This window comes from Phalacrocorax carbo, chromosome 7 (assembly GCF_963921805.1).
Source record: "Phalacrocorax carbo chromosome 7, bPhaCar2.1, whole genome shotgun sequence".
In the NCBI taxonomy this organism is placed as follows: domain Eukaryota; kingdom Metazoa; phylum Chordata; class Aves; order Suliformes; family Phalacrocoracidae; genus Phalacrocorax; species Phalacrocorax carbo.
In genome coordinates, this window is record NC_087519.1 from 7,347,820 (window position 1) to 7,491,998 (window position 144,179).

The 144,179-nt window shown below is 44.8% G+C and overlaps 2 protein-coding genes and 1 long non-coding RNA gene across 13 annotated transcripts in view; 2 read left to right on the forward strand and 1 right to left on the reverse strand.

The window, feature by feature from the left end:
- Window positions 1-4,271: 4,271 nt before the first annotated feature.
- CHD2 (chromodomain helicase DNA binding protein 2) lies at window positions 4,272-89,749 on the reverse strand. 11 transcript variants are annotated; one of them, XM_064456172.1, is made up of 44 exons: window positions 89,642-89,749; window positions 80,956-81,035; window positions 72,253-72,324; window positions 71,455-71,544; window positions 67,188-67,248; window positions 58,564-61,750; window positions 58,095-58,228; window positions 43,622-43,829; window positions 40,730-40,816; window positions 34,270-34,331; window positions 32,819-32,941; window positions 32,338-32,487; window positions 31,318-31,451; window positions 30,441-30,666; window positions 29,606-29,706; window positions 28,883-28,927; window positions 28,548-28,723; window positions 27,742-27,866; window positions 26,921-27,137; window positions 26,203-26,292; window positions 25,190-25,380; window positions 23,975-24,163; window positions 23,335-23,497; window positions 22,798-22,950; window positions 22,209-22,280; window positions 20,852-21,001; window positions 20,076-20,224; window positions 19,458-19,554; window positions 18,611-18,703; window positions 17,975-18,148; window positions 16,889-17,064; window positions 15,358-15,399; window positions 14,174-14,313; window positions 13,308-13,446; window positions 13,019-13,169; window positions 11,556-11,678; window positions 11,117-11,245; window positions 10,221-10,361; window positions 8,885-9,019; window positions 7,325-7,503; window positions 6,821-6,920; window positions 6,078-6,294; window positions 5,469-5,718; window positions 4,272-5,354 (listed from the first exon to the last, which is right to left on the reverse strand). In XM_064456172.1, exons 7-44 carry the CDS (start codon window positions 58,154-58,156, stop codon window positions 5,021-5,023), a joined length of 5,493 nt encoding a protein of 1,830 aa, XP_064312242.1. In that variant the 5' UTR covers window positions 58,157-58,228; window positions 58,564-61,750; window positions 67,188-67,248; window positions 71,455-71,544; window positions 72,253-72,324; window positions 80,956-81,035; window positions 89,642-89,749; the 3' UTR covers window positions 4,272-5,020. The 11 variants fall into 11 exon arrangements, with proteins under 11 accessions (XP_064312242.1, XP_064312243.1, XP_064312241.1 ...); XM_064456173.1 differs by lacking the exons at window positions 80,956-81,035; window positions 89,642-89,749 and adding an exon at window positions 79,088-79,164; XM_064456171.1 differs by lacking the exons at window positions 80,956-81,035; window positions 89,642-89,749 and adding an exon at window positions 74,969-75,409 and having other exon boundaries at window positions 72,253-72,320.
- Window positions 89,750-90,965: 1,216 nt separating this feature from the next.
- On the forward strand, window positions 90,966-108,130 carry LOC135314271 (uncharacterized). The gene is made up of 4 exons (XR_010373726.1): window positions 90,966-91,873; window positions 95,997-96,101; window positions 104,578-104,749; window positions 105,940-108,130. It is a non-coding gene; the product is annotated as an uncharacterized LOC135314271 (long non-coding RNA).
- A 19,091-nt stretch (window positions 108,131-127,221) lies between these two features.
- FAM174B (family with sequence similarity 174 member B) overlaps window positions 127,222-144,179 on the forward strand; it is a 19,964-nt gene continuing 3,006 nt past the window's right edge. Inside the window, exons 1-3 of the mRNA XM_064456181.1 lie at window positions 127,222-127,593; window positions 135,959-136,090; window positions 143,329-144,179. The exon at window positions 143,329-144,179 is cut by the window's right edge and continues 3,006 nt beyond it. Of these exons, the coding sequence (XP_064312251.1) occupies window positions 127,319-127,593; window positions 135,959-136,090; window positions 143,329-143,332 (411 nt within the window). The 5' untranslated portion in view covers window positions 127,222-127,318 and the 3' untranslated portion in view covers window positions 143,333-144,179. The remainder of the gene's footprint in view (window positions 127,594-135,958; window positions 136,091-143,328) is intronic.

Below are 144,179 nucleotides of genomic sequence, written 5' to 3' on the forward strand. Positions count from 1 at the left end.
CCTGGGGACTCCAAGGTCCTCTCCTATCCTAGCCCTCTGTCTGAAGCACATTGTCCTGTGGTAGATGGCGGCTTAAGTGCCGCAGCCTCATGCCTCAGGGATGGTTTTGAGCCCTGTTTTGGCTGTGCCCATCCCCTGGCCTTAGGCCAGAGCCTTGGCTACTCTGAGCTTTGCATCCCACCGCTCGGGGAGCGGGGACAACACAGCCACCCAGCTGCTCCTCACACCCGGCTGTCTGGGAACAACCACAACTGCAGAATATTGTTCACCAAAAAATGTCTTTTTGCTGGAAACCGGCTGCCCTCTAGAGGGTCCACTCTGGCACGGCGTAAAGCAAAAAGCAGGGGCTTCTCGGCCTCTCCGTCCCCTCACTGGGGTGAGCGTGGGGCAGGCCTGGGGGTCCTGCTCCCTGTGGCTGCACAACAGCTTTGCTGACCACCTTAGGCAATGGGTCCCCTCACCAAGATAAGCCAGCAGCAGTGACCGCGGCCCCAGCCTGCGCACTGTGGACACAGCCCAGGCCTGCCCCAGCCCCCTGGGATGGCCACAGCGCTGCAAGGACCATGTCCTTGGGGAGGAGACACTCCCGTGGGACCAACTGGACCTGCAGAGATGCGGGAGGTTGCATCACGCCAAGGGGTCACTTCCTCATGAGCTGTTCGCAGCGTGGTGCTGTGGATAGGGGTTGGCAGGGGGATGCTGGGCTGAGCTGTGCCAAGGAGGCAAGGCCCTTGTGCCCCAGCTTCAGGGCACCCACATACTTGCCTCCCCACTGCTCTGGTTCTTCAGGCCCCCACTTCTCCTGCTTTCCTGGGGGTACCCCTGGATAAAAGATGAGTCACTGCTGAGTTAAAAAGATCACCTTGGATAGATACATACTTCTGTGCTCTGGGCAGGGACACCCAGACTAGCTCCCCATAGTCCCTGCACCTCCCTGCAGCCGAGTCCTCTCTCCCTGCCACAGCTCTGCAGCTAACAGTCAGTCACACTTTCCATTAGGAAATCCATTTTTCAGGGGCACATAACTCAGCTGTGATATTTCACTCTTGGCTGAAACTTGGCTCAGCAGCAGAGAGGCTGGGAAGGGCTGGACCCAGTGGCTACAGGTGTGAAAAGCCCTTTTTACAACGAGCTCTTATAACCTGGGAGAAATTACTTCAATCCCTGCACCGTGTCTCGCTGTGTGGGCCTCAGTGTGAACGGGTGGAGGGTAAAGACCAAACCAACGCAGCCCGCAGGATGCCATCGCATCCCACCTGGGGAGAGGCGCACACCCTGCCCATGAGGGGCCAGGGACGGGGCAGAGGACTCCACCAATGCAGAGTTCCTCTCCTAGAGAAAGGGAAATTGTCCCAAGAAAGGGTCAGAAAGAAGTTTACACATCCACAGAGATCCAGAGAAGACAGAGGCTGGATAAACACATAAATATCACTACCATCCCAGAGAAATCCTGGTGGAAATGGGTGAGGAAATGCATGGCTTCTCCTGATCGTGTGGAAATTCCCATCCAAAGAGGTTTCCAAGTCTCTATCACCGCAGACTGCATAACTATGTAAAACAGCCGAGAAGAACATGCTTATTCCTGCACAATGAAAACACCCATGCCGGCGTGCCCGCGGCTGGCAGGAGAGGGCCCCGCGATCCCCTAACAGCCCCGGGTTTAGGCGCTCGCCTGTGCTTCCACCAGACCTGCCGCCGTACCGAGGGGCTGCGGGACCCTCCCAGACACACCACGCTGGCGCGGTTCTGAAAAATCTCAGTAACACTTTTTAATATACAAGAATCAAAAGTACAGCAGTTTTACAATGTAGGAAAATTTAATACATACTATATAAACAACATATTTACATCAGAAATCACTAGGACAGTGGCATTTTTTCACAAATATAAATTAATATTAATTACTGTTTTTAGTCAACAGGTTTGAAAGTCCACATTTTTACAGTAAGAGTCCTTCTCTCCCTAGAGGGGAGGCGGAGGTTGAGAGGAAACGGGTGAAAGGAGAATAGTATTTTTGTGTGGATCACTTAAACCGTTCACATAAGGACTTCAGAGAGCTGTTAAGTATCCACTTTGGTTGGGCACCGCATCACCTGTCCACAGCAGGTTTTGGTCTGCAGGACTTCCATCATGTGAATTCACAACTTTACACCATTTCCAAAGGGGTCAGACTGAAAAGACTTTTTTTTTTTTTTAAATAAAATCCCAGCAAGTTACTACTTCTTCCTGCAAAGAGACTAGAGGGAATCCCACAGCTGGTTTGGAAAGAAAAGCTGTACCAGATGTTGACACAAACACCACAGTGAAGTTTATGGCCATGGACCTGTCCCCTCTGATCCCACTCACATCGAAGTGACTGTGTCTGGTTATGGTCCCTGTTGAGGGGACATAAAATACACGTGTGTTTGCTCAGGGAGGACTTTCTCCCAAATCTAGTTCTCCAGCTTCACTAAAGCCAAACCCAGTAAGACCCACCCACCACAAGTGAACTATGTGACTTCAGGATCAGGCCTGCGTGACAGCGGGGACAGCTCTTCGGTGGGTATGGGTAAAGCTGTTGCTGTTGCACGAGAAGGAAACCCCAACCAACCTCATACCTGGAACCCAGGACTAGCAGAAACCCCCATGTCTGGACACAGAAGAAGCCTCTTGCTGGGGTTCAAAGTTTTCCTGCACCAACCATAACACTGGTCTGGCCAGTATTGCCTTTTGCTACACGTGCATGGCACAAACTTCTCATCACGATAGCACCGCTTGGTGAACAAAAAGAGCAATTCTCTTTGCCCCTCTGAGGTTTCTTCCATTTTCACATTAAAAGCTAATACCTCTGAAAAGAAAGGACCTCTTTGTTGAATATCACAGCAAGCGCACCTGCAATCACAGCTTAGTGAGAAATGCAGTGGAAACATGCTATCTCAACACCTCCCGGCAGCTCCAAGGGGGACTTTGGAAGACTCACCTTCACCTCCTCCTACGGAGGTAAACACAAGTGTAACACTTTCTTGGGGCAGTACAGCGCTGCCCATACCGGTTCCCCCCTAAGGAAGCAAAATTACCCTGCATTTGGTGGAAATCCTATACAATAAAAACAAAAGGGGAGGAAAACACTTCCCATGTGTCCCATTAAAGCAGCGGGCTCAGAAAGGAGTGACAGCAGCGGATTTCAAGGGATGCACTGGGGGGGGAAGGGGGGGATATGGGGGTATTAGTGTCGGTTTGTGTGCGCCTTCCAAGGCGCTGGATGGAGTTGGGAAGCCGGTCCTGAACACCCATCTCTCTTCAGTCTTTCGAGGAAAGGACATCACAGCTTATTAGGGTCACATACTGGCATCTTAAAAGGAGGCCCAGCTTCTGCCCCCCACCAAAATGTGGAGTCTCGAACTGCCTGGTCTTTAATACTGAGCTCCAGGAGATGACACATCCCCAGACACTGCGCTCTGGGCAGCCTGGCTGCTGGGAGAGCTTTGTAGTATCCAGGGATGGGACTCTACAAACAAAGACCTAGGACCTGAAAAATAATCACCCAAGCTACTTCTGGCCAGCAATCTGTGCGCAACCCCTCTCACCGCACCACATTCTCCAGGCTGGACACTGTTCTGCATTGCACACTGTGGCTCGAATCCTTGGAGGAGCGTTTGCTCTGATGTCCACTGAGGTGGGCTGCACACTCCTCTTTTCCGTCTGCCAGGCTGGGCTCCTAAGACATTTGCTCCAAGGATTTTTAAGGACCCAGTCCTGAATTCCTCATTCTCTCCCTGCTTACTTAGGTGCTAAGTCCCCAGGCACATTTCCAAATTGGACAGACAGAAGGTTGCTCAGTGCAGGTACTTTTAGCAATTCAGGGTTACTGCTGACCGCCAGACCGGTGGCAGGAAGGTGACCCTTCGCTGAACAGTGATCAGTCCACTGGATTCCTATTTAACTCTGCTCAACCATCCCTTATCTTTTGGTTGCAGAAAAGGTTTGTGATCACTGTTTCGCGAAGCACAGAGAGAAATGACTTGCCCAAAAACTGAGCACTACAGTGGCAGGGAGGTTAGGAGCTTCAGAATCCCCGGACACCCAGAGCTGTCTTTTGACCTTGCAGCTCCCAGTCAGGATCCATATTAGCTCCTGGACCATCCAAGCCGTCCATGTCAGAAGAAAAGAGGAGTTTTGTTATGAATTCCTGAGCCCTGTCCACTGGGAAATACTGTTCTCACCCCAATTTCTTTCCTACTGGTTAGAAATGAACTAAGCCTTTGCTACAGAAATCTGTCTTCCCCCCCCCCCCCCCCCCCATCCCAAAACCCCACAGAGTGAAGTTTTGCCAGTTCCAGCCCTGAGGTGGGAAGAGGATGCCCCGCACCTCTTCTGTTGCAGGGGACACAACAGCACTCAAAGCAGAGCCAGTTTCTTGAAATGGATAAAGACATGAGAAATGATAACGTGGCCAGAAAAGCGACGGATTGTCACCAGCATGGCTCCAACTCCTTTGGAGTCACTCTGCAGGGACACAGAGTCTCTCTTTCAACCAAGCTTGGCTGCTGAAGGACTCTCCTGTCCCTCCTTGAGTATCCTCCCATTGCCCTATGCTGGTTACACACAAAGCCCAGCCCAACCAGTTTATCCCCAAACCCAAAGCAGCATCTGTCACGTAATATCAAGTCAGAGCAGGCACGTAGCCTTCTGCACAATCCTAAGCAGCATCGATCCGCCTTCTTGGTTTGGGGAAATACTGGCTGAGGAAAATCCCCTTGGGTTCATCGGACTGGCGAAGACGAAAACAAAACAAAACAAAGAATGAGGCAGCAAGGCTTGTTCCAGCATTCAATGGTAGAATAGGGGAAAAGAAACAGGAATCCAAAATAGAACTGAGAGCTAGGGAAAAATCTTCCTCCGCCTGCTCCTTCAAAATCCTCCTTGACCCAGCAAGATGATAGCAGCATGTTCAGAGTTTCTGGTTGCTGGCTTGGAGAAGCCAGCCGCTGTTGCATCAAACCAAGTATTTCAGATGTGAATTTTTCTCCTCTTAGTCACTTTATGTTTTCCGAATGTTCCAGTTATAATCTGGATTGTTTTTCTGTTCTAACGACCTATCCAGAGGTGACCTGTGATCGAGAGGTGACTTGGAATCGTGGGGGGATTTCTGAGAGGGGGGTGAGCGAGGGTCCGACACTGCAGGGTGAGGTGGAGGGAGAGGCTGTTTGTAATCTCCCGATTTGTCTGTGTGGAAGGACCGGTAGTGGTCTGAAGGTCCTTGGCCATGGTATCCCATGGGTGGCCTGTGATCAGACATCCGTCGGAAATCCTGCTGGTGGTAGTTTTGAGGCCTGAACTCATCAGATCGTCGACGCTTGGAATCATGGTGGTGCCTGCAGAGAGAAAACAAATGGATGGAGATCAGTTCCCCAAGGAAAGCCCGGCCACTGTGGCCAGGTGCATCATTGCAAACTCCTCCCGGCCTTTCTGAGATGGAAGGCAATTACCTGTCGTAATAATCTCGGTGGCCTCTGTGGTCTCGGTCACTGTTGTACTGTTCATAGGGCCTCTTGCGGGAGAGGTTATTTGGTCTGTAGTTCCCAGAGCTCCGGTGGGGCTCTCCACGAGATCGCCTATCCCCATAGTGGTGGTCCTTGTACCAGTGCTGCTCGTACTGGTGATGACGCTCCCCACCCCACATCTGGTTGCTGTTGCCACCATAGTTGAACTTTCGATCCCTCTGCCATTCTCCTCGGTCTGCAATGAGGAAAGCACCAGTAAGTGTCTTTCATACTTTAGTTTAAGCCCATTACTTTGCTGAATTCTCGAAAAAAATGATAATTATTGCTGTGCCCCTTTAACCTTCTCCTCCCTAAACTATGTGGGCCCAATTTTTTCTTTGAATTTCTTCATCATTACTCTAGCAAATCTTATTCTTATACTCATTTTATCATTATATCATGTTTTCTAGTCCAGCAATAAGTACAGCGATAATATATGTTCCACCCCATCACCTTTAAACCTGACCGGCCACAAGTCCCAGAAGAATCTGTGTCCAAGAGCAAACAGCCATTAAGATTAGAAGGGACGGTTTCTCCTGGCTTGCCAGTGCTCACCTGTGTTGCTGAAATGTCTCTTGTTTGGATGGCCATAGTTGTCACGCGGGTGCCCGTGCATCTGCTGCTGGGTGTGGGAAGGGGGCAGGTGGATCTTCTGGGAATGAGGATTGTGAGGCACATGAGACTGGGACATCACAGAATCACGGCTAGAGCCTGAAGGCTCTGGGCGGAACAGCTTCTTCATGCTGGACATGTCCTCCTTCTTCTTTTGTTCCTGCAAGGTGCAAGAGAGGGTTACAGCTCAACTGCTTTCCCACCAAAGGATTCAGACTGTGCAACCAATGGCCTCATCTGTCAGGCTCTGGATTTGTCTGGAGAGTCCCCCCACACTGTGGGCCAGCCACCTCTTCATGAGGGCTCTGTGAATCAACCATGCCTAAGCGTGGTATGAATGGCAACAGTACAGGTGTGGTGGAGGACGGGGCAGTTCTGCCCCGCATGACTCTGCTTCTACATCCTGTCTCTATAGGGCAACACTCCCAGGCTTTTCACTCAAAAACTCAACACTATGTGCCACACCAAGGAATAGTCAGAAGAGCCAGGACAAAGAGACCACTGTTGTTAGGTAAGAGAAGAGATTCCACATAAAAGAGGAGGCGAACACAACCAGGACTGTCTACATGCTAAGAAAATGTCTCTAACACTGAAGAAAATTCACAACGAGAGACAGAAAGCATTGACACTTCAAGTGCAACATGTTTTAAAGAGAGTAACTGGAGAGAAGGCACTTCAGATCTCACCTCCTCTTCTTGTGATCTTTTCTTATGAGCCATCTTGTAGAGTTTGTGCAGTTTTCTGGCATCAAATTCTGTGAATTTTGACACAAATATCCATAGGTTCCTAGAAGGACACGAACGTTTTCTGTTAATTGCTACATCAGCAGTTTAACTGCCATCTGCTTTCAAACCAACGTCAAAATCAGTTCTACCCTCTCTGGAAAACACACTCAACCCAGCTTAAGACAGGTTGATCAGAAGAGTTGGAACGAAGTTCTTCAAAGTAAAATAAAGAGGTTTGCACCAGTTTATCTAAACTAGCTCTGAAATCAATTTAAATGAAACCAGCACAAGTGGCAGGCAAAACCCTCACCTGAGACTGGTCATGGACTGAGTGGGCTAGAGAACACAAGACTTCACAGGTTAATAAGAGGCAAATGGCACACTCACCCACAAAAAACCCAGCAGCCTCTGACTAGCATTTTTAAATATCATAGACCAGCCAAAGAAAACATAATGATCCCTCACCTTCTCCATAGCTTGATATGATCCTGGTCAGTGTAGGCTTTAAGGCACTCAGAGATGCGGTCCCCAATTTTTAGGAGGCAGTTGCGTGTGTGCTCCAGCTGTTCTTGAACCGTCAGTCCCTTATCAGGCTTATCAAGTTGCTTTAGTGCTTTTTTCACTGGTCTCATCCTTTCCTTGCACTTGAAAAAGCAATAAAGAACAGAAAGTGATTCATTTGGCACAGGGCTCTACACTGTTCCTTTGTTAATCAGACAGAGCTGGAAGAAGTTCATTAGCATGAGATATTAGCTTTGTCTGACCATTAGGCAAGGAGAAATCAGCTATGAAAACAGCAATTCGTTAGACATGCTGCAGAAAATAATCAGGAAAAGATGAGTGTCCCCATCTCTACTGCCCCCCTTTTAAAGGGGAACAATTTGCTTTGCACACTATAACCACACACGGTCTGCTCTTGCACTGATCCCACGGCAGGCAGGGAAGCGTAACCGAGCATCGACAGGCTGAACCAACAGCCCCAGCTGAATTAGTGCTCACTCAATAGCCTCCCTGTCCATCCCCGTCTGTGGTCGCTTTAATCAATCACTTTTACCAAAAGTGGAAGACATGAGATGAAAGCACCATCTTTTTCAGCTGTGCACATCAACACTATGCACAGACAGCAAATCAGACAGGTTTCTGCTGCCCGACTGGACCTTTCATGCACCACAGAGGGAAAGTTAAAGAAAAAAAAACAGACAAAAATAACACAGGACCTGCAGGGACTACACAGATTTTAATTTAGAGAACTGTTTTTAAAAACTGATATTTCAGTACTTCCCTGTGCAAGTCGGGCCAAGGAGGGTCTGTCGTGACAACTTTTACTAAAAGACTAATTTTACAACAAGCTCTTGCAGCAAACATGATCTTGCAGGCATGTTTGCTGCAAGAGCATTTACACAGCTAGGGAAGTGCTTTCAGCTCAGACAACTCCGTACCTCCTACAGCCATAAAAGGTCACCCTCAGAAATCTCCTGTATTTCCCCACGTGGAAGAGCCCCAATGGCTCCTTTGATTCTACAGGACAGAGACTGCCACAAAAGGCTGCAGGGTCTTCTGTAATCCAGGGCTGTCAAATGAGTGGTGGGAACTTAGCTGCTGAAGAAGAGAGCCCTTCTGCATGCTCTGTTGACATGCTGCCCTCCTCTACCCTGGCTGGCATCCCTGGCAGAGGGAGGGCATAATGTGCACTCATGCAAAGCTGAATTTTGAAGAGGGTTATCTGAACCCTTTAACAGTGCAATTGCTTGGTGAGAATCAGGAGCTGGAAAAGCTTTGATGTTCCTTCCAGCTGAAGTGCCATTTACAGCAGCCAACTGGTAGGCACAGAGGATGGTGGACAACTCTCATACAGCATTGTTCTGCCATGCTCTCAGACCAGCCAGAGGAAATCACTGTGGGGTGCTATGAGGGGGCTCACACCCTGACACCTAAAACATGTCCTTGAATAAAGTGCAAGCAAACCCCAGCTGCTTTTCTGGGCTCTCTGCCACTGCCCTCCCATCTCCCAAGGAAAATACTCACTATGCTGAATGTTTCTTGGTCCAGATCATCCTCCTCGTCTTCTCCAATGGGGATCGGTTCGCTCCCTGCTGTAATGTGAACGGGACCTTGCGATCTCTTCCCTTTACTTCCAGATTTGGCTTCACCGCTTTTAGGCTTTACAAGGACAAAGTACACGCATCACACGATGAGCCAGACTGCAGGATCCCAAGCGATCCAACTAACCACCTCCACACTATTGTTACTGGCAGTTGTTAAACCCCGGGCACTGCTCCTACAACTTTCCTCCCAAGATCTCAAACTGTTTAGCTGCAAAGCCTCTATTTAGCTTTACGTCATCCCTGAGGGAGTAGAGATAAATCAGAGCCAACATTTTGGACATGAATATGATGTTCATACTCATGGAGAGAAAAACCAACATTGAAGACTTGTAAGAGAGGTTAAGCTAAAGGTCCCTTGCAAAGGACAGAGCTCAGAGTAGTCTCACATCTATGAGGATCTGCAACTTCATGTGATGTCAATTAGCCCTCAGACCGTCTGGGAAGCAATCTCAAATCATAGCCTGTGAGTGTAAATTTTGACTTATATGACTTATCTGCAGTCAAAGCCCTTTAGAGCCAAAGTCAGACCAAAAATCACTGGAAAGCAAACCTTCCCCTACAAATGCAACGACGCTTCTTGGTTTTCACTTATGTCCTCAGTGTCAAAACACACTGGGCATGCAGTACATACCTGTTCCTTGGGCAGGTACTTCAGGTCATTATTACAGAAGCTTTTACCCCCCTTCCAATTTGAATCCAGCCTCAGGGCAGTTGTACCCAAAATTCAAGGGACATTTTAGTCCACAACATACCATTGATGTTGAAACACTTGTTCTGCTAAGTCCTGAACAGTGACAAGGTCAACTTACAGTCTCAATGGTGTTGACAGTTGGGTTATTTGGGGTGAGTTTAAATTAGAGGGGAATACAGACAAGGAGCTGCCAACCCCTGTGATAAATCACAGCTGAACAGAACTTTGATCTGAGTGCTCCAGGCTCTTCCCCACTTTCTTCCTGAACATCAGCTATTTGGCCATATTGCTGTCAGAGGGACAGCTGTACTTTAAAGGCGGTCTGACAAAACCTCTTCCTTTTTGTTCACATTTCATCCAGCTTTAGGATATATTGCCTTTTCTACTTTTTATTGCAATTCTTCACAATAAGAATTCAGGAGGGCTGAAAAAGTGATACTGCCTCAACCCACAGTGCTCACTGATGTCTCTTCACAGAGGGCCTTTAATTAATGATAAGCCCCACAGCCTGCCCTTCCGCTCAGAGACTCTCCTACCTCAAACTGCTCCTGAGAGTACCACATACCTTCTCTTTTTTGTCTTTTGTCTTCTTTTTCTCTTTATCACTTTCCTTTTCTTTCTTAGTAGTTGTCTGTTTTTCCTTGTTCTCTTTGTTCTCTTTCTTCTTCTGTTTCTTTTTCACTGGGCTCTTGTCCAAGCCATCCTCCTAGAAAATCAGTCACAGCAGTCAAAGCTGGAGCTCCTCACCTCACATACACTTTCTTCCATAAAACTTACATCCTTGAAACGCAGGCAGTTCTTGAGGTCCATCCAAATTTGCCCTCACACCTCTTTAACCAGACAGCAAGCCCTGCTTAACCAGCTGCAATCCACCCAAACTTTGACAAAAGGGTATTAAAAAAAAAAATAGACGAGCCCCAATCTGTAACTAGCTGGTGAACTGTAGATAAGCACTGCTTTCCTGTGCCAGCTGTGCTCAAGAACGCTCAGCCCCTGAGGTAGATACTGATCAGCACATGAACAAAAAGCCTCAGACTACAAGCCAAACCGCTCAAAGACAGAAGGTTTTCTAGCCAACAGCATGACCTTGGTACACTCCATCTTCACCACTGGCTGACGTACTGAAAAGGAGAATGAAACAGTTCTTCTTTCTCTCCTTTATAAGGGCAACAGACTTTGCCCTGAGACAACCTTTCCTCCAAGTCAATATGTGGGGCCATTCTAGGATCCCCCAAAACACTTAAAGCACTAACTTAAAAGAGTGGGTGGGAAAGGCCCTTCTTTCACCCCAACAGCTGAGTATATGTTTTTGTGAGCTTGCCAATCTCTTGTGGGAATGCACTCTGTAGTGCCCCTGACTCCACAGGGCATTTGCTAGGGGTGCTTCCCAAGGTGAGTTTCTGCAGTAACAACATAGCTCAAGGAAACCTGGAAAAGCTGCTGTCCACCATGTTAACTCACCTTGACTTCACCTTCTTCTGACGGGTTGTCTGAGTGCCGAGGAGAGGCAAGTTCATTCCCATGCTCATCTTTGACTTTGGGAGCCTTGTTCTCTTTCTTTACTCGTGGTTTCCTCTTTTTTAGCTTGCCCTGGTGAAAACACAGAACAAGTCAGGGCAAGTAAATAGCTACAGCTACTTCCTGGAGACATACCCCATCTCCTGAACATCTTGCAAACAGCCGCACGTTCTGCAGCCTGATAAGCCTGAGCCCTTCTGTAAGCATAATAATTACTTGTCCCTTACTAGTTACCATTTCAGTATCACAGTGCAATCAGATAAAAGACAAGTCCATATTCTTTCACATAGATGACATTCAGTGACCTGGGAACACAGGCTGTCTCCCATCACCAGCCAGCCACTCATACTGAAACCCCCAGCACCAAGCAGTCACATCTCACCTCTTCCCCATCTTTCATGTTTTCTTTCTTGTCCAGATCTTTCTTCAACAGTTTCAGTAGGTAATCAACTCGGGTCTGGAGCTGTTTTCCCTGAGGTTTCTTATCTGTCTCAACAGGTAGGATCTTTGATAAAGAAGAAAAAAAAAAACAAAACAAAAAAAAAACCACCCACATGCATCTATCAAACCTTGACAAGAGAGATACACACACTAGCAGCAGTCTTTCCAGGCTCAGCAAAAGGTTGGAGATGCTGCACCTTCTGGGGGAACAAGAAAGTTCAAGCATTTCTTCCAACTCCCACACAGACTCTCCCTGCCTAGTCAAAAGCAAAGCTCCTAGCAAGCATCCCTCCCCTTGGCCTTTTGCAGAAGTGAAAGGACCCCATGGCAACTCTCTAGATTCTCTACAATCCTGTAAGTGTGCAAAAATGAAAAAATTAAAAAAAGCTTTGCAAAACATATTTGGGACCTTGCATTGCAAACCTGAGTCCTCTCTCCTTGCCACATCAGTTTTGTGACAGCCTTGACACACCAGGCTGGTTGTCTTTGGTAACCCCAGATATTGCTACAGCAATGATATAGATGCAGATTTTTTAGCGGAAAACGAGGCTGTAAGGTGCCACTCTGTGAAGGAAGTATCTCAGCTTGCCAACCTCAGTCACCTTCGTACTTCATTGGAAATTGGGTGGTGTGTCTCAGGCAATTACTCCCATTTTAATAATCCCTTTCTGAATTTCATGTAGGAGGGCTCTCAGCCACAGTCTGATCTTTGCTAAAAACACTAGCAAGGACGTCATGGGAATGCAGCATATTGGCAGCAAAGCTGGTGTAGAGTCTCGATGGTCCTCAGCCCTGTGTTGCAGTTCGCTCTCCTTCCATTGTGCTGACAAAACGGATGGCGGCTTATTTTTAACCTGGATCATTTCAACATGGACTCCGTAAAGAGTTCTTATGGGAATGACTGAGGAAGAGAAGAACTAGATGGAGGCTCTCCAGCTGGCTTTGCTGCCATAGCCAGTCATGTAACTACACCCTCAAAGCTAACATAGACCGGTCTTGACATAAGCAGTGTCTAATCTGTGAAAAATTATTTCCACACAGAAATTCAGACTCAGCTTCTTGTGAGATGCTCAAGGAAATATCAGGTCATGATTATGCAATGCACCCTCTATACTGTGCATATAACCACATATGTCAGCATTACCATTTTCTTCCTGCATCATTTCAGTGTGGTTCATATGGTACTATTCAGACAAAATTTACTGCCAATCAAATAACACAACTCTGCTTTCCATCAAGTGTTCAACATTCCACGGAGGTCACTATTTTCCTCATTATTATTTATTATTATTTTTGGAGTGGTTACAAACACACGCATCTGCTTCTGGAGTAAATCAAACATGTTCTCTGTGAACACTGCCACGGACCCAATGCAAGCAGCAAGCAAAAAGCAAAGCAACCTACCTTATCAGATAACTTCAATTCTGGATCCGTTTTAATTAACTCCCAGTTTCCATAGCCATGCTCGTAAATTCCCACTAACAAGCGAGAATCCTCCTCCACTCCCCAGTCTACATCAAAATGGGCAGCTTTGACACGGCACGTCAGGCGGTACCTAAAGGCATTTCAAACACGAGCTACTTTTAATGCTGCAGAGGATAAAGCAAATCCACATATCTAGTTTATTCTCCTTCCACTACAAAATCCAAATTCTCTGAGCCTCTTTCTGCATTGCCTACTTAGCCAAACTCACTTCTTCCTTTCCTCTGGGTCTGTAGGAATGGATTTATGCAGCATTTCAAACTCCTCTTCATGCTGGATGATGGATTTCACGTTGACTTGGACACCAGAAATCTTGATAGTAGGACCTCTTCTTTTTCCAGGTCCTTTGCCTGTTCAACAATAAAACATAGGAACTAAGACAACCCTTACAGAAAGAAGTGTCTCTGTAAAAATGTCTAGGCACAGAAATCAAGACCTTGCCCACAATCTCTTATTTAAACATGAAGCTGTCTGCTAAGGCAGGCCGAAAATATAAGTTTTCTTTCACTAACTCACAGAGATCTGCAATTCGAACACTTCCCAGTGTCATTTTCTTAAAAATACATCTAAGTACGCGGGAGCTGTTGCTTCAGTAGTTTTGTTCAGCTGCAATAGGCAGAGACCCAGAGGGAAATCCAGCCCAGACCCCTGTATCTCCAAACCAACAGCACAGAACAGCCATACAGAGTGGTTGATGATGCCAGCTCCAGGAAGTGCTAACTGTGGATTCAGCTTTACCATGGAGTACACAGCACCAGTTTAATTCCCAGTCCCAAGAGTTACAATATGATCTGCTTTGCTTTGTGGCCCAGCATTAAATAAGCTGTTGATTTCAGCCTCTCCCCACAAAAACTTATGTTCATCAGAAGCCAACAGACCCAAATGGCACTTTCCAGTTTGAGCAGAAGACTCTGGGGCTTCTCTCTGTTGGTGAGATGGTTTAAGCGTGTGCTTGTTCTTTGCTTTTAAGTTGTAATGTGGCACGCCTCCTTGTCCAGCAAGGGAATGGTTTTCTCACCAGTTCCATGGAACTTGCCCAAAAACATCGTAACAGCAGCACACAACCCTCTTGCTTACCTTCACTTGGATTTTCCTTCAGCTGCTCCTCATATTCTTGCATTGCTGACACACAGCTATTGTGGATGAGTTCCCCTAACCGTTTCAGGTCAGCCACAGACTTGTCTACCAGCTCAGCATCCCGGGCAATACACTCCAGCCTGGGAAAGCAAGGGGAAAAAAGAATTGCAAGTTTTGTATCTGATACAGCATATCTGCTCCCAGTCACTTCCACAGCAACTGTTCCTTAGCTTTTCAATGTCAATGCTGTATAAGTATGAATGTGTGAAACCTTCGTGAGTGGAGTTTGCGCAGGAAACAACACAGCTTTAGTCTTTTTTTTTTTTTTTAGGTCTAACAGCTGCAGTACAGTCCTACTGTAGTATAACTGATCCAGTACTTTGGATTTTTTAGTATTAAAGCAAAGGTGAGAACTGTCTATCTTGGGCACATCAGGCACCCTCACTGACTGTCCAGTGTTCCAGTTTCATATTAACTCCATTTGATGGTCAAAAGCTGCCATCTGCTGTCCCTTTTGCCTCGCTGTAGTAACGTCACAGCCCATACGCAAGCCTTGTGTTTCACAACAGAAGAGTACAACCAGCTGAAAAAACAGTCATTTCTCACACAATGTACGCAGGGATCCCTGCCTCAGCTCTGAGACCTCAATAAGGGCGACAGCTTTCCAGACCCAGCGCATGTGCCCATCTCCCTTCCTCCCCCACTTATGCTGGGGCACAGCACTCGCGCAGGGCTCTGCAGACCCATGCTTGAGGATGGCATGTGCCTCTCCCCACTTCCCTTCAAGAAGGATGTGGCAGAGAGAGAAAGATGGTCTGAATTCAGTCTTGAAACTAATACGCATAGAGAAGCTTGGCAAGCATTTTGGGTAGCATTTGCTGTTCTCTCTTCTTTCTAGGCAGAGTGGAAATGCCCCAAGGGCCAGACTCTGCCAGCAGGATGATGCTGTGTACAGCCCAACACCACTACTGCTCTAGCTGCTTTTTGGCCAGCTTTCATCAGTGCCCATCAACTGAGACGTGAGGGACAGTATGGCAGTACTTGGGTTACTGACCACATGACAGCAAGGCTTTGTGCTGCCCATGGAGGTTGTATCAAACACCCACAGCGATGTGTGGCTGTGCTTAGAAACACAACGTCTCCCCCGTGACAGCCCTCTGGAGCAGGGCCAGGCTGCGACTTACCGTTCAAGAGGGAGTCCAAACTTTTTGTAAGCCTTGATAAACCTAAGCAAAAAAAAAACCAAACAAACAGAAACTAAAGCAACTGCCGTAAAAAATGGGTCCAATATCACAAATACGTCTGAATATATTGATTACAGCCTGCCACATTATCAGCCTTGCATTCCACACTGATTAGGTAAGCATCACTAAGGACTGGGAAGCCTAATCCATTAGCCCCCCCCAAAGAGTTTTGTGACCTTGGCTGGAGAAGAACACAACATTATTATGAATGTTGGATGCTCCACAGATGAAGGGGGGGTGGGGGTGGGGGAGAAAAAGAGTCATAAGTCTAGTCTAAAACAAATTGAAAGAAAGCATTGGCTCACACTATGTTGGTAATTATTAACTTCATTTTTCCAAGGAGAAAAGAGGCATTAAATCAATGTCATTAGTAATTTTAACGCTCAGGCTTTAAGTGTAAGAACGCATTACAGAAGAGCCAAATGTGGTACAATCCATCACAGGTTTCCAGACAAGGATTGCTATTTATTTTTATGTCTTATTTTTTATTGTGAAAATCACTGCCATGGCTAACACAACTTTAGGGGAAGAGTCAGACACCATTGCTGCAGTTGAACAATGCCTTGTGCTGGGAGTAGACCCAATGGCCTCAACGACAGGTTATTTTTAAAATGAGTTAATTTTTTCCCTTCCTTTTTTAATCTTGTGCTCTTTCGGCTTCCTTATCCTACATCACAATAACCTAAAATGGCTGCTATACTTCACATCACACCACCTCCTTCCTTCTCTATGATTTCAAGCTGGATACAGGGCAGCTACCAAAATGTGAAAAGTTTGATCATCTCCTGTTTAAAAATACATCAACTCAGACACAGAGTGTCAAGGAAAATTCACAACCCCCTCTTTTCCATCTTTGGCTGAACATCTGGGCAGAGCCATACGACAAAGGCCTTTGGGAAAGGCTCAAGAGTTTGAAGATATGAGAAGAAAACAATGCTCTGGAATTCAGCCCCCAGCTGACTTCAGGGACAGAGTACAGAAGAGGACACACAACCACTAGAATCAACAGGACCAATGCTTCTCATGGGGTTATTTTGCCAGAGTTTGCCTTTCACTTAAAGCTTAAATCAGCAGGATTACTACCAGAAAAGTGTCAGGAAAGCCATAGTCCTTGGCTTCTCCAGCTTTGTATCTCATGGCACCTGAGACCTCACATATAATAAGGAATTAGCTCAATCCACTTGGTTCAGGAAGGGCAGTTACAATATGGATTAATTTTAGGAAGGTACCAGCTTCACCGCAGCCTGACTGAAGATAATCCAATCCATTTTGCACAGATCTGAACGTTAAGCTCATCAGCTGGGAGCAAACTGAATTGTACAAAGGGCAGAAGTTGGCCCAGTGAACCAGCTTCACCTAAACCACTGACGTGCTTACAGTTGAACACCTCCTGGATTATTCTGGGGTTTTCTCCACCTGCATGGGATTTCTGTATTTGTTTTCTGAACTGTCTCTTGTGCTCAGCACTGACCTCCTGATTTCAGCATCAGTAAATCCTTCCACAGTATCTTTTCTAACACTTCGAGGACGCCCCCTGCGCTTTGGTCTCTTCTCATCATCGGTATCATCAGTCTCGCTTTCTGATCCAGATGATCTCTGAAGCCTTCTCTTAGTTTCTGCATCTGATTCACTGTCATTTGTTTGAGCCTGTATGTACCAGAAAAACAGCAGTACAGTTAACAACTGCTAATCTCTCAACCTTTTCTGTTGCTCCCATACACTGGCACTATTCCATGTTCAGACTGTAAAATGCCTTGTCATCTCTTCCTGAAGATGCAGAAGCCCATGTGATCAACCCAGAGATGCTGCACACCCTTGCAATTTCCAGCTAGCTATGGCTCTGGTGGTCATCCTCCCTTTAGAGCCTTCTAGCCAGCCACTTTGCAATTGCATTTCGATTTATTAAGGTATAAGGTACATTAAAACACACTGATGATGTTTTTGTGCCACAGTCCCTTAGGCTGTTTTGAAAAACAGGACTCCTCAGAAATTAATCTGGAATCATCCAATATGAATTATCCTTCTCTCTAGTTTTCACTTTGTTTTCCCCAGCTTATCCCAGAAAACCCCTTAAAACCCCATATCCCAGAAGAGTTTCCTTGCACAGTCTGCTTTCAGTTGGATTGGGGTAGATATCATCACCTAAAAAACAACTTGGTAAGACGTCATCTCTTTTTGCCTGCAAGAGTCACATTTAGGCAACAGCAGCCCAGGGGGCTGGAGAGCCCAAGAAAAAGAAACAGCCAGAAAATGGCATAAACTGCAGTAAAATCTGCATTATACAGACGGATATTTTGCCCTGTGCTCACTACAGGTCGTTCTTATTTTGTCTGCTAAGACGAGTCACACCAAATCCAATACGGCCCCTCACACTCCATTGCAAAACGCGAACCCAATGCACGATGCCGACAAGAGGTCAACGTGCTAACTCTGTGCTTTACTCCTAACCAGCTTTGGCAGAGGAAAAGAAGCACTCAGATGGTAAGAAGGCTTTCCTTGAGTGTTGCTTTTGCCAGCGCTTGCCTCCTGCCTCTCAGCTCCTCGAGATGGGCCGTACCTTTTTAGTTGAGCTCCGGATTCGAGGCAGCATGTAGATTTCCTCCAATTCTTTCTGCCTTTCTTCCTCCTCCACCTTTTTCCTTTGCTCCTCTGGAATGATATCATCCCAGTCCTTCTGGGACCGCTCATCCAATTCTGTCTCTTCCTCCTCCATGGTTGCAAAGTTAGCCACCTTTTATAAGCAACGAAACACTTTTAGAAATTCCCTCCCTAGCAGAAATACCCCAGAGCTGCCTGCTAAGCCTCAACTCCTTCCCCATAGGAATTTTGCCAACATTTCCATAACTACTTTATAATTGATCCCTATGTCACTGCATTCCCTGCTACGACTTTGGGCTAACAGCTTTTGAGGAAGTATGTGCAGCTTAAGATGTACTTCTGAGCCTCTAAGTTGTTGGGTTTGTTTCCGAATTTGGTAAATTCTGCATTTTATTCACAACCTTCAAAACCACTTACTTGAAATTAAATACCTACATATCTCCCCAGCTACCAAACCCAGACAACCCCTTAGCAAACCACTTTGTACCGGTCACCTCTCACCGGGCTTGATTTGTCTTGTTACTGACTCACCACCATGGCAAGTTGTGGGGAGCCACATCCCCCACACCCCACTAAAGAGCCCGGGGGTCTGTACCTTGAACTGGGAGAGGAGCTCGTCAGTGGCACTGGTGGACACTTCATTTTCTCGTGTTTCAGCCAGACGTAAAATCTCATCAATGTCCATCTCCTACCAGTCAGGAAGAGAGCGATAAAGCGGAGGGCGCCAAGCACAGCAGGAAGTAAGAGGCTTTGAAAACAGTCTCGTGAGCTGCAATAGCTAAACACGCACTGTGCTGATATGAGCTAAATAAAGGGCAATTATCTGCAGGGTGTCATCACTGAGGGCAGGGATGAACTATCTAAAGCGGTACAAACCAGTATAAATAAAGGTGGTAGGACAGAAGAAAAGGACCATCAAGGCTGAGCAGCAGGGAAAATTTCCCATGAGATTTATTAACTGTGGACTGTTTCCTTCTGGGAAAGCTCTGCTACTCAGGCCATTAAGACAATTGGTCAAAGCACTCAATACTAAACTGTCAAGCGATGCTGCACTGAGGCAGGAAAGAGCGACCTATTCAACTCCACTGCGCTGACTCCTGCCTCTCTATGCAAACAACCAAAAAAGGATGCTGAAGAGGTACTCGGAGGGGGCAGGGAGAGGAGCTTTCAGCAGGCTGTGTTGTAACTAGCTAATGAATCCTCAGGAGCCAAGGGACCCTTTTGGTGACCACTGCTATTTAACCCCCTGACAAGGCTCTTCTCAACCCCTGATCCTCCAGCCCCAGAGCTCTCATCCTTCAGCTTCTCTGGACTCACACATGCCATACTCACCCGCCTGCTCTAGCAAAGGGAATGTACAACAGAGGGAGCAAACACACGCGATCCCTCATGCAGACCTGCAGAAGACTACAAACAGCCATGTGATTTCAATTTCAAACTACCTGAGGCTCTGACTCTTCCCCTTCAAGCTCCTTGAAGAGATCTTCAGCTCCAAACTTCAGAATAGCTGTCAGCTCCTCTTTGTTGAAAGGATTTGAGCTGCAAGAACAAACAAAAAGTGTGGTTTGAGCTGTTAAGTCAGCACTACTACAGCATAAAACCATACAAAAGTTTTTCCTAATTAAAGCAAGAAGTAAGTTTTCTATTCAGCACTATAAAAAACCCTTTTCATTCAGTCCCTCATCTTTTTCCTGCTCTAGCATGGACAGCTACTGTAAAGGGAACTGCCTCCATCTACTGGGGAGGAAATAGGGAGGAGCCTGAGGTCACTGCCAAACCACATTTCTACCACCACCAGGTTTCCTCAGACCAGGATGATCTCTGGGAGGAATACAGAAGGAAAAACACACAATGCATTAAAACTAGTTTCCGATTTCTGATCATTTTTACCCTGTATGTCCACATTAATGGTTGCATGAGCCAAATCAGTGGATGCTCCCATTATTTATTAGCCTTCTGCCCTGTACCCTATCAAACAAATGTTGTGAGATACCAGCAGGTGAAGCTGGTTATGCCACATGCTGTGCCAGACATCTCTGCCTCCTGACACAATCACTTACTTGGATCTCCCAGAGTTGTTGTCCAGAACAGTCCGGCCAGTGGTGTCCATACGCTGGATCACCAAATGATCCAGCACCATTTTCTTCTTGGCCCTCTCAATGATCTCCTCCTCTACCGTACCCTTTGTGACCAGGCGGTAAATATTCACCTGAAGGGCAAGAAAAGAACAGAGCTACTTCCTGGACCTGAACACGCTCTGCTGACACAGCAATGCATCCCTCAGTGGTTTTGCAGGAGACTAGTCTGCTGACATGGTCCCTTCATGCACAGATGTGTCTTTTGAGAATTAAAAACATCACATACTTTTTATAACTTGGAGATCAGCTAAAATCAGGCTGGTTAACACAGATCCTGCAGTGTGACTAAGCACAGAGTAAAAAGTATCTGAAACAATCACTCTAAATTCCAAATTAGCATCAAAATTTTCACATATCTAATAAAACCCTAGTAAAGGTGGATGTTCTACTTTGTTCCTTCTTGCCCTGAAAAATTTGGAAAGTCCACTAGGCTGAGAAGTGCAATGCCACGGGTTTGATTCTTGTTTTTGAACCATGCCAGGATCCAAAGCCAAGAGAAAGACCTGGCATCTTGCAAATTTGGGCTGATTTTTTGCTTCTTGGCTCTTATGCAAGCTTCACTTGAATTGGCAGTACTCTCTGGAGTCAGGACTGGGGGCAAAAAGACCATGTTTTCAGAAGCTCTGGTGAGGCGGGGGAGACCATTTAGATGCACACACTGAAGCCACAGAGAAAATGACCCAGGTAACTCTTCCGACCTGCTTCTTTTGTCCAATCCGGTGAGCCCGAGCCTGAGCCTGAAGATCATTTTGGGGGTTCCAGTCCGAGTCAAAGATAACAACAGTATCAGCAGAAGCCAAATTAATTCCCAGCCCTCCAGCTCGCGTTGACAACAAGAAACAGAAGTCCTGGGCAGGGTGGGGGAAAAAAGGCATTTATGAGTTAGCCAGCCTATAACTATGGACATAAAATAGCAATGGTGACTTCAAAGCTATGCGAGGAAACAGAGGGAGGGCTCTGTCACACTCATGCTTCTTAAGAAAGCAGAAAAAGGATTTCCTTCCCACACTGCCTGCTCAGACAAAGTACCACTGGTCTTTAGGCCGAGGCACAAGGTGAGGCGGTGCTGGCAGGGGTAAAAGGTGTGCTATTCCAGGAAGGGCCCAGCATGCGTTCTTCTTGGAGAGCAACGCGAACAGATCAGGGCAAGGGCACCTTGGAGTTGCTTTCGAAGGTTGGATGGTTGGACCACTCTGCCCACCAGACTCCTACAAAGGCAGCAGGCAAACACGTGCTTTTTGTTGCCTGAAGGCCGCTGGGAGTGAGATCAGCAACTAACACAGACTGTCTGAGTCACTGCCCAAGGGCACAGGATGCCTGAGCCCCATGGATGCCCCAGCCCCATGGATGCCCCCAGAAGAGGGGAAAGGGCAGCTTCTATGGGCATTCCTGCTCCTTTCCCACCCACACTGTTGTCTCCTCCTCACTTCTATTTGTTATCTTTCCTACCACCACGAAGCACCTAGTTGAATCTCCTGTGTGAGCCAAGAATCCCCCTTCAGTCCAGGCTTCTGGAGTGAGGAAAGGTATTTCTCATGGCTGGGCTGACCGTGGCACAAAACAAGTGCCCTGCACCAGTCACTGTGAGTCAGCAAGCCCAGATGAGAGGCTGGAGATGCCCTCTCCTATTACGCTGGAGACTTTCACCTCCAACGCCAGACTCCGCTGCCTGCCAACACTTAAAATCCCCCTTTTGCCTCTGCCATTTCATATCCAAAAACAGTTTCAGACTAGAGGAATCATTTAGCAACCATGTCATCCCCCAGACCACGGGGAGAGAATTGCTAAATTCTGGCTCTTCCCAACCTCTTCAGGACTTTCTGAGACGCAACGTGCAGCCCAGTTCTTTGGATGTGGGAGATTTAAAACAAGCAAAATGACTAGTTGCAAAACCTGCTGTATTTGTGTCTTTAAAAGTATCTGGGGTCCTGTAAAAAGAAATTAACTGAACTAATCCCCTCTCAGCAGTCACAACCTGCAGCTCAGCCATAAACACCCACCTCTCAGACAGCCCACCCGGACCCTCCTAAGGCAGGACAGCCCCAGCTTCAGTACCTCAGAGCCGTCAGCGTTGAAGTGGTCCAGCGCCTGCTTTCGGATCTCCCCTTTGATTGAGCCGTCCAAGCGCTGGAAAAATCAACAATAATGATAAAAGAAAGAAGGTAAAGGAACCCTGAGGAACTGCTGCACCCAAGTCCTGGGAGCCCTACAGCCCCCTTCCCTGCCTGCAGCATTTAATCATTAAAAATAACCGCCAATTAAAAACAACCGCACTACTTGAGCCTGCTGTGTCGCGGGGGCAGGAGGGGGGGCTATGCTCAGGCACTAGTCACACAGCGGGTGACACTCCAGCTCTCATTACAGGCTCCCAGCCAGGGTCTTTGCATTTGCTATCCTCTCCTCAGGGTTTATCACAGGACAAAAGCCAAAGCAGGGGCCTGTCAGAGGAGGTGTTTTGCAGAGATGGGGCTGCACTGAAATGAAGGAACTTCCAAGTTCCCTCCAGTGCATTTCAGTAAGTGCAAACCTGTAATCCCAGCCACCAAGCTCTGGGAAACTCAGTGCCTCCCACTGCCCAAGCTCCATCTGTATTTTCTTGAATTTTGAAGTGAACCCCACTGTTTCCTATGCTGCTGTTTCTCACCTGAAAAGGGTAGTGTTTGATAGTCAGGTACTCTGCCAAGATGTCCAGCATCCTCACCATCTGGGAGAAGATCAGCACTCTGTTGCCTCTCTCCCGCAGCCTGGTCAGCAGCTTGTCCAAGAGAATTAGCTTTCCGCTGCTCCTGATCAGAGACTGAAGAAGTAACCGTCATTCCAGCTGATGCTTTCCAACCTTACCCTTATGTACACTACACAGACATGCAGAGATCTGTTTATTTTGGGGTCCTGCTTCTCCCATACATCTCTAATCAAATTAGGTGGATTTACACAGCAGAGGCCACACACAAAATGAATCATCCAAGATGATCTTATATTGCATGCACCTCCCACTCTAGATGGCTACAAAACTTTGCCTGCAGTGGAAGGGGAGGGCAGAGGATTCAGTGGCTCAGCTGCGAGGACAATTTCTAATGGAGAAGCAGCAGAAGCTAATGCTCAACCAGATCTTATCTTGGTGGGAAGATAAAAGAAAGGTAAAAGTTAAGGAAAAACAATGGTAACCACAGACACTGCCCACCTGCAGTGTCTCAAGGCCATTCTCTCTCTCATTTTCCTCTGGAGGTTTGATAAGGTAGCAATGGTTGCAGCACTTTTTCAACTCCATCACAATGTTCAGGAAACCAGATGTGCTCCCCCTCGTTCCTTTTGAAAGAGCTTTGTAGTTTCTTGTCAAAATCCACCTGCAGGCAGGAAAACAAGAAGTCCAGATCATTTCACAGTGCAGACTGGGCATGCTGGAGCCTGGGAGGAATAAAACCTTCAGGGACACCTTGTTCAGGCATCAGTCTACTCCCCTCCCTCCATCTCTCTTCACTTCTACAGGATACTGCTGTTTCCTCACTAGAAACCCTGATCTTACTTTCCTCTTATTATTACAGTTTAACATTAAACAGCACCACAATTTTGTGGGGTACTTTACTCCCCCCCCCAAAAAAACCACAGCTGAACTGCATCACACTAAAAAACCATCTCCAGAGTACTACGGAGGAAAAGTTACCACAAGACCCTACCTCAGATTCCTACTGTGAAGCCCCTGCTGCTACAGGTGATGGCTGTCGCATTCGGAAGGAGACAGTGTACTGAAACGTATTCCCAAGGCACATAGAAAGATGTGACCATTTCTACTGGCACTCCCAGTAACTTAATAAATGACTCACTTGTAATACTGTTTCTGCAAAGCAGACATTTCCACACGAAGGATCTGCTCCACTTTAGCTGGCAAAGATTTCTCCACATCCTTCTTTACTCTGCGTAGGAGAAACGGCTCCAGGACTTTGTGAAGGCTCTGGTAGCCGTTCTCTCTACCTTTTCCATGATCCTCTTCAAAATCCTCCCAGAACTCAAATCTAGCAACAGAAACAAGGAGCAGAGGTGGGTCAGAATACCTCATCTTATTACACCAAACATCATCTACCAGATATGTTTCCACTGCACAAGACAGGAGATCATCAATTTGATGGAGGTACAGTGGAGGATCAAAGGTTCACTCTGCTCTGGCTAACTAAAACTGGTGGTAAAGCTAGAAGCTCTCTACACTTAGGTGTCTTCCTAACATCTTATCTTTGAGCTCCACACTGACTCCCAGGACCCAAAATCCCAGGTCTTCCAGTATTCTGCTCTGCTGTCCCCTGCCCTGCTGGCATTTACCTGGCAGCAGTTTCTGAACTTTCCACAGTGCCCCCCCCAGGCAGGGCTTTGACAACTGGACTATTTTTTACACTGCTCTGAAGGTTTTTTTAGATTGCTGCTTCCTCCAGCAGCTCCTTTGAAATGCTGAGATCTGTTCTTCTCCTCCTCCATCGGAAGACCTTGAATCTTTCCTTCACTCCTTCTCTGATATGGCAAAAAGAATTTGGGGGACAGCTCTTTTTGCAGTCAAACGTAATTTTGGTGAGTCTTGGGGCTTGCTTGTCTTAGCCCATTGTGTTTTAAAGAAAACAAAACATTTGTTATAATGCAGACACACGAACAATTGGCTAGACAGCACCATCCTTGAGCAATGCTCCTAGAGACTGCCATAAAATGGTTGGCCAGGGTGGATGAACCACAATGTACTGTAAACCTCAGAAATGGTTGAGATGATTTCTTAAAACAAGTTTAGCTTTTCAGAGGTGGCTCTAAGACAGCAGACAGATTTGAAAGACATGTATTAGGTTTCCCCATTCAATCTGCTGCCAGAAATACTCATTGTGTTAGTCATTTAACCTCTGATTCTCCCCACTGGTGTTTGTTCCCCTCTCATTGCTCTAACTCCACTGAGTTTAATTCAGGGATTTAACTCAGGGATTCCTGCCATTCTGCACTCCCTCGAGTCTATTTAATGGACAAGAATGGACACAGAGATATTTTTTAAGGACCAAAAGGAGACTCACTTCTCTGGCATGATGAAATGCAGCAGGGACCAGAGCTCTTTGAGCGAATTTTGAAGTGGGGTGCCGGTGATCAGCAGCCTGTGGTTGGACTTGAAATCAATCAATGTTTTGTACAGCAAAGAGTCATCATTTTTCAACCGATGGGCTTCATCCACGCCTAGAAAGGCCCAGTTAATACTTCCCAAAACAGCCTGGAGGAAAAGAAATAAAAAAAACAGGCCCCAAGGAGATGCTGGGTCAGACAAGCCCCACCACCTTGCACATGCCTCTCTCTCCATGGTCAGAAAGCACTGCAGCGTGTGCCTTCCCAGGTGTCCTGCAGCAGCCCTAAACTAGTTTTGCCTCCGCAGAAAGGAAAGATGAAAATTAGCCATACTGTTTAGCACATCTGAGTAGTCTTTCAGCAAGCATACCTATTGTAATGCACCTTTGCTTTACTCAGAAAGCAGAGTCCTCCCCCAGCCCCCAACTCCTCCCTTTCTCCATGCCCCCGGGGCCCTGCTGTAGCACTAGCCCCACTGGAGCAGCAGAGCAGACCAACAGGCCTATAAAGTTAAGGTAACCTGAGAGTTTGGAATATTTATTTTTTTTTGCATCAGTATTAAGTTTCTTGTTTTCTGCAAGAACTCAGTGATGCACTGACAGGGCTGATGAACACTTCCTAAGCAGGCAGATTCCTCTTAAGTGTAAAAATCCAGATATTGTTAACACTGTGGCCAGTGGTTCAGTGTCATGTTTTGTTCTCTTAACTAGTCTAAACTAAACCAGGTAAAATGCAGCTACTGCTCTGTCTGTATAAGTATAAAGAACAACCCAACTGCCACAGCACAAGAGTGAAGACACTGCAATGGGTGTCCCACATCCCCTCTGCATTACTAGCAAGCAAAAGCAAAGAGTAGCTATGCATTCTCCATCACCAGAGGAAAAAGGTGAAACCAGTAGTAGGGGGCTGGCTTCCCGCTTTGCAAGCAAGAGAAAGTCTAAATTAAAAAAATCCTTGGACTATTACCCACCTTATCCTTGAGGAGAATCTCATATGTTGTGATAAGTGCATTGAATTTCAACCTTTTAGACTGAGAGTGGATCCACTCATATTCACGTATCTGTGAGGGGAGACAAATGTTAACTTCAACCAATGTTCTTGAAAGGAAAGAGTTAATAATTATTATTTTAGTGTAGCTACAGCCAGAGACTATAGTCCAAACTCCTGTTGTTCAAGGTGCCATTTGATGAGCTCAGGGTGCCCAAGGAGCAGCTTGTCTTAGCGCACACATGGATCAACTGCCCTTGCACAAGTAACAAAATAAGGGCAAAACAGCTTGCTGTTGTGACATTACTCCTCATCTGCCAAATGAACACATCATCTCACTGGCAATACCACTAGACTCACAACATTTGTGTGTTTCGTTGCCTAAATAATTCAGAACATAAGAGGCAAGCACTTTTATGCTGCTATACTGCCTACTGCAGCATGTTTCAGCCCAGTGCAGTAGAGGTTTTCCAGACCCTCTGAGGGAAGCTAATACTCCTGTGCCCATGCTAAGGGAAAATAAGGTAGAAAGTCCCTGCAGCAACGAATTATACCCAAGTGCTCAGCTACACCAGCTCTAGCTGCCTGCAGTACTGCCCCTCCACCTCTCCAGCAGAATGTGTCACACGTTACACAGAAGCTGCTGCTTTGCACCCAGCATTTCTACCCAGCCCCACACCCTTTGCTTTCTAATTACACACCATGTTCCTGCTCATCAGGTCTCCAATGTAAACCACCACATTTATCTCAGGTGCCCACACTTCAAACTCCCTCTGCCATGAGGTGAGAGTGGACAAAGGCACCACCACCAGGAAAGGGCCATACAGCTGGTGTTGATGGAAGAGATACGACAGGAATGATATTGTCTGAATTGTCTTGCCCAGGCCCATTTCGTCAGCCAGGATCACGCTGTTGCTCCTGAAAAGGAAGAGAACAAACATAAACCCTGTCTGAGTGAGTGTGTCCGCCACTACTAATTTACTGTGCACCAGCATGCATAGCAATCCATGAAGGGGCAGTGCAAAAACATTTATCTGAACGCTTCCAAGTGGACTCCAGGGACACGCAGATTGTACGTGGCCCAATAACTTGCAAGAAGGAACAGACTATGATCACTGCAAACTGGCAAGCAAGGACAAAGGCAAAGGGAGAGGGGACTAAGTGGCCTAATTTTAGAAGGACATTTCTCAAAGACCTCAACAAGTGTGTAAGCATGCAGAGCCAGAAACCCTTTTTTCAGTTAGGGCAATGGAAAATTAGGGCTGATATGCACTAGGCTCACACGGCAGCCAAGTCCATTATGTGAACAGGCCCAGACAGGGAAAATGCTTTTTGTTTTCACACAAGGTTTCTTAAGTTCATGCTCTAGATAGTTCCTGCTTGCAGTGTCTGAAATGCAGCTGGGTGTGATAACATTTGAAATCCTTCAAGCTGCAAAAGCAGGATGGGTAGACGTCACTTGAAAACAAGAGGGCCAGATCCTACTGGGACAAAACGAACGTCACGCAGCATCTGTACGTACTTGCACCACGAGTGAGCGAGCCAGTTGAGGCCCTCCAGCTGGTAATCCCGGAGCTCCAGGTTCTCACCGCCAATGTAAGAAGGCTGTTTCTTCAAGGCAACAAACCTCGGTCTCTGCTTCAATACCTGGAAAAGAAGATGCTGTAAGCCCACTGAAGAAAAAGACAAAGTAAGGTTGAAAAATTCAGCAGTAAGTGTATATCTATTCATTGGTTAAAGTCTGGCCACATTTTCCTAGCCAGTGCTTATGTCTGCAGTTCAGAAAACCACTCTGCAGTGTTACGTTTTGCCTGCTGTCCTCTGGTTCTGATGACCAGGGCTGAGAGTCTCACCAAAAGTGTAGTAAGCTGTACATAATGCACAGTAGATGGAAAAAGCTCCACTTTCTTTTTTTTGTCTTCTTGCTTTTTCCCCCATTATCTCTGTCCCTCTCCTGCACTATATCAGCATCTTGCAGATTTTCTCTTTTCCCAGGTGTGTTGTTTTTTCATCCAACTGATATTAAACCTTTGCATTTCTACAGCAGCTCCTTCTGAGGAGGAAGCACTTTGCAAGGATTAATTAAGCCTCCCACTCCCCAGGGGGACACAACGTTCTCACTTTGCACAGAGTAAGTGAAACCAAAAAGGGGTTCTCATCTCTGCCTAAAGTACAATACAAGAACAGCAAACAACCATTCAAACGCTGGTGGGAGGATGGGAAAATGTTCTCTGACATTTATCCTGACAAAACTTCACATTCCCACTGCTTGCATCATCACCCAGCCTGGAGAAGCCCAGCAAAAGGAGAGAAGAGAAGCATGCAAACCTTGCAGTCCCGGGTAGGAATAGTTTTGGAGTTGTTACGATTGTTGAAGCTGTCAATGCAGTGCTGAAATTTCTTGCTTATCAGAGCCTCATCTTCCCAGCTGCACTCAGCATAGGGCAGCCCCATCCACTTACACAGGTATTCAGGGTCATTTGAGGATGTTTTGCGACTGTTTGCTGAAAAATATGCAAAAAAAGCCCAAACCTCAGCAGCTGTGGTTCTGTGGCCGAACCACAAGCATGGTTCACAGGGGCAGTCTGAACCACCCGTACCACCACAAGACAGGTCTTGGCTAGTAGGTAAAGTTTAGAGGGCCCAAAAAAATTATTCTTTACCTGGGAAATCTGAATGTCCTGTTGCAGACTTGCTGGTCTTCACAGCTGTGTTTGGAGACAGAAGGGAAGGGTTTGGAGTGCTGGCAGCCACCAGAGGGAGCAGGGCAGGCAGGCTGTCACTGCCACACACCCCACGCATTTTTGTAGGAATTATATTGGGATAGATTAAACAGCTCTCCAAGCCAATTCCCAAAGCAACTGGATGCTGGCATCTCTGACTGACACGCCTATGATATTACTGAAGTGCTCAGTAAGTCCTGTTTTTATTTTTAATAAGTAATCATGAAAATCTAACCGCTGAGCTGCCTTGCAGCCTTGCAACCTAACCACATCCTCAACCACAATGTCACGGAAAGTGGTCCTCACAAAAGCCAGGCCTGTATTGCTGCTTTGGATGAAAACACCTTGCATCCAAAGGGTGGAGGTTAAAGAACTCCACCAGCAGCAGCAACTTCAACATCCCCCTGGAAACTAGTGTATCATCCCATATTCCAGGCATAGAGAGTGATTGGCTTGTATTGCTTGTAAATACAGATCTGTAAACCTGGATTTCTACTGTTCAAATCCCTGAATTTCATACACTGAAATACACTTAACACCAGTTCTATTCTCAGAGATACTGGAGGACAGGGAAGAAGAAAGCACTGTACATTCATTCTGCTGTCACTAAAGATTAAAGCTTCCACATCTTCACCCCTTTACAAAGGCGTTATGTTCACCTACCAATTACTCTCTCCACTATTTGATATTGTTTGTTCAGCTCTGAAGCTAGCTCTTGTTGGCAGTTGAAATATTCCACATCTTCAGGTGATACCTTGCCCAGCCTAAATGCAAAAAAAAAAATATTAAAAAAATATACACTACAATGCTTCTGTCCTAATGCTCATGGAGGCCACACACAGAAATTCTGCTTTCCTATATGGTTCTGTCATTCAGAGAAGTCACTGAAGCAGACTACTGCTTATATGACATGTTTCTTAAAACTTCCTGTAATTACAAATCAATAATGAGACACAAATATCACAGAAGTTCATACTGTCTCCCTGTTAAATAACGCCTTATTCTGCTGCAAGAATCTGCCTCAAAACCAGAATCAGAGACAGAAGCTGCTACTCCAGCTTTATCACTTTGGAAACACGCCGAAGCTCCCCTTATAGTTCCTGGGGAGGTCGGACATAAACTGATGCAAAAACTTGCATACAAACAAGCCCATCGTTAACAAGGGTCAATAAGGCTACAGGACCTCACGTCACCTCCTGGGCCAGGTGAATCTGTGCACCATTTATTTGTTGCCAGCTACCCCAATTGTTACGCCTGGGAAGTGGCAATATTGGGGAGCTCACGCCTCCTGTCTTCCAACACAAAGGCCACAGACCATTTCTGAGGGGCATGTTCATCAGCAGGGAGAGAGAGACGTGAGTGTTGTGCACCAAAACCAGTTGCTTTGGATGAAACATGCTTTGCACGAAGAAATCAAATATTTTCAGTCCTGACTCTGCAAACCTCTGGCTAAAAAAGATCCGCCCAAGGCCATATCACCGATTTAAGTAACACATACCATTGCTTGATCTCCTCCTCTTTTTTCTTGAAGTTTTCTAGCTTTTTCAAGCCCTTCACTTTCTGCTGCTGCAGGGACTCTTCACTCTCCCATGTGCTATGGATGTATGACCAGCCTTTCCATTTGATCAGGTACTGAACTTCTCCCTCATCCTTTTCAGGGTCAAAGTCAGCACTTGGGTTGCCGTTGGCTTCAGTTGCATACACTGTGGTGGAAGCACCAGTGGCTGCAAAAGAAATCAGGCTGCAGTCGGTACCTTTGTTATCAAGCACTGGACATGAACTGCATTAGAGCAGAAAGTTATTTTTCTAATACATCTTTTGTGACAGCACAAAGAATATCCTACAGATCTGCAATCCAATAAGTCAGACACACACAAGTTTTCCACACAGCAGAATCTGTTTAAATCTCTCAATCATAAATGCTTGTTCTTTAAGTATAATTCAAAGGTTTCTCGAAAATGTTCGCGACAACTCAGGTTTACAAAAACACTTTTGTAAGGCTATGAGAACAAAACATCGGCTTTATTTTCATTATGGCTTTGTCACCAGAGCTATGAAAAGTGACTCTACTGGAAGATGTATTTTATATTTCAAAGAAGAGAAAAGCAAGAATTGCAGAACAATGAGTGTGTCCTTAAAACGCGTGCACACTAAATGAAAGCTGCCAAGCACATAAACTTGACATTTTAGGTTTTTCAACACTAGATTTTACAAAAACTGCTAGAAGACATAAATAAGAGGCATAGAGGAAAGGGAAGGGCACTAAAACGACCCTTGGCTCCACTTTGAAGTTGCAGAAGCATTGCACCAGGTCAAGAGGTGCTGTGAGTGCACAACTGACATCAGAAATAAAGGCTTTCTCCAGAACTACGCACCTCCTTTTTTTCCAAGCCTGATGTCTAAGACTTTCTCAATAGTTTCACTGTTGTCTTGCTGTTCATCAGCTCCTTCCCCAGTCATCTCTATCAGGTCATCAGAATCCGTCTCAAAATCATCATCTTCTTTGTAGCTGAACAGAATTAAAACCAAACTGATAAAAAGCCCTTGGCTCTTTCCAGTCCCAAAACCCACAGAACAGCACGGACTGGAGGCAAGCCTTCTCCTGCATTTATCCTGGGGTTCAGCACATGCATTTAAGTTAGCCATTCAGTATTTTCCCCTGAGATGCTCAGATAGCTACACTTTTTCAGATTAATGCTCTATCTTGTCCATATACTTTTCCTGACCATGGCCAACAACAGATGCTTCATGAGGAGGTGGAACAATCCCTGCAGCAGAAGCAAGACCATCAACAGAGAAAATTTCCTCTATCTACTGAAAGATTTTAGGTTTAACAATGCAGGCTGCAGGGCATCGAGAGGTTGCATGGGTGCCTGCACTGCCCTAGGAACTACACTTCTCATCTTTGATGAACATTTACCACCAAAAATATTCTTTGAGTGGCTCTTTACAAGTCCCATATTAGGGCTGCCAAAAGGTGAGGAAGTATAGTAGGGAATGGATAGTGCTTTACTTCCACCATGTCTCAACACTCTGTCCCAAGGCATTACCTGTTAGCCACTCTCAGACAATTGGTCCAATCTAGCACAGCTCGTTTTAATCTATTGTTTACAATTCTTAATCTCATCTGGGAGTTCTTCAGAAACATTATGCAAACCTCCTCACATTTGAGAGGGACTGGTAAACATTCCCTCCTTTACAAAACAAAGTAAAGAGAAGTCAGATGTTTGCAGCATGAGCCTGTCAAAAGAACCATATCTCAGTCAACAGATATCTGTGGGGCAGACCTGGTTCTCTCCGCAGGATCACACAGGGAGTCAGGGTGGCCCCTCTGGTGCCCCCTCTTCCCCAGCCAGACAGCTCTCATCACAAAGCAACCCCACGCTTCTTGATACCTGACGTTTTTGGCTGCTCTTCGTCGAGTCTGTCTCTTGGGAGTCTCATCATCTTCGTCGTCATCATCATCTTCAGATGAGTCCGGTTTCTTTCTCTTCTTCCCACGCTGGGGTTTGTGAGGCTTTTTAACATTGGTTTTGGCAACTGTTCTGAAATAAGAATTAACAGAAAGCCATAATACAGCATGTTTTTTCTTAAACATCCATTTTAGTAAGTCTTTAAGAAATCATGAATCTCTAATATTAGACTCCTAGGGATTTAGTCTGCTCTATCTACCATGGAAACCACTGCATCACTCACTGGAGCATGAAATGGGTAGATGAGAGAGTAACTAGGTCCTAGTTTTATTAGGTCGTAAACAAGGGTAATATTGCAGGAAAAAACCCTTCTTCAGCGATAAATAGAGATTACCCCTCCAGCCAGCACAGGCAGAAGAGACTTATGCAGAAAAAGAGACAGACTGAACCAAGGACTCCTTACCTCCTTTGGACAGGTCTTCTTGCTTTGACTTTCTTCGGTTCAGGCTCACTCTCTCCACTGGTGCCTTGCTCCCCTCCATCTTCATCCTCATCTTCACCAGAGACCTCTCTTTTCCATTTGTTTCTACAGTCAGAAATGTAGGTCATGAAGGGCAATCATATTTCCACAGAAATACTTGGCTAAGCAAACATCCAAGTCATCTAGGTTAATACTAGCAGGCCATAATTACAAGAAAAAGTCCAAAACTGCACTCTTGGCCATTCAGTGTAACACATGGGGGATTTTATGGCACGATTCTCTGCTTTTAGGAAGCGGCCTCAGTCACCTAGGTGTTTGTTCATGTAGGGGCAGTATATCTTGAGCGAGAGTGGCTCTTAACACATACTACAACAGTGCCTGTGGCAGAGCTGTAAGTCTTACAACTGGGTGGGCAAATGCTTCACTTTATATATTTTTCATTTCCACTTCTGCATTCCTCAAATGAGCTAGAAAAATCTTATTAGTGCTCACTTTCACTTATGGAGTATAAGCCACAACATGCACAGTTACATGATCTCTTTGTAGCCCAGAAAACGGAGCAAGAATTCTCTTGCCATCTAAATTCAGGCAATTAAAGTTTCCAAGTGCGAAGCCAAATCATGCCGTATCGTTAGTGGAAGAAAGCAGGTTCCCTGTGGGCAATTAGAGCAAAGCTGCAGCTCTGAAATTCCCCTTGAAGGAGAGCCTCTCCTCCCTCCAAGGAGTATGAGATTATTCCCCTTGCTCAGGAGAGGTCCATACTACCACAGTCTTCCCTGCGCTGTATTACCTTCCCTCTTGTTCTGCACTGGTGCGTACAACTGAATGAAAAATTAAAAGACATGGCTATGTTTAAGTTTTCTCCAGCAGGCTGCTGTGCAGTTCCCTTCAGTTCGTTTTAGCGTTTGGGAAAAATAGAAGGTACTTATTAGGTAGAAAAAGGCAGTAAAATAGGACTAAGTGAATTCAGTCATGGTGATCAGGCATCCAAAATATCCTTTATGGAAGGTCTTTTGTTGTAGCAGAGGGTTTTGAAAGATAAAGGACAATAATTTGGCATTTTATTCTCTACTAATCAAAAAGGGGAGAGGAGCAGGGATAAAACACTTTTAAGCATCTCTGAAGGAGAATAAGTAACCTGATGGAGAAGCGAAAGACTGACAACAGAAAGTGAACCTGACTTGTTCAGACTCTGTCACAGGCAAAGTGGAAAAACATAAACAAAAGAAAAGCTGGGAAGTTGCATCCATCTGTACGCCCATATTCATACTTCAATTTTAGTCATCCAAAGTAGTATTACTGGAAATATTAAATAATTTATTTTACAAGCTCTCCACGTTGACAATGCCTATCAAACAATCCAATACTACTGCTTTGAAAACTAAAAAAAGACAAAAGTACCACCATTCAAAAGCCTTTCCCTAGAAACTTACGTTTTTTTCATTTGCTTCTGGCCTCTTCTTTTTGGGCTCTCATTTTCAGATTCACTACTTGCCTTTAATTGAAAAGAAAGAAAATTAGGTTGTAGGCTTCACTCTGGACTGTCTCCTCAAGGGCGCAACTGAAACACATGCACACGGTCTGAGCTCAGACACAGCTCGACTGCTCTTTCACTGCAGCACTGGAAGGATGCTTTGGTGCGATGGGGCTGCAAAAGAGCAGCCAGCTGCCCAGCACCATTCCCTCTGCGCCACCTCAGCTGCAGGGTTAGTGCCGCTGTGCTCGCAGCATGAAGAAGGTAAACCTGCAGAAAGGCTGGAGAGCTCTACTACATCTGTTCTGGAGTCCCTGAGCTTGGGATGCGCAAGGCTGCGACCCACCTACCCCTCAGCATCAACCTCCAATACCTGGCAGATGCCGTCTCAGCGGCAGCAGTGGCCAAGGAGACCTGCAGTGTGTACAATACCCCATGGATTACAAAACCACAGCATGAATTTAACCCACCAAACCTTGCACTGCCCGGCACTGGAAGCAAAATGTACCCCAGAGAGAGGGCAGCTCAGCTGCTGCTACCTCTGCCTATGGTGCAAGGCGAGCATCACTCCTGCCTGAGGGTTCAGAATCAGGCAGCAGCTCAGGCAGCAGCATGACTTTGTGCTTTCTGGACAGCACTTTCAGGGCCTGACGCAGTGCTGAGGCTCAGCTATTTTACAAGGCTTTTAACTGAAAGTGCAGCAGCTGAATGTACTTTTGTGAGCGCCCATACTTGCCATTTCAGAAGGAATCCTGCAATATTTGGGGGTGTTCAGGCTTAGTGTCTGTGATTGCAGAAACTTTTTCAGCCACACAAATGCATTATAATCTCTGCCTTCATTAGAGAAACTTCCTATAAGGAAGGAATTTCTTATAAAAAGACAGTATTCTCATCACAAGAGTGTCCTCAGTTTCCTGAGTTGCCGAGGACCTGACTGGGTCAGAGCCATGCCCTGCTGCTTTGCTTCCTTCTAATCCTCCAGTCTCCACCAGTGAAGTCTCTCTGGCTAAATATATCTAGAGATATTCTAACTACTTGATGTTCTATTTTAAATGTGGGTGTCATTAACTCCTACAGACCAAGATAGCTCAAAAAAACCCTGAAAACCTTTAGGCGGGTTGTACACAACCCCATTTTTGTAAAAACTAGTCAACCGTAAAAACAGATTATCACACAAATAACGCCCCTCAACCAACAGATGACTTAGTCTCATACACTTGCCCCAGAAAACACAAATTTGCATGGAGAAAACTGAAGAAACCAACGTGAGATTTCTAAAGGAGTATTAAAACGATAGAGGTAGCCTCCAAGACTGCTTGCTCTACACGCTTATTGGAAATCTTCCATTTCATACTGCTTTTGGCTGCAGCATTCAGCTTTAGCTCTAGGTGATGCCTGTCCATCACCATGGGTACCTCAGTTTGCATCTCCTGGTACGCCCACAACCCTCCTAGCTACAGCCAGCAAAGCTTACAGCCGAGAGCTGTTCACTCAAGTATTCTGTGAAATGGTGTGAGCTGCAGCATGAAAAATGTCAAGGCTCTGAGAGCTGTGCCCCCCCGCTTTCTTTCTGCATCCTTTATCTCCATTTTCCAGTTTCCCTTCCACCAACAGAAATCTCCTCCTCCCTTTATCAGTGTTTCCATTCAAATATACTGAAATACTGAATGCCACATTAGACCAAGAGCTTTGCTGAATTTCACAGTGGTTTGGTGTCAGATTTACAAGTGACACAATAACACCTTTTGCACTGTATCTCATTACAAACGCGTGTTCATCCACCTGTTTCACGGCCCTGTATGAAATCCCTGTCTCATAGACCAAGCATCCAGGAAGCAGGTGACTGGTGAGCATCACGGAGAGCCCTACCTACCCTTGCAACATAAGCTAAGCGTTCCACAGAGTTCAGTTTCAACACAGCAAAGTTTAAAAGTCCTCAGTTTTCTTTTTCTCTTTTAATCTCTTATCCGCTTTCTGAAGTATGCTGCTTTGCCATTCCAACTTGGACATGTTTTTTGAGAGCTGCCCCTCAATGCACGTTTACTTTTTGCTGTCCTTTGGCAAGCCACCAGTAAAGAGAGGTGGATTTCTCTTCTGCTCTGCGTCAGACAAGATGAGATTTGGAGAAAACCAAATACAACCTTTGGCTCTTTGAAACTAACTCCACTTCTTTGCCAAAATCCCATTTTCTAAGTTTCTAGTGACCATTTTCCTAATGCCTCTAACTGTCCCTCTGCTCTGTCGCTATCTCTACGAAGCTGATGCTCATCTCTTAATGACTCGTCTTTTCCTCACCTCTTTTCTGCCTTGAAAAATTTAGCTTGTGACTGCAATTCAGCCGCCTTCAGTTATGTTTTTTCAAAGACACCATTGTCTTTTTTGGATGGGTGTCAAGCCCAGCTCTATCTCCTCTGACACAGCCAGTCCCCAGCCTGAGTCATCTGCCTGCCTTGTGCTCCCACATCCTCCCTGCCTGAGTGCTGGGAAGTGCCGTGCCTGCAGCCCCGCGCCCAGCCGCTGGTGACTCAGCCTTTCCTCCCCACTCCCTCGCCTACCACAGACCAATGTCACCTTCTCACCAACTCCTCCTGGCTTCCTGACCCTGGGGTGCCAGGCTCCAACCCCTGGCTGAAAGCTGCTTTCTACCATTTTATACATAAAGAATAATAGACTTTTTTTTTTAAAAGCTTAAGCTCATTTTAGCAACCTCTTAATTCCACTTAAACCCACATTTCAGGACCCAGCTGCAAAACTCTATGCTGACTTGCTCAAATCAGCCCAAGGGTGAGATTTGCACCCCTGCCTTGGACTCTGCAGCACAAACAGAGCTTGTGCTTGTAACACTCCATTATCAACATCAACCCACGGGCTTGGGCTGGCGGTAAATTCCTCGATTAAGGAAGCGCAGACGATAACCAGGACACTGGGAGCACGCCAGGTCCAGAGCATGCACCTGAGGTCCCGTCTGCACTCCAGCCTGCCACCTACCATCATCAGGAAGCAGACCGGTTGGGAAATCGCATGCAACTTGAATTTTAATAACATCATCTCCCTGAATGACACAAGCTAAGCTGACAAAATCCGTCTCCAAGTCCCCACCAGGGGTTTTGTCAACCAAGCAAGAGATGCCAGGTGCGCACTCCTCGCTCTCAGGGCCTGAGTACCAGCACTGGTAAAACTCTGCTGGGCTCAGGCTGCCCCTCCAGGGTGCTGCTGCTGTGGCCAAGGAGAAAGATGACTTGCCTTCCCTAGTTCCCCTTCCCCTACCAAACACTATAAACATGCCCAGCTTATTCCTGCACCACTGCTTCCAACTGGACTAGGAACTAGTCTCTTACAATTTACTTTCCCCACCTCCAGCTGAAGGGATCAGCCTCCCCACTCGTCAATGACACCTCCCATCTGATTTATTCTCTTTCCCAGCACTTTAAAATGCACGCACTTTTACTAGATTAATTATGCTGCATTTTGCTGCAGAGCAGTGCTGTACAAAACATAATGATGCTGCGTACGTAGCACCAAGCAGGGCAACGCAGCAGCAGCTTTAATGTTCTGGTCCTACAGACTGTCCACAAGAGTCCTCACTGCTGGCTCAGGGCAGGAGAAAGAGACTCAAGGCCATAGGCATGGTCCAGGCAAGCCTCTTGAGCTCATGCTGCCTAGTAGGAGAGATGAAGGCTTGCTTAAACAGAGGCAAGAAAAATTTCAGACTAAAGTCAAAGTGAGGATTTGCTCATTTCAGGCTTAACAGAGGCCAAGGTCCAGTGCTCCAGAAAAGCTGGAGAATCTGAGCTTGCCGGGTTAGTTTTCTTATGTCTGCTGAAGTTCTCTCTCCCGGTGATACCGGTAGTGTTTGAACCTTCCTCAAAGACATGAGGCAAGCATTAATCAAAATGCAAATGAGCAGAATTTTTTTTTAAATAATTAAACCAACTGTATTTTGGGAACACCTCTGGTGCATGACTCGCAAAGACGCACCGTGACATTTGTTACTAACTCCAATCTCAAACCATCCTTTTCATAGCAAAAGGACTGTGTCTGTTTTGGGCACATTTATTTCTTGACTGCCCCAGAATACTCTGAAAGGCACCTGGCTCTGCACGTCTCACTTCCCCTGGCTGAAACCTGAAGCTGGTTTATTAACTGCAAAGAAAACGCATGGGCAAGTACTGTTTTTACTAAAAATCTCACATGTGCTCTTATTCCTGGAGACAGCTCTAGTCCTCTGAGCAGCTCTGCACCCCTATGCAAAACTGCACTTTCGCTTCCTGATCTTTCAGCCCACGCCTCAGTATTGATCGCAAGTTATCACCCTCTCTGACTGCAGCCCAGAGACCTCTACAACGTGCCCAGTGGCCTCCGGGCAGTTCCCAGAAGGCAATCATTTCTAACACAGAAAAAACCCTGCCCAAACTGCTGGTCTCAGAGGACAGACTAGCGATTGAACAGTGCCCCAAACACTGAACCACCTCCGCCTACGCGCGATCTCCCCTGACCAGGGTGAGTCACAGGGCAGCGCTCAGGGAGGTGCAATGGCTGATTCTTGTTCTGCCCTCTGAGCCTGCCACGCTGCCTGGGCGATGCTGTTTGCTAATACTGCAGAGAAGCGTTAGGGAAGAAGGCAATTAAAAGCTCCTAGACACTGTGCTGGAAGTCCCAAGCAGCAAGCGACAAGGGCAGGTCACTCTGGCGACAGGATTAACCCTGTAAAGGTAAAAAGCAATCTTAAGAGGTGTCAAGCGCCTTGGGTCTCTGCCAGCTCCAGCAGCAGCAAGGAGTGCTCAGCACCATGCAGGCTCGAGCTACGCTATTTCCTCTCTCTTGGCGTTTAGGTCTTCCAAAAGCAAGACTTTCCATCATCTCCTCCTGCTCTTTGCGAGGCCCCAGCACTGTGCTCCTGACACGTCACACCCTCCATCAGACTCTGCTGCAGATGGGAGTTGCCCTATGGGGACCGGTCAGCGTTGCTTTGGGAGAGAGGGGGGGAAAGGGGCGGTCCAATTTTGTTAATGTCAGCTTTCTCTTTCACGAAAGTGGCAGTGGGGTCATTTGGAGGACTTTTTTTTTTGTTTTTTACAATATTTTGTGGTATAGCAAAGTTTTTACATCTCGGAATTTTTTTTTTTTAAACTTTATCGTACCTTAAGTAGTAGGAAATAAAGATATCGAAAAAGAAAACAACATTTGCAAAACCACGTAATATTGTAAAACAAAAAAAGACGGGACTTACCTGAGCCCCTAACAGGGCACTCGGGTCTGCAGCGGAGGTCTGTGGTGGGTGTGACATCGCCAGCACAGTGCATGCCGGGGCATCGCACAGAGAGGTGGCCAGCGAGCCTGGGCTTTGCCGAACTTGAAAAGGAAAACAAAAGCTAAGTCAATGATGTGCCCCGCGCCCCTTCCTAACCTGCTGCTATGCGGGACATCCAGCACAGGAGTCTGGGGAGGCAGGCGGTGGCACTGGGAATGCCACAAGGCTCAACGATAACGCACCAGAGCAAGGAGCCAGAGACCTGTGTCTGCCGCACGCCTCGGACCCCTCGAGCATCCAAACACACACTTCGGTGGTGAAGCACAAACAGCCTGGCTGCCGGAGCGCTCCACTGGGCTCCGCTCTGCTGCAAATCTGGCTACTTTTCTTCAGATTCCCAACCATGTTTCTGTACCTAGCTTTAAGCCCCAAACTTTCCTTTCGGTCTAAGCCTCTCTGGTTTTCTTTCCCCCCTGCTATAGCTACTCAGCCTTCCTGAAGGCCTGCAGATGAAAAGCTGTATGCAGAAAGCCTGTTTGATGTAAATGAAGGTGGCAACTAATTCCTGCATCTTCAGGAAAAAAAAGCAATGTTCTGAAAAAGAAACAATTAGAAGGTTTGTCTGCCAGGTTCTGACCACTGTCACCTCCAACTGAAGCACAAAAGACTCCCCAATATTCAACCAAAGAAAAGTGATGGTTCATAAAGCTGAATACACACAAATGCATTATCAGCGTGATCGATTCCAGGATGGGCAACAATGACTGTTTTGTTGTTGTGAGGTGCTTCTGGGAAGTTTCCTTTATTCCTGGTTGGATTTGTGTTCTGTTTTGCTTTGGGTTTGTTTTTGTTTTTTTTTTTTTCCACAGCCTCATTCTCTCCAGGACGTTTCTACAGCAGAGCATGACTTGCATTACGCCCCATTCCAGCAATCAGATCAGTGCATGCAGATCTCAGCCCACGCAGCGTCCCGCTGACTCCAGAGGTCTCAGGCCAAGCGGATCCAACTGCAGGACTGGGACCTTAACTGCGAGCTCCAACATCCACGCACCAAGCTAGGACTTGGTGTTTACAAGGCAATGCAGACGAGACCCGCTTTTGCTTTTTGGATTTGGTTGTTTCTATATATTCAGTAATTCCTCATCTTTTTTTTTTTTTTTTTCCTTACCTCATCTTTTATATTAAATCGCGATGGTTCTTGTCTGCTTCGGTTTGACCTCCTAACCCCATAAACATCAGGATATTCTTCCCACATCTGTAAAATAAACAGACCATCAGAAGGCCTGCTTCACCCCAATTATTCCTGACATTTTTAGAGAAGTTTGATGGTGAAAGTTCTTTTTTTAAGAAAAAAAATCAACATAAACCCATTAGGGAATTAGCAACCAGTAAGTAGATGGATACTTCAAAAATAAACTGGCTGAAAAGGATTATGATTATTTTGAGGTATTTGGTAACCCTCTGAAGCAGCATATTTTACCTCACCATTATCTTTACAGTGGTTCATCTTTCCATCAGGGTACAAATTACTCTCCAGCTCATTCAGGCTGAAGGGCAGAGGCTGAGATAGCCAGCCTCGGCAAGCAATGGTGCTGAAGGTAAGGAGGCAACACCCTGCACGTGGAGTGGAATGAATGGACGTACCAACACAAAGGGACAATTCACTGTCACTAACAGCTTCCACCACAATTCCTTTCTCTATGGAAAACCCCACCAGCTGCCTGACGTGACATCACCAGCAGCTACTTCAGAAGTGAATTCTGTGGCCCAGCCTGGATGGCAAATGGACCGGGACACCCTGTTCTTTGGCGAGGCGAGGTGGCAGGACTGCCGGTTCTTCTCCTGAATGCACTGATGCGAATGCGGTTTGGCAGCGCAGGACATGTGGATGTGCAGAGCCGACTACTGGGAATGGTCGTGCTCTATTTGCTGTAACCAGGCCATAAATAGTTTAATACACTGTGTAGAACAGCATGCATTTGTTCTTGTTGGATGGACAGGAGAAGGGGGAGACAAGAACTGATGCCCTAAGGGACATGAATGCAGAGCTGTGTTGGTGACACAGGACACCAGAAGATTTACAGGGCAGATACAAACCACCAACAATGTCTTTCAAACACCTACACCAACAATCCCTCTCTCCCCCAGGAGCTTATCCTCTTACAAGTTTTCTAAACCTATTCATTCTCCCTCTACTTCTCTCTCCCTCCAGTCCTTAAATGTCTCTGCAAGCTACTGGCAGGAGAAGGAAATCAAAATACAGTGCCAGATGTAGCAGCAACTTGAGATTGAGAGCATAACGAATACAAAGCTGCAGCCCAGCAATTTTTCTGCTGCTGTTAAAGGAGTAATGGGATAACACTGCACAGGCAGATTGTGAAGGTGTGTATCTGTCGGGCATAAGAGTACAGAGATAAATTCACATGAAAGAAAAACTCAGAATACTCCCCAAACCGTTTGAAGAACTTGTCTTTTCATCTTTTAAATGGCACAGTTTTTGGCTGAGGGATCAACTCCCATGACAAATCTGAATAGCACCTAATGCAAGTTAACCTCACCTTCATGGGTGTATCTAGACAGAAATACAAAATAAACAATAATATAATAATTAATTGCATTGGTTATTCAAGCAGAACAGGTACCAACATGCCTAGGTTAGACCTAGCTAGGGAAAACACCCATTAACAGAGAAATTAAGGAAGGGAGAGGCTTTCTTATTAGAGGGTGCCCTGACCTTTTCATGTTTCATCCATGCTAATTATCACTATGTGTATGGATGTGCTCCCTTATAGGATAATCTTTATGTTTATCATTAGGGACATGCTCTTAGAAGCCCACAGAGGAAGAGCAAGCTTCCTTCAGTCCCCACTTACCAACAATAAAACAAATTTTAATATTGTGTTACCACAACTGCCTTATAAACACATCCTTTCCTGCCAGTCTGAACATGGGGGATTTAGCCATGACCTGAGCCAACAGCCTAGAGATTTATCAGAGGGAGAAGCTGGTAACAGAACCCTTCGCTTATCCCTCACAAGTACATGGGGAGTGCTGGCTGAAAGCACCGTCCTTCTCAGTCTTTACATACGTAGCAACTTTCTCCATAAAACTCACTCGCATGAGCAAGCTGTGCAAAGTGCAAACCATAGCTGAGAACAGGACAGTTACACATCACAAAAACAAAAACAAAAAAACCCCTTACCTAACCTGATTTTCCTCCCTCCAGGTAAACTCAGTTCACCAAGTTCCTGTTTCCAAATGGGGATTTGGGCTCCTCTTTCTCTCCTCACACCACACTGCGTTACTCGGGTGCCTCCATCCCTTGGGGAAAGCAGGTACCCAAGGCACAGCTTCTGCACTGGGCAGGTGCTCACCAGAGGGACCCCACATGCATTCAACACCTGCAATCCCTTTTCCTCCTGCACAGCAACAGGTAGAAGGCAAACCTGGCTATTTGGGGCGGGGGGGTATTACTAGGGGGTAAGCTGGAAAGCTGCAGAAAAAACCTCCAAAACACACAAAGAACCACTGTTCTGGACATAATAAATAATAAAAGTTAAATAGCTTTTTTCCTCCTCCTCTCCTTTTTTTTGCCCCCCTTTATTTTTTTTCAGAGGAAGACAGTGATGGAAACAAACCGAAGCAGCCCAAATCCTAGACAAGCACTTTCCTGATTTTATATCACACGGGGAAGCTTTACTACTTCTGAGGGGGAGGACAGACAGGAGAGAGGAATGGAAAGACAGAGGAAGAGGATGAAAAGACAGGGTCATGTGTCAATGACAGGCGCCTGCCCCCATGCGTACCAATCAGCCCCATTGCTTCCTATGTGGCGCCCATCAAACGCACAAGCTCCTGCTCACAAGGATGACAGCAGCAGGTCACAAGCACACAGACCAAACAGACAACAAGTGACCTGGGGACACCAGAGGTCAGAAGCTGTTTGGTCATCGTGCAAAGTGGCAGGGAAGTTGAGGACAGCTTTGTTAAGGTCCTGATTTCTCCCCTTTCATGGTGGGTATGGGGGTAACATGGCTATGCAGAGCAGCAGGGGCAATACCTTTTTAACATCTGCTATCCTTTCCTTCTTAGAGGCTGGTTTTTCTTTGGTTTCAGGAGGGGTCTGCTGGGATTTTGAACCCGTTGATTCACTTTCGGATTCAGACTGACTTTCAGAGGACTCCGAGCTGCTGTTTGACTCGCTGCCCTGCTCACTTTCAGACTGGCTTGCAGAGTCAGAGCCAGAGGCTTCTTCAGATGCTGAGTGACTGATGGTAGAGAAAGAAGAGATTACATTTTAACTGTACCGTCACAGCTTTCAAATGCGCAGCAAGCAAACCTGAGCCATGTCCAAGCTACAATGACAGGCTTGGAATAGCCTAAACACAGGTGTGAACTGCACTGTCCCAAACAGGCACCCTGCACTGGGATAGTGAAGCAGAAATAATTCCTTCCCAGGACCGGCACTGAATACACGAGCAAGAGTGCAGGCTCCAAATCATTGTACACTATCTCCTGCTCATCAGCCGAAACAAGAAGGGTAGCGGTACCACGTAGAGAAGCATGAGCAATACCAGCAGCACAGGCCCTCCAGGGAGGATCTGGCTTGCTCAGAGTGAGCAATAAGAAAATATATTGGAAGCTGGGGTGTCCAGAGACCATCCTGCTATATTAAAGATAAGCAGTTGCTCCATCACGGCTCTCCACCACACTCTAGTATGGCCAGTCGTTCAAAAATCCAACATCCAATTTCTGAAACAGACCAGCACTAACTACTGTATGCGTAATACTATATATTACAGTAAATATCATGTTTCTTGCAAAAATAATAAATTCAGAAACAGAGGAGCAGAAAGAAGCTTATACAGGCACGTGGCTGGGGCAGTTTCTCTTGGAAGGATTACACCAATGCTATGAAGACTGCATTTCTCAAGCAGCCAATAATGGGAGAGCACAACATTAAATAGATATATTTCTCGCTTTTTTTTTTCCTTATATTAAAATGGGTTAATATACAGAATGTTCACTTAAATGCAGGCTCCTCTACAAAACAAAGGCAGGTCAAACTATTTTAAATTACCAAAATACTCAAATACCTTTCCCCAATCATTCTAACACCTATTTTTCATTTAAAATCCAATTAAAGAAAACGGGAAACTCATTACAACACATAACATACGTCCTAGGAAGGCAGCATTACAAATCCCACTCTGCCACAAACCAAAATGCAGTGCAGCAACAACTGGAGCATTTCTTTCCAAGTCGCTCCTGATCTGCAGCTAGATTTTGTAATATTTAAGGGCACGGTGCAGACGTAACATCATGAAGAGTAAGAAAAACTTCGCAGAGGGAAACCAGATTTATAATTTTTCTCCTTCTGTACAAAGCTACAAAAGTAACAAGATACATGAAAAGCTCTGCTCAGATTTCACAATTCAAGAAAGAAATAATAGAAGGACAAAAGAGCAAAAGCATATGTACAGTTATATACAGTCCTACAGAAATCAACGCACTCTGTAGGGATGGGATCACTAGAGTCAGCTGCTATTCATAGGCGTAGCCACATGGAAATCGGGCTAATTTACACCATGGAAATAAGTTTTCCGCTCTCAGTTAAAAATCCTTAAGGTATCTGTGAAATCTAACCGGGCCGGCCCGCAGCAGCCGTGCGCCAGCAGAGCTGCTCCTGCCGCCCCGCGCAGCGGCCCAGCTGCCGGCTGCTGTCCCCCAGGGAGCGGGCAGAGGGCAGCAGCCGAGCGCCGCGGGAACCGGCTCCAGAAATCCCTCCGGCGCAGGGCGCGCCGCCAGGCTCCCAGCCGCCATTTTACAGCCATCCCTCTTCCACCATCTTGAGATTGTGTTGCAGTGGCAGCTGCTGCTCTGGGTCCGCCACAAGTCCTAAAATGGAAGGGTGCAGCACACGCCAGGAAAAAAGAGCGAGCGGTAAGTGACACTTTCTAAGGTTGAAGCAACAGAAACGGAGCCTTTTCAGGAAGGAGCAGAGGGTGAGCTGTCACCAGTGGTTGCTGGTTTCACCATCCCAGCTTGGTTTTGAAGGAAACGAGGGTATCGCATTGCTCACTCCTAGTAGGACTGGAAAGTCAAGTTGAACTAGCATCCTTCCAGGCCACCCTATCTCCTGCTGTCCCACTCCTACCCGAGGCAACCAAAGCATACAGCTGCCTCGCTACACCCTGCGGCTGCCTGTCCCTTCCTCTAGGTCTTCTGCAGCTTCCAGTTCCCTCTTCCCCACCATGGCCCTCCATCGCTGTGCTCTCCTGCTATGCCCCACTGCAGCGCCATCCACTCACATCTCTCCCTGCTCGCCTGCTGCCCTGCAGCTCTCCGCGGTTTCTCATGGAGCACATCCGCAGATCTGACATCTGCTCCCAACACCCCACTCAACCACATCGCTTTGCAACCAAGTCTACTTAGAGTGATACTCCACTGGAGAATTTTCAGAGTTCCAGGTTTTTTTCAAGAAAACCAAGGGAATTTTATTAGGAAGCACTGCCACACCACTCAAGGAAATGATGCTCCAGCAGCTCTGGGGACAGCCGGTTTCCACGGGCAGGTCTTGGCAGGACACCATCCCGCAGAGCCTCCTGCGGAGACGGGGACTCGACCTCTGTGAAAGAATGGGATCTGGAGGCATCCAAACCTCTACGGTCACAACGCAAAGTGGCAACATCAGGCTCTCACTGAGTCATGTTGGCGTCCCATGTTCCACAGGGACACACGAAAGAGGAAGACACTTTTCTTCAATCAGTTTTATTAGCAATAGCTGGAAGAAATTATAACAACCCAGGCTAGATTGAGGCCAGACAGCTTTGGCAGTATTTGTTTAAAGGCAGAACAGTAATTACCGGCCTCCTCCCACTCTGGAGATCTTTGTTTCTCAAGGCCCTAAGCTTTATTTCAAGAACACAGGAACACAGCCTTCCCGCACACCAATAGCCATAATTCATATGCTTTATCCACAACATTATCTGGACACTGTAATTCTTTTTTTCCAAGATGTGACCTGTGTCATCTGAAAAGAGGGCAACTCCTCTAGCGACAGAGACAGATGTCATACACATCTGCACACACAGGTATGCACACGCCTGCCCTAAGGAAAGAAATGTAGATGCGAAGCGGTATGTCCTTTTGAAGGCTGTTGCAAATTATTATTTTTAATAAACAACCTGTTATCAAGGCAAAAGGATATGTGCTTGTTTTTATACATTGATAGAATAAAAAAAGAGAAATGAAAGGCTAATTCTATAAAATAATCCTTTCTAACTATCACCAAGACAATCAGGAAGCACTGCTACCTGTCACGCAGAATCACACACTGGTAGGGGTTGGAAGGGACCTCTGGGGACCACCTCAACCAACCCCCCTCTTGAGCAGGCACACCCAGAGCAGGGGGCACAGGACCACGTCCAGGTGTGTTTTGAATATTTCCAGAGGAGACTCCACAGCCTCCCTGGGCAGCCTGTGCCACTGCTCTGGCACCCTCAAAGCAAAGAAGTTTTTCCTCATATTTAAGTGGAACTTCCTATGTTCCAACTTGTGCCCATCGCCCCCTGGCCTGTCATTGGGCACCACTGAAAAGAGTCCAGTCCCATCTTCTTGACACCCACCCTTTAGATATTGATAAGCACTGATAAGATCCCCCTCAGTCTTCTCCAGGCTGAAGAAACCCAGGTCTCAGCCTTTCCCCATAAGAGAGATGCTCCAGTCCCGACCATCTTCCTAGCTCTCCACTGGACTCTCTCCAGTGGTTCCCTGTCTGTCAACAGAATATAAAGGATTAGCAACATTATGTCAAGTGAGGCCTTACACTGCACGTAACTGGAGATTTAAGTCCTCTTTTCAGAAGCTACTTTTGGAATCTGCCCTAAGTTCACACCCAAACAAGACATACTTTCAATAGAACTGTAAGGGGGGATAAGCTATAATTGTCACAAAATCATGATTCAGCTAGTCCGACTCCCTTCCAAATTCAGCAGAGAAATGCCTGTGAACATCAAGAAAGCTACAGTTGGACTGTTAGTAACTCCCTTGAAGTGAGAAACTTATAAAAACTGAGATCTGCTAAGCGTCAGCCAAGTATGTTCCCCTGGTTTCTAAGAAATACTTCAGGCTATAATTCTGTTTCAATTAAGAGCCTGCTCCTGACTTGAGGGGTAAGAAAACCAAATCATCCCTTTCCAAGAAGGGCATGTTCCTTCCAAGAAATAAGTAGCTGAACGGCAGTGATAAGACCCTTTACAATCAAGCATCTAAGTTTACAAGGCAATTACAGCATGCCTGAAGCCTCCAACCTTAGAGTTTTAATATTTCACGTATGACTTCATTTTCTAGATCATCTTTGCTAACAGCAACAAAACATTTTATCAGCCCTCAACAAGTACAAACAGTGTATGTTTCCAGAAGGTGCAAGACAAGCTGAAAAAATGACCCAATATGGGTTTCTGGAACCAAGAGCTGACAAGGGAATGGCTCTAACTGGGGCCATTCTGCCCCAGACTTTAACATTTGGCTTTTGATGGATAGAACTTGACTTCAGCCAGAGGGATCAAGAAGGATTAATGACCCAAGACCCTCCCACAAGCCAAGCTCCTCCTAGCATTAAGAATTGTTGTGAACATTTTAAATCTAAACAAGTTTGAATCCAAACAGCAGTGCTCCACTGGGCCTCACAAGCTCACCAGGGACTCAGCACCAGTGAAATCACCCCGTCCAGACTCGGTACTATTCCTGTGGGTAACTGACACCCCGATCTCCAAACAGGTCTCGCCTTGCTGCCACCAAAAGGCTACCGGCAGTTAGCTGGGAGACACCCCCTTCCCTCTCCCAACCATCCTCACTCTGCAGCCCATGCGCCCAGTACTCACCTCATGCTTTTGCCAGCAGCGACTGGGCCACTGGACTCCTCCACGAGCCACCTGAACCTGACAACACATTAGAAGACTAGTCCAGAGAAACAGCAAAATAGGTCTCTGCTGGCTTAGCGAGCAAGATAAGAAGCAAGCCTTTATGGGAACCGGGAACAGTGGAAGTACACTACATTTGGTAGCACAGACAAGTTGCAGAGGAGAAAAGGGGCAAGCAAGACCCCAATTTTGGGGCAGCAGCAAGCCAGCTGCAAGCCAGCTGCTCAGTTTGGCCACCCCTGGGTCCTCAACATCCCTCTCTGGCAGAGCCAAGCGAACTGTCTGCCAACAGCCCAAACATTCCAGTCCCATGGCAACCTTCAAATATACACAAGTCGGGTCATGTGACAGAACCACAGGTCAGCCCAGTGGACCTGCTGCCGTACAGTGCTGCCGACCCACGACACAGCAGCGGGCAGCCGAGCTGAGACTCCCTGAAGTGAGCAGGATGTCTTCTCCAGACCAGGTGTACCTGTCAGATCCAGCTCCACCAGTAAAAGGCTTCTCGTCCCCTGTAGCTCTTCAGCAAGGACTCCCAGCCTCACCCGTCCACTGGCTGCACCAGCTCCAGATTTACTCTAAACCACAGATCAGCAAAGCCAGCAGAGGCTACCAATTTAAAACTATTTGAACAAATGTGTCTTCCTAAAGTAACCTACATGCAAACTGTTGTACATGCAAAGGGACAGTGACAAACCACGGAAGACGCTAACGCACTGACCCAGATGGATACTGTGGTGCTGTTCAACATTTCCTTTGAATATTTGATCTATAAATGTGATGTTCCCTGTTATTATAAACATATACAAAATGCCTACATATATTGCAAATAAAAACATGCGCCACCAGTTAATGTTGATGCACACACCCAAGTCACACAGTAGCTGTAAAAAGCACCAAACACATTAAATTTCTCCTCTAGGCCAAACAAGTCAGGGATAACGACACAAGACTGATTCTGGCCACAGATGATCTGATGAAGAGAGAATAACGTTTGGTAGAGGGGATAATACGTGAACCACATGAGCAAATAGCCAAGCCAAGGCCATACAGACAGCACGCGGGGCTTGCAGCACAGCTAAGTGAATGACACTCAGATTGTGATACTGACAATAGATTCATTCCTAGCTTTTTTGAGTTCCCTTTATTTTATTCTGGAAGTCTATTAAAAAGTGATTGGTGCCTGCCTGTCTCCCAAGGCAAAGATTTTCTGAGTGATAAGAGTTGAGAAGTGTCAGTCAATGCAACAGCTTTTCCCAACTTATTTCCTGCAGGCAAAGGGGGGAAGGGAGGGAAGGAAATATTCCTGCTCTCTACCATCTGTACCCATGTGCAATTGTATTTCTAACAATTATCTGTCTCAAAGCAGGAACTTAAACTGGAATATGCTAAACACAGGCAGGCTCTTCATACTATCTAGAAGTGAAGTCTCAAAAAACTTTCAATACTCACAATATAATTTGGCCAACTCTGGGCAGGCTTTCAAGGGGCACAAACACTTGCAAGGTTTCAGGGTTGCCCCTGCCAGATAACAAACATGTCTTTCAAAAAACCAGAGAAATATTTCCTCAACCTCATTTTGTGACTGGCAACTATTTTTGTTCTTAAATAGGCAAGTGAGAAGAGTTACCATGGAGAACATACACATTTTCCACATGTGACTGCAAACCTTCCTTGCAGAAGATGGGTGTTAATTACATTTACAGAGCACTAGGCACAACAGGGCCATCGTGCTACTGTAACAACTGAGGGATTATGCACTCAGCAGGTATCCTATCTGAATAACCATCTGAATTGGGTTGTGCCGGGTTTGCAGCCTCACTCAGAGGAAGGGGAGGAGGCAGCAGGAAATCTTAACACACACTCTGGCCACTGCTACATGCCCCAGCACAGGACTCCCAAATGCCAAAGGCAAAGCAATCCTGAGCACAGAGTGAGCTAAATATATCCCTCACTGCTCTGCTGCAGCTGCCTGCGAAGCACATTGGGCTATCTTGAATGACAAGTATTTTCCAAAAGTGGTTTTTTTTTCCCCCTCCACTACAAAGACACCACATTATGCTTGCATAAGCAAGCAAAACGAGCAGTTCATTCATGATTGGGAGAGTTGGCGCTCTCGCTCTCTGATCTTTGAGCCAGAGGCTGAAAATGCCTGGGATGTTCAGTGAGAAAAGAAAAAAAAAAAAAGAAAAAAAAACAGCACAGGGACAAAAGGAGTCAAAATCTCTCGGCTTGATTAAGGAGCACCATTGAGAATCTCCAAAGGCAGCATCCTTCCCCTTCCCTGCACAGAAAGGGAAGGACAATTGCAGTTCTCAGGGTTTTGAAAAGGGCCCATCTCCCCCCCCCCAGGAAAGTGGCGGAGCATTTCAGTACTCACATCCACCATCCACGGGAGGACCCAAGCTGGCCCCTGGCAGCACCCACCCGTGAGAACCTCCTCAGCCCCGCAGTGAAAGGAGCCCAGGGGCACGCACCTTCCTGTAAGGCGGAGACAGCGGGCAGGGGTTAAGTCGCTGTGCCCCTCTGCCATTCCAGCCACAGCTTCTGCTTTGTCACAGCGGGGGACAGCCAGGCTAAAGCTCAACGGCAGCACAAAGGGGACCCTGCACACAGGCAGCATCCGACGTTTTGTGAAGGCCGTGTAGGTGCACGGGGGAGGACTGGTGTAGCATACACAATTTTCCTTTAAATTAGTACAAAAAGGGTCGTCTTTTTTTTCTCCCGTAACATTTGCAAACTTCCTTTAAGATGTAACAGATTAAAGAAATGCAGTAATACGGAAATTTGAGACCCAAAAATCATTAACAAGAACACAAAGGTGCACAAATTCCTTTCTGGTTCCAGATGACCTGCAGTTCAGAAGAGGGGAGCCTGACCTGGCCTGAGGGTTTTATTCCAAGTAACTGTTAAAAACTGTTTTAACCAAGAGATTTGAAGCTCATCATTAAGCCTCCGTTTTACAGACAACACATGGCATTCAAAGCTCTCAACTGGTGACAGCTCAGTAGTTCAGAGCAGAGGTTCCTCCCATGAAAGAGATGCAAATGACCACTCTAATTAATATATTAGCAATTCTATTAAGTCATCTATACCTAGCAATAAAACTTGCAAGAAACGTAAATGATTACAACACAACTTTTTCCTAAGGAGCCAGGTGTTCTGGAGTCAGTGGATTCTTGACGTTGCAACACACTTGTTCATAGCCAGGGTAAAAGTTCGTGAGCAATGAAGTGTTCAGCATCCCGTCTGTAAAGCACCCTGTCCCTGGCAGGCACCTCACAGAAGCCCTGCCAAGACGAAACGCCATGTAAGCGTTACCAGCACAGCACCAGAAGGGAATCCGAGATCACTGTTTTAAACTTTTTATTTTTTTAACCTTAGAAGTCGAGGCCATAAACCACATACACTACACAGCATAGATTATCTCAGCCCACAGGTAAATACAAAGCAAGCCGTATATTGAAAATTATAATTTAGCAGCAGTTCTGCACAAGCAGTGATGTAATAACAGCTACTGCACATTTGGAAAGACTCATCAACGTTTTGCTTATTATATCCAAAAGACACTCCCTGCTCCAAGAAAAGGAGGCATTAACAGCATGACAGACTTACAAAAGCTTCATTGCAAGTCACCAGATGTGACTTTTTCATCTTGTCTTTTTTGCTTTCACTTCAAGGATTCTTTACAGGATATAAAGGCAGACTTTACAAGCGCACCACCACCTGTTGAAAGAGCATCTTCAAATGGCATTTCAGCACACATTTTTTAATAAAAACACACTAGAAAAATTTATGTAAGACACCATGTCAGTAGAACAGTACATCCTTCGCTAGAAGGCTGCTTATATCTAATTATGGTAATCCAGGCCATCCCCTCCCTAAGTGCCATTCTGTTTGTATTTATCTTCCTTGAAAGAGAGGAGAGATAATGCAGAACAGAATCTTTCTCCATCCATTACCACCACCTTCTTGAGCTGGATTGCTGGGGGCAATGAGAGATTTAGAAGCACTTCTCCACCTTCAGAACTTAACAGCCTAATTTAACACCTCAGTTCCTGCTGGAACTGTTGTCTGCAGCATGAAACAAGATACAGTGGATACACACTCCTCCAGGTTATGTATGAGGAGATGCAATTTCAGCATAAGCTGCCCAAATCACCCAAAGTAGCTTTGCTTTAGCTGTCTCGAGCTCAAAAGAAGCAAGGCCGTGGCATCAGAAGCTTCAGTTCCGTTCCTACACTCCTGTTCACAGTCCCAGGTACTTAACTGTGTGGCGAGTCTCACTGCATCTGCCACTGGTACCCTCATCTGCTCCTTAAAACTAGCAGCGATAAGCCTCGATAGAGAGAGACATGCCAGCATAAAAATTCCTCAGAGGCAGGCTTAGCAACTCAGTAACCCACTATGTTACTGCTATGGTCATACTAAGTATGAACAGGTTTCTGAGAGGAGGGGTGAAACACGAACACAAAGATGGGAACTGGCCTCTCCCTACACCGAGTTGGAGAGATTAAAATCAGAACACCACTGCCTTCCTGGCCCTCCCTCTGAGCCTTCCTAATGCTCAAAGTTAACAGTGGAAATGTTTGTTTTAATGCAAATGCAAGTGTGGTTATTGTAGTCTAAATGCAGTCAGCCACACTGCTCCCAAGACACACACACGAGAACCTGTGTTCTCAGAAGTGCCATCCCCTAGGAGCGGTATGACCCTGTGGCACTGCAACACAACATTATTTCTTCCTGAGCCGTGGGAGAGTTCGGCTTCAGCTCATATAGGAAATGGGGGGAACGTGCAGATAAGGGCAACTGTTGCCCTCAAAGTACAGCAGGTGAAACATCAATCCAACAGAAAGCGGAACAGGCTCTAATCTACAATCTCAGCCACATCAACTCCTCTTGGCTGAAGGCACTAATAAATTTAGGCAGGAACGGGTGTGGGAGCATGTGTGCATGCACGTGCACACAAGCATAGCAATGCCCTGGCAGCAGCACACGCTGTGTGCCATGGAAGCATTTTTGCAGGGTTACAGAATTACCCAGGTGAGCTCTTTATTCCCATTCTTCCATTTTTATTCAGCAGAAGTCATGCATTTAGAGAATACATAAAATTTGATTAATTAGCTTAAGATGTTTAACTAAAGAGAACAATCCAGAAGAGATTAAATTTCAGCTAAATGTAGCTTCTTGCAGTTGATGAGCCTCTTTTATAGCACTGTATATATTGTATCCATTCCTGGCAGCAATCACTAAACAGGAAACAGAGAAGTTGAAAGTCTCAGAATTGTGCATTCGTAATTAGATGAGACATTTCCTTCTAATGTGAAACAGAAGTAACAAAGCAACACAAGAACAATCTCCTTTGTGCTGCACACAGATTACATCATTATTCATATGAATTCCTTGCACATTATTCCTTTTGTGTCCTGCACTGATCAAGCATTTTCCCTTTTCAGAAAAGCCTCAGGACAGTTTCATAAAGGGTTAAAGCTTAAAAAGGAGGTTAAAAAAACCCCATCTTTGTTAAAGGATCCAGCAGTGCAAACGAAACTGAAAGACTCCGTACATACACGTCGGCCCGTAACAGCTAAAAACTAAGCCGTCAGCCTAGATGAAAAGTTGAAACCCATAGTTAGAGGCATTTTAATAAAAGTGCTTAACGTTTCCACTCAAAAAAATTCAGTTGCAAAATGCATGTTGAAAGCGAGAGTAAGTTTTAGTGATTCAAGGATGCTGAAAGCCATAATGCTATAAAAAAGGGGCAGATGTTCCAGGAATACTATGATATTCTGCAATTCCTTTTGAAGTTAAAAAAAGGGAAAAATTAAAAAGCCACACCAAAAATAACCCTGCTCCTTTTCAAGTCACTTGCTTCTCAAAATAGCCTACGCTATTAAAAAAAAAATATATAAAAGCTCAAGGCTGCCAGATGAGAGGAAGCGAGGGAAGGCAGCCGCAACCACGCGGTCCATGGCCACGCTCCCAGTACAGCCCAGTACAGCCCAGCAGAGCCCGGGGCTGGCGTGCCGGGGCAGGCGTGGGAGAGGCCGTGCGGCGTGCGCAGCCATCACGCGCAGGCACAGCTCTGCCTCCGCACGAGCCGCCGCCGCCGTCCGCCTGTTACCAAGCGAGCGCAGCCAATAGCCGTCCCCAGCGAGCACAAGATGGCCTTTGAACTCCCCACCAGCAACTTCCTGCTGTTTTTAGAGTACACACAGTGCAATGCAGTATGTCTGTCAGCTATGCGGCACAAAGGAACAGCCATTTTGTGACTGAACTGGACCCGCACCAAAATGCCAGGCGGTGCAGCCTTCCCCTCTCCTTTCACCGGGAATCGGGGCTTCCTGAGCCCTACTGAAACGAGAAGGGGATGCCCTCTGCTTTCATCGGCAGCCAGGGACGGCAATTTTTGTTTAATGTCTTCATTTCCCTCCTCCCCCCCCCACCAAATCCTCTTTCGTATGTAACTACATCTTCATAAAATGGCTGCCACGTAAAACAAGGGTGTTCTGCTCTGTGAAGGCTGCAGCATACACTGCAAAGCACTCTGCCTCTGTGAGGTGGCCGCTGAGCAAAAAAAACCAAACACACCCGCCATTTCAGACCTTAGACTTGCAGCTCTCTGAACAGAAAACAGGCTGAAATCTAACCCACCACAACCTTCCCCCCCCCCCCCTCACCCCAAAATGATGGTTTAGTGCTACAGAAGCCAAGAGCTGGACACAGCTGCAAGGGTTTGTTCAACCCTGCAGCTTCTGTAGCAGAAACCATTCCCACACTGGGGTATTCATGAGGTCCAAGAGCAACTGCAACATCTGCAGGCTGGGGGCAACTAGAGGAACAACGTATCCACCGTGTGTTACTTGCTATCCCCATCAAAACTCAATCCTGGACTTTGGGGGACCCCAGCCTGCCCCTCACCTCTGAGGTTCACATTAGGGTTGCATCATGGATATACCCTCTCACACCACCTGCCTTTCAGAAACGCAGCATAGAAGATGCTAGAAAACACACCAGGATTTTGTTCAATTATTTAATGCAAGTCCCAGATACACCGGTGGTGGTTATTAGTAACTGCAGCATCCCAAATTTTATCCTAGGTGGAGAAAGTAGCACGAAATCAATCAGCTTCAAGTTTGGCAAGATTTACTGTCAATATACAAAGGACAGGTGTTGCTGTTCACCTAGGAAGACACCAAGTACACCCCATAGCTTACCAACTGTAAAGACTTAACACCATTTCCCATCCCAAGAATAATCATTTGTTTTGGGATAGTCCTCTGGTATTTTTGTTTATTCAGCATATGCCTTTGCACTTTCTTAGGACTGGAAAGGTAGGAGACAGTTCAAAACATATTCCCCAGTTAGGACATTAAGGTGGTGTGCAGGAATTTCATTTTCTTCTGCTTTAACACCGTTCGCTAGTCCTGCATTTTTGCTTCTCCAGCCCAGGTGAACGGCACCAGCCGCCTCTACCTTTTCCACCCATCCCCATCACCCAGGCCTCCCACCCAGGCTTTATGTAATAGGACTTCATGTATTTCCAGGGATGCCGAGCTGGTCTCACAACCGGGGAGAAAGCTGGCCAGCAGCACGTGAAGCGGAGACATCAGTGCATTTCTGGGCTACAGTAAAGCAAAGTGGTGGCTTTACTTCCTAGAAATCATTTCCCCTACAACTTCAAGTCAACCTCAGGAAGTAAAGCCCATTTTACGACATTCAGCTGACTCACAGCTCAGAAATAAGCTCGACAGGGCTCACTCACAAATATCCTGTGCTCAATTGTTCCCACACTTCAGGTGAGTGGATGTTACCCACAGCAAGTTTATTATGAGGGGAAAAAATTGTGAAGGGGGAGGGTAACCTCACACAACAGGTGTTCCATGTAAATTGATCAATTATGATAAATAACTTTTCAATGAAAACACCAAAAGCACACATGAGAGACTATGCAAATATAATACCCCTAAGGACAAAAAAAACCCAAAGGTCTTCTTTCTGTGGAACTACTGCTAGATGTCTCCAGTTTCACCTCCTATTTAGCATAATATTTCTAACACCAATAAAATACCTTGATTTAGATTTCCTGAACAAATTATACCTATTATTGGTCTTGCTGATAATGTGCACTTTAAATAAAAACACAGAAAGAATTAAATAAGCTGAATCGTATTTTTTTAAATCGACTTTTTAAGCAATATTTTGTGTGCACTGTTTACAGTAATATAAAGATAGCATGATTTGAAAGTCTGATGTGTTTTAAACTGATTATAAAGGCTCTGTATAGGTGTTGTAATACTTCAATAGTCCCTGAGGCTAATTTAGTTATAATAATTTCAAATTAAACAAACTTACCCATATCCATTTTAGGATTTAAAATTTGACTGTAATTTTAATACATCCAGAACACCGTCCAAATTTATGCTAGAAGATTATGGTAATTTGATAATATATATATTCCCACAGTATTTCAAGTTTGTGTGTTTAAAGAAGGTTAAATATTGGACATCAAGAATTCTATTCAAACACCTGCAAACATCACAGAGCACATGTGATACAACAGACAGTTCAAAATTCTTTTTTATTAATGTTGGTCAAAAATTGCTGAAGACAACACCAGAAAAAATAAACAGGCCACAATTCAATTAAATTTAACAAAATGCAAAACTCAAGTGTATTTACAAACTAGAAAACAAAAAAGCATTTAGTTTAGTTCCCAATTTTTTAAAAAGCCAACCCTTTAAATACAAAATGAGCAATTCAGTAATTATACTTCTGTATTCATAGCAAACAAACATTTCCAGTATTTCATACTTTTCCCACATCAAGGTTAAGTTTATAAAAAAATCTGTAAAGAATCTCATTACTCAACAAAAGTAAATAAAAACACCCTGAGCAAAAATACATTAAACAAACAAGCAAAGCATTTGGAGCCCCTTGTTAACAGTCCCAGTGTATATTTTATGAAACGAAATGCTATCACCAGCAGGAGAAAGTCTGGTTAAATTGTATAAAAATATTCTAAAATACCTAAACAGTATCAAAGTTCTACAAGCTCAAATAAAATTTGAAGCAAGGGGTATCAGACAAACAGGCACTTTCCAGTTTATATTTTAAAATGAGCTTTTTTTCATTCATGTAACTTTTTCTTGTGTCTATTTACTATAATTTACTACTACACCAGGCTTCTGTATGGCCCTCAGTTAAAGTTTAGACTTCTGAGATTCTTCAAAGAAAAATTTGCCTTGTATGTAAAATGGTGCAATGCAGCAATGGCTAAACCGACAAGGTCATTTTTCACAGCACAAAAAACCTAAAAACTGAAATTCAAAAGCTGGAAAAACATAATATAGAGGAAAGGGCTCCCCTGAATAAAGGTACAGTACCTTTTGACTATGACATGGGCCCTTAAGTCACAACACAACTTTCAGAAATTGCTACCAAAAAAATAGGGTGTGGCATGCTAACAATCTCAAGGTCATTTCTTAAAAAGGAAGCAAAATCAGTAAAATGTTTTGTATTAAGCACTGACAGTAACCCAAGGCTGTCAAAGTAAACAGGGTATTCACAGGTTTTTAAAAAAAAAAAAAGAAAGTTGATAGATCATACCTCGATGCATTGCTGTGGACTGAACCCTCCTCTCCTTGGCTTTTGTCCTTATTTCTCATCATCTTTTTATTCTTAAATATTAAGAGGGGGCCAGGGGTGTCTGTTTGCTTTGAAGTCCTGTGCCCAGGTATTTACTGTCAAAAGTTGAAAGAAAGGTAAGGTCCCAGTTCGTTTCACTGGCTTTCATTATCAGGAACAAAGTCCTGACGCTGCAATGATATTGTTATAACAATACACAACACTGATCAACACGGCAAAACGGAGATTTAAAACAAATAATCATTTTTACAAGAAAAATCCGAGAATAAACACAGTAGAGGAGCATCCTGCAAACTTTCCCAAAGTAACACTGGATGCAAATAATCTCTGTATCTTATTGCGTCATCCCAATACAGCTCAAATCGGTCGAAAATCAAAGTACTCAAAACAGCAGAAATCTAAAAATTATTATTATTAATTGCTCACCTACCTGATCCATGCACCGCCGCCAGGACCAAGTCGATATTAGTTTTGGGTAGTGGAAAAACATTAGATCCAAAATATTTAGAGTTATAACGATAAAATACAAATTTCAGAAAATGAAAAAAAAATATATATTCTAATCCCAAAAATATGGTGCCGATAAAGCAAAAGAAGCGGTAACTGGTACAAAAATGTCCGGGGGAAAAAGCTCATTAGGAGAGCGCACAAAAATGGAGGTACGCCATGGCTTCTAAGCTGGAAAAACAACGACCTGGGCTCTCTCCACGGCTTCTTCTTTCCAGCAAGGCACGAAAAGGGAGCCCTCAAAAGCTGCTTTTCTGCCCGAAAAAGGTCCGCTCAGCCCCCGATTAGTGCCTAGGAGAGGCAAGGGGCTGTGGGGGCCCCCTGAGGCTGCCCGAAAGTTAGGGAAAGTTGCGTAAAGTGTTGGGGAAGGCACGGAGCTGAGCGCGCTCTCTCTAAGGCACAGCCGCCATCTAGAGCTCCTTCCCAGCTCTGAGCTCTGCCTTTGATTGACACTCTCTACATTTACCCCACAACTCAGGTGATGTACCATAGACCCACCCCTTCATTTCTACCAAAAAAAGAGATAGCCTCCACCTAAAGGGTGCCTGCTACCCCCACAGCCCTGGCTTCTTCCAACTACCCCAGCTGAAGGGGCACCTTAACCCCATGTGGCTCAGGCACCCTTTTGAAACCAGAAAGAAATGGAATTTGTGCCTTTTGTTTTAAAGATTTGCTAAATATTTCAGTGCCTGGGCTAAAATTACTTCCTCCCTGGACAGGAAGTGGTGCTGTTACAAGCCATTTTGAAAGAATGGCAGTGGAGCTAACAGCCATGCAGCCAGCAACAACCCACCTTGGGGCTCAGCCCACCCAAGGGGTAGCTTTTTTTTTCAATTCAGTGCCAGTATCCCCAGACAATAGGTCCTCCATCCATCACCCAACACCTGCACTTAAAGCCTGGGACAAGAGCGTCACCCACTCCTAAGAGAGCCCCGCATTGCTGATAACCCCCTCCAGCTCGACAGCGCCTCCCTAGTGGTTTTCCCCAACAGCAAAAATCCAACAGCTACACAATTTTCATCAGTTAGGCGAAGGCACTACTGTAAAATAAGTCTGACACCATGAAAAGGGTTATTTCGAACTCACATTCTTAACCCATTATTGTTCATTAATAGATTTTAACACAACAAGCCAATTTTAAACCCATACAATAGCCAAGCTGTAGAACTGGAAATCAAGCAACATCTCAAATACAACATCCTGGTGTTGGGAGGATGCACCACAGAGGAAATGGAGGAGATCCAAGCATCCCCCAAACCCTTGTATTCTGACTACCAGTTGTCTTCCCACAAGCAACAGACTCAAATTGCAAGGACATCTTGCGTATTCATACGCATCACAACAAGCCAGTGAAATCAGACATTGGGGGACTGCCGGGGGAGAAGGGGGTAATGAGCTAATTTGGGCTTCTGTGGGGACATCCATGGCACAGCACCCCAACAGCCTGAACACACTGGCTTCTACCAGTAGAACCAAGATAGTCCCTGTCAACTCCACTCACTTGCCATCCCCATCCTGCAACAACCTATCACCTTTCCCACATCAAGAGGTTTGAGCGCATATGCTCTGTTGCCACAGTCCATTTTAAAGAATTTCAGTTTACCAATTATTTACAGAAGACCCCTTGCACCTAAACCACAAGAACTAAAAAACACAATGCAAGACCATTCTAATCAACCAACACTAAGTAAATCCACTCATGTGAATAGGGATACCTTTAGGTTGGTCCCAGTATCCAACTCCACCACGTAACACATGGCAAAACCAACCCTGAGCAAGCATGTATCATCAGAAAGCTGGATTGATCACATATGAACAATTCATCACAGTAAAAATGGATATTTACAAGGAAGTCTGAGCAAGCCAAATGGTTAAATACATACAATGGGGTTTTGTTTGGTTTTGTATTTTCTTTGTTTTTAAAAGAGAACACCTAGGTTATCTCAGGACCAGGTCTGTCACCTTGGCCCTCCGGCATAAAACAATTGTCTAACTACAAATTTCAGGTGAAACATACATAAAGGTGGCTACAGTGTAACTATCTGATCCACAGGAACTTGAAAGGGAATTGTTTCCTGAACATTAGAACCATTTGAAAATTTGTAAAGGTTAACATGTCATCTGTAGCACCAGCAAAAATAACTCAATTTTTTTCTCATCAAATACATGGTATAGCATCACACAGCTAAGCCTACATTAATTAGCAGTGAAGCAGATTGGACAATTGTACAGAACAATTTTAAGACAGAATAGACTGTTCAGGAAGTACATTATCCAGGAAATCTGGTGAAAAGTTTCTGTACCCATACACAACCAAAGCAGCATACCTCAAAAGTTACACAAAAACATTCAAGTACTCCTTTATTGTCATATTTGCCCAGCCTTCAATTAATATAATTTCCATCTTAAAATAACTTCAGAAAGTTCAGCAGAAGTACCCTGACAATAGGCCAAGCAATGAAAAACCCCTAACATTAAGCACCTGAATGAACCAATCAGCAAATAAAAATTCATTGGAAGTCATGGCAAAGTGAAGACAATATGCAAATGAAAACCACATTTTAAGTCAAGTAGAGCACAAAATTTCACCTTCGCTTTAGTGCTTAGCAGCTACAGTATTTCTCACTTTAATAGTAACCAAAAATGTAACCCACCTCAATATCAACACAAGAAAAAATATTCAGCCAGAAAGGACAAACACAAAGTGTGAAAGAAACCAAAACCTTTTATTAAGTCACTTTAAAAAAACATTACATTTTCTCCAACAGGGTAGCAACAGATCTCTTACCAAATGAATCTGCCTGTTATGCATGCACAAGCCGAGAGTAAGAGTTTGCCACCCAGTCCTCAAACAGATCCATCATTGGACAGTCACTGACATAGTCCCCTGATTAATTCAAGTGCAAAGTCCATTTTGATAGGATGGTCACAACCCAGATCTTCTCTGGTTTAGTAACACGAGAGTCCATGTTTTAACATCCTTTTCTTGGACAGACATATCACAGCACTCATGCATTAGTCCATTTCCTCAACCTCTCAATCAACAGTGGAACTGCCATCTTGGTGTCTCATTCGTAGACTCCTTTTGAGACTCTTCATCTGATTGGATTCTTTATGGAAAATTAAAAGAAAAATGCTGTTGGAATATAGATCATATCTTTAAACTAGACATTCAACTACTGTACCTTGAAGACAGTTTAAACATATGCTTCAACCCATATTACATATTCCAGAACATCTACTTTTACCATGAACAAACAATGTCAAATCATCAAGTCAAAAATATAAACTTTAACCAAAACTAAAACGAAGTAGGGGAGGAACAATTAGAAGTTCAAGAACCCTTTCAGGCTCCATAAACTCCATTTGAAATTTCTCCATAGTGTTAGAACACTAGAGAAATCAATAGTGGGAAATCTGAGATCATTGCTCTGGCAACCATGTTTGTTGGACCGACCCATCTACTAAAGCTGACACCGCTTAGTAGAAAACCAGGTTTATTACAATAAGCCAAATATTTTAACTACTGTCCATGCTCCCTTCTTCAAAGACATAGATCCATCAAAACCAATGAACAGGCATGAAAACTGGTTTCCTATATACAGATGGTGACTGGAAATAAGACATTCCACCACCTTAACCCAGTTTTCCAGTTCATGAAAGACACACAGTGCAACAGCAAGCACACGCTTAGAAACAAATGGAATGACTGGCTCAGTTACTGGTGGGAAAGGATGTGTCAGGAGTCAGATGAAAATGGTAACAAGTTACACTAGTTGCCTTTAGCAAGGCCACCATACCACTCCTGATCCATATTCCAACTTTACTTTTCATATACCAGCAACCAAGCCCACAGGTGAGTGACAAACCAAACTGATCAAATGACTTCCACGTGGATAAATACAAACAAAATATCCCCATCTTTACATTTTCTTCCAAGAAAAATAAGCTCATGTACTTAAAAACTATTCCTCCTAATGTGCAAAAATCAAGTACAGGAGGTTACTAAATGTTAAGAACATCATTTTAAAACCAATGCTAGCTGTAGAAGAGACTGACTTAGCAAAAAGGTTTTGAAATGTCTTATGATTTTGAGTATCTGCACTCCAACATCAATTTATTCTTTTGAATGCGTATAATTTTAACCTCATTTTTGTCTGAAAGCCAACTCCACCACTACGTCGTTCCCTTGATAATCCTGGGCAGATTCTCACAAGTGGTGCAGAAATTACCCACAGTACAGCAACAATCAGTGGAGCCATCTAGTGGTCTCTGCCTCATCATTCCAGCTTCCCCATTCTCATTTCAAAATAACCAGTTATGGCAAACCAAACAGCAATGGAACCACTGCAACAAGCCTCAGTCTGACTTTCATAACTGCCCATATGTCCCGTTGTCTGTAGACTTTCTTGTTTTAAATACAATGGAAAAGAAATACAGCACATAAAAGTGGAATGCAGGATCTGGTAATTCACTTTGCATTGTGCAACATGGGTAGCTGTAATAGTATTCAACCACAGGATCTTCACATTTTCAGAACCAGAAACTGAACATTCAAGTTTGCAGAAATTCTTTGTTTCGAGCATGCAATTCATCCTCAGTTAAGACAAGAATTAAATATTTTGGAAGATTAAACTGAATAAACAAATTTTTGGGGTTGTTTACGTCTGGGGTTTTTTAGTTCTAGTCTACTAGCCTAATCTGAAATCCATTTAGCCATTTGAAGATCAATTAAAACTTTGAATAATTTTTAATGCTAATGCCTTAACCAAGGTACCAAACACGAAAAATGAACCACCACAAAGTTGTCCATTATTGTCACAATCAAATATTCAGAAGTACTAACATGAGCACAGCGGAAACGCCATAAATGAGACCGTTTAAATTTCCGTACATTAAGCTTCTTACAATAACTATAAAAATTATTTTATTACCGGCATTAGCTTTCCCCACCTCTCAAAAATGTAATTTAGTTACATATTAGTCAGCCTTTTCAGTTGGGGTAGCCTTCTGCCTTAGACACTAATGAGATCTGCCAAAAGCAATTTAAGGGCAAGTTTCCCTACTAGGTTCACCTACATTTGATTGTACCAAAAACTTTGCAAGTAACCCCACCACATTAATTTTAAAATCTCCTCTTGACCTTGTAAAATAATTAGCAGTAAACGGAACTGATGATATATTATAATTAAGAACATGCTACAACAGCCCTTGTTCTGAAAGTTATTCATACATCAAAAGATGCCACAATAATGGCCAAAACATTAATAACAATCTGTACGCTTTTTCATGTGAAATCTACATTTGCTTTACAAGATTTCATTTCTTTACTTAAATATTAAGGCACATTTTACTAAGAGGTTTCAATAATATTGCAGAAATATCCTCCTTCACTAAGACCTATGTAGTGATCCTACACTCAAGGTAGCTGTTAAGTAGCCCAGTCTTTTTGCTGGATGACACAAATATTTCATTCCTTCTGTAACATCAGTTAGGCACCATCCCATTTTTCAAGCTTAATTATCTACTATATACTGTATTTGTTTTCAAACACAGTATTTTGGTCATGATAAATAAAAGGACCTGTGCAGTCATGTAATGCTTTCAAAGTTTCCATCAAATCACTGGTAACACATTGACACTCAGTTATTAAGGGACAGAAACCATTTACAACCATGCCTAAAGGTTTAATGCAACAGTTCTGAAACATATGAGTTTAAAAAGTTTCTCTTCAGTTTTTTTTGTAATTCCTTATTTGTTGTTCTACCTATTAAGAGACCACATCAATAAGATAAACCTCTTACAGCCAAAACCGCAGCCTCGGCAATTTCACATCTATTGAAACTTTGCATTAAGTATGAGACTGAAGGCCAATAACATGTAAAATATCCATGCATCACTGCAAGTGTATAAGAGACCAATACATTTACAAAATTTTCCAGACTGAAATCTCTCACACTGAGGCTTATACTTAAAAACCAAGGTGACATACTGCTCGTAAAGGGAATTCACTCCAACAGAGGGAGCTGAATGGACAGAATGAGGTTCTGAGCAAACCAAACCTGAAGTTCTACTCTTCAAAGTTCATTAAAGCAATATTTATTCTCAGAGACACATCTCTGGTAACTTTCACCCTAGAGGAAAAAGCAGACATGCCCTTTATTAACATCTCGAGTCCATAATGATGTTCTGTCCAACCTTTAGAAGTAACTAAGTACTCTGGACAGTCCTACGTCTGCTTTTACCACTACTAGGTGTACTTCTACTGCTCTGCTTAATGTACAACTCATGCAGCATCAGGTATTTTTAGCTAAGAAAGGTTGTTTGCCAGGTTTCTCAGATTTAGAGATTTATTTCAGGTAAGATGTGACTTTATTCACAGATGTACTCTTTTGTGTATGTTATTTTTAAATAATAAATCTTACTGCATTAAGCAAAGTATGCCAACTTCAATAAAGCTCCTGGTGTTTTCAAGTATTTTCCCCCTTCTATTAAAAAAGTTAAAATCAGCGCTTCAACTCAACATTACTATGTTAACCAGAGAGGGTAATACTAGATCTCAAGATCCACACATTTCAGTGTTTTTACAAACGCATTTTGAAACTGTTTCTTTAAGCCAATTAAGAGTTTCACATTCACCCCTTTTAGGTAAGGACTATAAAACAGAAAAGGATGGAAGAATTACTCAGTGTAACTGAAAAGCCAAATTCCTGCTCAAGAAACCAGATTAGACAACAGCAAATTTACAATCCAATTAGAGAAAACAGAAAAAATGCACATAGAAAGATGTAGGAAACAAAGATTAATATAAAAAGGGAACATGAGTCGCTTGGTTAGAGATTATAACAGATGACTGGGAAAGAGAGCAACAGTGGACAACACAGGAAGAGTTTTGAGGAACAGTTGGAAGGAATAACATTTACTTCTAATACAGCAAGAAATATGCTGTTCTACACACACCTGCAGTGTGAAAATGTTCTGAAAGAACAACATAATAAAACTTACAGAACACAGAGTAGAAGCAATGAAACACTTATCAAAGATCATCAAAAGTGAGCACACGTACCCACAGTAAGAACCGAATTCCTCAGATTTAGTGACTTCTACTATTTTGCTTCAGGAATGAAAACTCAATGATAAAACTGGTTCAAAATAAAACATACCAAACAAAAAGGAACACAAGGCCAAGATAACATGGCCTAGCGAGGTTTGCACCTTACCCCCACATACTCCTTTTTCCTTTCAAAAGAGCTCTACATTAGTCTCCACACCACGTGGGTGGATCAGAAGAAAGCATGGGACTCTGGAGTACAAACAGGGAGCAGCTGCTTTTGTAGCCTGTGAGGCAGCACAGATGGCAGCTGGTGCAAGGTAAGCATGGTTGCTGAAGGTCTCTGCTAACATACATAGACACTGGACAGTTAAAAATCACTATCATCTATCCACTGAAACAAGAGAATATTTGCATCTTGGAACACTTTCTCAAGCTGTCTGCAGTCTAAAGAAGGCATTACTCAATCAGGTAGCATGACATACTGTAAGAACTGCCTCCAAGAAACTGTGCCTTTTAAAGAAAAGCAAGTATTCTGAAGTATAGTTCTGTAAGAATAGAGCTTCCCACTAAAAAGTAGTTAATTCGTGTACACAAAATGCAATGGATGCCCTAATTAAAAATATGAAGTCCAGGAGTCTGAATTTTAAGCAGAGAAGAAAACAAAAGGACTTAGGGCTTTCCAGAGACAACTCCCAAGCGAGTCACAGAATGTGCCAGACACAGCAAAAGGTCATCAAGACCAAATTCCTTTTAGTAAAAGAAACTGGAGAAAATCCTATCCTCATATTCATCCAGTATAGAACTGAATGAATTTTTCTACTCAAGCCTGCCAATTCTGGATTTTGACTAAACGGGGAATGATTCCTAAATGAAGTCTACCAGCTAGCAGTTTAATCCAGGAAACCATATCAGCATTACATCCCATTTTCTGCAAAGCTGAAGCTTTATGAATGAAGAACAGAAACAGAATAATCACAGAACAGACAGTTACTATCTGCTCAAAGACCGTCGCTGATCCTGACAGAAGCATAAAAAGACAACACGAGATGCTTGTAAGACAAGTTCTTCCTGCTATGATACTTCCCACACCATTTGTTATCCAAATCGTGTGTAGTACTTCCCTGTAGAGACAGACATTTGTGTACCAAACCCTTCCAAACAAGCAAGTCTACAATTTAGTACTTCTCAACGAAACATGGAGTCAACTCACAGAAGCAGAAGACCAAGGAACTACAATTAGAGAGGAAAGCTGTTCTCCAGTTTGATGTTGAGAATACTATCCAAGTATAGCTTTATTTCCTAAGAGCACAGCAAGAATGCTCCTGTGGTCCTTCTACCTGATCCTTCTAGAAACACACATGCACACACAGACACACTTTAAGTAACCTCAGGTTGTATTCAGCCAAAAGTGTCAGCAAGTTAAACATTATAGCCATGTGTGCTCATATTTTTTTAAAGCTAAAAAGTAAATGTTATTAGGAATAACAACTTACCAGTGCTTCAATCGAGAGCAGTAATTTTGCTTACAGTGAGTAAATCAATTCCTCAACACATCTGTAGGGAAAATGATATATTAAACACTTGAATTAAAAGAAAATTTAAAAAATAAAGACCAGAGCACTAGCCTGTGACTACTACAAAAGCCCTATCCTAAAAAAAAAACAAAACAGAAACACCCAAAATTCCCAGCAGATCACAGCACATGGTACAAAAGACATTTTTATAAAAAAACCTGAAGCATCATTAGGCAACCTGTTACCAAAGAACCTGCACAAACCATCCAAGAAATTCAGACCCATTCCTCTACGCAAATCCCTTGAGAAACAAAGCAAAAATAAAGAAATCCCAACATTTTCTGAAATTTTTGGAAAAGATCAATGGGGTACCAAGTGGAAGTATGCTGAAACTAACTGACCTGCCCTTCACCTAAAAATAATCAAAATACTCATTTTACTGAGAGGTGGCATCAGCTAGATGCAGTGGAATTATTTAACACATTAATACAGATCAAGTTATTCAAATTTGGGCCTTGCCCATATATGGAAACCCAACTTTTAAAATGCTTATTGGCAATACAGCTCAATAAACATTTAATCAAAATCACCTTAAGTAGAGGTAGTAGGTTTAAAATAAGACCTAAGAATCTAGAATAACTCATGAACCAGTTTTTACTGTAAATTTCAACTGCGTGAAGTCATCCACTATCATGAGCCATACAAGTCATCCACCTAACATGTACAAGTGAACTGCCTCTCCTGTGACCTCTCAGAATCTACTTATATTGGAATATAGCCTCAAATACATAAAAATTAATGAACCTGTTCAGTGATATGATACTATGCATTATTTTCTACAATCCTCTAAATTTTCCTCTTCAAACTGATATCTACTCAGATGTGTAGAAGGAAAGCAAGCTGTGATGAACAGAATTGCAATTTCTTTGTTGATGCAAATTACTTGAAATTACTAATATGGAAAAAGATACCTTTAGAAAGGGGAAACGATAAAAAATTATAGCAGTGAACTGGCACAAACATGCACAATATCCAAATGAACATGAAATAGAGAGGTTTAAAACATGCATTTAAAATGTGATCCAGCAGCTGCTATTAAATGGAAGCACAAAACTGAAGTACTTCTAAAATGGTGGACGGGCACTTTGTAGAAGAAACAAAACATGGTTGCTGAACTTTCATCATAAAAGGGGCATCTATCAGTCACGCAAAGCAAAGACTGAGCTAGGTAAAGAGGTTTACTTATGCCCTTTAAATCTTCTGCCCTGTATGTAGCATTTCGCTCAAAAAAACCTGCTTAGAAATTATGATTTTCTATATAAAGGCTAGGCAAAGTTAATCACTGAAAGATTTTCAACTCACAGTTCTCAGCTATTTTTAATAATTTACAGCACAGCTAAACATACATCATCTGCATTCAAGTTGGTTCCTGTTTTCTTTAATTCTAGAGATAGCATCCAGTCATGGTAATTTCACAGAAACTTTAATGAGTATAGCTAATATGGCTTTCTATCACCACAGTGGAACAAGCTTCCTCTACTGCAGAGGTTACTAAGACTCAACCTGAGCACATTCTTCTGAACTCACCACAATTTTGCAAAAGGGATCTAGTATTTGTCTGGGTGGTATCATTTAGTAGTAGTAAGACTTCTCTACTTGGAAGTGAACAAACGAACCAAACAATGAGTTTTGTAAAGACAGCACCAAGATGTTAATAACATATTATGTTTCTTTCATACAATCACACAAGTGATCATTTTTCCATCATTATAAAATATACCGCTGTATTTTGAGTTTTCTAATTTCAATATCCAGAACACATTCACTCCCAAACTATAGAATGCATCACAAAAGCTGAAGGTTTACGCCAAGAGCCATGAACTATAGAGCTAGCAAACACTAGTTTCAGCTGACAAAAATTAGACTTTCAGATTAACACCTGTATTTCCTATTTAACATTAAATTTATTAAATAAATGTCAAACTAAAAATCTTTTAATCAGACTACTCACAGTAATTGCTGTAGCCCCTATGTGATTTAAAAAAAATCCATCCCCTACTTAAAAATAAACATGGATTTATTTTTTGTAGGCAGTCTTATAGTTGTGGTTTATATTTATCTTTAAATTATAGAATGAGATGTCAGAAGTACAGTACAGCCTGCATGACATAAAACATGCCTTGCATCATAGGTCCATGACTTCTTCACCAAAAGGTTGGCACTGCTAGCTCTAAGAATCAGGAAAGCGTATCTCCTTTTACAGCACGAGGTAAGGTCAGATGCTGTAAAGCAATTTAGCCGACATCATATTCTTTCTCAGGATAAATTAAGAAAGTATTTCGGCAAAGATAATATATATATCACCATACCAATGTTTTTCCACATAAGCTGTCAATGCTACAAATCTATTCTATGAGGATACTTAATATGTATCCCAGCTAAAACCATGACAGCTTTGTACCACCACAGAGGAAGAGACTCCTCTACCAAAAGTTACTAAGACTTGACCACAGGGCATTCTTCTGACCCATCAACCCTCATCACTATGCTGTAGGGTGGTCATGAACTTCGAACTTTCATCAAGTCCCCAGTAGTGTGCATCTAGCCTAGTGAGGTCTACCTAACCTAAAGATCAAGCTGCCATTTACTAGGTGAAAACGTTGCTCTTAAAAGAGAAGGCAGCTCCAGAGAGGTCACAAAAGTAACAAGACACATTTAAAACTGTTTTTATTGTAATATCTATTCAGCACAAACAGCATAATGACAATATAGGAAATGCATAAGTCCGTTAAGATAGAAGTGCTCAATTTCTTATTTACCATAAAATGCACAGGTCAGTCAAGAGGACTCTGCTCTTGAGCATTCTACTTTTTAATTATTTTTTTTCCAAGAACATGTCAATTAAAAGTTGCAGCTTTAAACATTTAAGGATTTAACATTAGGAACACAAGTCTTGAGTTTGACAAGTTCCATCCCATCATTACTATGAGACTTATGTGCATCAGGCTAGTCTTGCCTTTATCGTAGTAGACTCTGCAATATCTGCTGACTAAAAACGCGCGTGGGATTTCAAATACGTTCTGCTGTTCTTGTCAAAGTACCAGATCATTTTTAACACAAACTTCTAATTCTCAAACTTCACATCAGCAATTTACACAACAAAGTTCTAGAACATACCTAACAGCCTTGTTCACTAATTGTGTTTTGTTGCAGGACATCCATGGTGTACAGTACAGGTTTATTATCTATAAATATTATTTTAATTCTGTCTTGCATGTTAGCAGTGACCTACTGCATATAAAGGCTTATTACAACCTAAAGAGACATTTTTAAGAAGCTTATACAAAATTGGTATGACTTCTCTTATATGAACAGGCTGAAGCTTCATCCAAGCCCAAGAGAAGAGCTGCACTTAGGCAGAGGTTCATAAGATCTGTTTAAGTTATCATAATAAATTATGTAATTTTTAAAAACAAATTATCAAGAATATTTTTGAGAATCCTGATACATGTCTTCATGAAGATGCCTTACGCTTTGAGGTCCTGAATATGTATTGAAGTACATTAGCATGGTAAAAGCTGTAAAAAGGAACCAGTTAAGACAGGCAAACAAGATCCCCAACTTTTAATTACACAGTGGTGAAAGCATGACTCAAATATAACATGTTACTCTGTCTCTAAATGCAGAACCTTACAGTGTAAAAAGCAGTAATAAACATTAGAAAGCTCATTTGTTTATACTGCAAGAAGGACAGCAAGATACTTCATAACAACTGGGTGCAGGTTTAGGCTTTTAGAGTAAAATTTACACTGAAAAGAGCATTTCCAAGTTTCTTGTATAAAAAGAATTTACTGGAAAGGAAAAGCTTATGAGTGTCACTTGCTAACGAACCAATACCTTGAACTGAAAGAAAAGCTTTTCTAAAGTTCGATTAGACTGAACGTCCTTAGTAGAGGTGGCAATTCCCAAAAGCACAGCTTTATTTTACAATGTGTTGACATGGTCGTTTCAGATTCTTAAAAAACATCTTGTTTATGAGTGACCATAAAAAGCTTAGATGATGTGTAAGGAGACATTAAGGTTACTGTATTTAGTACATACTAGCTGTTTTCAAATCCACTATAACTTGAAAGAAAATGCAACAAGGTGAAACATTGGAGCTTAAACGTTCAACATTTATTCTGAAAAAAAATTACTTCCAGGATAATTAGTAAAAAAAAAAACACCACCACACAGTGTAACATACCTGGTATGGACAGTACAGAATTTTGCTCAAGGTCTTTTACCCAACCAGCCATCTGAATCTTTGGAAGTAAGAACAATATCCAGTAATTGCCTTTAAAGAAAAAAAAACAAACAGGTTTGTTTGAAAACAAAAGGTACATATAGATTTTACATACAGTTCTAATGTTCAACAGCTATAAACTTTTTCAAAACACATAAGGTGTCTTACCATTAATAAAAATTTCACCTAGAGTACAAAAATGTAATATTCTATCCTTGTCAAGCATTAGGATTCAGGTCTCCAAAAACAAGAAACAGGACCCAAAAATCTTCTGTACGAATACCTGAAGTACAGGGTTATTTCTCATATACAAATTCTATAATAACCCCAAGCATTAATGCTACAAACTCATTAAGTACAAAACCCAACAGTTTTTAAAGTTAAATGCATGTTTTTGCTGGTGAAATGGGACATACAGAACTTCTGGGTTTATACAAAAATACTGTCATTTCCCACCAAATACAACACATATGTATGTGTATACATATATAATAAAAAAATAAAAACCCACGTACTAAATAGCCATAGTAAACTAAAATTTATACCGAGTTAGCAGCATAAACATCACATTAAGACAGTCTACCCTATCTGCAAAAAAAGGCTTTTAAGAAATCCAGGTAATTTATAAAACGTGCCCTCTCAAATTTAAAAAAGAGGGGTTTTTTTCCTGTCTGCACAGTAGCAAAAAGATAAATCCCAAGATCAAAAATAAAATAACAAGGAAATGAACATACTACCACAAGTCATAACCACTCTTACCTAAGAAAATAAGGTATGAACGATTCTTCTGGAAGCCAGTCAGGAAACAAGGCATTGTTCATAGAATTCTACCTAAAAAAAAAAGAAAGTATGGAAATTTTCAGCATTTTGCTTTAGAAAAGCAGAACAAGTCAGATGCTTGAAATTTATTGATCTTTAGGTAATTATTAAGTTAGGAAAAACTTATGACAGCAGTAACTGTATCTTTAGAACTCAAGTCTAAAAATAAAAGTACGGGTGGCTGTACATTCTTGGCTGAAGAAAAACACTGGAGATGAAGAATGATTGACATAACATGCATGATCTATATTTTTGCATGAATAACTGCAATCTTCTGTCTCCCATTAATTTTGAATGACTTGAAGATCAGAAGTCTAGCAGATTTAAAATTTGTTTTCTTAGGAGTAATTTATCACACAGTACTTCTCAGTCCTTGTACTTTTTTCTTATTAAAGTTGTTACAAGAAGGCTATGCAAAATTAAATAAAACCTCTAGTGAGAGCAGAGTAATTTTGAAATGGTTTCTGTCATCAGCTTCTCTGAATTTTAAATTTTAAGTTACTTGACCTCCCCCAAAAAGATACCTTTTCGCCCTTCAGAACAGTTTTAAAACCTTCAGCTGCTTTAACCTTTAATCAGATCCCAAACTGTGCTCTTTAACACAAGGAACACCATATTTGCACTACCTCTAGCCAACTTTCTTGCCTTTTGTGAAAAGGCTTAACATTTTATTTTGCAGCAGTTATATTTATCACCACTACTTCATACTCTAGAAGAAGTCTGGAATAATTCTGTAAATATATGGGTAATTAAAATAATTTAAAGTTACATTAAAAGATATCTAAATATAAATTAAAATTCCTACACCCACAAAAATGCAGAATCATTAAATAAAATACGTAAAGAATTAAGAGCAAGTTATTTTCAGGGACACTTAGCTAGTATTTTATTTTCAGTCACTGAAAGAAGGAAGTCAAAGCTATTTAAAAAATTATCCCCTAATATGTAAAAAAAAATAAAAACACACCAGACACCCACCTAAAGCTAGAACTTTCTTTTCAGCAAAGTGTGTATGTCAGAACCTGGTCTAAACTGCAGAACTGTTGCTGGGGTTATAAAACCACCATAATCCAAATCTAAAATAAAGATACCGAACACTTTATATAAAGGTGAAAGAAGTCCAATTGTTGCTGAAACTTGTATTTATATTTCCAAAAAAAAAAAAACCCCGAACTTTCATTGTTGCAATGACGGATTTGTATTTGCAGAGGAAGTACGGGAAAAAAAAATGTATATCTACCTTCAACTGCAATATTTAAAACGTGCACAGAGTTTTATAATCCTGTACAAGCGTAGACCAGATAAATCCAACAAATATGGCTATACACAATCTCCAATTGAAACTCAAGTTCTTAATATTTACCTCTTGCTCTACTACAGTTACTTTTTATACATCTGGAATTACGATTTTACCCTTAAATTGGCAATTGCTGAATGCAAGCCAACGCAAAACAAACATGAGGCATTCCATTTAAACTTGCGTTTTTAGAAAGTCTTGCAATAGGTGTTGTACGACTTCTAAATTATTAACCATCGAAACAACGATAAAAATGCTACGTAAACAGAAATGACTTCGAGGTCCCTGAAAAATGCACAAACTGAATACTAAATCCAAAACTGACACCCAATTAATGCTTTTTAAATCTTTTCATGTCACACACAAAGCTATTCGTCTCCTTATCACGTAATTCATATTTAAGTAACTACCTTTTCTTCTCGTAGTGTCGTCTAAATCACAACTGTAGTATTTTGCCAACTTTAAACTGTAGACTTGGCATGACCGAGCTTTGTTTTTTTAAAGCTTGTAAGTTTTTGCATTGCCGTTTTAATTGTAAAATCATATTGCACGTAATTCTTACGAGTTTTCTTTAAAGTTCTGCACCTAAAGTGCTGTTTTTCAAGTGAAGTAAAATTTCTATCTATTGTTTCCTTAAAGTACTAAGCTGTCTCATCCGCAGCCTGTTTTTTCTTACTGGTTTAGAAAGAGTTAAAAGCCAACACCCCACGAAAAAAACCACCAAGTTTTATTTTTAAGAGAAAAGGACATGGCGTCTTTGTTCTTGCAAACTACGAAAACATCCCCGTCTGAGCAGCAATGGGCAACAAATGCTCTTTAAACAGCTACGGGCTTGGGGCTAAACATTTAACTGATGATGTAGTATAGTCTCTTCGCCTCCCCCCCTCCCTTTACTGCTGCATTGGAGTTGTAAGCTGGTTTGCAGATGCCCCCCTTCCACGCTGCACCGGAGGGGAACAGGTCTGCAGCCCCCCCTCTCCGCTCTGCTGCATCGGGGAACCCGCCTGCAGCTGCCCCCGTCCCCCGCGCTGCACGGGGGGACGGGGCGTGCGGAGCCCCCTCGGTGCTGCAGGAGCGGGGGGGAGGGGGCGCGCTCTGCGGGAGCCCGGCAGCCGAGTGTCACTGGGGCGGCCGCCGAGCCGGGCTCCCTCTGCGGCACCCCTTCTCCCGAACCCGCGGGTCCCCCCTCGCCCGAAAGGGGTCACGGAGACGAGCGGGGGTCCCCGAGGCTCCCCTCAGGAAGCGGCGGCGGGGGGAAGGGAGAGGCAGGCGCCCCCTCCCCCTCCCGGCTCCAAGGACATTTTGTTTTTCCTCCCAAGGACAAAGGACAATGAGACGCGAGGAGACTCGGGCACTTACCCGGCGAAGAGCAGCCCGCTGGCGGGCAACGGGGGCCCCGAGAGCGGGGCGCCGCTCCCCTCTGCGACCTGTCCGCGGTGAAGCGCGGCCCCGCGCCCGCCCGGCGAGGGAGAGGCGCGGGCAGGGCTCCGGCGCCCGGCGCCATTACCCCCTCCGCCCGTCGGCAGCCCCGCGCGGCAGCCCGGCTTGCCGCCCCTCCGGCGCCCCGGAACCCTCACAGTGCCGGGCCCCGACTCGGCCCCCGAGACCGGCAGCCGGGGGTGGGGGCCCGCTCGCCGGGCCTCCCCGCTCCGAGCGGCGAAGAGAGCGCCCGGGAGCCCGGCGGCAGCTGCAGCTGCTTCCCCGGCCATCTTGTGCCGTGTGTGTGAGAGAGTCTCTCCCGTCTCCTCTCAACTCCTTCCTCCCCTCCCCCCCCGCACAACATGGCCGCCCGATCGCTACTCACTGCGGCGAGGAAGGGGCGGGCTCGCGCCCCTGCTCCCCTCCCCCCCGCCGCCCCGCCCTCGGCTGCGCGCGCGCGACCCGCGCCGCTCCCCATTGGTCGCGCCGCGCCCTCCCCGCCGGGCCCGAGCGCGCGCACTGCTCCCATTGGCCGCGCCGCGCCCTCCTTCGACCTCCCCACGCCGGGCCCGCGCGCACGGCAGCCGCGGCCTTCTATTGGCCGCGCTCACCCGCCGCCGAGTGTTGGCGAGCGGCGCTAGCCGCTCCCCATTGGCTCCCGCCCGCCTTCTCGCGCCCCCGCCCCGCCAGCCGCAGGCTCGCGCCTCGTTTCTACAGCGTCCCCTCAGCGGGGAGCGGAGTGCCCGCCCCGCCGGCGGCCCCGGGGTCTGAGGTCGCCCCCGCCCCAGCCCCAGCCCCGCCGGGCCGGGGCTCCCCCGCTCCGCCCCGCCGCGCCTCAGCCGTGACCCCACTCGGGCTCAGCGCCGCCCTCTCCTCTAGGCTTCAGAAATCTCCTTGTGCCTCAGACCGCCCAAGGCGCCCCTCGCCAGCCTGCACCTACAAGCCGTCACCTCACGGCCTCGTTTGCCATCGCTGCCCTTCCCACAAAAAAGGGCGTCAGTTCTTACTAGCCCTTGGTAGGCAGCAGTCCGGCCTGGGCCCTGGCCCAGCTCACCTGCTAGCCAGGCCTGGGCACCAGCTCCACCTCACCACAGACAGTGGTGCCACAAAAAACCTTTGTTCCTTTGACCCAAGTACAGCCAACTGCCCTGGGCATCCTCTGTGCTGTACACCCTCAACCTGCTCCAGTGCCCCGACGGTGGAAAGAGCCAGAGTGACCATGTCACCTGCCTGTCTGCAGCATCAATCAGTCCCCATTAGCACCTCCCAAAAACACCACAGACACCCAAACAAAACTAGGTACGGAGCTTTTTTTAGCCAACACCATAGAAACTGTCTTGTGTGCCAACCTCACCAGGACACCGTCTCCTATTTTGACTACTGCCATGGAAACCACTTAAGATACCAGCATGATAGAGGGGCATTCCCCCACATTCTTGGTCACTGTCATAAACACCTGTCCCCAGCCAGTCGGTTATGATGTTCCTCTGCCAGAGGCACACCCAGCAAACCTGACAGAACAGCATAATTAATATTTACATACTTCAGCAGTCACTTTGAATGATAGGCATGCCTTTCTCCTTTTATTTGCACAGCTTACTCCATTAAAAGCAGAGAGAAAAGGTGTCCCATTCTTCCTTTTTTATACTAATGATGTGGGTAGTTATGGCAGTAATTAAACCAACAATGCTTAAAATTATTATGGAAGATCTCAGGAGCTAGTATGGCACTTGGAATCATGCCATTGGATTTTAGCAGCAATCTCCTGAGCTGGTCCAGGAGTAGCTGGTCTGCTGAAAATAATCACTCACTAATGTCCCTGAGGAGAAATGATTTTGAGCTGAGAGATGTATTTCCTTTAGAAATACAGAGAAAAGCTGACCTTCCTGTATAGTAACGCACAAATCTATTGGCTTGTAGACAGTGGTGATAAGGTGGTTACAGTCTTCAAAGGAGGGATGGTGGCGGCCTGTACAAAGGTACCGCAGCATGGGAGCCTACAGCCAAGAAATCAGTGGTGGAGCAAAACACCAGATACTGTGTCTCACTGGAAGAGGGCAAAAGGCCTTTTTTCGCCCCCACAAGAAGAATAATTGAAGTTCTGGTCTAGAGAGGCTATGGAGAGCAGGAAGCCTGTCCTGCAGCTTCATTCCCATTCAGATCCTTGCAAAGGCTAATCCTCTTGCTCTCAGTGGAAATACTCACACATAACTATATGTAAAGGTGTTTGCATGGACAGAATCCAGATGCTGTCCTTGGAAAACGACCAACAGTGAAGAAAGGGGAAAGGCAACCAAGGATAAGGCAGGAACTATACAAAAGTAGGGCACAGCAAAAGCACTTGTAGTTACGTCGGCATTTTTAGCCAACACTGCGAGTTATGACTTCACAGCAAGGACCGAGATGACAAGGTCACTGTGCAATTTCCAGCCTTTCTATTGTTTCTTCCCAGAATACAAGTACATTTCTAGAAAAATATATAAAGTCCGATCACTTGCAACAACCACATGAAAAGGAGAAGAGAGAGCAGGCGTTCAAGACGTAACTGCACTTTGTAAGAGTAGCGCAAGTCCAGCCAGAAGAGTTTGAGATTGTAACTGAACAAGACCTAACCTGTGTGCTCAAACTGTTATCTGGTTTTCTCTAACTATACCAGCCTGTCTAGTGTAATAAACTATTCCTCTTAAAAATATTCATGTACATTTACAGCCAGAAGTGTGTTTGAAAGTCACTGTATTGCTGCTCCATGAAACCAAAAAATTACTGGAAGTCTCATATCCCCATTAAACATATTCAAGTGCTGCTCTTCTGCTTCCTGGCCACCAAGGCCTAACGCAGCTCCAAAAAAGCTTACACAAGTATCCATTACCTCTTCTGCTCCTTGGCTTCAAGTGAGTTATATGTGTATGTGAACATGAGTATAGTCACTCTCTCCAGAGCCACGGCACTCAGACAACTTTGCTGTTCACATACCGGTCTATCTGTTTGCATTCTTATTCCCCAACAAAACAGTAAAACAGTGCTAGTCTCCTTTTCCACATTTTATCTCCCACGGTCAGCTCTCTATAAACATAAAATTCTCTTTCCTGCTGCCTCTGTGGTTACACCAGTTTCTTCCTTCTAAATTCAGCATTTCTGCACAACTGCAAATTCCTCCATACAGTTTATTTCTTCTGTTTTAGATGAGATGCTTTCTTGTTTTGTGTATTAGACCAAATACTTCAACCGTGTTTTATGAACCATGTGTCTGATAATAAGGAGAAAAATTAATGTTTCCATTACTAATTTGGGAACTATTTTCTGAGACTGCATCTGTGGCTAGAATTCCAGATAGAGGTACACAACCTCACTTTCTGGTACTCACCCAGACTATTTTCTTCTACAACCTTTTTTCCTCCCCCCCAGCTCCCATGAAGATTGTTATTATTCCTTAGGGACAACACGCAAAACACCCTGTAATTTCACAGGGCAGCATCCCTTCCCTGCCTGCCCCAACGAGCCCTCTCTACCAGAGGATACCAAAAGATTGGTGAAGCATCTTGTTCTTTGCCATACATGAGGTGCAAACATAGCAGACAGCTCTTTAGAGACACAAATATAATGGAAGGGCAGAGATCTGACACCGATATTTGGCAAAATGGTAAAGTATTGTATCTGCCTTTTGAAGTGGAAAGCAGGAGGCTAAACAACAGAGATGTGCAATGTCACCAAACTTTTCCTCAACCAAAACTTTACCACTTTTCAGGAGAAATCAATAACAACTTTCCAGGCCCTAAGCCAAACGTAATAGTTTCGAGTATTTCGATAGACAATATGCAAACAGGATATCAAACACCCTTTGAACACAGCAAGCTGTTTTGCGGGAGGCATTTAACTTCCTCCCAACTGGGTGTTCACAGAAATTGTTGCTTTGACCTGAATAAAGTATAGCTTTATTTTCCATTTTTGTATGTAGCCTGTACTAAGTTGCTAAAACAACATGCTTCCCCCCCTTTCTGTTTCCTTCCTCAGTAATTCACTGTTAAAATCACAGTAATTGTACAGGCAGATACAAATTACCTTCTATCACACCTCTGAAAACCTGGGATTTTGGGGCAGCGTGCGCAAAGACGCTGTAAGAGCATGGCTTTGCCTGCGCTGCTGTCATCTGTGGGCTTTTCTTAGCAGTGACACAGAGTAACATCAACAGCCAGAAATGTAAATAGAGACAAAGTTCTTCTAAGCATGGAAACAACCTCCCTCTGTGACTGGTGAAGATGATTATGGTACACTGATCCTAGCTAAAGCTTTTGCTACTGTCACAAGAGAAGCAGTAACAACAGCAGCAACAAGGATCAAAACCAATTCTAGCAATCAGCTCATGCCATTCATTCTGCTCTGGGTCTGGAACTGGTATTCAAATCCAGACTTTTGTTCCAGCCTGTAATGAATAATTGCGAACACATCTACACACATAGAGAGAACTTCTACATACGCCCTTTTTGTTTCTAGGATTTGACACTGAAAACTAAGATTATGTTAATATGGTGGGTTTGCTAGCACTTTTATGGTGCTCATGTTTAGAACGATGAACCTTGTGAGCAGCAAGAAAAAGATTTATTACCATGAATGATTAGAAACCATGAACATATGGTAAAGAAAAAAATCTTTCAGCCTGCTAAGCCAAACTCCAGTGCTTCTTTGGTTTATTCAAGATGAAGCTATTTTAACCAAGATTCAGCTCTTTTTATTCCTGTTTTCAAATAAAAATTAGTTATCAATAAAAACTATAACAATGTAATGGAAGTGAGAAGCGGTACCAAAATCTTTTGTGGGATTTAACTGCCTTCCCTAAGCAAATTTTTAACTCATTGGCCACAATGCATCAGAGAATTAGAATTCCTTCTGTAGGTGCGATCTTGTGGCCTTACCTAAAATTTTAGATCTTAGAGCTCCTGAACGACCTACCCACCTTGCTATTTCAGTTTGGCAAGAGTTCCTGTATACAATAAGGCAAATAAAATACCAGTAACTGTTGTCTAGTGAGAGGATTGATTACTGCGCTTTAGATTAGCTTCACTAAGGAATATACATTTCTTTTTCTTGAGAAATCAAGTCCACTTTTCTTAAGGAGGTTTGAAATTTGAAGTTCTTTGTTGTTACTACAGATCATCTTCAGATTATCCCTTGTTGCCATCCTAACTGTAAGAAATAGCAACCATCTCAGTCAAGGTAATTATGCTGTACTTGGTTAACATTTAACATACAGTGATTGCCTTAACTGGCAGTCTTAGAGGTATGAGAAATGTGGGAAAGGTACAGTAACCCTTATTTTGATGAAATCTTATGACAGTTTAAAACTCCAGACTGCTTTGAACTTAAAGAATTTGGGTGATTTTTTAATAATAAGTTTAATTGCTTCTTAAAGTAAGCCACTGGAGCTTAGAACAACAAATCCATTTCTTTACCCCTTTTTTTTAACCCCTGCTACTTGTATGAAATCATCTGGATTTTTAAGGTCGGCTTTTAGGCAACAAACTATTCTGCTTGGCTTGGCAAACTTTCATAAGAGGACGGGGACATGGTAAAAAAAATACTGAATGCCCATTTCACCTGTACCTACTTAGACACTAGAAGGTCTGTAAGCGCTAACAAGGTATTACATGTCTCCTTACATGAGAAAAGAATGATGCAACTTTGCTTATTACTGAAATTACCTTGGAAAGCAAATAAACTAACATGCCCCTTTCCCAGGAGCTTCAATACCTACAGCTACAGCATGCAAAGGCAGGTTCTGTGATTTGACTTACATGCTTTAACCTCTCTGTACTGGTGAAGTTTGCTGCTTGGAAACTTGCAAGACTGGAAACATGCAAGGATTAGACACATTGGTAGGGTGTTAAATCTCTTTAAAAGCTAGAAGCTGCAAACAGTGTTCTTTATCTTACCATTCTGGCTGTAAATATGGTCTGCAGAGTCATAGGAGCGTTCTGCTGAGCTGCGAGATGGTCACTGTTTTACCAAAAGTCTGTAAAAAAAAAGCGTTGGCAAGATTAAGAAAGCCGTACCCAATCTTATGTTTCAAAATAAAGATATTGTTCTCCCGTTTTCCAGTATATCAGATAATTGTTCCATAAAGAGTCAGAAGAAAACATTTTGTAACCTAAGCAAAACCTTCAGAATATTTGGATTTTAAATGTAGCTGTGAAAATACACAGTTTTAGAAGATCTAGATAATGAAAATAATAATTTGGGTTTTGTTTTAAACTTAGATAATTTGAAATTCAAGCATGATTACTTGTGCAGATTTAAAGTTCATTTTCCAAAGGCATTCATCTGTCCATCCTTGAAATTCATTTGCTGCAAACATGAGCCAGTAAAGCTCGATTGCTTAAGTGTTTAAGGAATATGATCAGAAAAGGGAAAATAGACTTAGCACAAACAGGCGTTTACACATCAAGATCAACCCACACACACGACTATAAGCTCTAATTTTTATTTTTTACTAACTCCCCATTTGAGTTCTAGCGGATACTTTGGAAAGTTTAGATGACGAGCGTAACCACCAGTATACTTTCTTGGTAAATCTCCTTGAAGGTTTGGAGGCAAAGGGCTTCATACTAGCCCTGCAAACACAATGAATTTCACTCAGAGTGAACAAGATGAATTACAGCTTCTCTAGAATGAAAAGAAAAACAACCCAGGCCTCCAAAACTGCAAGTACAGAACTGGGATTTTTATTTCAAGCAAGTTTCAAGCCTGTATCCATAACGATCTTCGCTCTTGTCTCTTGTGTGCAGGTAGCACCATAGGGCATTTTATTGATTGCTATATAATAGTTGACAAAATGATGCATTATTCAGCAAATCACCACATGCAGTGAAAAGAAACCATGTCTTTTTCTGAAATCTTACAAGCATATATTTTTTCTTTATTTTATAGACAGTCTGACGAAGCACTGAATCACCCTGTTGGAATGTACCACACAGAAAAGACGACCCCTTATATTTGTAGCTCAAAACAAACTTCTTCATAATTGTCAATACTTTTTAGATGCGGAGTCCAATCAATTTTTGATATAGTGCTACTATATCAGGGACACGCTTGGATTAGAATGTCACCTGAACAGAAATAGGTTCTGTGTCAGACTGATGTTTCCCATAAGCTTTTGTATTTTCTTCCTACAGTCAATTTGCTATAAACTGGCTCCTGCCAGAGCTTTATCCAGCTAGGAGAGCTCATCAGCCTAGGGGCTAGAACAGTTTTGTGCACGTCAGGCATGTTGTCCATCTAAACTCCAGAATTAGCGGCTTTAACTGTTGCAGGCAATAGATTTGCATGCTGAAACAAATACTCTTTCTCTCTGATCAAGTCATTAACGGTGACAATCTTGTCTCAGTTTGAAATCATTCACAGTATATTTTTTTAATGTATTTAGTCAAATATTAGTATTAGAAGGTAAAGCTGGTGAGAAAACATAAGCAGCCCAAGAAAACACTGTGGTACAGTCCTGTCGCAAAATGAGGTCAATGGCTTTTTGTACAATAAAGCAGCAAAGGGAATGCCAGATATCTTGGGTGAGACACCCACAGCACTTAATCACTGCCCGAAAAACCTGACTGCAACTTTCGTTGCAGTTTCACCCAGCAGAAGACCTGAACAAGATTCTGCGCGCCCAAAAGATTACTTATTTGCTTCAAGATTTAATAGTGGATTTAGGAATGAGTTATTACCTCTCTCTACAAATGTGTCTTGTTTAAGGTCTGGAAGCATTTAGATTAATAACAAAAGTTGGGATTTGATCTCTTCTTGTTATTCCAAACATACGGGTCTTAAGTTATGTGCCTGTGCCTTTAATTCAGTGCTGAGTAATTACATTTAGGTCAGTGGAATCACTCCAGGTTTTTCTTGGTGTGTCTGAAAGGAATGTTGTCCTAAGGATTTGGAAGCATATGAAGTGAATTTAGGAATGAACATGTATGTCAGTACTTGGAAAATGTAGCTGCCATAAACTAACCCAGTCTGTAGAAGAAAGCAGAGGTCTGAATTTGAAGAGTAAGAGGAAGCATGTATATGCAGGTATAATTGCATCATTATTCTTTGTATTTACCCCAACATTTCTTTTTCTTGCCTATTTTTGTTAATAATGGCAAAAGGAATAAGTTGTGCTAGGTACTTCACCTCTTATCTCCTTCAGTATACCTTTAAAACCCTTCCATAAAACAGAATATCAAAACACCAAATGTTAGACTTAAGTAGAAGCAAACGGGTCAAAATAAAATGCAATTAGTTGGGAAACTATCTAAAACTTTCTTGTAACAAGTCACATGTTACTGGTATTAAACAGTACATTTGAATGCTCTGACCTAGTGCATAAGATAAAAGAGACCATAGAACACTTTGGAGGAAAAAAAAATGTATGGGGAACATGACTTTGTATGTGTGGGAGATAAAGTAAAATGCTTGAATAATTTAGAATCATAACATGAACAAAAATGAAACACTGGGACTTCAGTAACAGGCTTTTTTCCCCTAAAACTCCAATTATTAAGATATTGTGCTCCTGGCTAGCATATCGGGTGCTGATAATGAATATTCAGGGAAACTACTTTTACTGCATGAACAAAAACTGTTCTGTTGAAAAGATTAATAAAGGATTATCTTTATATACACACACACTCTAAAGATAACGAAAATTGGAACAAAAAATGCAGTTGAAGAACCATTATTTAAATGCAGAAACTCTACTCAAGTGTTGTTAATAAAATGGAATTAAGCATAGGAGAAAATATAACCTAATTAAGAGGTTCAGAAAGGCATATTAGCATATGCTGGAAAAGTAATTTTTATATATGAAAATTATTTTATGCTTTATATTATAATACACAGTCTTACACAAACAAATCAAAGATGCGCATGAGCTTCATACTAGAGCTCTGTACTACATGTATTGCTGGTCATTGGTGCACACTGCATTCCAGTTACATTTCACCTGCGGATTTAGTGTAACCCTAGCAGAGTACAAAAGGGCAATCAAGAAAATAATGATGTTAAGGTAGCAAAAAGGTGGCTTTACATTGCTTTTCTATAATGAAGGGATCACCATCTCAGAGAAATCTTTGCAGGTGACACAGTTTAGAAGAAAATGCTGTTTTAGACCCAGAGCAAGAAGATCAAAGACCTTGCAAAATTCAACTGCAGTTAACATGGCAGAATCTGACTTACTCTTGGTTTTAAATATGACTAATACTTTTTGCAGTCCTAGTTTGTATTTGAATGTCATGGCTAGAAGTTATCAAGTCTTTTGTGAGCAGGTGAAATAATGAGACCCGGTTTTCTAATAGTCAACAGCCTGCATACCCAACTAGCACTGCATTGCTGCAGCATCCCCTCTCCTGCACCATGTTCAGGCAGTGTCTGCGATATTTCTGAGCTACGCATTACTGGCTGGTCAACTGGCACATAGATGCTGATTGCTTGGTCAGCAAGGAAAGCTGAAAAGATAGCCTTTGCACTCATTTCGTAGTTCGTTCTTTAGCAGAAGCAATTTGCCTCCTAACCCGCAGCCTCCCCCGAAGCACAGAAACTCTAGAACTGAAATTTGTTGAAACTGAACATCAGATCAAAAGCTCAAGGCCTCTAACAGCATGATTTCACGAGCCCTGCCTCCTTAAGAAGCCAGGATAAAAATACAGCTACATGAAAAATAAATGAGCAGCTTTTCCTGACTCTGAAACCAGAAAATGACCAAAACCAAAATCAAATGCAACATTGCTTGTATTCCAAAATGCCAGCATTAATGCTCCTGCTCCCAGAGACCTGTTAGACAAATGAGCCTTATAATGTATTTTGCAACTGAAAGAACCCAAGTTGGAAAAAGTAAACTCCAACATCAAAGACCCTTAAGAAAAATGCTGCTGCTTGCTCTAAGAGATTTGCACTGAGGGGGATTCAGTCTGACCTCGCTTCTGCCATAATCAGTGTTTCCTCTTTTGATCAAATGAGCAGTTCTGCAGCACTAGTGGTAGTCTGAGATTTTAGATCAAAAGTAATACCTCAATACCTAGAAGTCAGCCCATACCAGTCAAAAAGGGCTGGTACCTTGTGCACACAGACCAGTCGGATATCTTTTCATACTAGAACCAAACACTCTGTTTAAAACATACCTAATACAGTACCTTTTCCCTGAACACTTCAGCTATGCCGCCGCGAGGCCAGGTGCGCAGCTGCGTTATCATCCTGGTTATCCTCACTATGGGCTTGGTGACGGTTTTGGGACCACACTACACCTCTAAAATTTTTGAAGTCTCCTGGAGGGAGACCTGATTCTGGTTGGGCACTGTGATGCCCCCAGGAGAACTTTGCCTGTTTTCCTGGTTTTTCTTATTTGTTGCTGTTTCTTTTTTGCCCTAAGTTCAAAAATCAAAGCCTTTGGACTGAAAGAGGGTGAAGGTGGAATGAATAAGCTTCTTGATTAAAACCAAGGAGAAAAACCTTAAAATACAAACTCCCGTGAACACAACATGTCTCCTCCTGCTGCATTAATGCGGCCTCACAAAATGGCGACTGCCTCTGTAGACAGCTGCCTAAAAACACACACGTCCCCGCAGGAAACCAGAAGTGCAACCTTTTTTTTTTTTTTAAAAAGCTCTCATTTTTCTCTCTTTACATTCAGTCCCTCGGGGACTCCTCTGAGCCCTCCACAAAGCTGTAACCTGACAAACAGAGAAGCAACGGGGAGCGCACAGAGCTCTCCTTGTGCAGGGACCAGCCTTTCGTATCTGCCTTCAGCTTTTGGAAAACACCCAGGGCTCTTCCCCACGCTGGCGTGGGGTGAGTGGGTGCACGCAGCCTGGGCTGGCACGCAGGGCTCTGGACTCCAGCGCCCTGTACAGTGCAAATAAATCTGCTGATTCAGCTGGTATCACCGCGATCTTGCGTTTCCAGAATTTTCTCCCTCCGCTTCCCAAATATAAAAGGACTTTTGTGCTAAATACCGTGCTGGAGCACTGATGGGCTCCGTGTAGGGCGCCATGTGGTATTTGGTTTCTCGCTACAGTACATGTTTTTATAATGATGGGGGAAGGGAAGGAAGGGAGCTGCTCTTACCAGCATGCCAATAATCTGTTGCAAAGGACTGGAGCTCTCAGAGCCAATTAGTCCTGAAGTTAACCATTTAACTGCTGAAAACTCAAGTCTCAGACACAGCCTCAGCTACATTAGTTACAGAAAAGATGGTGTGGGTACCCAGGGCATCGGGCTCAGTGCAGAGGAGTTCACAGATGCATTTTTCTAAGCTTTAGTAAACACTTTGAACAATCTGACCACTGAAGCTCCCTTTGGTCACAGCATGCCAAGGTGGGACAGCTATATCCAGAACACATATACCACACAATTTTAATAAAAGCTGGATTTTTTTCAGGATCTGTGCCAGCCTGTGGTGGAACCATGAAAGCCGCCCGCAGGAGCTGCACTTCAGATACGGATTTTTGGTGGGTACAAGTCCCCGCCACGGGAACAGCAAACCCGTGCTGCCCACTGTGGGGTGGGAAGGGTCAGGGTGCTGCCCTGGCAGAGGAAACTTGGCTGTGTCACTGCAGCATCTCCCAGCAATGCTGCTGCGGACAGAAAAGCACCCTGAGGTAGGGCAAGCTCTAAGAAAAGGACAGCATGGTGTGTCTCCCTCTAAATGTGTACATCTCCATCATCCCTGGGCTGTGCCCAGACACAAAGACATGCTTTGGACCTCCCTGAACCAGTCTTGTTTTTCTAACCCCTTAACTGCATTAGAACAAGACCAAAAAAAACCCTGTTCTTTTTATATGCTGCAGTCTAATTTGTCATAAACTTTTAATGCCTGAGGCCAACTAGCTCACAGCTTTTTGTTCACTGCTGAACAAGCCAGGGAAGAAGATGCACGGGGAATTCCCAGCCTTGGTCTTTTTCTCCAGGGCAAGTCTAAACATGGCCAGGGAGCACAGACAAATTAGTCCTAATGCAGAGCTCCCACTTGACCCAGCAGGTCAGTAAACCTATTTTTGTGCTTTTTTTTTTTTTTTGTTCCATGATGTACCAGAGAATATTGGATCAGACTCTCAGGGATGCCAGGAAGACCAGCAGAGTTTGCACAGCACAATGAAGTGCCCTGGCATACTGAAAGCAGACTCTCCACCCCAGCTCATCAGCCCTAGCAAAAAAGCAGAGTTTGTTTTCTTGGGAGGGGCTGTGCTAGTGCTGCAGGGCTGCTTCCAGCCCAAGCAAGCACTGCAGTGTACATGAAAGGCGTTATTCGTTCACCACTAGCCTCTCTAATGGGTGAAAATGAAGTCAAATCTCCCTCTTTGCCACAGAGAAGGTTCAGTGCATGTGGAAGGTGCCTGCTGCTCCGCTCGAAGGGCTATAGCAAGGCTGGCATAATAACGCATCTCACTTTTAAGCTCCAGGAAGAATTCTGCTACAGAAAAGTTTAAGTTTACATTCGAATTAAAAACACAGTGGGGGGTGGGGGGGGATGTATTGCTAAGAAAATAGCAGATTATTTCGGCATGTGAGCTGTCAGAGCTCTGGCAATACAAGAGCTCTCTTGTTCCTCTTGCCTCCCACAGCTGCATTCACTAAATATATCCTGGGCAGAGAACTGCATTTCTCCACCCCTTTCTCAGCCCAATCAGGTTTGCACAAACACCACCAGGCTCCCTTGGGGCATGCAGTCAGGCAGCAGAGATGCCCTAGTTACAGGCATCATGAAGGAGAGAAGAGACTAATAACGTCTGCAACAGGGTGAAATTGTTACATCCACAGGTTATTTTGAGAGGGAATGCATGCAGAGCATGTTTAACTGTTAATAACAGGGTGGTTTGTTCTCCATAAAAATACACACCATTTGTATGTCAGAACCAGTTACTGGAAGTTATTCCCATCAGATGATTGTCAATAGCTTGTGGAAAAAAGAACTTGTCATCTCAGAGCAAATTCAAGCACAAGAAGAATGGTCACTTCTATTAAAAAAAACCCCAAACCCTCAGCCCCTAGCAGATTTAGAGGTGAGCAGTAGACTTAAGTGCCTCAGGGATGGGCTGGCCAACACAGAGCAATCCCAGTTTTACCTCCCGTCAAGTCAAGGCTCTGTGGCTTATTGTCTGATCATGTATCTGCCTCTGGGGGGAAAAAACTCCTATGACTAAATTTCCATAGGGCCAAGATGCTTCCCCCATCACCTCCATTCTGCCCTCCACATTTCTCATAACCTCACCTTGCATCTTTTACTTGCAGAGACACAGATTCTTTGGCCTGGCACAACAGAGCCTTGGTCCCAACTGAAACTTGAAACACTGCTGCAATCACAGCCACACAGAAGAGGAAGAGCTTCCCCTTCTCATATAGTTAATTCTATAGTGGATTGAATTCTGGCAGAGAGTCATCTTGGTGGCTTTCCTCACTTTCAAGCTGTGAGCCAGCAGGGGTTTTGACCCTCCTGGTCCCTGCTGCTTCCTTTCCTCACAGTCCCCTATTCCTTCAAACACCTCCAGGAGCGAAGCATATTTGACAGAATCTGGTCAATTTTTCAAGCTTTTCATTTTAAGAAGTCAGTGGGAGCAGACTGTATCTTGCAGTCAAACCTCACAGGAGGGAGAATTAAATATCTCATGCATGACCTTAATCCATAGGATTTTGTAGATAGTTTTTCTTGTAATCTTAATACTCAGAGCTTATCATGCATTCAAATCATATCTGTAGCCCTAGAACATTTTGCAACAAAAGAAACCCAAATTCATTTTGATATAATTATGCAATCGCGAGTCACATGCTTGCAGTGGAATAAATATAAATACTGAGCTTTTGGGAATAACTGGCAGACTTAAATCAACATGTAAAAAACCCCAAGAATGAAAGCTATCTATTATATAAGGAAAAATGATCAATTTATAGATGTCAAACTGCAGTAAAGGAAAAATGGCACAATGTATGCATGCAGAGTCTTTTACTATCTCTTTTTTTTCAATCTGCAAAACATAAAAGAAAGAAGCTAAACTCATACTTAAGCAACCACATAAAGTAAGGACCTTATTTTCAAAGGTGGTAATATCATTTGAGGTATTTAAAACCTTTGAAATCAGATAATTCATTCTCAAAACGGCCATAGGTCCCTAAGCTTAATCAAATAGTTGAAAGCTAGAAAAGTTAGAAAATTATCCTGTGTTTTTTGTGTCTTTCCTACACATTCTCTGCTTTTCTTGACTTCTTGAAACAAATTGTCCTCAAAGACTGTTCTAATTTTGTATTTGGAAACTGCCGCTATTTTAATTAGCGACGTTGCTGTAGAAGAACTACACCCTGCTGCACCAGTTGTACTGAGAACGAGCCTCGTTCACTGGGGACAGAATTGGTTTTGCCTGCTCTGATCTCATAAGTCTGCTGGAGTCTATGGATTTCCAAGGACACATAGAAAGATGTAGTCTCGTCTACATGCTTTTAAGAAGGAAATACAAAATGTGAAACCAGGTATTAAGACTGAGCCACAGAGAAGCCATGGGAGCACGAGTTATCTTCAACAACACTGCAGTTCTAGAAGCAAACAAAGGCATAAGAATCTGGGATGGAAGGTTTCATTCCTCAAACACGGCAGTGACTCACCCACATTCCTAACTGCTCAAACAAGGGAGGCAAACCCTCCTCCTGGCAGACCGCATCCTCTGCGTTTTATCGAGTGGAGCAAATCCCAAAGGCAAGCCATGGTGGTGGCACATTCTAGCAGACACAGTGCAGGGCCAAATATATTTCAGAAAGGGACCCTCCTTTGCAATCCTCTGCATTAGCTTGCCTTCCTGAAAAAAAAATTGAGTTCAGAAGTCCTGCGTTTCACAGCTGAAAACACAATGAAAAGGAAAAGAGCTACTACTAACAATTACATTTCAAAAGCCAAACTCTTTTTTTTTCTTAGATACCAAGGTTTTCTAAGATTGCTAAGAGGCAGTAGTTGACTTTTTTTTTAAAAAAAAAAAACACAATCCAAGGACAGATAAGTCAAAAAGTTAACTGAACAGAGAGCCAAGCAGCATATGAGGTGGATAAGGTACTGTTTCTAACCATCAAGTTACCCAGATGGGAAAATTTGACCTATGGATATGTAAACTCACCATCCTAAACATCTGCTCAGTCATTGCCAACATACAAAGCAGACTTCACTGATGAAGGGCAAGCATGTTCCGGGTGAGAGACAGCACACAGCCAAGCTGCTAAACATGCCCAGCTCCACCCTTCCTGTGCGGCTCTCTGGGACGCGGGGAGCGCCGTGCAGGTCCCCAGATGGCCAGGGCATCAGCTGAGCTGCTGGTTGGCATCAAGGGATCCATCGGCAGCAGGGATGAGGAGCAGGTGGTAGAGAGGCTGGATGTGTGGAAACAGGACCAAAAAGAGAACAGAAAGCAGAGAACATTGCTGATTTTCTAGAGAAACTCCAGAAAGTCAAATTCTTTAAACTATAAACCTCAGAGGGGCTGTGGTTAGGAGCCAAACATTGCTGGGTAACAGGGCTATAGGGAGGGCTGCAGGTAGGGTATACCTGTGCCCAGGGAGAGGTGCCTCAAAGCCATGATTCATCTGGAGCCCCCCAAGGAGTGGGGCTGGGTAGGTGGTCCCCTCTGTAGCTGTGCCACAGCTTTGCTGGGTAAGGTTCATTCCTCTGTGTGATGGAAGATGCCATATTATGAGCATAAAATTCCCCTCTGGCTTCATACTCCTTGAAGCAAAATTAAGGCTGACACTCAATATATTCCACCTATACCATTTTTCAATTCTCGGGTTTCCAGAGGTAGCCAGACACCCCAAAATGACACATTCATTCATTCCTCCTGGGGGCCAGCTCCCAAGGGCACCCAGAGCTGCTGCAGAAAGCAAATGGCAGCATTACCTAACGGGGAGGACTTGTTTGCTCAACTGTTATCAGTGTAGGCTTGGCTGCTGGTGTAGGGAGAGTCGACAACACAGGCTGCTAGCAGAGGAACACAAAGCTGTGTTATAAATGGAAATATCAAGCCTCACACAAATAAAATAATCTACCCTGGAGCTGAAGCCGTGCCTGAGACATCATGAAAATGCCTGTTGCGCTAACACTGCTGCTGTACTTGAAGCCGAGCCCCATCGAGCAGGGAAAGCATGCAAACCCGACCCTCCACACCGCTGCAGATTTTGCCAGTGGCATTTGAAATATTTCAGGCACTTCAGACAACTCTCCTTGGACTAAAGCAGAAACTTACCCAATAGGACTTATATTAAAAAAAAAAATCTGTTTATCAAGTTGCAGAACAACAACTATCCATCTAGTTTATTAGATGGAAACAAGAAAAGCAGAGGGAGATTTTGCTGACATTATTTCAACACGGTGCCTTGATTAAGTGACTGTTATGATCAGTGCAAGAGGAAACAACACTAACTCATTATAAGACATTTCCTTGTGCAAAGGCAGAGAAACCATCACAGGAGAGGAACTCTGAACATATTATTATTACTGAGTATTTTGGCTGGCTCGTGCTATGTGGAAACGCCAGTTCTGCCCGGCTGCTTGAGAAGGGCAGCATTTGTCCCCTGCCTTCAGCATGAAAACACAACTCAAATCCCTTCTTGGGAACAAAGGTGCTTCCCAGGAGCCTGGCGTGCTGCCGGCATGCCGAGCGCGTAGCCAAGCAACCGCAGCCAGATCGGGGCTTGCGCCTCACCCGTGATGCTCCAGCCTCCACAAACAATTCTTGCCACGTAGACAAGACCGTGCAGGGTAATGGAAAATTACTGCAGGCTTTCTCTTAAAGGGCGAGAATCTCCTCTGGCGGAGAAGGTTGGTCCGCATCCCGCTTCCCAGCGCACCCCAGGGTAATTTTTTGTTTCCTGCGAGAAAGGCTGCAGTGCGTCACTAGCACGCCGGGGCGTTAATAAAGGCAGATAGCATTTGCATGATATTTCAACTGACTTCAGCGATAAAAAATGTAAAGCAGAGAGCTAAGCAGCACTGAGGAGGGGGGGCGGGGTGGAAAGCTGAGCAGCCAGAGGCAGGAGGTGAACAAGCTGGCAGCCACCTTTCTAAAACTGCTTTCGACACAGCCTCAAACATGGCGACCTTAACACGGCGCAGTTAATATTAGCTGGGAGCTGATGCCAAAATAATCCTCTTGTGCTTGGCAGGCGTGATGTTTTAACAACTGCCTGGCAAATTTCTGCCTGCAGGGCTGCAGGAAGAAAAAAATGCCTTTAAAGAAAGAGCAAACGTACTTTGCCAGTTGTTAGACTATTATCAGGGCAACAGCAATTTTTAAAAGTTATGACCATGTTTACTTCCAGTTTCCAGCGTAAAAGAGAACTTTTTCTGAAGACAGCACTGTGCCTACCTAGCTTAAAATACCAAGATAAAAAGCCACACAAACAGGTATAGTCACACTAAACAGCCCATTCAAGCTATTGCAGTTTCGCCATGTGAAATATCAGAGATTGGCAGACTTACCAGTTGGGCAGGACAACACCTGCCTGACAGGCACACAGAGACAAGAGCTGCCCAGCAAGAGGGCCACCGCACTGCTGCACAAACAGTGCTCTTTGCAACATTCAAAATTAGCTCCTGTATCCATTGCAAGTTTAATTTCATCTCTTCAAGGAGCAAACAACACTGCCTGTTTCTTGAAGCACCTATAGGGAACCAACTGTGTCTAACCTGCATGGAAATGAGGCAAACCCGCTCCTCTTCTATAACCTTTTTGCTCACTGCAGGCAGCTGTGGCCCATGAGGGCCCTGGTTTGGTTCAAAGATGCAACTGTGCTTTCTGCCCTCTCTTGAGCTGCCTGCAATTTAAGGTGTTGCTTGCTAGACCGGTTCTAGGTCAGCTCCTGCAGCAATGTAGCTTTTGCTTTTCCCCCATCTTCATGTTTTAATTAATCTTCTCCTATCGGTTTTTCTCAGATAAACACTGGTTAAAGTCTCAACCCAAATCTTTTCATTTTGTGGTAGCCAGCAAATGAAAATGAAGTCCCTGCACTGAGGTAGGGGACTTCTTTGTAACAGAAACTCCCCCCCTTAAACAGAAACCTTTGTTGTGAAGCTGCTTTCATTGCAAGCTCCACAGGGAACGTCATTACATTTAATAGAGGTTGACCTCATTTTGTAGTCCTCGATATTAAAGCTTATAAGGAGGGAACGTAATTAGAAGCAGTGACTTCTCAACAAAGATATACAGTGCTTGTTGTTGCTGCCTCCTTCTTACCTAAAGATTCATTTAACGCGGCTTGGAAAGAGTAACTTGAAACAGCTTTTGGCAGATAAGCAAACTCAAGTAAAATGCAAAGATCTGGTTTCCAAGAAGCCTTTTACAAGCTGTACAGAGAAATGAAATTAAACCCTTCAACAGCCCACAAGGCTTCCTACAGAGACTCCCTGGAAGAATTGCAAACGTGCATTCCAGGTGAAAGCTAATCTTGGTCTGAGTCTGGAGTTACGTGAAGACGTCTGATGGTGGAGAGGACCGATGGCTGTGCACAGACCTGCCCACGTGGCAGCCTCTGCTCAGCTGGAGGGAACTGCTGGAATTTTCTATTGCATTTCCAAGGCCGTGATCTGAGACAAAGAAAGCGAAAGGGTTTGAGCTCAGTAAACATGCACAAAGGAGTGAATGCAAAGATGCCCCAGCTTTGTTAGCTTTACTAATGCAACCTGGGTTTCCGCACAGTGGACACTGTTGTCACAGGGGAATGGGTAAACACAACCACTGGCTGCCGCTAAATAAATACATTTTCCGAAGCGAGGCAGTGCACTGCAGTACGGGATGTGCCGCGCTGTGCTGGGGCCTCGATGAGCACGGCTGCGTCGGGGCCTTTCACCTTAACGTGTTCTGAGTTTAAAACATCTGTTCTCAGCCTGCTTTTCAAGTAACCCGTATGCTTTTCCCAACTGTAGAAGTCCATTCAAAATACATATTTTGAATTCATTTTCCTAGCTCTTGTGGTGCCTCCATTGCTCTCCCATCTCCTGAGCATCCCTTGCATTTCCCATCCCCTGGGTCCTGCTGGCTAGGTGTCACCTCCCCGCTGAAACACTGGTGTGTTGCTAAGAGAAACTGTCTTTATGAAAAAGAACAATTTCTTGCTAAAAGCACCAGGATCTCTTAAATCTCCCTTTAGATTTTGTGGTTTGAACAAGTGTTTCTGCTTCAGCAAGCCTCAGAACTTCCTGGTTTTTGCACAGTTCTGCCACAAACAACTGAGTTCAGCTCTGCTCAAAACTCAGCTTTGGACTTGGTTTCTTGAAAAATCAAGATAAATTATGGTGTTACCAGCTGAAGCGCTTTCACGTGGTGTTAAATAGAAACTTATTTTCTGTAGCACCACCGCTCCTGGGTCTGTGTGCCCTGCGCGGAGCGCAGCGGTTGCTGCCTACACCTGCAGTCGGTTTGCTCTGCCGACTGTTTGCCCTGTGGTTTGTGGCACAACGAGCATTTCAACAGGAGAAAAGAAGAAAGGCAGCTTCTCCGAGAACAAAATCAGAAACTCCCTGGAGACCACAGCACGGTGGCTTAAAGCAGCCAGTCTTTGTTCCCCAGGAACGGATTTCCACTCCGTACAAGCAAAAGGGATCACAGTCATGAAAAAGGTGGGAGGAAGCCGAGAGCGGGACCACACCAGCCCGTCACAGTCCCAGGGGGCTGGGGTGTGGGGCCGAGAGGACGCTTGGTGGCCAGCAGCTCTCCTCCTGCAGTTCCACAGGGACAGAGGGACCTGATATAGATAAGATGCCTTTAGTCTTGTGTATTACCTTGCCTCCACCCTCAGCAAGGCCAGGGCTATTCTGGCTTAGCTAGTTTTTCCTCTCTCCTTCAGGCACCTCCTATATCAGACTATATCAGATAAAAAACGTTAATAAATCACACCCAACAATTCTCACCACACCTCAAGCAATTAACCCTGTCCTGTGCCAGCGCTGGCTGGGGAAGCCCTGGGCAATGTCCTGGGACTCCAGTAAAGCCGAGGGCTGCCCATTCAGTGCGAAGAAGGTTAGTTCTTTTTGTGTTTATTTTTAGAGCAGTAAGTTATTTTCAAAGAGCCTTTCTGTCAGGCTTGGCCCCATATAAGCTGCCAAGTTGGCTCCTCCAGCTCCGTGGGCATCATTAGCAGGGCTGCCGTGCGATGAAGTGGTGTCAGCACTTCCATTACCGCACCTTTCCCCTGCTCCAGCCCCGCTATAAATGGGACATAAAAATCCAGTTCTGGCAGAAACATTCAAAAGCCAACACGGAAAACAGTCACCACCTTAACCTGATCCTTGCTAAAACTCATCTGTCTGGGGAGAGAAAGTAGGGATTTAAAATATATTTTATCCCTCCCACAGCTAAATCCTGAATTTTAAAATCCAGCTCTATCACACTCAAATTACTCATGGGGAATTTTTTTAGTTAGGTTTGTTTTTTTTTCCTGAAACATATCCGTGGTAAATGGAGAAGTGATCCTTTCCCTCCTCCGCCTCTTCCGCAAGCCAAACGCTTGATTAAAAGCTGACGTTGTCAATCCTACTAATGAAGGCCACAGTTAATAGTCACTTTAACTGGGCACAAATCCATGGTAATGTTGAACGGGTGGGACAGATGTCCTCCTCACCACCCCGGGCCATGCGCGGCCACCCCGGGGTGCTGGGTCAGGGAATTGATTTAGCTGACAACTAACCAGGAGCTTCCAGCCAGCTCAGACCTGGCTGAAACCACCCATCAGCACGAGGCGAGGCACTGTGGTGTTGGGAAACAGTGGCCAGGGCTGGAGGAGAGCAGGACTGTCTTGGCACCAGTGCTTGTGCCTATGGAAGATGTTTTTTAATAACTGGCTTCTATATCAGTTGCTGCTCCAAAAGAAAGTGGCCCCTTCTCTTGTGGAGATGGTTGCTATCAAGGGCCATGCTGTCAGCCAGATCGATGAATTAATCCAGACTCAAACTCATTCTTTTTCCTTTTTTTCTCCTTTCCAGGTGGGTCAGTTCCCTGAGGACAACGGCCAGCACGCAGAAACTGGGAATAGGGGACTGGGACAGAGGCGTGCAAGATGCCTCCCGCCAGCAGCACCAAGGACTCAGGTTGGTGCATGTTGACCCCATAGTGCCACAGCTCTCGGCACGGCCGGTTCCTCTCTCCTAAGCCAGCACACTCCGAGCACACTGTGAGATCAGCAGGGGAACAGAAAGGGCCTGTACCTCTGCGTTGCCTTAATGCCAGAGTAAACGACCATCTAAGGGGGCACATTGGTATAGAGGAATTATAGGAAGAGGAACTATAGAAGGGATCCTACCAACTTGTCATAAATTGAGACCACAATGGATCATAATCCAATTAGAATTTTATTAATTGTAGCAAGTAGAATATGAGCAAATACAGCGCTGGACGGCAGGGGAGTCTGCGCTCCGCCAACTGCCGTACTGAGCAGTTCAAACAGTCTCTCTTTATACATCTTTACTTCCATGTTCAATGAGATAGTGGAGGTACTTTTCGCATGCTTCAGTTGTTGTTAGGGGGTCGTTTCCTGCTTCCTGGTGATATGGGGTTGCTTGTCTTATCTCTGATGGTTATCTTGCATAAGCACGCCTGGGAGGTATTCTTCGCATGCTTTACATTGAGCTTAACATAAGTCTTAATAAACAATACCTTAGTTCAGTTTCTCACAATCCCCCCTTTTTCTTTTTATCCTATTATTGTTTATTAGACACTACTTTCATTTTCGGCACTGCAGGCAAATCTTCTTCCACAATTCCGACATTTATCATAACACTCACAAGGTAATATCTCACAATTACAATCATAGTTCTTATGTGGCATAATGCATTCACAACAATCGTCATCTTCATTAATAGATACACTCTTATATTTTGCTTCAGACCTTGTAGTCAAAATAAGCAATTTAGCTGGGTCAAACCGTTCTTTAATAAAATGTAAAATACAGCGTAATATACAAGGTCCAAATATAAGTCCCAGAATCAACATAATAAGCGGTCCTGCTAAAGCAGACAATGAAGTGGTTAGCCAAGGTGAAACATTAAACCAGCTTTCATACCATAACTTGCCCGCTTCACGATCTTTTTTACGTTGATCTAACCTTTTCCGGAGTTTGGGCTATTATCGATAATAAAACTAACGATATACCAGGAAAAAGGGTGTCTGTCAATTTTTCCAATTTAAGTACACTTTTACCAGTCTTGGGGAAGTTCGACCATAGCTGCTTTTGCGTCTCATTGTTCTGGTTCTTTTCTCCACAGTTTGTTCCTCCTCTGCCTCGCCCGTCGACTCGGTTGCTTCGAGCCACGGGGTGTACCATCTTCTTGGCAGCAAGGGAAATCTTCAGGAGAACAGCTGTTTCAGGCTTTCTGCCTGTTTATATAGGCCTCCCACTTTGCAGCTTTAACTAATGAGACTAAGCAAGACACAGCTAGTACTTCCCTTCTGCACTTTGTAGCCAAAATTTCAACCACAAAGGGGATTGATTCGTTGGAATGGTAACAATAATACTAAGGGTTTATTCCTTTGGCAAAACTTTCCACCATTCATGGGATCCTCGAATAATTTCTTGTTCCGACTCTAATTGTTTTTAATTTCCACTCAGTGAGAGTTCTTTGGGTTTTCCAACACTGTGTGCAAACTCCTATCGGAGGGTATCCATATTCACAGTGTGTCCACCATTTATCCTGGCATACCTTACACTTGCAACGAGCAAATGGATAACAATCGCAGTTCAAATGATTGCATCTAATTTGTATATCTAAAGTGCTTATTAGCTTTTCCTCTATATTCAATATTGTGTTACTACATAAGTTTAGCAATTTCCTTCAACACACTTTGTACGCTTCCATATATAATAGATTAAAAAAAGATAATTATAGCAAATATAAACAGCAATATACACTTTATACCAAAAGGTAATGCGGCAAAATAATCAACTAAAGTTCTTATCATTACGTTATCTTTTCAGAGTTATCTTGGTGTCACCTGGAGTACTGATTACTTTCCAGTGGGGTCTCGTCACTGGGCCTTTAATGCGACTAGCATGAGTCCATCCACGCTCAGCAGTCCGGACAGCTGTTTCATCTTGTTCCTTAGCTCCCATTTGTTCTAGTTTTTCCTTTTCTGCAGACTCAAAACTCAAATTATTACTAACAGGTACTTGTTGCATAGTCAAAATCGTACTATAATTGCCTGCTACTCGTTTTGCTTCTGTATCAGCTGCATTATTTCCTCTAACTTGATAACTCGTGCCTCGCTGGTGTCCCTTTATATGTACAACTGCTATTTTATTTGGTATTTTCAATGCCCCCAGAACTCACCGAATTAATTCTGGGTGTATCAGTTCTTTTCCCTGTGAGTTAACAAATCCTCTCTCCTCCCATATTTTCCCAAAGGTATGTACTACTCCGAACGCATAGCGTGAGTCTGTATATATAGTTCCATCCTTTCCCTTCAGTGACACTAAGGCTTTCCACAATGCGTACAGCTCACAGGCTTGAGCCGACCAGCTGGCACTCAGGGGGCCCGATTCTATTGTCTTAAATTCTCCTTTTGCCCCAATTACTTGTACTTTTTCAGGGGAAACTTTACATCCCTCAGGTATTTGCCTAATAGTCGATTTCTCAGCCCCAGTGTCTACTAAAAAGGTGAACTCTTGTTTATGGGGACCTATTTTTAATTTTATCAAGGGCTCATGATGACTCCGGTCCCCTAAGATATAGAGCCCCTGACTCTCCTATTCCGTTTTTAATATTTCCTCATCCCTGATCCTTTCTCTGCAATTCGTCTTTATATGTCCCTTCTTTCCACAGTAAAAACAACATCTCTGTTCCTTCTTTACTACCACGTTCCCTTGTTTCGTTCCAGCAGATCTGTGTTCACCAGTCCGCCCTTTGCGATCCTCTCTGACTGCTGCTACCATCATTTTTACTTGTCGCTTGCTGCTCTCTTCTTCCCGCTTTACGTAGACTTTCTGAGCTTCCCTCAATAATTCATCCAACCCTCTATTCTGCCAGTCCTCTAACTTTTCAATCTTCTTTCTGATATCTTCCCATGATTTTGCCACAAACTGAGTTTTGAGGAGCGCTTGCCCTAAAGGGTCGTCTGGATTTACCCCAGAATACAGCTGAAGGGCTTTCCTCAGTCGTTCCAGCCACTCAGTAGGGCTCTCATCTTTCTTTTGTATTTCATTAAATGCTTTATTGATATTCTGGCCACGGGGTACTGCTTCTCTAATCCCTTGAATTACTATAGTTCTCAGGTCCTGTATATGAGTTCTATGCACCGGATCCTGATTATCCCAATTAGGTCTTTGGAGTGGCCATTTAATATCTGCTTGGGGTCCCTGGGCATGCTGAGCATCCCACAGTCTCATTCCTGCTCGCCTGATCATATCTCTTTCCTCGGTAGTAAATAATTGACCAAGGATAGATTGCATCTCATCCCAAGTATAAAGGTTTGGTCCCAAAAATTGATCTAATCTTTCTGCCACTCCGAGTGGGTCTTCAATTAGGTTTCCCATCTCGGTTCTTTTAAAATCTCGTAGGTCAGCCGAACTTAGGGGCACAAAAATATATCCATTCACAGGTTGGGGTCCCCCCATGGGCATTTCCCTTAAAGGATACATCTGAGCTGCCCCTTTTTGACTCCTAGTTACGCGTCTAGGAGGAGGGGGAGACCCTTGTTCCGATTCTGGTGGGGGAGTGGGCACTCTGGGGACCTCTGAAGGGGCTGCGGGAGCAGGAGGAGAAATATAAGGAGGGGGGGTTAGAAGGATTTCGTCTAACTCTTCCTTCTTTTTCTTTTGTTCAGTTTTTACTTCATTCAGTGGATAAAGTCTAGCTCTCGGTCTTTCTAACCACACTTCCGCATACTGACTCTCTTCTGGGTTAAGGGGTTTTTTTATTGTTAACCCAGAGGTTTAATTGTTGTCTGACCCAATCCTCTTCTGACCCATAGACTGGCCAAACGACATCTTTAGAAATCTTCTTCCCTCCCCATATCCTAGTACAATATTTTATCATTTTCTGTTTATCTTTCCCTAGGGTTCCAGGGAAATATCTCCAATTGTCTAGGATATATGCCAGAGGGGTATTCTTAGGTACAGTGGGTACCTTTCCCATGGGAGTCGAAGGCTTGCTGCCCTTCGCCCCCATCTTCTGGAATATCCACAAGCGTGCACTCACTCGTTCCCCTTGTTCCTGGCCCAGTCCCTCGCGGGAGATGGGAAACGCAGTACTTAAGGGTCCGCACTCGCCTGGTTCAATATAGCGAACCTCTCACTCGTTATATTCCAGGAAACCCAATCCCGCCCGAACGGTAAACCCGCGAACAAATTCGCCATATACTTACGCGCCCTGCGTCTTCGTCCGGACTCCCGTGCACAGAATTTTTATGGGATTTTACCGGTTTCTCCTTTGCTCATCATTCTAGAATTTAGGTTCGTCGGTAAGGTTGAGGTAAGCTGTCGGTCGCGGGGCCGCGGATTGCCGCGGGGCGCCTCCCCGGAGGACAGAAGCTCACCGTTCCTTATCCGAGTCACGGCACCAAATTGTCATAAATTGAGACCACAATGGATCATAATCCAATTAGAATTTTATTAATTGTAGCAAGTAGAATATGAGCAAATACAGCGCTGGACGGCAGGGGAGTCTGCGCTCCGCCAACTGCCGTACTGAGCAGTTCAAACAGTCTCTCTTTATACATCTTTACTTCCATGTTCAATGAGATAGTGGAGGTACTTTTCGCATGCTTCAGTTGTTGTTAGGGGGTCGTTTCCTGCTTCCTGGTGATATGGGGTTGCTTGTCTTATCTCTGATGGTTATCTTGCATAAGCACGCCTGGGAGGTATTCTTCGCATGCTTTACATTGAGCTTAACATAAGTCTTAATAAACAATACCTTAGTTCAGTTTCTCACAAACTCTTTCACTCTGAAAAAGAAGTTCCCCCACTTCTGGTTTCAATATTTATACATTTTCTAACTCAGCACATATTTCTGTGTAACCCCCAAAAAGGCAAAGTTTGGAAAATTCTGCAGGCTCTTGCCAACAGGAGCTTGCTCTGGTGTGCTGGCATCTGCAACACCAGACTCGCTGAGGATGTTTAGGAGATGCAGAAGGTAGAGATTGTGTGGAGTCCCGTGAGACAGCAGCCAGCTCAGCTCAACCCAGCCCTGTTACCCCACTTTCCTATGGAAACACTGTGCTGCACAATCTGGCAGTGCATCTTACAACACTTTCAGCTCTGTTGCCAAATCCAACCACACTTGAAAGACTTGTAGAAGAACCGAGAAGTTTCTGTGTGTCTCCCAAAACCCCTTCCCCCACCTGACCTCCAATCACTCGAGCTCGGGGTAGGAAGGCTGCGAGCGTGGCCATCTGCCATCCCGCTCGGCAGCAGCTGCCCGGCCGGGCTGCACGTGCATTTTAGCCTGCTAATTAGCATGAGTATCATCACAGCACATACTCTCTCTTGGTGTGGATGTGACGGGAGCATGGAGAGGGAGTCAGGATTTTTGCAGTAATACGGGACACAAATTTGCAGGAAATGAGGCTTTACTTCCTGCTCATGAAGAAACGTGTCCCAGTTGTCTCCTTTTTGGTGTAAATGTGGAGGAATATGCTAGAGGATGCATATTTCTTTGCAGGACACACATAATGCCAGTTTAGCATCCCTGAGAGCACTTGTAAGGGGGAACTGGTATTTTGGCTGATGCCCTCCATCGCAAGGGCATTAGAAGATGGGGAGGTCCCTCAGCAGGCTGGGTCAAACCTCGGCATCCCAGCCTTATCCCTGTTAGCATGGCTGTGCCGCTAAATACCAGCACCAGGGATTCTCCTCTTCCACCGCGGAACTGCAGCTTCCCCTATGTCATCGAGTGTAGTGCAGCGGGTCATCTGGCAAAGCTGTGCCATGACTTGCACCTGGCTAAAATTTGAGCTCCACTGGGAAGAATGACACGTTACCCTGGGCAAACAAAAGACCTTTAATGAAGAAATGAATGTAAATATCAAAGGTAGGCAAGAGATTAAAGCAGTGCTCAGAGGACACTGAGTTTCCCAGCGACTCTGACTTCACCTCTAATGCTGTGGTTTGGCTCACCACTGACCTGCTGGGAGAGTTGCATCAGTTTTCATCCCTGCTGGTCCAGCTTCTGTTAAAGCTATGACTGACGAGGAAGGCAGTCACTCAGGTGGTCCTGCCTGACACATACTTGGAGCCTGGCCTGCGATGAGATGATGTGTGGTGTCTCCTCGCTATCTCACCTGTGTGCAGAAATGCAGGTCTTGCACATGCACCTTTAGAAATTGGTAGACCTCTCTGGAGAAGGAACTGGTTAATATAGGGTACACTGGCCCCATTTCCTTCTTCCAGGTGGATCTGGGACTGCTCTAGCCCCAAGACCCTTACCTGCTGCTGGCTGAGGGAGATGGCGCAGGCAGGTCCACGTCTCAGTCCTGATGTCACTGTGAAGTGCTGAGGTTCCCTGTGTGCCTCATGGATGTAACTATGAAGTACAGAGAGATTAAACCAGACCTGCAATACCATTGCTCTGCCAGGAATTTTGTGACCAAAGCTGAGAGGTGACTATGGCTGTCCTAGGCTAAGAAACAAATAAGCCCTGTGGTTTTCCCCATCTATTTATAAGAATGAAGCATAAGTCATGGCTGTAAGGGTATGTACCACAGGCTTTCTTCTTTAAACACAGAAATATTCTATCGGTGAATAAAACTATTTCAGCAGCCAGGCGTAAGCTGACTCCAAAGGCTGTTGCAATTATGAGTTGTTGCAATTATGAGTAACACAGTCATTTTGGTTGCATAATTTCCTAGTGCTCAAGAATATCCCAACAGAGAAGAAAAAAAAAGAAGTAATGAAAAATGTTACATGTTCTGAGCCAAATTGATGCCAGCAGACTTAAATTCATCCTGTTCTGCGCTGAAGATAAAGCCCTTGCAAATGAGGAGAAAAGAACGTCTGCTTGTCTGGCAATGCTTTCGGTCTAGCACCAACCACAATAGCGCATAAACATCTAGCATATACCTACGTACGTATAGGGGAGCTTCAGACTTGAAATCCAGCCAAAACCAGCACAGTGTGCGAAAAGGAAACACATCTTTGCCACGTTCTGCTTCGTCCATGGCAGTAAATTGGAAACTAATTCTCGCTTATGAGTTGAGACATTCCTATGGCGAAGAAAAAAAAAAAAAAAGTGATCGGGAAGTCAAATGAAAGGGCTGCTAATCTGCCATACTTGCTCTGTGTGTTAACTGCCAGGAGAATTAAACCACATCTGATACTCAAATGGACAGGGTGAAACGAAGGGCAAGGTATGACAGAAAATAGAAGTAAACTCCCACAGATCCGTTTAGGGATCCCAGAGGACAGAGGTAGGAGAGACCTATTTTACCACCCAGCAGGAGCAGCGAGGAGTCCTTAAACCCAGGGCCTGCTAAACCAAACCCTAAAGCACCCTAACACGCCACCAGTGTTTAATAATATCGCCCTTATCACTGTGCCTGGAGCCCGGAGCCCATTCCCAGCCCGCTATACGGCGCAGCGAAGGACCCTCACGGGGGATGCGGAGGTCGGGGGAGGTCGGGGGAGGGCGAGGGGGGTGTGAAATGAAAAACCATCTTTTTGTAGGGGAGAGGAATGCCTGCAGGGGCGGGACTGGGAGCGCAGGAGCGGCGGGAGCCGCCGGCCCCGCTGGAAACCGGCTGCTGCCACCTCGTGGCGTGAGAGCCCGGCCGGGGGGTCCTGCCGCAGAGCTGGGGGCCGTGGGACGGGGAGAAACCCCCCACCCGGGCGTTCGGGGCCAAACTCCCAGAGGGGGAAAAAAGAGCGCGTTTTGCTTCTTTGGAGCATGCAGGATTGCGCCCGGTGTCGCGCCGCTGCTGGGGTCGAACGTGGTTGAAACCCGCGTCCGCAGGCTCTAGGCTGGGTTTCAGAGGGCACCGGGGCAGCTCCCAGCCCGCCGGAGCTCGGGCCGCCCGGGCGGTGGGTGTCCGCGGGGCACCCTCCTGGGAGGGCGTGTGTGCGGGTGTGGACGGCCCGTGTTTTGCCTCAGGCGTACGAGAGAGCGAAACAAGCCGAGAAGCAAGAAGTACTATTACTGAAAGTGAGAAATAAGGTGGTTCCAGAACAGCCTGAACATGTCACGGTGTGCGATGCCGTAAAAACTGAGCAAGATCTGGGTCAGGAGCTCTGAACAAGTCAACTGCCCCCAGTTGTTTGAGTCCTCCTGTTCAGAAAACAAGGATTTTGTGTATTTGTAAGTGCACAAAATGGAGTCAAAGAAATAAATTGTTCAGCACATTCTTTTATTCTTTCTCTTTCTCTTTCTCTTTCTCTTTCTCTTTCTCTTTCTCTTTCTCTTTCTCTTTCTTTCTCTTTCTTTCCTCTTTCTCTCTCTCTTTCCCTTCCCCTTCCCTTTCCCTTCCCTTCTCTCTAAATAAATTGTAGGTCCTTGATTTTTTAAAAAATTTATTTAGGTCAAAAGGGCAATAATACTTTTCTCTGATCTGAACTTTTGTTGTTTTGTTTTTTTTTTTAAATAGAAATTCAGATATCAAGTGTGGCTGTGTCTTGCACAGATTTTAGCATTCTGTAAACATCTTGACATTATAAGGGAAAGGCTCTCACCTGCAGACCTCCAAGGGGTGTGACAAGTGTACTCTGCCCTTCCTGTGCCAAACCTCTCCAAAAGCCTAAGCTGTTGCATTTCAGTGGGTATGTTGTTTCTTCTTGGACCAAATGAAAGCACACTTTGCACAGAAGCTTGTTTTACTATTAGATTTATGGACCGTTACTGTACATATAAAACCAAATCACTGCATTTAAATAGCCTGTGAAATTCTTGCAAACATATGAGAAAACATGTAAGGAACAAAATGGTGAGCATAGCTTTTCCCCTGACATTTTTTCTGCCTGAAGCAAGTGGTGATTCCCCAGCAGCTGGCGCAGAGAGAGTTCCCCCTCCTGTTGAAAATCATCTTTAGCCCCTATCCATCCTTGGGAGATTTGTTGCTATTACCCAGCATTTATGGGGATCAGGCCAACGGTAATGTGAGATACTATAAACAGAAATTTTTAGGTGTATAGAGAAACACAGCACTGGTAATTTATGTCCCTCTCCTTTATTATTTGCAGTGGCTTTACAAAACAAAAGGTCATTAAAAAATTTTTTTTCCCTACTGCAGCATGATTATCCCTGTCAATGGAAATCATCCGGCATGCAAACAATTCACCTGAGTGTCTGTCACTCCACTAAAAGAGCCCAAAGCCCCCATATCCTGGGATAATTTTATTGTCTGCTGCAAGGGATCAGTAATCTGACCATTTTTAAGAGGGTGAGATGCTCCTGCCTGGCAGGCAGATGATCCCGTACTGTGCTAAGGCACCACGTGTGCACTGCAAACAGCGGCAGCTGCCTCGGGAAGGACTTCCCAGGAGCATCAGGTGGGCACCACATCGAGTCTCATCCAGAACTTGCACTGTGTAGAAATGTCTCCTGTAAGTGGGGTAAATGCTCGTAATAGATAGCAAAGCTAGTGGGCTTTTCAGACCAGTTTGAGAAATAATTGAGCCTGCACTGAATGGCTGTATTATACCATGTACCAACCTGCACCAGCATTTTCACCTATTACACGGTATTTACACTTTTTTGAGGACTTTGCTATTTCCCACTTCTTCTCATTTTACCTGATTTGTAATGAGTAGCCCAGGTTTTATAAAATGGAAGGTGTTGAAGTAAGAAACATTTAAAAAGCTCTATTTTCCAAGTGTCAAAAATCTCTCCAGCTTGCCAAAACATGGCCATGCATGTAAACACACTGTTCCTCAACAGAGAGGAGGAGTTGAGAACAACAACTTGGGGGCAGCAACAGAGCTGGCTGTAACAGAAGGTTTCTACTTCCTAGGGCCTCAAAAAGGAGCCAGTGACAGTAACTGGATCAGGCTGAAAGCAAAAATGCTTGATTTTTTGTATGAATTAGCAACCCAAGAAGAGTATGCTCCAGGGCAGGACTTGGTGGCATTCCTCTGCCTCCAGGATGCAGCTCAACCCTCCAGTCCGTCTCTGCTGCAACGTACAACAACACGGAGAGATGTGGGAGTCAGCCTCTGGCAGGCCTGAATGCTCAGGGTTTGCAAGCAATGAGAGTCCCATTGCTGTAGTGCAGAGTGAGATGTAATCCTCCAGATCCCACGAGGGCTTCTACCCCCGCTCGTCTGAACCACCTCCAAAAAACCAAAGCTCTCAGCTCCTTCGAAGCCTCTTCCGCACCGCTCCGTGGCCATAGCTAGCTCGCTCTCTGGGTATATCCCCGCTGTAGGAAGTATTTTCCATGCGTTTAACAGATGGGTAAGCTGAGAGAGGGGATGAAGCACGTCGTTTGGGGCAGAGGTGGAAAGGGAGGTTTGTCTTCCCACTTCTCCATCGTGACCATCCGCTCCATCTGTTAACACTTCAGCACATGATGCCAATCTTCAGTGTGATTCCGATTAGTCTGCAAAGTGCTGCTTGTTGATGTTTTGGTTTGATACTTGGAGAGCTCTGTGGAGATATTTAATTATACAAAATTAATTCCTTTGAGAACAACCTTCTGGCAGCACTTCAGAAAGTGCTAGGGAGCTTCTGTTGTTCTGACACTTTTAAAAATTTTCATTAGCCATTTCCTAATTTATTTTTAAAAGGACAATCAAACGACATCATTCCCCAGGTTAAACGATAGCTGTGACTTGCCTTCCAGCATCGCTATCAGAAGTTGAGGTGCCAGACCTCACCAGAAGACAACTTCCCACAGCTGCCAAGCCCTTGAAAGGTTTCCCTTCTGCCTGTGCTGTCAGAGTCCTCTGGCCTCTTTGTTTTCTGTCCCTTTTTGCCACCTTCAGACCAATTGTGGGCTCTGACGATGACAAGACAGGCATGGTAGGACAGGGGATCATCAGTGGTGACCTTGCTGGCCAGCCCTGCAACATGACATTGCTTACAGCCATCCGATGGGGAGCAGGAGGCAAAGCAGGAGGTGAATGGCTGCCTCCTTCATACCTGCCTTCTCCTTCAGTTGAACTGGGATACTGGTAATTCCTGCGGGACCATCTGCTACTAATTCTGCAAACCTCCCACAGATGAGGGCACAGAAGGGCAAAGTCTTAGTATGATTAAACTTTGTGATCCCCAGAGGTCTGTGTTTGCCATCGTACCCGGGTTGGAGCGGGGAGGAAAATGGCACAGGCTGCAAGTACTGTGCAAAATGCATATTTTAAACCCTGAGCAATCCCCGTAAGCCTCTTCTCTTTCACACTGCAGCCAACCAGGCTCTGGCCACTTGGGCCCAGTTACATCACGGAAGACACCTTTGGGGTCAGTGGCTGGCAGAAAAGCCATGTGAAACTGCGCACCTTCCTTCAATAGAAATTCATTTTCTGTCCCAGCTCCCAGTCCTCTTCTCCCTCTGAGGTTGCATGGGCAGCTCCAGGCTTCCACACAGGTTTCTCAGCCTTGTTTCTGCCTCTGTTGTCTATCAACCACTGTGCAAAATAAAAGTCTCCTTTTTGAGGTTTGCCTTGGCATCTGTGCACTTACATTGGCACAGAGCATCTCATGGTTTCATTGTACGAAGTGAAGGGTTGAAGCAGCACCAAAAGGTACAAGGTTTAGCCCTCTTCTGGCATAGCCTGAGCAATGCACCAGTAACAAAGGGATGCACGGCATGATGCCCATTTTATTCGGTCTCCTCAGTTCCTTTAGATCGTCTCCAAATTAAATTAGGATTTATGTGCATCTTTAAAAAAATCTGCCCATATCAAGCCATAAAGGAAGAAGGAATCTGTACTTAAACGCTTAATTAGGGGACGTCTGCAGAGTGCTCTGCGAATGGGATGGTGCTGGAATATGCTATGCATTTGGTATTTAAATATAGCTGTATACACACCCTCAGCCTCCTGAACTGCTTAAAACCTCCCAGCAGGTGATCACAAGCCTTTCTATAATTGAAATGAACTTAATCCTGACAAAAATGTAGCATCAGCTGTTGTGAAATCTGTGGCTGCTCTCCAAGTATTTCTTATATTACCTTGGTCTGTATATTAAAGCGAGAATGCTGTGTTGCAGAATCCTGCCACAGAGTGTCTCTTACAAGAGAGCTGCTGTGTTTTAGATTTAAGGGCTTTGTTGTATTTTTCATAAGAACACTTTTTGCTTGTGTGATGATTGCCATGCAAAGATCTGAGCTGCTCAGATATTTCTTAATTAGGGCCTGCAACAACCCTCTGAAGTGAAAGGTAAATATGGGCATTCTCTCTTTCTCACACACACACTACAGCCACACATACGGGCAGTCGCCTCTACGGTGGGCTGAAGAAGCAGGGCTGCATTTGGAGGTGAAGGAATTGAGCTGCCAGCCCAGAGGGTGTACGCAGGACGTTGAGAAGAGGTAGCAGCCAGCCACAAGAAGATATAAGAACTTACTGTAGCTGCCCTCCTAACTTAACCTTTGTGCCACAAATTTCTGCCTGAATCCCAAAGTGCTGCGGAGAAGTGGGACAAGGAGCAGCTCCTTCCGTAATTCCTGATTTTTTGCCACTGTGTGAGAACTCCCCAGCCTGCCTCGGCTCCTCCGAGCCCTTCCTCCCCTCTGTGCTCTCCCTGCCTCCCCTCCTGTCGCTGGATCTCCCTGGGCTCTGCTGGGTGGGCCCTGGCATTTATGCAGCACCACCAAAGAGCAACCATCAGGCAACTTTTCTGTAAAGGAAGAATGTCTTCACCTCAAAACCTAGCAAACCCAACAGCAAGTCTGGGGAAAGCAGGGCTCAGTGAGCATGCAAGATGGGTTGTGCAGAGCAGGCGCTCAGTTCCTGCTCCCCTGAAGCCACTACAGTGAAGCGGGGGTCATGGCTCTTGAAAAATCCTATAAACAGGAGTACAACCACCAAATTGAAGGTACTTCACCTGGGAAACCACCTGACTCGGAGCGATTTGCCCGTGGTTGCAAGGTGCCGCTATGGGAAGGGTTTACCAGTCCCTGCTGCCCGCCGCAAGCCCGCTGCCTCCCGTCGGTCTGCAGAGCTGGGTCACACTTCCAACCTCTTGTGCTAGATCTGTTTTATTGCTTCGACTCCCAGCATGGAAAACATAAACTCAATCTTATTCAAACTGTTCTTTTGCCCCGAGCTAACCAAGGCACAAGCGCTCATTTTTAGTGCGATATCTGAGGCTGTTTAAAGGGCAGAACAGAAGATGGTGCTGCCGAGCCAACATGCTTTAACAAGAAAACTTCCTGGAGCTGCTGGGTTTTTTGACAGCTCCAGTTCTAAAATAATCTTTATTTAAACTAAAGAGTTGTCAAGGAGATAAGTTTGAGAAGCACATGAGCTACAGAGAAAGATCCCACAGCCCGTTCCCTCATGGAGCAGAGATGCGGTGAAATATTGATGGACCAGACTCCCTAATTATATCTCCTACTGAGGGGCTAGCTTGAAATCGGGAGCTTTCCTGCTTTGTATGCGGCACCGTTGGGATAAAGCGACGGGATCCCTTGCAGAGCTCCATGGGCAATTGGGTTGGGATGTGTGTGGCTAATGAACAGGCGTCAGCTAGGCAGCTTTGTGGGAGCTAATGAAATGTTCAGTACAAAACACGTCACCTCCAGGTATCATCCATGCCTCACTCCTGGAGTTTAATCCTCTTCTCTGCCGCTGCCTGGGCAGCCTTGCTCTTTGTTTACTGGAGTCTTCTCCGTGCAAAACAATAGGAGCAGCAGAAGGAACAAAAGCACTTTTGATCATCAAACTGGGCAAAACCGTGTCAAGCTCTTAGGCTGTATTTTTTTCTTATTAAGACTTACGTTATTCAAAAAAGTAAGGAAAATAATTTCCACCCACAGTGCTGGCAGCTACATATTTTTCACGGGGAAATTTTAGCTCAAACTGAAAACAGCAATAGGAAGCTGCTTTATTTTTCACATCTAGGGTACCCTCATGCCTCCACAGTTAACATGTCTGGGAATTTCAGTGGTTTGGGTGAAAGAAACATCCTAAATTCGGATGCCTTTTCAAAATCCGATTTACTCGGCAGCTGTCAATGAAGTGGCTGTAAAAGAAGAGGCTGTCTCACAGTATTTCATTTTCTAACTCACATGGCATCTGTAAATGCAGCTGAGCATAGAGAGCTGAGCATCTAATACACAGTGATGCTGAGAACAGGGACCACGCTCCACTTTGTCCCTTCTGGCAACTCCATACTTGGTGAAGCCCATGTGGGTTACAGGGCTAGAAATCAGAATTTGTGCTGCATCTTGGCATATCACCATGATGACAACTGAGGTCTCTACTGTTAATTCCTCTAGAAAAGGTTGCCACTAGATACGTATGCCTGTGGCAGCACAGATGATGGCTGCCATCAACAGCCAGGAGTCTTCACTACTGGCCTCAACACAATTTTCTGGGATAGTTTCATGGAGCCACTCTATCTTCTTGTTTCCACTTCTCTGGCTCCAGAGCAAGAATAATATTTACCTGTTTTACAGGCCACACTAGAAAGATTAATTAGCTAATGCTTGTTGAGTACTTTGAAGACATAAAGCAACAAATGCATTTAAGGAACTGCGTTCAGTGTGCCTGAAATCAATAGATACTTGGCAAAGAAACTAGTGAAGGGACCCAGATGGCGTGGAAGCACACAGGGACTTGGATACCCACGTCCTGGTCCTGAACCACAGGGGAGAGCACACATGTCTATGCACGTACCCCTGCACTCCCCTGCAAATCTGCCCACTGCTGCTTGCAGCAGGATAAAGGATATGTTGGTACAGCCTTCTGCTACACAGATAATAAATTTGAAAGCAACAGCAGTTCTCCCAGATGAGGGAAGAGGCTCATCAGACCGTTCATGCCCTGAAGCTGTCTGGGCTTGGGAGGGGTGGGAGGATCACTGCAGGAGCCCAAGCCAGCTCACAGCTTTCCCTGCCTCAAGCAGTTTCTCCTTTCCAGGCAGTGGATGCAGCGGGTAGCAGTTGTGAGCCAGCGCACTGGGAAAAGTTTTAGTAGGCACAACAGAAGGAGGGAGGAGGAGTGAACGTCTCAGGCTCCTGGGAAGCAGCTGGAGGATCAAGAGCCATTCAATGCTAAAACACTGTCCCAGACCTGGGCATCATGTAAGAACTGGCAGCTATGGCTGCAATTCAAGAGTGAGCCGGTCTGCAGCTGCCTGATGTGTAACTTATCAGCCATCGAAGACTTCACTGGCAAAAACCAAAAAAGATGTCCGTGATTAATCAGACTCATTAACTGAACTGCCCCCTTGGCAATGGATAAGGTCCCTTCAGGCCAAGGCTGAGGGATCCAAACACAGCCCTGTCCTGCTCCCTGTGCTGTTCCCACTCAGGAGAAAGAGGTGGGCAGTGGCACGTTCTGCAGCACGTCAGTATGAGCTTGCAGAGGCAAGGCAGGGACAGGCAGCAGGAGGGGGCCTGCAACCCTGCCGGCAGCTTGCCTTGCACAGGCAGCCTCCTGCTCCGGTGACTGCCTGCTTTGCACCTTCCCGGCAAGGCGGTATAGAGTCCGTTCCCTGCATCAACAGTCTCCTTTGTACATATGAATTTGTGGCCTGCATGCACCTGTTGCGATACCGGAGTTACGACCAGACAAATTTACCATCTGGTATGGCCAAGGACATGGGCTTCATTAACAAGCACAGGGGAAACCTAATGTTTGCTCTTTTTTAAATATTACAAAGATAAAGACAAGGTTGGGAGGCCTGAAAGCAGATTGCAGAGGTGACTGGAAGGACTCTGACCCTGCTGCTTTCTGTCCCCTGACAGATGGTGCGTGCAGACCTTGTTCCAGCACTAGGCGCTGGAAGCTTCCCATGGTGAGGGGATGGGTCACCGGCCGATGGAGAACATACCTGCAACCCTGTGCCCAGAGAAGCGCCATGGGCTTGTCCATGCATCCCTGTGGCCTCTATTGGCTTACAGAATGGGGTCTAAGCTTGACACTAGGAAAATCAAGCAACTAATTTCTTGGCTTTCCTCCACTCCACATTACCACACTGCTACCTTCCCATACCCACTGACTTGAGGGCATCACAAGAAGAGCCTTTGCCTGAGAAGAGGCCAGAGACCTGCACTGCCCTGTCATTGCTCTGCAGCTTTGAAAGCTCAGAGTTACCAGACACAGGCTGAAACAGCTACTGTCCATCAGCGTCATTCTGCACTGCTGAAGTGTGGTGGAGTGAAGTGGATCAAAATTTGATTCTTCTTTCTCGGGCAGAAATACTAAATCAAAGGTTAGAAAAAATGGGTTTGCTCCACTGACAAAGATTCAAGACAGATTCAAAAGGTTCCCAGTGTAGAAACATAGGGACCAGCAGTAGTGAAGTCCTCAGCATCTTCCTTCAGGAAATGCTTATCTTGACCTAAATCCTACATCTTCTACCAAACAAAAGTCTGGCACTCTGGATGTAGAACTGTCTGAAACACAAGCTCGTTGCCTTAGGTTCCCAGTCTGTATAACTTACACGTAACTGCATTAATTGGGACACTCACAGGCTTTCATTTATTATTCTTGTCCTGGTATTTATGAAAGGTGTGGGAACAGATGCAGAGAGACACCAGGCTCGCAGACTGGCCCTTGTGCCTGTCCTCCAAAACCACTTAGCGGGAGCCTATATTTGTTAAACGAGGATATCGGTCTTCAGCTATTCCTAGAAAGGCTGCAAGGACAGGAAGAGGCAGCGAATCTTCCAAAACCATGACAGCGCTGAGAGGCCACCTCTTCCTGAAGCATTTCTCTTGCCATTTTCCATGCAGCGGGTCATTATGAATTACTAATTACCAAAGCAGGCCAGTCAGGTCCATTGCTGACCTGCTGCATGAGCCTGGCAAAAAAATGGGTCTGTCCCCGCTGCATTGATTCAATGTAAATGTAAAATATGTGCACTGAAGAGGCCTGAAGCTTAATATAGGTCTTGTTAAGTGTTCATAAAGGGTACTGAAACCCTTAGATTAAGAGGTACACCAGACGAGAATGATAGGGTTATAAAATCCACTTCTAGAAATAACTCATATTTATATAGTGCCTTTCAACCTAACAGATCCCACAGCTTTTTTTCAGCATAACACCCTGATATACTGTGTTCGCTTCACCTATCAGTTCAAGGCAACCTCCTCTGAAGTGAAATGTGGCAGCTGTTTAAAAGCCCTGAGTAGTAGTAACTTTAATAATAGCAAGGCATTTATATGGTCTTACAAACTTCAAAGAGTTAATTCTCTGCCCCTTCAGGAGGCAGACAAGGTTTATTATTCCCATTTCACAAAGGCAATATAACAAGAGTGGACAAGAGTGGAGAAAATCTGCACTCCCACAGATTTATAAAGCGAAATTCTGTGCATGAGCCTGAAGTGCTTTTAATCCCACATAGAGAAAACATATCAACATGTCTTATTAAAAAAGTCCTTTACTAAAAATAATGATGTGGAGAGAGCTCTGATCTGGATTCTAACACCTGCCACTTCTGCTGAAAAAATTACCTCCTCAAGCACGTGTTGACATAGAAACATCATGGTCCACGAATGCTTCTGTGCCATGAAACAAATTGGGCGCTCAAAATATACTGCCAAGAATCAGACAATCTGTTTTAAGAGGGCCCAAGAGTTAGTAAAAACCTCTTGAAATATAGCAGGAGAGAACGCTGCAGCAACACCAATTTCCGAGGCAGGCTGGCATTGTTCTTCCACCACATGTGGCTCCGTGGTCCTTCCCAGCCTGCCTGCATCGCATGGCAATGATGCTTTCAATGAGGAGGAAAATTTCCTTCTGTTATCCCCAAAGATTCCACAAGATGGTCCTGAACTTGGGAAAAGAAAGTTACAGAATTTCTTGGGTTTAACCTCTTATTCACTGAGAACTGGAGTCCTGTCCCCAGGTCATACCACTGTTCTCATATTGCTTCTTGACTGCACCCTGATGCAGAATGACATAGGAGATTAAAAGGGCTATCTTATCCCTGGAGTCCCAAACACCTTTTCACACGGTACCACAGAAGTCTCCAGCTTTCATTCCTCCTGCTGTTTCCCACCAAGGATTTGCCTTATTGCAACTTCCACTCTTATTTGCAGTTCAAACCAAGAAACGTCCTCTTCTAGACCCCTTTGCTCCCTCGCAATCTGCTTATCTAGCCCAGGCCGCATAGCCTGCGGCATAACGTCCCCGCAGCCTCCCCACAGCCATGGGCAGCTTTTCAGTGGGGGCTGCAAAGCTATTTTCAGCCAGGCTGCTGAAGCTCCCAAACAACTCTCAGCTGCCCACAGATGGATCTGGACAACCGTCCACCCTTCCAATACAGCCAATCCCCTGACATGCCTTCAGTCGCTCCTACAACCTGAGCAATGCTTGGGGCTGCTGGAGGGTAGGCTGTGGTCCCTGTGTCCTGCAGGATCTAGGGCAGAGATGAACTGACCAATGCCTAGCATCTTCAATTCTCCAGCACAGTGGTATCCATCATGGGATAACATTCGCTTACATGAATTACGTCCCATTCATCACCACAACTGTCTGGATGTAACTTTGCCAGCCAGGGTCTGGCCTCTCTCTCCAAAAAGCCCCCGATGTGCTGTACAGCAGCTTCATAGTGCAGGACGTGGGTCAGTCCTCCTGCCTGACTCACTCTCCCCGTTCCTCTCTGCTCTGTTTCATCCCTCTGGCTTCACTGTCCAGAGAAACCTGTGCTTCCACAGTCCCGCTGCAGCCTCTGCTGCGAAAGGATGGCCTGGGAAGAAAGGATGTCTTTACCTCTGTCATCACTAAACTGCAGGCAGGTCCTGGACCCTCCATCACGTGCAAGCCTTTGAAGCTGTGCTGTGCGTGGGAAGCCACGCAACTGGGGAAGCTGGTCTGAAAGCAGCATGTTATGAAATGCTGTTGCAGGGCCCTGGAAAACATGCCCTGGCCTGAATTCATAGCCTGGGGCTGACACTCACTCAGGCACATGAAGAAGGACGTAGAGGTCTGGCACTCAGATACAAAACATGGGCCTTGTGAAAGCATTGTGAAACCTAAAATCGAGAGCAAAATAATTTCCTAATGCTGTGGCCCTGAGCTCACAGCAGAGCTTTTTCACCTCCACTTTTGGGATAATTCATTTAACTTTATGGCATTTCATGTCCGCACAAGTCAAACGCACTGGCAAGGATCTAGATGCTGGCCCAGGGGAAAAATCTCCTTGATGTATTTGATGCCTTATAAGACAATGCAGACGGTCATGGAGGAGATCCTGCAATGCAGCTGCCAGCCACGTTTGTCTAATGCTAGAGCCCAGGAGAGGAAGCACCGCAGCTTTGCTGACTGCCTTGGTGGTGACCCCAGGCCCGCGGGCTCCTTTGGGGTGCCGTGCTCACCCTGCTTTCTGCTCGCTCTGTGAGGTCCAAGCTCTGCGAGCTGCGCTGGAGTTTGGTTTTGACCCTGAGTAATGACTGTAATGAAGTGTGTTCTGGCAGGTCTGAATGACGACGTTGGTTCAGTTGGTTTCTCAGGATGTCGGGGAGATTTACAAGCTTAAGATGGCTTACAGGCCCTTATTTACAGCTCTCAAGCTGAAGCCCAGACCTAGACACCCATATATTTGGACTCAGAGGCTGAGCAAGTAAAGGAAATATTTAAATACCTCTTCCTCCTCTTGATTCCCTGCCTGTGGTATTACTGTTCCTCACAGGTACGAGTGTGAGGAGAGAGTGGCAGCACCGATGGCTCTGGGGAATCCCACATCATGGCAGGTGAGTCACCGTCCTTCCCACAGCGAAAGACACAACTGACCCCTTGTTGGCTGAAACGAAGGGACAAAGCAAAGCCTAGATCATCCTGGCCACAATTTATGGGGTGAGGCTGTTGAGCACAGGCACAGGATGCTCCCAGTCTTCAGCTGGTGTAAGTCAGCAGAACTACCCTCAATTACACCACCCGAGAAGCAGGCTTTTTCCATTAAATAAATCCTGCGGCTCTTTCTTTCCTTTCCCGCCCCTTCCCTCTTTAACTCTGAAAGAATCCCATTTAATCTGTAGGGAGCTTTTCCTGAACAAAAAACCCCACCAGGCTTGACCCTGACCTTTGCAAATGGAAATATGATGTAGTAAGAATTGAGACCTGGGAGTCAACTAGCATCTTTGGTTCTGCTGCTGAAATACAGCAGGTCGTTTCACATTTCTATTATGAGCCTCAGATAATGGGGAAGGAAATTAGGTAATTCCATTTTTGGATTAGTCGGTTTTCTTGTCAGCTGGGAGATGGGATCTGAGGTATGCGGAGAAAGACTGGAGGCACAGGATGAACAGCTGGTCATAGATATTGTTTGGGATGCTATTTCTGCATGACCTGCTCCAGAGATGTCGAAAGAGATTCTGTCTGTCTCCCCTGACATTTATACCTGTTTTCCATTGCTGACTTCAAAGCAGTTACTCTGCATTTGCCCACATTTGAGTGAGTAGGGACCAGGACCATTGTTTAAAGATAGTGTTGAGCCTTACCTAAGCTTTTAAATGATTGAATATGAGTTATGTACGGGGAGATGAAAATTAAAGTACACCAGAGAACCCAGAAGCGATAGCAAGATGTGCAGGAAAGGGAGCCATGCCAGAGCTGACAGAGAGCTGTTTATGGGTAGAATTAGAAATACTAGTTCAAAGTCTGCAAATTGCCCTGTGAAAGCAGATTCTCCCCATCACAGAGACTGACTGACTTCTACCTGCAGATACGCATGAAGAGTTTGCAGAATCAAGAGCAGTGTTAGTAAGAAAAAGAAGGAAACCCCAAAAGATCACTGCATGAAACATCAATAAGCATAGTGAGAAACAAGTGGGTACTAGACATTCTTTAATCTAGAGAAAAAAAGACACAGAAACATTGTCTAGAAGGTAAAGCCTTATTAAATTTAATGATAAGTTGTTTTTTTTTTTTTTAAAAAGGCAATATGTGTGATTAATGAAGCAAAGTATTTGATTTCCCATCTCATGGGGTCTTCAACTCCAGATATCCTGGAAGAGATGTTTTAGTGATACCCATTAGCATGCTCAACCAAGGATTGAAAGGAGTAGATTTGATGATATCCTGCTTCTTTCTGATCTTAAAAATCTGTGAGCATGTTTGGATTTGGTAAAGCATTTGATATTATATCATAAAATTTAGCTCTTTGGATGATCTGAATCAGGGATGGACTGAATCACAGCTGAGTGACTGCAGACAAAGAGGAATACTAAACAGGGAATTATTGTGCTATAGAATTATGTTATTAGGACATCACAGAAATCAGGTCTTTGGTCTTTTTTGACATTTTTATTGATGACTCTAAAGAAGGATTGACAAAAGGATGACAAGCATTCACAAAAGTGACATGAAGTTGAAAGGGAAACCAGAAAGATAAGGCAAAGGAATCTGGGTAGACTAAAAACTCAGAGTGAAAATATCTCAGCGCAATGAGTCTCAGAGCTGGGCAGATCGGAAGTCTTATACCTGCTAATGCCTATATGCTTTAAAGGCGATGGTTTGTTAAGATCATGCCATGGGGGGAAAAGCCTAAAAAGTGCAGTGTATGGGGAGATGTTCCATCTGAAGCCCTAGAGATATGTGACACGGCAAGCCAGAAGAAAAACAACAGAGAATCCTTTAGCACTTTTGCAGGCAAGCCATTTAATAAACATGTCTACCAAGAATCTTCTATAATAAAACTCGATGTATCATTTCCGTTCACTGAGCTAGTGTCATGTCTGCAAACGCACAAGGCTTTGTCTCCTGAATGCATTCATTTCCATCCAAATGCCCAGGCAGAGCCTCTATTAGCAACCTCTGTTGACAAGGGTGGATTATTCAAGGAAGCGTAACTAACTCTCTCTTATTTCTCTGAAATCTACACTCGCTCCTCTGCTGGCAGATGAAAATTCACAACTGAAAATGTCTGCTGTCTTTCCTTTCTTTCAGGTGTTTGGGGCTGGATTTGAACTTTCAGCCTCTATTTAAGGAGGGATTCTAGAGTTCCCAAATAGGGTTGAGGACTCAGAATCTGCTGTGGCGTACAGGTAGTCTGTGGTTCCCTTCCATCACCCAGCACCTCTTGGCTGGTGGAGAAGAGGACTAGGAGCAGGCGGAGGACTCCTGGGGACACTCTCAGCTGCAAATGGATCATTGATCTGTAAGCCCTAGAGAAACTGGGCAAATTCAGCCAGTCTAGAGCAGCTCTTCTGTGCAGGTTTCCCTGCCATGCTGTGGCATCCCTCGCTTCGAGAGTCTACGCCAGCAGCCGGGGAGGGATGCTCTGGAGGAATGGTAGGACGGAGCAGTGCAGCCAGGGAACTGGCACAAGAGAACCCAAGGCCGGATTGCTTGAGGTGGCCCTAGAGCACCCAATGCTAAAGGACTTGTATTACGTGGGAGTAGAGGAATGAATGACCTTTGCCTGTAGGTCCCCACCCTTCCTGGCATTAGCTGATGCCCACTACTCTGTGGAGCAACTGTCTGCATGATTTCATTCTTCTGTGACCTAGAAGCACTTTCCAATTTACCACTCACGTCGCTCAGCCAAAGCGCTACGTACAGATCTGCATGCAGACCATACTGTGCCATTGCACCTTACTCCATTGGCCTACGCTGCTCCCGAGCATGGCTTTATCTCTGTAAAATAGAGGTCATTATGGTGTTGTGCAGGTAGTGAAGGCTTTGAAGAAATGCTTTGAAGTACTCTATAGAAGTAGACATTATTACTCACTGCCCAGGGATTTGGAGAAGGTTTAGTCTGATAAAAAGGCTTTGCATTCTGCTGGCAGGAAGCATGACATAAAGTGGAAATTTTTCCAAGCTGAATTCAAATGAGTCAATTTTTCTATCAGCCCTTCTTCTAGAGAATGGGTATGCTGTTCCCTGGACTGTGTGGGGGTTAACGCTCTAACAAGGTTCACCCTACCAGTAAGGATTCTCCGGGTAAAGCTGTGCTCAAAGTTTAGGATTGAAATTTTAAGGGCCTTGATTTGAGATGAAGTTTATGGTACACTGGAAGATAATAAGTACATCTGGCTCAGGAGAAGTGCTTGTAAGGGTCTTGCTGCTCAGGATTTAAAGGCACAGCAGATTTGGCAGGGGACAGGAGTTGGAGCAGAGGCTAGAAAATGGGGAGAAACAGGATAGGCTTATGGACTAGACATCTTTCATCTCAACTGCAATAAACCTATTAGCATCCCACAGGTGAGGAAGGGTTTGTGGCACTGTGCTGTAACAGCACTGACAGCAGGTGTTTACTGCCAGACAAATTCTTTACAGCCAACCTTATTTGAAATGTTTGCTTCCAAAAATCATGAGCTGTATTTGGGGTGATGCTGAAAATATTTTAAATGGTGTTTCAGGCAGCAAAACCAAGAGATGGTTAGAAATTGCAGCTCACAAAGATTGGCTTAAGTGACAATTTGTGTAGTGGGAAGCGACATTTATTTAGTTGATTTAAAGGTGCTCTGTAAAGGAAACAAATTTATTTAACACCTACTCTTCAAGTGTAACAGAGGCTTAAAAATTTAGTTGAAAAAATGAGTTTGTTATTTGAGAACTATTGAGACATTTTCCCTTTCTGCTTTGCTTCTTAAAGAGAGTGGAAAGTATGTGTGAGGTTTTCTTAAAGTGATGTGATATCTGAATCTTCTGAACACGTAGACTTTTATACCAGGTGTCTTTCTGATATTTGAATTAAACAGATAGTAACAAGCAATAGTGAGTTTCTAGAAATTTAAGGAATAATCCTTCCTTTCCTGATTGCTTATATTTTACCTTTTGATCTAGTAAGGTCGCAGTCGCTTTATTTCTCCACTCATCCTTAGAGACCCTTCAGCCAAACAAGGTTTCATGTTTCTAAAGTAAAACCAGGGAAATCCTCTCTGGAAATCACAGCAAAAACAACCAGACAAAAAACTCCACTAACGTGCCACAGCGTTTGGCCCTTTTTGAAAGCAACAAACTATAGCAAAAGCTCATGGATTTTCCCGTCAGTATACCTTTCGGGATGTCCTCCTCCTGGTATGCATCTTGGCATGAAAAAGTCTAAGGTCTGGTTCACACTGGGGATTTGGAAGCCCAGCTGCAGATGTTAACAGATGTTTCCCTACCTTCCCCAGAGACTGGGTGCCACTTGCACATCTATAATCCTCTATCTGCTGATTCCTGTAACAAGATGACACAAGGGTTTAATCTCTCGGCTTCCAGAGGAGCTGCTCCACCCAGAGGGTTATTCCAGGCAACTAAAGATCACTGTCATTCCAGGGGAAAGGCTGGTGCTTGGTTGACAGTTACAGGCATTGCTCCGTTAAACCAGAATTAAAGCCTGCTGCTGCTTAAAGGGGAATGTTTCAGTAGAGCCAGGAGGCAGTTTTCCTCATCCCTGCTCCATCGGGTGTTAGGATTCCTGTGAACTGCAAGCAGATGTTTGGCAAGGTGTGTTGCTCTCAATAACTGGCCCTTTTGTAGCACTTTGACATGGTACATGCTTTACAAAGGAGCACCCAGGACCAGTGGGGCCGCTCCAGTCCACAGGTGTGGTACGGCATGGGGAGAGTGCAGGACCTCTCCGAAGGCACCCATGGAGGTGAGATGTTCTGCCACGGGATGGACAGGGAAGTCACAGAGCAACTTTGAGAGCTTCAGGCTTTCTGGAGACCAGCTACACACTCCAAAGGGATGTCTGCATGACATACGGTGTGCAGACATACAGAGCTGCTTCCACGTGACCTTTCATGGTCATTGCCACGATGTGTTAGTGCAGCATCCTCCAAGGGCTCAGGTGGATTCTCTGCCTCTTATACCTGTGCAGGACTTTCAAGACAGAGGTAAGCAGGTACCGATGGATGAGAAACACTATTACAGCACACGTATACCTCCTTTGACCTGACCTGACTTCTCTCTCCTGCGATGACAGAATAAGTGCCGTGTCTGAGGGTGACAACTGTTCAGCTGGACCAGGAGATTGTGTACGTAAGGGTTAAAATCCAATTCTGTTTTTTTCACATCCAGGTCACTTGTAATTCTGGATGGAGTCCTGCTACTTGGCAGTCACTTTAACAGCATCAATAAATGTCCAAAGCCATCTGAGGCTGTAAGATTAGCAGCTACCACCCCGATGAGTTTATTTGATGTAGCTGAGATGAAGAAAAACAGTCTAAGGACACAATCTGAAAATTATCTTTAAAAAAAAAACAAAACCAACCAACCAACCAAACAAACAAAAACCCCAAAACCAAAACCAACTTTAATTATTTGTTAGCTTCCTTCAGGTTGCACTTCAGTGGGCCAGCCGGGACATACTGCATGAATAGGCAGCGAAGCCATGGGAGGCAAAGTCATAATCGGCTTTTGTGTTCTTTTATTATTGTTATCCAAACTAAACAAAGATTTGTGGTTTACTGTTGTCCTTTCCCTTTTTTTTTTTTTCCCAGATTAACTGCTACACTGCAACATTGTGTATATTAACAATATTTTGGGAACTTGTTCAAGAGATAATCTCTGCACCCCAGCTTAATGATTGCACTAACCTTTGTTTAAAAGAAATCTGCTGCTTATCATAGGCTTAAATTGCAAGCCTTTTGCAGCAATAACACTGGCTTTTTAGTGTCTGTAAAAAGCCATAAATGCTTTACAGGGTTAAAGGAATAACAGGCTAATATAAAGTGCTAACTAGGAATGTGCAAAGGAGTCAGACTTGTCCAAGCGTATCTGAAGGTACTGCTTGCTCTAGATCACTGCTCTTTAATTAGCAATAGGACTTCACAGCAGCCCTCAGACCGCTCCTGATAGATGAGGCATTGCAGTTTTGCTGCACTGCTGGTTGAGGTTGTCTATCGATAGTTACTGGAAGAATGATTAATCCTTTCAATTACCATGTGCTGTCTTGTCTGACATCCAAGCTCAAAGACTCTCTGATCAAGACCTGGTCACTCCTTGAATTTATAACTCTGCTAGTAGCCTGGGTTTTTAGTTTTGAGATGTCAGAGGTGTGCTCACGTAGCACTGATCCCTTACGTGGTACATTTTATTTCCTTCCTTACTGGAACTCTGGTCTTTGTCCAGAAGGTGTATTACTTCTGCAGAAAATCCTTGAGGAGGCAGTTTGCCTCATTTTGTATACATTTAATTTCTCACACAGAAACCTGTATTCATTCCCAAAAATCCAGCTTGCCTAAATCGCAATGATTGAGCCAGCTTCAACTCCTTTGTTTATTTCTTCTCTGCACAATTTCTTGCAAATTCTCCCCTATTCCGAGAGCTAAAAATACATCTGGGTGCTGCCTGGAGGCCATCAGAGAGCACAAAGGAAAGGGCAGCCTGAGCTTCATATGCATTGCTAAGCAATGCATGAAGAACCTTCCCCACAAATGGGGATGCTCTTGTAATAGGCATCCATAAATACAGAAATCTGCCATTCCCGGAAGCAAACACATATAGACACACTCTCACTCGTTCTATTTTGCCAGCACCAGAATCTTCTACAGCAAGTGTGGTTGCTAGTGAGAGCTGAAACTTATAATGATACTGAACAGGTGTAAACTGGAAGAACAGCTCAGCAGGGAGAAAAGCTACTCCCACCCCTGCAATCAGCAAAGCCTTCTCCTCGAGGTTCATGTTTGTATCAGGAAAGAAAAGCAGGCTCTCATCAGAAAAGAAACCAAATACTTTCTGCAGTTTTCACTGACACTGAATTTCCTCTCAACTTCTCAAAGTCCTGTTCTACCAAAGCTCTCGGGAGCGCAGGCTTTCACATCAACCACTAAGAGGGAGATGAAACCAAGATGTAGTTTCCTTGTTATCCAAGTGGGACTCTGTCCTGTCTACACAGAAAACATGACTTACTAGGTAAAACCTAAATCCCACAAATTAGTTCAGCTCTCCAAAGATGATGATTCAGAGAAAAGGTTTATTACAGAAGAGCTGGTAAACTCCCCTTGCTCTTATTTATTACTGCTCTGTTCAGAACAAACCACATGATGTCATTGAAGAACAGAGTTGCGAAATCTCACATTCCAGACCAGAAATCAGGAATGATTCCCATATTAGGCAAATCACATGTGAAATATCAGTAAAGCAACCATAAAGAAAAAAAAACAAACCCACAAAGACCAAACCAAACCAAAAAACCCTCAAGCCACATGAAACAAATCCTTTTCTTCATAACTGTCACGTTAATGGCTCTTCACCTCAAATACATTTACACAAAAAGTTCTCAGTATCCTGAGAATATGGAGCTACGGTTGCAAAGTTAATTTAAAATTTGGGAGCAATATTTACAGATTATTTATATAGCAACAGTCTGCAAATATTTCCTTTGGATACTGCCATTTGACAGAGATTTTGGAGGTCTTCCTTCCCGCTTTAATGGCATTTTTAGGGGTGGGACTGTAAAAAAGCTTCCAAGCTTCCTCCGCTCCAACAGCCTATTAACTTGTTTGAATGTTAATATGAAGAGCAAGTGTAATGTTATTCTGAAAGCTGAGTCTTTGAATGGCTGCTGTTTATTGCAAGGTTGAAAACCTGGAAGATCCTACTCCGTGACCACTGTCGAGATGAGGGCCCTTCTCCCCCTCTGTTACAGTCCTGGGATGCCTTTCCGGTACAGTAGCTCTTGACGCTGGTTCAGTGTTTTCACTTCTGAGGTAAAATTTCCCTCTTCTGGCTCCGAAGAGAGTTAAGACAGCAAGGACAGCTGGATCAGTTTATGTTGTCTGAAGTTAGCTGAGATGCCGGGAAGTCCTCAGGAGATACACTACCTCCTGGGGCTTTATTCTTCATTCTCAAGCAAGTTAAGCCATTTTCCAGTGCTTCAGCCTTTTTAACATCTGACGGGGAAGAGACTGCACTAAATACCTTGTATAGCTCAGAAAAAAAATGGATCAGAGCTTAAGTGTTATTTTCTTAAGAATCAGTTGCTTGAGATTTCTATTGAACAGATGGGAACAAAGCCCAGTCTGGCCTAGTTAAAGAGCAAAACCAAAATAGATTCTAACTGAGCAGTTCCTCAGCATCCCGCACAACATGGTGCAATATGTCCCACTGCACTGCAGAATGGAGGCGCCATGGAATAAATCTAAGTCCTCCAGGCTCCAAGTACAACGTTTAAGGGCAGCCACAAAAGGAGGCAATCCTTTGCCAAAAGGAGCAGCAAAATTGCTGGGTTCTACCCACCCAGCCAGCCACCCACCCCACGTTGGCCAAGTGAAGGGGACATTCTCTACTGTTCACTTGGTGAGCCACAGGACTAATGCTGCAGAGTGCCGCCAGCAGCTCTGCTCACCTACTCGCAGAAGGTCACAGACACCTCCATGCACAAGCTCAACCCCTCAAAGCAATACAGAGTTTGATGGAAGGGTCACCTGAGCCAAGAAGAAGATTCCTCTTTCTTTCAGGGAGCTTCAGATCTGGTTCCAAGCACCGCTGACATATAACCTTAGCTCCAGCCTCCTGAAACGCTCTGCGTTTGGTCATGTCTGCATTCCTCTGACGATTTCCAGCAGAAAAGACACCCAGGGTTCATGCAATAGGTACACAGAGGTATGAATTATGGGACCCCCCACCCCGCAGGTTCCATATCCAAACACAGTGAAGCCTCTACCCCCACACGTGTCTAGATGTTGCTGATCAGAAACTAACTGAATGTGAGGCATGCAATAAAAAGCACCCAAATCATTAACCACCATCGTAGAGAGGCTGGTTAAACCCAATTATGTTCAGACCCAGGCAGAAGAGGGCATAAATAAGATCCTTTGAAGGCAGGGGACAGAGCAAGGGTACTGATAGAATTAATTGCACTTTTCACATGGGTAACGCCTGCCTTTTCTTCCTTCTGCTGTGCAGCTTCTCACCTGAGCACCAAAAATCCCAACAGCACAAGCCTACTTCTTAGGGAGATCAGAGACAATCCAGGAGAATCCTGAGCTTTATAATTTCTAGACTGTTTGGAATATGTTTGACACCACACATACTAGTGCAGTTGCACCTTGTCAAATAGAGGAACTCTGTATTGACAATAAATATTAATTCCCTGTGCTGGCTTTCAGCCTAAATCTTAGAAGATTAAAATATCTGCCACAGGAACATCAGAAAAAGCCAAAGTAGGAATTAAAGTCAAACAAAACGCCCTCAGAGACATGGTGTGAATTTGGGGTTGTCCTGTGCAGGAAAGGGAGCTGGACTTGATGACCCTCATGGTTCCCTTCCAACTCAGGGCATTTTATATTCTATGACTCAATGAAAAGTGCCAGATCCAGAATCCACCACTGCTCGGTTTCTGCTAGTCAAGTAACAGATGTTTCAGGCTGTGTATTTCAGAGGAAATTACACTGATACGCTCATACAATACAGCAAATCCTGTTGCAAATTTGCAGAATATTTATTTCAGGAATAAGTCTGGCTCTATTGAAAAATGGATGTGAAACAAAATGACTTGGCTTACAAAGCCTACAGTGCTCCTTTGCCAGTTCAGCACCACAGCAACAACGCTGAGATAAGATCAAAGACGATCACAGGGAAATTGTAGGTCCAGCAGTATCCATTTTTCATGCTCAAGAAGGATTTTGTGCTGCCCTGCTTCACCCCACAGCAAAGCTGGCAGTACTCGGCTCTGAGCAAGCTTAGTGGGAGTCTTTGCTGTTCATCCCTCCTCGGCCAAGGAACACTGAAGGAATGGACATAAGGATTGGTGTGGGACATCATCTAGGGTTTACCCATTGCTCCTGTCTAACAGTTGAGAATTCTGAGTGGATTCACACCCAGGATTCCCATACAGCGACTGTATTAGTTTTTGAGGGTGAAGAGTGTCTTTGACGAGTTATGCGCCCGGTACACGGCACTGAGGAGCTCTGATTTCCATGTACAAGGAACGGTGAATGGTTGATGCGGATTTGGACCCTAAGCTCTGCGACCATCTGGAGATGGTTCATGCTTTGGAAGCCCCTTACACCTCTTCCGTCATCCTATGGAAAAGTACTGTGCTGCAAGAGGAATGGCAGGGTACGACCAAGTGAAATCTGATAGAGGTCGAGCAGCAGCTGGCAAACGTCTCGGAACAGCAAGGGCCAACATTAGGGTCACTGTTTACAAATAATAAATCATGTGAGCAGCGCTCACACCAATTTTTGGGAGAGAGTCTGCATCACCAGTCAGACCTCTTGCCCAGCTGGATTTTTTTTTTCCTGAACAGAAATAAACTGGGGCCCAACGTTGCAAACTGGGAAGCTACATGAAAGTAAGCAATGAAATAAAGCCAGAACAATGACCAATTCAGACAGCCTAGTGGGCTTTCTGCACATCGTCCACGTCAAAATTCCCTCATCCCAAGGAATTTCCTGCAAAAAACACAGGATGCTTTTATTACCGAGTGGGTGGCATTTGATACAGCGTCCCAGCTGGCTGGGAAAGTCGATAAACCATGCGTTACGTCACTGCCACCTTTCCAACGGGAATACATCTCTGTACTCTTTTTCACAGTTTACTCACATGTTTGTATAGATTATACCCTGCCATGCCAGCCCTGAGGGATAGGGTTTAATAGGAAGGAAATCAGCTCGCTCTTCTTCCCCTCCTTTCTCCGATTCACTTCATTTTGGTGGCAACACGCCCCTCTCCCCAGACACAAGTATTTTGCAGTGGTGAAGCTCATGTGAATGCAAAACACCGGGGCCAAAACTAAGTTATATCTTCGCAGCACTCTAGCGTGGGCTCCCCTGTTTATTCTCCCTGTCTGGCATAGCTGATGGCACGTTCACATGCTCGGCGCACCCACGATGGTTTGCAGAACCGCGGTCATGATACCCGTGGGTTTTAAGATTTTAAAGATGTAAAATATCGGTGAATAAATTAACCTGGAAGCAAAGTGCAGGCGACCAGTGGAAAGGCAAAAAATAAAGAGAAGTAAATCTGATGCAGAATCCTGGGCGCCGCAGCTACGCACGCCGCTCCAGCAGCACCGGGAGGCCTGCGCCGTGCCCGGTGGCAGCCTCAGCCCTGCGATCGCCCCGTTTCGCACCAGGGCAGATGCCGCCTGGGTCACTAAAGGCCGCCGTTGTGGGCGAGGGGACGGCGCGGGCCCCGGGCGCGGCGGAGCCCGGCGGGGCGGAGGAGGAGGCGGAGGAGGCCGCGGCCCCGGCCGCCACACCGGCCGCCCAGCCCCGGCCCCCCGGCCGCCGGGCCCCGGCCGCGGGAGGCGGCGCCTCTCGGGGAGGCGGGCCGGGCCGGGCCGGCGCTGCCTTCCGGGGCTCGGCGCGGCGGCGGCGGGAGCCGGAGCCGGGCAGGATGCGCTCCGCCGCCCCGCTGCTGCTGCTCTCGGCCTGCCTGCTTCTGCCGCTGCTGCTGCCGGCCGCCCCCGGCGCCCACGGCAGCCAGGAGCCGGCGGTGAACGGCAGCCGCCCGCCCGCCGAGCCGGCCGGCGCGCCCGGCAACCACAGCGGGGCCCAGCTCAGCCCGGTGCCCGCGCTGCTCCGCGACCTCTCCGCGCTGAAGGCCGCCGTCATCGGGGCCTGCGCCCTCACCGCCGCCCTCATCGCCTGCCTCCTGCTCCGCGTCTTCAGGTAGGGCCCGGCCGCGCCCAGCCCGCCCCCGGCAGGTGCCGGCCCGGGCCTCGGCCCGCCGCCCCGCGGCTCCCCCGGCCGAGGGCGAGCGGGCCGGGCCGGGCCGGGCCGGGGGGCGCCGGCTGTCGGGCCCCGACTCCCCGGAGAGGCGGGACGCCCGGCCGGCACCGAGCTCTGCGCCTGTTAATAACGTTTTTAAAGCCTTTGAGCTCGGCGTGCGTAAATGCCTCGTGAAACTCCGAGGGGGGTCCTAGGGGAGCCGCTGGCCCCAAAAACCTGTGTCTTCCTCCTCTTCTGTGGTAAAAGAGGGCAGGAGTTGGGATTCAAATGGCTTTTTGCAGGTGTGGGGTACACGGCGATGGCTGGGGGCTGGAGCGGGTGCCAGCTGAAACACGTGAGACTCTATCTGAACGCATGGAAATATATGGGTTTTTTTTGCCGTGGGGGTGGTGGGTCACTGGGAGAGGTGGCCCGGGGAGGTTGTGGGCTCTCCATCTCTCCGGGTGGCCGTGCTTGATCTTGAGAGGCCCCATCTAGGCTCAGGTGCGCTGTGTGCACCCATGGGATAACGCGGGTGCCACCGCCGTCGGAACTCGTGCTGGGTAAAACAGACAAATCTTTAGTTTTCATTTTAATGAAGCTTAAGCAGATAGGCTCAAGGAGGTCCAGCATAGCCAGAAGTAGATGTTGGTTTAGACCGCAGCCCTGATTTGACTGGAACTGTGGTATGTAAGGAAACTCCCCTGCGTTCCAGCCGGGTAGGTTGCTGATGGATGCAAGCTCCTGCTCCCAGCATGGAAGGGAGGACAGTCCTTGTCGCTCGCAGAGCCAGGAGAAGTGCTGGTGAGCAGCAAGAAGCTGGGCAGATTGATTTGCATCTGCTTGGTGCATGTATCTCGCCTGTTTAGCGTGGCATAACTGGCACAGGCCAGTTCATTCGCTGCCCGTCGTGCTGCTGAAGTTGGTGCTGGTGTGGGCTTGAGCTACCCAGGCAGCCCTTGAAGCTCACATATCGTCTCCCACTGCGAGGGACATGAGCATATTAAACTCAATCCCTTTAGAAGGCCAGTCTTCCTCTTGGCTTGTTGCTGGACCAGAAGAAAAGCAAATATTAGAGCTCCATTTGGCACTGTTAGTGTTAATTATTATTTATCTCAGGGTAGTGGCAGGAGTGCCTGTGGTGCAGTAGAGGCTGTTCCTGTCTCACGCAGTCTGCAAGCAAAAGTTGTTGCCTGTTTGTGCCCAGCTTTTCTGGGGAGGATTGCAAACTTTCGGTAGCTAACATTCATCTGCCTTCTAGGCAGGGGCAGCAGGAAGGAGCCCGGAGAGTGGAGCAGCAGGCTTTCGGTGGCGGGGGGAGTGTGTGCGCCACGTCTGAGGTGACAGAAGTAGTTGAACAAGTGGAGTTGGCGAATTCTTCCTTGTTCTGTTTTCAAGCAGCTCCTTTGTATTCATATGGTGGTTGCAGCTGAATGCTCTGCTCCTGCCTCGGAATTAATTCTGTGTAGGAAAGGCAATGCTCACAGTGGTAGTATTACAAAGTGTGGTCTTAAAGATCGAAATGATAAGAACTGATATTTTCTAAAGAAATTGACATTTAACTAAATTCTTCTTGGGTGTTGCAGCAGCTGGCAAAAGACAATGGAAATAAATTTGTTCATTAAAGTGAGGTGGTTTGGGAGAACCCAGTAAAATATTGAAGACAATTTTTTTTTTAATCAATATAACCACTTTGCAGCTGTGTAATGTCATGGACAAACACAGCAGAATTGGTAGTAGGTATATGAGCTGTAATTAGGAAGTCTATAACTAAGTGTGGAATGAAAAGCTCAAGTTTGTACTTCTAGTTCTGTCTGATACTCAAGAGTTTATTTCCACTGCCTCAGTTTCTTCTGGGTATAAAGCGAGACGTTGTGTGAAGGAGACCTGGCGTAAGGCTTGAACATTTCTAGCTAAAGAAAGCAAACTGATAGCCTTTAAAGACCTTTCCCTTTACCATAATCAGCAAAACCAGGTCCAGGTTCAAGTCACCTTGGGCATGATGGATTAATCCTCCCATGTCAAAGTCGTCGTTATGCAACTGGACAGACTTAATGCAGTATTAAAGATAAGTTAAAAAAAAAACCAAACCAACTAACCCATCCTCTGAGATCTCTCCTATATCTTTAATAGAACCTGCAAGGAAAATGGAAAATGAAGCTTTCGGCTTCCAAGTATGTTTCTTTATCTGACAGAGCAGTTGTTTGTAAACAGTTATCCCAGCTGCAAATGAGACAAGAATACCAACAGGTATGTTTGTACAGTGTCACACTTGTAGCTGACAACATAGATTGGAGGAGATTCTGTTGCACAAGAGATAAGGGATTTACCCTCAATAAATGTAAAGCTTTTCTCCATCAGAATAAGAGCTTTGTTCATACTTGGTGAAAAACGTGATTTTTTTTCTGAAGTGTCATGGATTCCTATTAAAGAGATTTTGCTGAAATCCAATCTTTGATTAAGCCTTCACTGTGAAATTGCTCTGGGTTGCTCAAAATAAATTATCCTTTTAGATATGGGTTGTAGAGATGAAATGACCTAGTGAGTGGTCAGATATTCTTGTCTCAGGCATTGGATTTTTTTTAAATAAATTTTTTTGTATATACATCTCATTTTTATATATTTTTATGTATATATTATTTTCCTTTTTTGTTCAAGTAGGGATAGATATATTTCTTCAGCTTTCGAGCTCTGTTCCGAAGACAATGCTCAGAGATTCCTTTTCATTCCTTTTGGGAATGTTACACTGTGAATCCATCTGATGGTCCTGTGATTCAGAATGTGGTACCACCTCAAGTGGTCTGAATTTACTTTCTCTCTGTGGCTACTAGGGACGATGAAGGCCACCAAGACTTCGCTACTTGTCTACATGTGTCAAGGCCTAATTTGCTATACTGTTGTTCGGGTTTTATTTTTTTTGGTGGGGTGTTTGGGTGGGTTTTTTGGGTTGTTGGTTTGTGGGTTTTTTTTTTTCCCAAGCTTTTCAAGCTTGCTTTCTTTCCTATACCCCCGGGCACTGCATGCTCCCAAACCAAAACCATTTCCACAGCAGACCAAGTTTCATGTTGTTCTCAATCAAATAGTTGGGTAAGTTGCATTGCCAAGAAACACAGTGTCTTGCAACAGCTTATGAAAAGTTCATGCGGCTAAATTCACTCTTTGATCTTTGTTTTTGATACTGCCTTTCTACCCTCATATTATGCCCTATTTCTCTCTCCCGGTGCAGCTCAGTTTGTTCATTGCAATGCAGTTCTTGGGATCAGCTCCCAGGAAACATAATTTTTCAGATGTGGCTATCTATGCTGGTGTAGACCATATGCCTTCTGGGGAAACTGGTTAAGTTACTTCTGCTCAAATGGGCCAGCTGAAAGCCACCCAAAGCTTTAGTTGCAGAAAACTTGTGTGCTCTAAGTGTTTCCTACATGTCTTGACCTGTCCTTGAAGAAACAGAACCCAGGCTAGAAATGGCTGCTATTTATCTGGAGTTTTAGAGAGAAGTTACCGGCTTATTTTGTAACTCATTGCTTTGTTACATTGCTTGTTGTTTGATTGTGATTTCTTCCTCAAATATCACTTCAGGCTTAGTTTTCCAGTAATTGCAAAACTGGTATAAATTACAGAGATCGAGGAGAGACGTTCAAGCATATGATCATAGGATACAAGACCCTTTGTTCCGTGGCTTAACCCCAGAGAGTTTGACTGATTTAAAATTAATTGTATTATAACCAGCTAGAGTACTCCAGCAAAGACAAGACCTCTGCCAGGAACAGGAAAGAAAAATGCACCCTTAAAATGACCTTAAATGGAGAAGAAAAAAAATCCAACAAAACAACCAACCCCAAACCATATATTTGTGACCCACATTGAAAGCTTCATGTAAGCTGCAGGTAGTTTAGTTAGGGCCACACATGGGACACTTGTCCTGGGTCTCAGAGGTCTTGTCTTTGGGAAGGCTGGATTGTCTTGATGTGAGCATGACAGCAGGTTGGCAGGAGGAAGGGGGAAGGGATCGCTGTCTAATACTGTCCTGGGCTCTTTACAGCTCTGATGTGAACAGTCACGACACAGGACGAATGCTGTTTCTTCTTGTAGGATTCACTGCCTTGAAGAGTTTGGGTAAATCATAAAAGTTTTTATAGCTCTGCCCTACAAAACAAGGATACTTCTCAAGCACATCTCAGATGACATTGGTCTGACCGTGCTATGATGTTTGGAAGTGCATGCTGGCACTGGTACTGACCACCAGATGTGGGTGGCTGTATTTTAATTGCTTACATCACTGCTTCATTGCACCACAACAATATCCCATTTTTGGTGTTCCTGAAGTTATTCCCAGTAGCAGTCTCTGACCCATCCCTCCTATTAGCAGCGTAGTTAAAAAAGGGGACGCTTCTGCTCTTTGTGGCTGCATGTATTCCATTTTAAGGGCTTGCTAGAAAACACAGCGCCTTCAGTTTGCTACAGCAAAATGTATATCCAGAAAACATGGGAGGACTTAGCTTCGTGGTTTAACTTTGTTGTATACAGCACCATCCAGAGAGCAGAGATACCCAGACAGATCAACAGTAATAAAATATCACTATTCTAATTCATCAGCTGGTAATAAGCGTGGAGTTTGCCCAGGTTTATATTTCTGTATTTTTTTTAACTGCTAAGAGAGCCCATTAACAGCAAATGAGCTAGTCCCAATTCCATTCCTGATATAACATTGCTGCAGTTCTAGGAGGAAGGTTGTAGCTCCAATAAGGTCTCTGCTAAAAAGGGATAGGGGTTGTTCTGCTTTTTCATTTTTTTGCAGGAGTGGGTCCCCTCCCTCTGTATCTCTTGGCAGGCAGCGTTAATGCTAGACTAGAAATGCAGAGACTTCTCTCTGGCTCAAGAAAAGCATTATCTTTGAATATCAGGGTTGTTGACTAAAATAGATTAGAGGCGTAAATAATATAATGAACTAGTGACTTGACTTGAGCATTTACTCTGCCACATGATGCTTCAGAAAGGAGGATGCAGTGCTGCATATGACGTGCTTGATCAAAATAGCCCCCGGTCAAAATCCAGAGACACAAAGTCAGCGTTCTGCTCCAGCCCATCTCTGTGTGTTGTCCCTCCCCACGCGGTGCGGTGGAGGGAGTAAATATGACTTCTGGTGGACCTGACCCTGGCATGGTATGCTGTGCCGGAGGTGTTTGAGCCCGAGGGCAGTGCCAGTGTGCAAACACCACTGTGGCTCAACAGCTCAAGAGGAACTGGAAACAGGTGCCCATGTCCAGTAAGTTATTTTTCGTCTTCTCTCGATTAAGCACTGTGCTCACTACGCCTGCCTTCTGTTAACACCAGCGAGTTAGTTTTGGTGGGAGCAGCACTGGGTTTAAGGTGAAAGGTTAATATTCCTGGCTGCAGTTAACTGGTTTGGTTTTCTTTTGTCTCTTCCTCATGATGATTCAGTGCAAGACCCGTAGCATCCCCTTCTAACTACGGAGAGAGACTGAAGCGGCTAAAGTGAGACAGCAGAAGCAATGTGATTTTTTTTTTTTCCCTCCACTGAGATACCCAGTACCGCTTCTACCCCGGCTAAACCACTTGGGGAGCATTTCAGCTCATCGTTATGCAAGGGGCATACTCTGAGCACAGCTTGCAGCATGTTCCTAGTTTGCTTTAAAAAAAAAAAACCACACAAAATGAACATGGCTGGAAAGGAGATCCTCTCTTTCCCCATGAGGCCTCACGTGTCCTGATCCTATCTAGGAGGTCTCCAAAGTTCATGAAACATTTGTATTCTGTAGTTCCTGCCCTGTGCTACTCCACTGACTCTGCTGTCTGTCTGCAAACAAAAGGCGCTCCCTGGTCCCACCCTCTGGATAAAGTGCCTTTCCTTTGGTGGTGTTGTCGCTGGTGATTACAGGGATCCTCCTGAGGTTCGGGAGTTTTAATGTGCACCAGTTTCCTGACAGGCAGGCTTATTTTGCGTACATGTAGGGACACTCCCAAGGCTTTCCTTTTAAGTTAGCCTGGGTAATTCTTCTAGTATTTATGAAGTCTAGGGGAGTCGTTCAAATGAGCAAGTGTGAAAAAACGGACCACTGAAAAGTACAGATTGACAGATTAGCTAGGTCATCTGGTGTAGGATTAGTTGAGGAAGAAGAGGCAAGGAAAGACCGTTTTGCCCTGCCAATGGCCAACAACTGGTTGTAGTGGTTTAGCCAAAAACCAGCAGCAAAACAAGCTTCCTCCCTTTTCTAAATGAGCACTGTGGTTAAGTGAGGGTTGTGGAGGATTAATAGATCACTGTGCAGTGAGTTCTGCTCCAGGTCCTCTTTAAAGTGTAGCCCAAATAGACTAATTAATGGCTGGAGGCTAAAGGGTTCTAGTTTTCCATTTCTAAAAATACCTATTCTGCAGTAATTGCTTCAAACACTCCAATATGAACTGTTGTAAGATGAACTCTGTAGGCGTAAGTTATGTTTTCTAATGGAGGGAATGAGGGAGGGTGTCTCAATAAAGTGGGCCTGATGTGCAGGTAGGGTCTTAAATGGGTAAAGCTATGGAAACCCCCTGCGGGCTGTACATGTAAGACAAAGTGCAAAGACTGTGCTTGGTTCGTTCTGACAGGTAGACACAGATTAGTTTTGGTCTGTGTTTAGGCTTCACAGTGGGAGTAAATGTTTCTTGTAAAAGCAATGCATTACTTGTAAGATGAGACCTCCCTGCATCACTTTGCTGCTAGGTCTTGGCTGAGAAGCAGAATAATGTAGAGAAGTGTTTTCAAAAGGATTTTCAAGTGTTTGGGTTAAGAGTCCTACTGTATTGGATATAAAATTGCTTGTTTCAACAACAGCAGTAATAGAACAAACCACCCTGTGCTCTATGTGACACAGCGGCACAGATTGCTGCAAAGATTAGACAACAGGAGACGACTTTCTTCTTGCTTCTGATACAACCTTAGCCTTCAGAACAGGGAGGAAATGCAAACTGCTCCATCCCAAGGGCTGGGACCTGTTTGTTCAGCCTTGGACTGCTGCCCAAAAGCAGTGCTAGGTGGAGGCACTGGGACTTCCACGTCTGAGCTGTTCACCGGTTTGCTTCCTTTACTTTAAGCGTGGAAGGGAGCATTGCGGTGGAGATGCAAATGCAGGGCTTGAGTTCCAGTCTCTCTGTAATACTCACACCTCAGTTCTTGCTGCTCTGTAACTCTTTTTAAAAGGCATCTGTTCTTGATGCAAAAATGGCAATGTTGAACCCGGCACGCCTTGCATGATATGTCAGGGCAAGACTTCTTGATGGTGAAAGTGTACTGCTAATGTGCTGTCTGCTCGGAGCGGTAGTTGTGATTACCAAAATTAGGGGCTGATTGCGTGTGCCTGCTCCAGCTGCCTTCTCATGCTTGGCAGTTGCCAGTTTTGTTTTATGAAAGGTGAAGGGGAAAATTTTGCAGTTTGTAAACCACTTTTCTCCCTGAAGGCTAGCCGTACGCATCAGCACCTTCTTTAATGTATAATCACAAAACTGGATTAATACATGAGCAGTGTGACCCTCCTAATATGCATGAAAGGAGTAGGTGAAGTAAAAAAGACGTGCGCAATTCAAATTAGAGGCAGAGAATTAGCTGAAAATCCATGCAGCAAGTGGTTGCCAATTGAAAGTATTAGAAAAGAGATCTCTCAAAACCATGGGACATGCAGGCACTTCAGCATCTCCATCTCAAAAGGCAAGTCAGGCATCTGTAGGAGGGGAGGTGGTAGGTACAGTTAGCTTCGAATGGTAGTTTATTGTGTTTCATAGCCCTGAAACAGCGTAGAGCATGAAACTTCCCAGATGAGGCTCAAGGTTGTTGTTTTGTGAGTCCTGAGCTTGGCCTGATAGCAAGAAAAGAGAGCAGGCTGTTTATACCCAAATATCACCACCCCTTTGCTCCTTATAATCCTGCCTATAGCATTCCCCTGTCTCAGCAGGGCTTAACCTGGGCTTTCTCATCTAAACGGGTTCACTAAACCATTGGCTGCTTCAGCTGATTAAGCCCACGTCTCACTTATCGAGCGTGGCATCAGGAGGACACAGTGGGCTGCTGCGCCAGAGGATCTGGTTTGTCAGCAGCTGAAAGACTGACGTTGATCTGGATTGCAGTTGACGAGAAACTGTGCTCTACACTGATGGCCACAAACGGTGGCCTTGGAAAGGCAGTGCGAGGGGACGCAGGGTGGCTCTGTAGCCTTTGTGTCTGGGGATGTGTGAATCAAACAGGGCAGTGATTGAGTGTTAGCGGGAACAGCTTCAGCCTCTCCAAGGAATACTGTATAACAATGATGCTTCCTTCCCCACCTCTGTGTTTCAGGTCTGGCAAGAGGATTAAGAAGACCAGGAAGTACGACATAATCACCACTCCAGCTGAGCGGGTAGAAATGGCTCCTCTGAATGAAGAAGACGATGAGGATGAAGACTCAACAGTGTTTGATGTGAAATACAGGTACTGCTGCGAGCCCGTCCAGTTAGGCTTGTTCACTGAGCTCTTATTAGTGAAGGCAGTTCTTTTCTCCTCTGCTGGGCCAGCTTGGCAGAGATGAGGCCGTCACAGTCTCTCTTTCACTTTGCCCGAGCTTTATCGCTCTCCTTTACAGTACCCCTGCCTGCCTGGTTTCTCAGCACTCGTGTCTCTCTACTCTTCTGCTCTTGTAATAACCACATCGCTGCCCCTAGGCTGTCTGCCCTCCTCTTTCCTCTGCAGAGCGGCACAATGGGATACACGTGCCCCAAATAGCTAAGAAGGTTTAACAGACTGAACCTCCCCTCTCGAGCAGCTGCTGGCAGTAGTTCCTGTGCACTCTGTGTCTGCACACTCACTGGATGGAGGGCTGTGGATCAAGGGCTGCTCTCCCAGCTGCTGCTGTTGCTGCGAGCCTGGGAGGGAAGTGATGGTGAATCTCCACCAACCTCTGGGTGCTCATGTTGTTCTGTGACAAAGAGACGACCGAGGTCCCTTGCTGATGTTGTTAGCAGCTATCCCTTAGCGACAAACTTTTCTTAAATGTGTTTGTCTTTTTGAGGTAGAAGTGGTGTGACAACCCAAAACTTTCGGTGTCTATTCTAGGCCTGAGATTTATAGCAACCACTCAGCACGTAAAGATGCTGTGCATTGATTTATGGCATCAGGGTATCTGCATCTCTTATTTTTATTTGCATCAAGCCATCCACAGCGTTTGAGTTGCATTCTCATCCAAATAAGGCCTACTCTAAAAATCTGTCTCATTTTGGCTGAAATAAGCTCTCCTAATTATAAAAACACAGATCTTGACAACTCTTAACTGGAAATTTTACAGACTTTACTCATGTTGCCCATCTCCTAACTTTGGAAAGGGGGAACACATTTGCTCTAAGCACATGTGTGCCAGCATCTAAAGCACATACCACCGTATGCTCTGCTGGTCGTCTTCAAAATAGCTGCGTTAATTCTCTGTAAAAGTCAGGCAATAGTTGGAAGCCATGAAACAATGAAGGGTGTGAGTTGTGCTTTTATGTGTAAATAATTAGTTTTTTGAATTAAGACTGTGATCAGTCCTTGCCTGACTGTTGCCATTCTCTGTAGCTGCCCTGTGTTTGCACTAGTCATTTCAGCCTGTGCAGTTTTTACTTTGGGACCGAGCTTTGTTAAACTCAGAGTGCAGAGATCTGTCTCGCCACAGCCTCCTTTAACAGCTTGTGTCTCCTGTCCCTCTTCTTCTTAACTGAGTGTTTTCCCTGCGAGCTTTTGGTAGGGAGATCAGAGGGGTTTTTCCAAACACTGAGAATGGAAGATTCTCAATCATGGCAGTGCTTCAGGATAAGATGTCTAATACTAAAATACTAGATGAACAAAGGAGAGAGCTTGCTGGAAACCATCTGACTCGTGAGAGCTGGGGCACATGCTGTGCTGATGCTTTCACAAAAGTTGTTCGGTCTTCTTGTGTTTGTTAGCAGTACAAATGGCTCTTCACCTTGTGTGATGCTCTGTTCGGAGACTGTAGGGGTTTTTCCTTCTTAGTCAACCAGTGTCTTCTTCAGCTCTGGCAATTCCTCCTTGCTGCCACAGTGCAAGAGCTATTAAATTCCACATTTTCTGAAGTCCTTACAGTTTCAGACATGTTTTTTAGCTCGGACAGAACTACCTGGGTTTAGAGGGAGAGATCTTATTACAGGCAACCCCTTAGCAGACCCGATTTTGGGAAAGCTGCTTTGGGGATACATTTGCTGTAAAATGTATTAGGCTCTCTGGTGCCTTTGAGCGGCTCAAAGGCTACGTCCCCAAGCCATTCCTATCTCCTGTCACCAGTAAAGATGCTTCTTTGCAAATTTGAATTGCTGAGTTTGACCACTGACATCCCCATTAAACCAGTCAGGAGGCTCTTCATAGGGAAGAGAGGGCTAGAGCTGCAGAAAGGGCATGTCAGATGTGCCCACAGTAAGTCAGTGAACTAACTTCTGATGGGTCTTCTGTTGGGGTTCCTTCCCCAGCCTCCTCCAAAAAAGAAAATTGATATTCAGGAAAGAGTTGCCTTGTTCCATCTGAGGCTTTGTTTTTTGCAGCTGGGTGCAGATTCTAGGGAGACAGGGTAAGGAGAGGTAACTTTATCCCTGTCTCTGGTTAATAGGAGTTATAAATGCATGCAGGTGGTTACACAACTGGAGCAATAGGTTTGTTTTGGAGATTCAGCAAGTGCCTGGAGTTTTAGAAGAGCCTTTGTTAATTGCTAAGTCAGAAAAAACTACTTTCCCTCTCCATTATCTCAAAGAAAAAAAATCATGCAGCTGTATCGGGTGAACTTGGGCTGACGGATAAGTAATGGGGTGATACTGCTGTTTCAGCTTGTTAGCCAACTAAAGCAGCATGTTGTGAGTTGTAGCAACCTGGGAGCAGTTGTGATGGGGACAGAGGAGTGACAGGTGTCTCCTGGCAAGCACCCATGGGCTAGAATATTCTGCACTCTTTTTTATCTGTTTATGTTTTAGTTCAAGTGAAGGTGCATCCTTGCCAGCAGTCAGTATCAGTTGTGGCAGCTGTTTGGGTTTATTCAAGCAGCCTCCTAGCAGCAGCGCTTACTTGGCTTATGGCACAACAGTCTTCTGGCCCGTCTGTGCTACCAAGTCTTGGTGAGGGGATTTTGACTGGGTGTTGCTTTGGTGGCTGTACCATTACTGGGTATGTTTCTGGGGAGGCTAAACCTCATGCAGCCCTGTGCTGCAGCAGGATCCACTGGTGCAGTGCCATGGCTGACGAGTCATTATTCTGATTTCCTTAATTCTTTATTTCTTTGTGACATGTTGGTGCTGAACTATGTGCCTATGGGTGGCCTTGTTCAGTGCTGTAACGTACGTGCTGGCATATCTACATCAAAAACCAACTCTCCATAGCTGTTTAAACCTAGAATTTTCAAAGCCTGCCTCCTGAATATCACATTAAATTAGCTGGAATCTTTTGTCCTGTTCGTTTGTGATTGAAAGACTGTGAAACTATGGGGAAAATGGTCCATATTCCCTAAAATTATGATCTGCAATGGTGTTTGCTCAGTGCTTTCCACTAGAAGGGCACCAAGGGCACCAAAAGTATTTTTACAATACAGGCTTCTTTTGTGCTTTAACCCGGCAGGCAGCTAAACACCACACAGCTTACTGGCTGCCCCCAGCAGGGTGAGGGAGAGAATTGGGGGGGGAATTAAAATTAAAACCTATGGGTTGAGATAGAGACCATTTAATAGGGCAGAAAAGGAAGGGAAAATAGCAATAATGATAAAAGAACATACAAAGTAAGTGATGCACAATGCAATTGCTCACCATCCGCCAAACGATGCCCAGCCAGGTCCTGAGCAGCAGTCACCACCCCTGGCCAACTCTCCCCAGTTTATATACGGAGCATGACATCATATGGTATGGAATATCACTTTGGCCAGTTGGGGTCAGCTGTCCTGGCTGTGCTGCCTCCCAGCTTCTCACTGGCAGGGCATGAGAAACTCAAAAGTCCTTGACTAGTGTAAGCACTACTTAGCAACAATTAAAACATCAGTGTGTTATCAACATTATTCTCATACTGAACTAAATCCAAAACACAGCACTATACCAGCTACTAGGAAGACAAATAACTGTCCCAGCTGAAACCAGGACACGTGGGAGTGGAGTGGAAAGGGAACCAGTTTTCCAAAGAGCTTTGCAGTAGGGGCACGTTAGCTGTAATGGACTCTAAGCATTATTCAGTTCAAGTGTTACTTATATGTACTGTAAGACAATCCTATGCTTTCACATCTCTAGGATTACTACCAGCATGGCAGTAGGGAAAAATCTGAAGAGCTGGCCTGGAGTGCCATGACATTAAATAGCTCCTGTGTACATTACCCCAATATTAACCTACTATGACTGATGTGGAGGTCATAAATAGAGTTGTATTTTGGGTTTGTAGCATAAATCTTTGCTGAGGATAATGTGGGTAGGCTCTGGGCTGGTTTGTTTGAGATCCCCTCCCATCATTGAAAAATCTGAATTGGCACTTGCATCTGTGTTTGGGGCAGTAATTGAGATTCTGTGCTGTCTCCCCCATGTAATGCAAACAGCACTCTAATTAAAAGGCAGTTGGTGTCTAGCAGCAACAGGGGAGAAGCGACATATACCTCTCCAATTGTTCTCATGCAGTTCATTTTCTCTCCTTTAATCCTTTGTCCTTGTGTGTATTTGTTTCCAGTCTTACACGAGGCATCAAAGAACAGCAAACAGTGTAAATTGGGCTGTTGGATGAAGGTTGTTACTTTTTTAAGATTTTTTTTTTTTGAGGCTTTAAGGTTTTGGGCTCCTGGTAGATCCCACCCCCCACTTGAAGCAATGAGGAATACCCACCTTCCTCTGATAAAGCAGGCTAATGAGACCATTGCAAAATCTTAACCAAATGCAGTCCTATCTGCGGATGCAAAAGCCACCCACTGCCTGCCCCTGACAAATGCAGAAGCGTGCATGCGCTGGATTGGATACCCGCTTTGCGATCGCATTCCAGTAGCAGGGAAGCAGTGCTGTCAATGGCTTCGCTAATCCTGCAAGCACAATTTCTGTGTGACAAGAGGCTGAAAGTGAAAATCAAAGATAGTCACAGAGCAAAGATGCCAAATCACTTAGACATGAACACCTCCTTGAAAAGCTTCATGGAAACCGTGTTTTAATATGGAGGATTGTTTTCTGTGTGTATTTGCTCTGGTATTGAAAGAGGCATTTGGATAAAAAGTTCAGGCATTGTCTGAAATTATTATAGAGCTACACAGAGAAAGTAAACTGAACATGGAAAGGGTGCTTGTTTCTTGATTACCAGTTCAATCTGTGGTGCTGAAGACTGAAAAATATCCCTGTCCAATCGATTTTTGGACCATATGAACTGTATTGGTCATCATTTTCCAGATATTTTTTTTGTGTTTTATGATGGGATTACACTTGCTGCACATCTTGGAAAATAAGGATGGGATTTAGCTTTCCACTAAGTGTGCTCTTTCTCATCCCACCAACAGATCTTGATTTTTAAGATTTCCCTCTCCTCTTTGCTACTTCAGCACTTTCTTTCAAGAAGGCAAGGGAACGTTGCACAGGTTTCATGATCATCTCTTGATGGGTCTAAGCCATTGATTCATCAGGCAGTTGGCACTGTGTGATACTCAAGGAGAGGAGCAAAGTAAAGTAGGTTACAGGCAAATGTCCCCAACAAACTGGTGTTAGCATCCATCCCCCATCGCAGAGCACTCTGCTTCTTTTGTGTAATAAGAGAAAAGAGATCAAAACAGCTGCAAAAAGAACTGGTTTCTGAAAAGGTAAATAAAATTGTTAGCTTATTAAGCTTATTAACTCTAGCGTAGCTCATTGGAGGTTTTCTTGTCAGCTTCAATAGAAAACTGAAAACAAGTACTGAATAAATTCCGTGGCGCCTTGCACATGAAAGGCTTTGAAAGCACTTCAGTAATCTGGGATATTAGCAGCGTCCCCTCTCCCTGCATACTTGCAGCTGTTGGAGGCAGCGCATTCTGCTCTTGCTATGCTTGCTGAGCCCAGCTGGGTGAATTGCGCAACCATCCCTGCAGAGAGTTTTGATTCCGGGCTGATGCGTGCCATGTGAGAGCCCAAAGTCGGGGAAGAACTTGGAATTTAAATGCCAGAGCTGGAATTGTCTCAACCCCAGTGTCAGGCACCTAAATATGTACTGAAAGAAAGTTTTTGTTGGGGCAGATTGAAGCCTCCATCCTTCCTCTTGGCTAAGTGAAATTCCTTAGTTTGTTTTCCACACGGATTATCGTTTTTCCCCTTTAAGAGTGGCAGCACTAGCAAAATGCAGAAGCATTTTAGGAATGCATCTTCCAAAGTGCTATTGAAAGCAGCAAGATTTATGTGTAAGGAGTAGTGGCAGGCAGAGGGAAGAGGACAGTAACATTTATTCAACCACCATGGGACTAAAGGGCTTTTGAGCGCTTGCAGGATGTTTTAGATGACTGATGCATCATATGTAAAGGCTGGATTCTGGATTCATCCCTTTTTCAGGTGCCGATAGCATTGAACTGTGTGGAAACATCTTCATCACAGTTGCAGGGCTGAGCCTTTGATGTGCTCGAGTCTTTTGGGAGTCGCTGTAAAATATGAGAGTTACACTATCTGTGTCTTCTCTTTGAATACGTCCTTTCCAGCTCCTGACTGTGAGTGCAGCTCTGAATGGAGCATGGTATTGTCAGCTTGTTACAGCAAGGTGTTGACTCTCAAGGGAGCAGCTCTAATGGATTTTTTTGCCAGCAAAAGCCGCAGGCCGTTCTGGATGATGCTAGGTGAACTGCGCTGGGGTTTGTAGCAGCTTAATTTGTTGTGGTTTTTTTTTTTTTTTCCCCAGCAGGCAGCAGTGACAAGTTGCATATAAATGGAAGGGTGTCGTTTACCCTCAGCTGAAGGGGGTGCAAATCACTATCAGCTGCTTACTGTAAATACAACAAATTGCCAAAGCTTTGGTGCTGCTTTTAAGGATTTTCAATGGGTCCACAGGAGGAAAGAGATGGTCAGAAAGCATTTTTTTGTTTGGTTTTTGAAGGCCAGGTTCCTTCCTCATTTGGCTGTAACAGTTGTTACAGAGCACACCACATTCTGCTGGCTCGTTCGGTTGATTATACGCCGGCGGTGTAGTCCTATGGGAGGACCCTCACCTCCTTCATGGAGTGTAATAAGTTCCTGTTAAGGTATATTTTTTTTGAACTCTGAAGCAGTTAAAGCATAAGGGCATCAGGAGTAGAATCCATAGCAAGGAGGATAGTCCACGTGCGTTGGTCAGTAAGGGGCTGCAGTGGTGGTGTGAAAAAAGCTGTGAGATCCAAGATGCTGTTTCATGCACCGTGAAATAGCAGCCCCGCTCCCTGTGCACGCTTCCTTCTCTCATCTGCACAGTGGCTGGTCACAGGATCTTTCAGTGTCTGGGTTTTGTCTGCTATAACTCTGCATTTTTCTTGCTTGGTCTAGCTTCTGGCATGGTGTTAACATCACATCAGCGCCCAGTGTCGCCATAGAAATCAATTGCTGGAGGGTACCGATGGCAATCACAGTGAATAATGCTGCCTTTTCCTTTGTGGCTTTTCTGTTTGGTTTTTTTTTTTCCCACTTTACACGTGGGTTCTCGTCTCTGCCTGTGAGCTGTTTAATTGCAAAACTACAGTCGTACTAATTCTTCCTGCTTTCCAGGTAAAGCAGCTCCACGGAGCGTTGGTGCCCTGCAAGATGTCATTCTGCTGTCGAGGGACCTGCTGAAGCCATAACTGTGAAAGGGGAGGCTTTCATCTCTGCAGTGTTACACCCACACCAAGCCTCACTTCCTCGAGGTGCTGTTTGTACAGCAGGCTATGGATCTTCTGACCAAAACGTCACCATTCAGTTCCCTGGTTGGAACGACCAGAGTTCCTCTTTGCAAACTCAGCTCTGTTTTGATTTAGGAGGGCTGCGGTGTCACTAAATCATGACGAGATGCAGCCCTGTGTACCGACTTGCAGCTCATTATGGTCTAAATAAGTTTTGCAGAAGGAAGAAGACAAGGAAGATTGAACCAAGCTGCCCCAAGGACTTATTTACTAAAATCCTGATTCAATACTTCAGTCACTGTTAAACTTCAGTCATTGTTAAACAGATTGTGTGTTTAAAAAAAAAAAAATCAAGAATTGTATTTTTTGGGCCTTACAGAGGTGACTTACAACTTTAGGTGATAAAAATGTAAGCCACGCTGAAATGCCATGCTGTATGTTTAGTGTAGGGTTTTGGGGGAAGGGGGTGAGAGGTTAACTCATGTAGGAAATTTTCTTGACTTGCTACTGATTTATTTTTTTTTTAAATAATAACAATTGCACTAAGCTTTCATGATGACATTCTCATTGTCCTAAGGAGCTCTGATCAGACCAACCTGAATAAATGAGACCACAGGGAAATAGGAAGAATCAGGCATGCCCTAAACTACAACAATCTTGGGATTAAAGATATATTTTTGTAACTTTCTGCCCTTCCACAGGGAGTAAAACCCGTGTTTTGTACTGTCCTGTGCCTAC

Coding starts and splice junctions, on each gene's coding strand:
- CHD2 (XM_064456172.1), bottom strand. CDS start 58,156: ATGATGAGAAATAAGGACAAAAGCCAAGGAGAGGAGGGTTCAGTCCAC. Junction 9,020..10,220: donor CAAAAGACAAAAAAGAGAAG/GTATGTGGTACT, acceptor GTCCTTGTAAAG/CCTAAAAGCGGTGAAGCCAA. Junction 5,355..5,468: donor CACCGAGATTATTACGACAG/GTAATTGCCTTC, acceptor TTCTCTCTGCAG/GCACCACCATGATTCCAAGC.